The following is a 144179-nucleotide window of genomic DNA, read 5'->3' as shown; positions in this document are numbered from 1 at the left end:
CCAAGTCCAGGAAGCGCAGAGAGTCCCAGGCAGGATAAACCCAAGGAGAAATGTGCCAAGACACATACTAATCAAATTGACAGAAACTAAAGACAAAGAAAAAGTATTAAAAGCAACAAGGGGAAAATGACAAATAACATACAAGGGATCTCCCATAAGGTTAAGAGCTGATTTCTCAGCAGAAACTCTACAAGCCAGAAGGGAGTGGCAGGATATATTTAAAGTGATGAAAGGGAAGAACCTACAACCAAGATTACTCTACCTGGCAAGGATCTCATTCAGATTTGACGGAGAAATCAAAAGCTTTACAGACAAGGAAAAGCTAATAGAATTCAGCACCACCAAACCAGCTCTACAACAAATGCTAAAGGAACTTCTCTAAGTAGGAAACACAAAAGAAGAAAAGGACCCTCAAAAACAAACCCAAAACAATTAAGAAAATGGTCATAGGATCATACATATTGATAATTACCTTAAACGTGATTGGATTAAATGCTCCAACCAAAAGACACAGGCTCGCTGAATGGATACAGAAACAAGACCCATATATACGCTGTCTACAAGAGACCCATTTCAGACCTAGGAACACATACAGACTGAAAGTGAGGGGATGGAAAAAGACACTCCATGCAAATGGAAATCAAATAAAGGTGGAGTAGCAATACTCATATCAGATAAAATAGACTTTAAAATAAAGAATGTTTTGGGGCTTCCCTGGTGGCTCAGTGGTTGAGAGTCTGCCTGCCGATGCAGGGGACATGGGTTCGTGCCCCGGTCCAGGAAGATCCCACATGCCACGGAGCGGCTGGGCCCGTGAGCCATGGCCGCTGGGCCTGTGTGTCTGGAGCCTGTGCTCCACAACGGGAGAGGCCACAACAGTGAGAGGCCCACGTACCACAAAAAATAAATAAATAAATAATGTTTCAAGAGACAAGGAAGGACACTACATAATTATCAAGGGATCAATCCAAAAAGAAGATATAACAATTATAAATATATATGCACCCAACATAGGAGCACCTCAATACATAAGGCAACCGCTAACAGCTATAAAAAGGGAAATCAACAGTAACACAATAATAGTGGGGGACTTTAACACCTCACTTACACCAATGGACAGATCATCCAGACAGAAAATTAATAAGGAAACACAAGCTTTAAATGACACAACAGACCAGATAGATTTAATTGATATTTATAGGACGTTCCATCTGAAAACAGCAGATTACTCTTTCTTCTCAAGTGCACACGGACATTCTCCAGGATAGATCACATCTTGGGTCACAAATCAAGCCTTAGTAAATTTGAGAAAATTGAAATCATATTAAGCATCTTTTCCGACCACAATGCTATGAGATTAGAAATCAATTACAGGGAAAAAAACATAAAAAAACACAACCACATGGAGGCTAAACAGTAAGTAAATAAATAACCAAGAGATCACTGAAGAAATCAACGAGGAAATCAAAAACTACCTAGAGACAAATGACAACGAAAACATTACAATCCATAACCTATGGAATGCAGCAAAAGCAGTTCTAAGAGGAAAGTTTATAGCAATACAATCCTACCTCAAGAAACAAGAAAAAATCTCAAATAAACAATCTAATCTTACACCTAAAGGAACTACAAGAACAAATAATAGTGTGACCATTTGACACCAAAAAGAACAAGTAGAAGTCTTTGCTCTAATGGATATCAAGAATGGATACAACTATATTTATTAAGACAGTGTGGTATTAGCACAGGAAATAGACAAAAAGGCCCATGGAACAGACTTGAGGACCCAGAAACAATTCTGCATATTTTTCAAGTCTGTTAAGTTCCATTTTATTCTTCTTATATCTTCTGTTTTTCTCCTTTTTATAATCGTGTTTTCCTTAAATGTTTAAACGTATTTATAATAGCTATTTTTAAAGACCCTGTCTGCTAATTCTGTCTTTTGTTGTATTACTGGATCTTCTGTTGACTGATTTTTGTCCTGGTTTTGGCACATTTTCCTGGTTTTTATGACCGCTAGTAGTTATTTCCTTGGATGCCAGTCTTGTGAATACCTAGGTTATATTGCCTTCTTTTAAGTATTTTGAGGGGGCAGATAGTTTAGTTATTTGCAGGTAAGTCTGATTCTATCAAGCTTTGTTAGGAAGGAGGTTATCCAAAGTCAATTTTATTCTAAGCCTAGTTTAGGTTACTCTTAATGCATTGCCTTCCTGGAATCTCTACTAAATGCTCTGCTGTTCCACAAGAAGTCTCCACTCAGGTTGGCTGGACTTCAAATGTCTCTCAATGTTATGTGAGCACCAGTAGTTGTTCAGCTTATAGTTCCCTGATAATTGGTTTTTCCCCAGCTTCATACATTTCCACTCTGTGTATGCACAGCTTAGTATTCAGCCAAAAACTCAGATGTATGGAGCAATTTGTTTGCCTAGCTCCCTCCTCTCTGTTCCTCTTCCCTCCCAATTCTAACCAGCTAAGTCTTCCCAAACTCAACTCCCTTGTCTCATCTCTGCAAAACTGCTGTGCTCTGCCTAGATACTCCCTTGTGTGCTAGAACCCAGTTACTGCTTCCAGGCAGAAGATCTTGTCTCATGATCATATTGCCCGAAGTCTGAAAACAGATTATTCATATGTTTAGTCCAGTTTCCTAGTTACATATAGCAGGAAGGCTAGTCTGGTACCATTTACTCTACCACATTTGAGAGCAGAAAGCTTTATCATTTTTTTTAATGTTTACAAGATTGACCTGGGTGGAGAGATACATACTTTTTATACTTAAAAATAAAACCTAATAAAATTAACATTATTTTTACAAAAGAAAGAAAGGATGTTTTTAACCCAAAACATCAGATATACAAAGTCATATCTATATATTCTCATATTCTCAGTTAGTGGTTAAAAAGAAAAATAAAAGAAAATAGAACAAATCTCCAAGAGTAGCAATGTGACACTAGCAAAATGTTCCAGGTTGTCTGATCAGCCTCCCTTTCTCAGTCCAGGTACAGGAAGAATGGGGTTCAACAGCAGCCACAGCACTTTTAAAGATGCCCACAAGGCTACGGCAGTGCTCGGTAGTGAAGTGGTTAACCTTCCTTATGTAAGAGCAGAGCCGAGAACTTAAAACATGAGTTACTTAAAATTCAGCTTAGCTTTATGGTGAGGTAGAGTTTGTTTAATTAGTATTTAGAACTGCACATTGTTTATAGCTATTGGTATTTCAATAGATGCTTAAATGTTTGAACATTTAAAGCTTAATAAGCCTTAGTTCTCTGAAGAAAAACATTGATGTAATTAAATTTTCAATTACTCTCGTTTTTTTTTTTTAGGGGCCCATGCAATTAATAAAAGCTAAGGCATTTAACAACGCTCATTTAAAAACCTAATCTGACACCTCATTAAATAGCTAACACTTATAGCAGATATTTTTAATATAAGTTTCACACAAGCAAAGTCACAACTTTTGAAAAGTACATGTAATGACACATGAGAATAAATAAACGTAACTATTTTTCAGATTATTTTGTGTGTACACATGAATGTGTGGGTCAATTACGGCTTTCTAAAAACCATTCTTCTGCACTGAGACCAATTACTGTTTGTTTGGTTTTAATTGTATGGTCAAACTAAAAACACTGAAGCAATTGCTCCTCAGAGCTTCTTTGCCCCGAGGATCTCACCTTCAAGTTGAAAAAAAGAAAGTGGCGGAGGTTTACAAATTGCATATAGTCTTATTTTAATTAAACACTAAATTTAAAATGGAATAGAAGAAAATTTTCCACTCACAGATTTTGCTACCCACAGATCACTACAGCATCAGTACCACAAGAGAGTTCATGATTCATGCCCCAACCAGAACTACTGGATCACAATCTGAATTTTCAAAACATCCCAGGTGTTTAGTGTGCACATTAAAGACTCAGAAGCCCTGCAGAAGCATGATCAGTTTACCAGTCAGGAAAGAAACTTGCCAGAGTCCTTGCCTTCAAGGAGCTTATAGTCTACTGGGGTCAGGGGAGGCAATCAACAAGGAAAAATTCAATTATAATTTCCTGGGATAAAGGTGGCATGGCGATGTCTACTCATTGCATCAAGGAGGGGCACTTTGTCAAGTTTGGGAAGCAGGCTGACCAAGAAAGGCAAGTTCAGATCCTAAAGAACAAAAATGTAAGGGGCAGAGAAACATAAGCGCATTAAGGAGGCCAAGAAGGAAAACAGAACTCTAGGAAACTGTAGCATTATGAAAACCAAGAGAAGAGGCATTTCCTACGGATAATCAACCGTGTCAATGCACAAAACATCTTGGGTATCTCAAAACACCATGTTTTATACATAGTAGTCACTAAGTAAGTGTTCATTGTATGAGTTGATGAATAAATGCATATTTACCTCAGTGTTAAGTAAAAACCGGGGTATGAATTCAAGAGTATCTAACTCCCATTCTTATGCTCAGCCACCAACCCCTATCATATGCAAAGAAATAACCATATTTAAAAGTAAATTTTAATATATAAACATGTATGACAAATGCCTAGCTTGAAACCAACAATAACAAAATAAAGTTATCTTTTAGGTATGAATCATGTATTAGTTCTTTTTTTTTTTTTGACATTCACCTCTCTGAAACCACCCCCTGCAAAAGCAACTAGTACGAGTCTTTGTACCCAGTAGGCATTCAATAAATATCTGTAAAACAAAACTGTTCTAGAGATTGTTTATCTCTGCTCTCTCCCAAAATCACATTAAAGTGATGGTAAAGGAATTTTTTTTAAAGGAAGGAGTAATTAAGTATAATTTATACACTGAACAGTGAGGAGAAGCCCCCCACCCCACCCCCTTAATTGTCTTTCCCTGTTCAACTCCAACAGTGGTGGCAACCATGCTTGTTTTGCCCTCATTCCCTGTAGAAGGGTGAGAAGGACTTCTCCTTGGAGAAACTGAAGGCCTCAGAGCAAAGATCTACAGACACTAACTGGCATTTGGGGATGTCCCAGTGAAAAGGCCCCTGGCTTCGTGATCATCCTACAGAGAAACCCATCTTTATTTGAGGAGCCTCTTCTAAAACACACAGATTCTAATTAGCTTTTAGGTGTCTCACCTCAGGCAAGGTTCACTAGACTTCTGAGGAAAACCTCCTACATGAAAGACAGAGCACCAGGGAAAAAAGCAAAGAAAAACCTGAGGGGAAACAGACATAATGCTAGGAGCAAAAGACAAAGAGGGAGGGAGGGAGAGAGAGAGAGAGAGAGAGAGAGAGAGGAAACCTCAGGGAGATAAAAGGAGCCATGTCATCCTGTAAGAACAAGATGCCGTGAAAAAGGAACATTGAGACAATAAGAAAGTACCTGGAAATAAAAATATGATAGCAGAAATTTAAAACTCAACAAAATGGGATAAAAAGTTGAAGAGGTCTCTTGATAAGAAAAGCAAGAAAAGTAAGCGATGTAAAATAAAACAGAAAACAGCATGATTAGAGGTTCCATTTGGAAGTCAAATATCCAATGAATAGGACTTCCAGGGAAAAGAAAAACCTTAAAAGTACAAAAGGAAAAAAAAAATACAAAAGGAAGGAAGGAAGGAAGGAGGGAGGGAGGGAGAGAAAGAAAGAAAAAGAAAGGAAGGAAGGAAGAGCAAGAGAGGAAAAAAAAAGAAAGGGAAAAAATTATCTAAAGAAATAATGCAAGAATATTTTCTAGAATTGAGGGCATGAATTCCCTGATCTAAATGGCCCATAACTGCATACCAGCACTGTGAATGAAAAAGGATTCTCAACAAGCGATATCTTCATGAAAATTCAGAAACCAGGGACGGTAAGGAGAAGATTCTAAAAGCTTTCAGAGAAAGAATAGCATCAGACTTGTTGCAGTCACATTGGAAGCTAAAAGATAATGGAGAAATGCCTTCTCAAATGAGATGAAATCAATTCCAGCCTAGAATATTAATCTCAGCCAAACCATCAACAAGGTGAGAGAAGAACAGAGTTTCATACATGGTACCTTACTTCAAAAACTTTGCCTCCCATGTACCTTTTCTCAGGCAGTCATTGGTCAGTATGTTTCACTAAAACAGGGATATAGGACAAGAAGGAAGAAGACATGGGGTCCAAGAAACAGGGTTTCTGACACAGGGAAGAGGGGAAGGGATTTCCCAGGAAGAATGCTGCATAGCAAGCCCAGAGAACAACCAGTCTACAAAGCAGGAGATGCAAGAGGTCCAGAAAGGATATCACTAAGAAAAAAAAAAGAAACTGCAAGATTTCCTGGTGAGCTTCACCATATGGAAAGGAGTTTTACAATTCCTTCAGAAAATATAGGAAGAAAGTAGTTATCAAATATACAGAAAATTAAGCCAAAGGGTAAGGCATACTTAAGCTATGATTGAGTCCTGCCCAAAGTTAAATAAAAAATAAAATATAACCACAGTGTACCATATCAGCTGTGAATAACACTTTCATGGTCAGATTAATATACATAACTGTACTGAATATGTATTTAACCAAAAATTGTGATAAAATGATCTTGGGAAAATGGAGGAAGGGAAGTAAGTATGGGCTAGTGATAGAGGATGGGGAAGGAGCGAGGTAGGTTAAAAAAAGCCAAATGCTCATTTTCCATCAAAGTAAATAGAATTTACATCTGAGAATGAAAAATCAGAATTCAGAAGTTATAACTTGTTATTTTGAAGAAGCTGCTAAGAAGGGTAAAAGCAGTTGCTTCTGGGGAGCAATATTTGAAGGTGGTGTGAAGGGAAGCAGGAAACTTTTTTTCTTAGAACTATTAAATGTTTTTAAACTGAGTGCTGGCATTACTTTGTTTAAAACAGAAATCCAATATATATATATATATTTAATATATATATATTTAAAATTTGAAACTACAATAAAAATTAACCAAATAAAAAGGAAGTATTCTTGAAATCCTAATACAGTAGACAACATAGATGATCAAAATTCCTTGTGGACATGCAATCCTCTTTATATCCAACTCACTGATCACCTCCCCCACCTCAACCTTATTCCTTCCACAGACACAGTTCTTGCACTCAGACCCCAAACGTTCAAGACATCAATGAGCATACCTAAATATGGCTCTTAGTCCCATCTATGGAATAGAACAAAAAAATAAGACTGGGTCTCTGTTTCCAAGTCACATGAATTCTGTTTGAGAGGCTATGTCACATGCAGGAAATAGGTAATAACATAAATTAATCACAATTAAATGGTAACCTGTGTGGTACAAACCATACGGAGTTCAGAAACATGTCAGATCTGAGAGAATGTTCCTGTAGCAGTGCGAGGCAATACGGAAAGTGGTGAGAAAGAGGCTGGATGTAGAAGTTGGGCCACATCACTGCCTGCTCTATAGATCATGTCAAGGTTGGGGGTTTTATCCCAAGTGTAATGGAAAGCCATTAAAAGGATCCCAGCCAGGGAGTTACACAATTTTAAGATCACTCTGATCATTAGATGAAGAATGGACTGGAAGGAGGCAAAACCAACAGGGGGAATAGTTAAGAGGCTATCGAAATGGTTCAAGTGAGAGATGATAGTGGCTTGGACCCGGATAAAGGCTATTATTAAAGACCCATTATAGAAATAGAATCAGTAAGAGTTGCTGATGCCTTCCTTATGTAGAGGACGGGAGGAGGAATTAGCAGGTAGAAGGAGCTAAGGATGATTCCCAGAATTCTGATTGGAGCAATTGGGTGGATGGCGGTTTCACATTCCCAGAGGGAGGAAGACTGGGAAAGATAACAGGTTTTAGAGAAAAAGGTTAAATGTTAGGGGTTGAACAAGTTAACATGCAGATTCTTGAGATTCCCCACTGGATTTGTCAAACAATCAATTGATTCATTGTGCTCTCTGTGTTCCATATTCTAGGACATCACATGGGTTTGGGGCTCAGCAAAGAAGTCCAGTCTAGAGTCAGTTTGGGGGAGTTGTTGGCATACAGATGGCATTAGAAGTCATGAAAATGTATAAGACCATCTAGGACAGTGGTTTTCAAACCTGGAGTGTGCATTTACAATGCAAGTTTCAAGACCCCCAATCCCTGAGAGTTTCTGATTCAGTAATTCTCAGTGAGGTCCAGGAATCTGCTTTATTAAAAGCCAGTTCAAAATGTTCTGATGCAGGTAGTTCAGGCTCAGGTTGGAATGGACAGAGGTGAGGAAGTAGCAACAGCAAGTGTAGCCAATCCTTTCCAGAAGTTGGAGAGAAATTGGAGAAGTTGGAGAGAGGTTGCTAGGTAGAGGGGATGTGAGACCAAAGGGTTACCTTTTTTGTGTATTATTAGTTTTTTTTAAAGGTGGGAGACACTAAAGTGGTGATTCATAACCTTGGCTACACATTATAATCACCTATTGAGATTTTCTAAAATATCAATGCACAGCATACAACAAGACCAGTAAATCAGAATCTCGGGAGGTGGAGCTTAGATACCAGTATTTTTTAAATTTTTATTTATTTATTTATTTTTGGCGGTACGCGGGCCTCTCACTGTTGTGGCCTCTCCCGTTGCAGAGCACAGGCTCTGGACACGCAGGCTCAGCGGCCATGGCTCACGGGCCCAGCCGCTCCGCGGCATGTGGGATCCTCCCGGACCGGGGCACGAACCCGTGTCCCCTGCATCGGCAGGTGGACTCTCAACCACTGCGCCACCAGGGAAGCCCCAGTATTTTTTAATTTAAATTTTTTTAAATCATTTTTCCCCCTAAAGCATTGTTTTTATTTCCCCAGTGCCTGGCATATAATACATCTTCAATTCACATTTTTTGTTGTGGAAAGTATTGCTGAGCCAGTTAGCGGATAACACAGACAACAGGAAACAGTATGTATTGTAAAATTCATGTTATCTTCCTGTGAAAAGGATTATAATCCAATTACCTACTTTCAAATGGGGAACCGGAACCTGAGAGAGGAATTGAATTCCTAAGGTCTGTCAGCCTTGGTAGTAGTGAATCAGGACCAGAACCCAGTATTCCAACTCCCAGGTCAGTGCTGTCCTGTCTTTGAACAATCCCATTTTGAACACACCCCAAACCCGCTCACCCATCAAGACTCGGCCTGCCTAATACCTCCCCTTCGACACCTCACTTCCTCAGTCACAAACCAACCCTGCCGTCTCTCATCAAACCCGTTGTCAAGTCCAAACCCGCCTGCGTCCCAGACCCATCCTTCCCTCACCCCCGGCTTCAAGCCCAGTCCCCAGACTGCGCTTGCTCCACTCGGGCAGCAGACTCTGTCACCATAGCAACTGGAGACACTCGAATCGGCCCGCAGCAACAAGGGGAGAGGAGCTCCTGGTAGTACAATTATTTTTTTGTATATGCTTTCCTTACCGCTTCCCGCGCCTGATGCGTGAATTTGAGAGTCTGGTAAGAAAGCTCCATCGAGAGCAGGGAGAAAAGGAACCAGTTACTAGGCTGACCAGTACATCCACCGATGGCGGCTCAGGGAAATCTGACGCTTAACCAGCCCGCCCCCTTCAGGATTGGCCAGAGCCTGGACATGCCAGCCAATCACTGGGCAAAGATGGATTCTTTACTCATGCCAATCAATGTTAAAATAAATCTGTTAATCCAGAGGTTTTGCACGGCACTGACCAATCGAGAGACAGAAAGGGGATGATTGGCAGGTCTTGGGTCATTTGCAATTGTTTTGTTTCCCTAAATTCTGTCTCTAAAGTTTATGCACCATAGTATTTGTCCTTGATTTCGGCAGTTGTTCAGGCCTTCGTGACCCAATGCTTCTGTTCCCAAGACTCTATTTTGGCATCCCGACTTCCCTAGGTCCCCCTCTCCCTCCTGATTAAGGAAAAGGTTTGGAAATTCCTTCCTGCTTTACTTTGAAATTGTCTGTACTTGGTCCATCTAGACTGATAGAATCTGATGTGGACCATGGCTGTCAGGGGCTTTCTTGGATGCAAACTGTGCATTAAACTTTTCCTTCCCCTCCGATTTCCCCCACATCAGACCTACTCATTAGAGATGGACAAACATGGACTTTACTTTTTCCTCTGCTTTATTTTCTTCATCTACTAACTACTCTTGTGTCTTCAAGGTCTTTCCCTTCAGTCTCTTTTGCTATGAATCTTATTCTAAACATCTTCTCCTCATTATCTTTGGCTTCCTTCATCCATTCTCCCCTCAGGATACAAAAATATTCAAGTCTCCTCAGTCTAAAAAAAAACGTTCTCGGGGGCTTCCCTGGTGGCGCAGTGGTTGAGAGTCCGCCTGCCAATGCAGGGGACACGGGTTCGTGCCCCAGTCCGGGAAGATCCCACATGCCGTGGAGCGGCTGGGCCCGTGAGCCATGGCTGCTGAGCCTGCGCGTCCGGAGCCTGTGTTCCGCAACGGGAGAGGCCACAGCAGTGAGAGGCCAGTGTACCACAAAAAAAAAAAAAAAAACAAAACGTTCTCGGGCTTCCCTGGTGGCTCAGTGGTTGAGAGTCCGCCTGCCGATGAAGGGGACACGGGTTTGTGCTCCGGTCCGGGAAGATCCCACATGCCGCGGAGCGGCTAGGTCCGTGAGCCATGGCTGCTGAGCCTGCGCGTCTGGAGCCTGTGCTCCGCAACGGGAGAGGCCACAACAGTGAGAGGCCCGCGTACCGCAAAAAAAAAAAAAAAAAAAAAGTTCTCATCTTGTAATTGTTAAATTGAATCACCTCTCTGGCGCTCACCTCAAGCTTTCTGGAAGAACTGGCTATCCTCTTCTTCACTTCCTCACCTCGCATTCATTTCTCAACACTTTCTGCTCCTACTCCTTTGAAGCTGTTCTTGCCAAAGTTGCTAAATAGGAAATCCAATTATAGATTATTTTACACTTTACCAAATTTAAACTTGGCACCATTTGAAGTTGTTCACGGCTCTCTCATTAGTAATAATAGCTATAATTTATTAAACATTTAAAGTAGGGCACTAGGCAATGTACTATGTGATTTATGTGTTTATCCAATTTACTCCTAACACCCCATGGAAAGTTATTAATACTCCCAATTTACAGTTGTGGAAACAGGCTCAAAGAGCTGAGTTAACTCATTTTAGGTTATCCAACTAGATAGAGTTAAGGTGCAAACCTAGGTCTAGTGACTGAAGCCAGTGTTCCTTTCCACTACACTCTCTTGCTATTCTTTCTCTCCAGTTTCACCTGTCATTCCCACCCTGACCCAGACACCTCCCCTCATCTCTCACTCCAGCATAAATGAACTGCTTACAATGCTTGTGAACCAGTCCTGAGCAGTTCATTTTGCTTGGAGGATCATTCCTACCTCATTTGCCTAATTGAAGCCTATTTTGCCTACTAAGAGTCAGCTCCGGAATCACTTTCTAGGACAATTCAGTGGTGTTTATCAGATCACAATACTTACTCCAGGCAGAGCTTAGGTGGAGAGAAAACTAATTCCTGATTCCACTATATATCCTTTTACGCTACACTTAGCACATTCTTTTGTTGACATGACTTTCAAAAAAGTTAAAAATATGGGTTTCCCTGGTGGCACACTGGTTGAGAGTATGCCTGCCGATGCAGGGGACACGGATTCGTGCCCCGGTCTAGGAGGATTCCACATGCCGCGGAGCGGCTGGGCCCGTGAGCCATAGCCGCTGAGCCTGCGTGTCCAGAGCCTGTGCTCCACAGCGGGAGAGGCCACAACAGTGAGAGGCCCGTGTACCACACACACAAAAAAAAGTTAAAAATATGACTCTCTTTGATATGAACGGACATAATGTCAAAGGTTTTATCTAACTCACTGAGGGAGCCAGTAAGATGGTAAAGCTGGTTTAAAGAGCATTTTGGGGAACTGGGTATTTATAGGCATTTTGAGAAGAAAGGTTAGGATAAGATTGCTAGCTTAGATACAAAATTAGTTAATGTTCTACAGGGCAGTAAAATCTTGACATTTTCTTTTCTAAAGGACATAGAAACATTCCTCTAGTTTAGGCCATTTACATTTAAATTTTAACTAATTAAAATTAAATAAAGTTAAACATTCAGTTCCTCAGTCACACTAGCCACATTTCACATATTCAATTGTCATATGTAGCTAATGGCTAATATATTGGACAACACAGATATAGAACATTTCCATCATCGCAAAAAGTCCTTTTGGAAAGCAGTTGGGCCTCTTAAACATTGCTCTAGTATGACATTGAAAGGATATGCTGTACTATCTTTTGACTTATTTCCAAATGTAATATAAGTGTTTCTAAAGAATTTTCTCTACATAACAACTGGCTTTCAAATGTTTCCAACTGAGACACACATTAAGAAATACATTTTTGGTCAACTAATGTTTGACAAGGAAGCCAAGAATACTCAATGGGTAAAGGACAATAAATAGTGTTGGGAAAACTGGATATTCCCATGCAAAAGAATGAAATTGGACCCTTATCTTACACCACTCACAAAAACTAACTTGAAATGGATTAAGGACTTGAATGTAAGACCTGAAACCATAAAAGTCCCAGAAGAAAACCTAGGGAAAAAGCTCCTTAACATTGGTCTTGGCAATGATTTTTTTTTTCAATATGACACCAAAAGCACACATGACCAAAACAAAAATGAACAGGTGGGATTATATCAAACTAAAGGCTTCTGCACAACAAAAGAAATGATTGATAAAAAGAAAAGGCAACCTATGGAATGTAAGAAAATATTTGCCATCTTTCTGATAAGGGGTTAATATACAAGATGTGTAAGGAACTCATACAATACAATAGCAAAAAACCAAACAATCCAATTTTAAAATGGTCAGAGGACTTGAATAGACGTTTTCACAAAGAAGACATACAAATGACCAACAAGTACATGGAAAGGTGCTCAACCTCATTAATCATAAGGGAAATGCAAATCAAAATCAGAATGATATATCATCTCACACCTGTTGGAATGGTTATTATTAAAAATACAAGAGGTAAGGATGTGGAGAAAAGGGAACTGCACTCTCAGTGGAACCATAAACTAGTACAACCACTATGTAAAGCGGTATGGAGGTCTTTTAAAAAAATTAAAAATAGAGCTATCATATGGTATAGCAATTCCACTTCTGGATACATACCCATAGGAAATGAAATCACTATCCTGAAGAGGTATCTGCACACCCATATTCATTGCAGCATTATTTACAATAGCCAAGACATAGAAACAACATGAGTCCAGATGGTCATAGAAAACATCTTTAAAGGGCTGAAAGAAAACCAAATACTGTGAAGTTAAGTGTTCTATACCCAGTGAAAATATTCTCCAGAAATTAAGGTGACTTGGAAAGGGTGACTGCCAGGAGCTGGGAGGTCAGAAAGGAGGCTGTGTAGCCTAGATGAGGGGTCATGACATGGGGACTATCACGAATGAGACACTCTCAGAGGACATCTTTGGAGGTCACTTGACCCCTGACTTACTCCCAGTGTTAGTTTTCTAGAATAGAGATCTTATCACACTACTACCTACAAAATCCTGTAACCTAGAGCATTCAGATCCCTCATTTTCACATGTACATCACTCCCCAATCTCATCTCACCCTGTCTTAAAATTAGTTTTTTGTTTTGGTTTTTTTTCTCTTCTTCAAATATTCTTTTTTTTTAACATCTTTATTGGAGTATAATTGCTTTACAATGGTGTGTTAGTTTCTGCTTTATAACAAAGTGAATCAGTTATACATATACATATGTTCCCATATCTCTTCCCTCTTGCGTCTCCCTCCCTCCCATCCTCCCTTATCCCACCCCTCCAGGCGGTCACAAAGCACCGAGCTGATCTCCCTGTGCCATGCGGCGGCTTCCCACTAGCTATCTACTTTATGTTTGGTAGTGTATGTATGTCCATGCCTCTCTCTCACTTTGTCACAGCTTACCCTTCCCCCTCCCCATATCCTCAAGTCCATGCTCTAGTAGGTCTGTGTCTTTATTCCCGTCTTATCCCTAGGTCCTTCATGGCCTTTTTTTTTTTCCCCTCAGATTCCATATATATGTGTTAGCATACGGTATTTGTTTTTCTCTTTCTGACTTACTTCACTCTGTATGACAGACTCTAGGTCCATCCACCTCACTACAAATAACTCAATTTTGTTTCATTTTATGGTTGAGTAATATTCCATTGTATATATGTGCCACATCTTCTTTATCCATTCATCTGTTGATGGACACTTAGGTTGCTTCCATGTCCTGGCTATTGTAAATAGAGCTGCAATGAACATTTTGGTACATGACTCTTTTTGAATTATGGTTTCCTCAGGGTATATGCCCAGTAGTGGGATTGCTGGGTCGTATGGTAAAATTAGTTTTAATTAAAGCTACCACTTTAGAAAGAAAACACAAAGTCAGCAGCATGTGTCTTTTCCTTTAAGAGAGGAACCCATTTTTTCTCACTGAAATTCTCCAGCTAGATTTGTTGGGCTAGGGCAGGATCTCTCTATCTCAGCACTGTTGACATTCGAGGCCAGATAGTTCTTTGTTGTGGGGGGCTAACCTGAGCATCGTAGGATGTCTAGCAGGTCCCTGACCTCTACCCACTAGATGCCAGAACACCCCCAAATTGTGACGACCCAAAATATCACCAGACATGGCCAAATGCCGATTGTCCCGTGGAGGGCAAAATTGCCCCAGGTTAGACCTGTCTCTTCTTCTCAAGAAGAAAAAAACCCCACTGCCATGTTTATTAAATTTAACATTTCTCCTCATCTAAAGAGAAAGATGTCAAAGAAAACCTAGGGCATATACATAAGCACGCACTTCACCACCACCACACCCCAACCCAGATAACCTAAAAGAAAAAATAAGGGCAAAGTTCTCTTCAACAATGTATCTTTGCTTCTGAAAGATGTTTCCACATCCTCTTTCTCCTGAGGCCACTTGGGCCTTCAGAATAGCAGTTTTTCACCAGTTGGCCCCAAGCCTTGGTTTTTCTTTTTCATGCTTTTTAACGTGGGTAAGTTTTTCAGCATATCTGGCAAGATCAGAAAGTGGATCTTCCTGCCACGGATGTACAGTCCAGGTGAGCCGCCCATCACCTCTGTAGGGTACTGTGACCTTGCACATCTGGCAGTTCCTGTTGTCCCCTGCCTCATGAACTTCCCACGATACACGTCGCCGGGTTTGTCTGACATTCACAATGTGGTCCTCAGCCTCGTGTAGGACCTGAACATGCACAGCAATAGACATCTCTGAGGAAGAGCGTGCTGCTCCTGTCTCCCTTTCTTTTGCGACTCCAGGAACAGGTGCGCGAACAATCCGCCCACGCTGCCAGAACCATTTCAAAAAATGTGCCCATTAATTGCTTCCTATACTATTCATACCTACAGACAAAAGAAAAACTCCCCTCTTTCTAAGGAAATTTTTATTTTCCTCTCCTTTTTTAAAACATTCGTTACATTTCTTATCCTTGAGTTTTAAAACATTGTTTCAATAATCACCAAAGTAGCAAAACTGCGTCGGGTGTCCACGTTATTGATGCTCCCAAGTTGTGTCATTTGACGTGTATGAAACAGAGCCAAAGCTTACCTCTTGTTTCTCAAGAGATATTATTTCTTTTTTTTTAAAGGCATATTATTTCTAAACTATTGAAAAACACAGTGCAACTTCAGTTGGAGAAAACGAGTTATTCCACTTGTTCTTTCTCTTAGAGCAAGGATGTTTTACAGGGTGAATTCTGAGCGTTTTTTATTCATAAACTTTTTTGTTTTATTGATTATGCTCTTCAAATTGTGCGTGAATCCATCAATGCCTATCCCTTTCTCTTCACTAGCCTCTTCCCATACAAACACCTTGGAATTCTGTATTCACAGCCTCACTTATGTCAAACCACCTCTTCCATAGAGCTTCTCTAGGCATGCAAGAATGAGGGAGAGTTTTCGAGAACGACAAGAAAGATACCCGCCTAACTGCAAACCCTCTGACAGTCAACTATAACTCATTTCTGAATATATATTGTTAAAACTCCATTTTTTATGTCACCTAAAAAGAATGTATCCTGTCATTCTTTAAAAACTGTTACCTCTGTCAGTGGAAAGAGAAAAAGTTTTAATCATACAGACAGTCTGTGTTGGTATAAATCTCTCTCTGCCAACAGTTGTTGAAACATAAGAATAGAGAGCTTTTACTGGATCTTATCCAAAAATAGAATGAAATCTGGTTTTTACCCTTCACTGTTATCAGTGTCATTTTCTAATTTACCCTAAATGGTATCAGAATGTGTGCCCTGTCTTCCTAACTTTATCTGTGAACAGTCCTCCTGCTGCCATTCCTGCAACCACATTCAGAGGCACACAGGCCAGGATTGGAATCTTGCCCCATCACTTACTGCTCTGTGATTTAGGAAAGGTATTGGACCTGTTCAAGCCTTGTATCCTCATCTGTAAAATGGAAACAGTAATACCTTCTCATAGTGAAATGAGACCTTGTGTGGGAAAGACTGCCCTAGTCAAGTTTCCCTGATTAAGAGATTGTTAATTTTTGTTGTTGCTCTTGTTGGTTTGTTTCTAAGAGAATGAATAACCAACAAAGAAAGTAACCTACCTGTATTAGTTTTAAAAATGAAGGGAGAGGATTTTTCTGGAAGAATAGTCGGGTGACTTTTGTCATTAGCCAATGAAACATTGAACAACAAGGTTCAGAAACGGTAGATACCAGTGCAGCTTTCAGGACCTCAGCAGCTGTTCCTTTCACTCAAAAATGTCCTGCCATTAACATGACTCATCTTCAAACTTCATTAGTGCACATGTCACTCAGGATAAATTTTTGAGAAAAAGAACCTGATTGCTTCCCCCTGGCTAACATATGGGTTTTTCTCAGTCTCCTCTCCTCCAAATCCAATCAGCTGTGGCTAGGAAGGAGGTTCCTATGTCTCAGGTTTGCAGGGCCTCTGAGGAGAGCAAGGCTGACATGCACCCCAAAATGTAAGTGGTTCTAGTGCTTGGAAATGCACATAATAAGTGCTTAATGGGTCTTAGCAATTGTTGTCATTGTTGAGAGTGTACCCTGTGATTTTCAGGCTCCATACATTTGATTACATCATTTTTTTAAACCACTGAAATGTTATTCCTTCTCTATATGAATGAAAATGAAATCATTCATTTTTTTCATTCATCCAGAAAATATTTATTTCATGCTTAATATGAGTCAAACGGTGTTCTTGGCAGTGGGGATACAGTGGAGGACAAAGTCCCTGCCTTCCTGGAACTTATATTCTAGTGGGGGCGGGGACTCTGGGAAGAATTGTACCCATAAACCATGAATTAATATAATTTGAGGTAGTGAGAAGTGCCACAGTTTGAGGGAATAAGTAATGACAGTGGAGGAAGAGGAAGAATAAAGGCTAAATGTGGGAGATAAAACAGGGCCTGTGGACTCCGGTAAGGAGTTCAATTTTTATTTTTAGAGTGCTGTAAACCTGTTGAAAGATTTTGAATAGGGGATGGTGAGATCAGATTTATATTTATCAAAAATCATTCTGGATGCTACATGGAGAATGATTGTAGTGGAACAAGATAGAAAGCAAGATAGAAAGACAGGAGGCTACTGCGGTCATCCAGGACAATGGTGACAGTGGCAGTGAAGTGAAGAATGATCAGATTTAGGATGCATTTGGGGTTTTGTTTCACTATGAAATATTTCAAGCATACAAATATAGAGGATAATAGGTTGGTATACCTACCTTCCAATTCTATCATATCTTAACATTGTGCCATATTTGCTTCAGATCTTTTTTTTTTTAAGAAAGAAGACTTTACAAATATAGAATACCCCAGAATAGCCTACGGATCCTATTCCCTTCCTCTCAGAGGTACCCACTGTCCTGGTTTTGATACTCATCATTCACATGTATGTTTTCTATCACATATGTACCTATCCATAAATATACAGCATTGTTTTCCCTTTTTGAAAAATTTACATGAAAGGTATATAACTTTTTCCAACTTGATTGTTTCATTTGGCATTGTTTTGGGGATTTGTCCATATTCTTTTTTTTTTTTTTTTAGTTTTATTATTTATTTATTTATTTTTGGCTGTGTTGGGTCTTCATTGCTGTGCGTGTGCTTTTTCTCTAGTTGTGGCGAGCGGGGGCTTCTCTTCATTGTGGTGCATGGGCTTCTCATTGCGGTGGCTTTTCCTGTTGCAGAGCACGGGCTCCAGGCGTGCGGGCTTCAGTAGTTGTGGCACGTGGCTCAGTAGTTGTGGCTCGCGGGCTCAGGAGTTGTGGCTTGTGGGCTCTAGAGCGCAGGCTCAGTAGTTGTGCCGCACGGGCTTAGTTGCTCCGTGGCATGTGGGATCTTCCTGGACCAGGACTCGAACCCGTGTTCCCTGCATTGGCAGGCGGATTCTTAACCACTGCGCCACCAGGGAAGCCCTGTCCATATTCTTATATGAAGCTCTGGCTCTATTCATTTTTTTCTTACTGTATACATAGCATTCTTTTTTAGGAACATACCACAATGCATGTATCTACCCTATCCTTGATGGACAAGACAAGTTGTTTTTAACTTTTCGCTGTTACAAACAGTGATGGAATAAATATTCTTGTACATATCTCCTGGTGCATATGTGCCTGTATAAGAGTTTCTCTAGGTTAGCACTTCCTAACTTCAGGTCATGCACACAAAGAAAACAATAAAATTTCTAGGGCTTCCCTGGTGGTGCATTGGTTGAGAGTCCACCTGCTGATGCAGGGGACACGGGTTCGTGCCCCGGTCCGGGAAGATCCCACATGCCGCGGAGCGGCTGGACCGTGAGCCATGGCCACTGAGCCTGCGTGTCCGGAGCCTGTGCTCCGCAACGGGAGAGGCCACAACAGTGAGAGGCCCGTGTACCGCAAAAAAAAAAAAAAAAAAAAATTTCTGTGGCATGTTAATAAACTGAAGAGGATTTAGGAATATCTATATGGAGCTTGGTGAAAAAGCTCATTATTTTTTTGTATAATTATAAGAAAGAGTGGAATACTAAAGTATTAAGGAAAATATAAAATATTAAATTTGCATAAAACTTCCAAATAAAAAATTTCAGAAGTTTTAGTGAAGAGCTCAAGAGCATTTCTATGGGCAGGGTTAATGTTTGAATTGTCTGTACTTTTTTTTTTTTTTTTTTGCGGTACGCGGGCCTCTCACTGCTGTGGCCTCTCCCGTTGCGGAGCACAGGCTCCGGACACGCAGGCTCAGCGGCCATGGCTCACGGTCCAGCCGCTCCGCGGCATGTGGAATCTTCCCGGACCGGGGCACAAACCCGTGTCCCCTGTGTGGGCAGGCGGACTCTCAACCACCGCGCCACCAGGGAAGCCCTGTCTGTACTTCTTGATCAAGACATTTTAATGACAATGTCTTCAAGTTGTTATTGACAAGATATTTTGCATTTTTGCAATCATTCAAAAGTTGAAATTATATTGTAAAAATCAAGTAACCAGTCCTTTTCTATCATTGACAAATATAATTTTGAAATTTTTTGATAAATAAAATAGGTTTCAGATTCTAGTTGTGCAGATAGCACAGAGTTCCTTTCTATATACCCCAGTTTCCTTGATTATTAACATCATTTTTAAATTTAATTTTTATTTTACATTGGAGTATAGCTGATTTACAACGTTGTGTTAGTTTCAGGTATACTGCAAAGTGAGTCAGTTATACATATACATATATCCATTCTTTTTCAGATTCTTTTCCCATATAGGTTGTTACAGAATATTAGGTAGAGTTTCCTGTGCTATGCAGTAGTTAACATCTTGTATTAATATGGTATATATGTCACAACTAATGAACAAATATTGAGACATTATTACTAACTAAAATTCATATTTTATTCAGATTTCTTTAGTTTTTGCCTCGTGTCCTTTTTTATACCAGAATCTAGCCAGGATACCATATCATATTTAGTTGTTGTGTCTCCTCAGGCTCTCTTTGCTGTGATGATTTCTCTGACTTTCTTTGTTTTTAATGACCTTGACACTTTTAAGGAATACTGGTCAGGTGGTTTGTGGAATGCTCCTTGATTGGGATTTCTCTGATACTTTTTCCCATGATTCAACTGGGTTTGTGTGTTTTTTGAGAGAAAGATCACAGAGATAAAGTGCCATTCTCATCACATCATACCAAGGGTACATACTATCATCATGGCTCATTATATCTCATCAGAACCTGAGAGATGATAAAACACTGTTTCAAGACAATCTTTGTCATAGAGAGCAAATGAAAATAGACTTGTAGCAGCTTCCAATCCTTTAAAATTTGTTGAAATTCGAAAACAAAAAAAAACAAACGACGTGATGTAAAAATGAGTAAAGGACTGAATAGACATTTCTCCAAAGAAATTATTCTGAAGGCCAATAAGCACATGAAAAGATGTTCAACATCACTAACCATTAGGGAAATGCAAATCAAAACCTCAAGGAGATATCATCTGATGCCTATTATGATGGCTACTACTAAAACCCAGAAAATAACAACTGTTGATGAGGGTGTGGAGAAGCTGGAACCCTTGCACACTGCTGGTGGGAATGTAAAATGGCACAGCTACTTTGGAAAACAGTATGGCAGTTCCTCAAAAAATAAAAATAGAATTACCATATGATCCAATAATTCCGCTTCTGGGTATATACCCAAAAGAATTGAAAGCAGGATCTAGGAGAGATATTTGTTCACATTAGTCACAATAATCAAAAGGTGGAAGCAACCTGCTATTGATCGAATGTCTGTGTCCCTCAAAAACCCATATGTTGGTGCTTCAATCCCCAATGCGATTATATTTGGAGGTGGGGCCTCTGGGCAGTAATTAGATTTAGCTGAGGTCATGAGGGTGGAGGCCCTAGGATTGGCTTAATGCCCTTATAAGAAGATCAAGAAACCAGAGCTCTCTGTCCCCATCATGTAAGGATATAGTAAGAAGGTGGTCATCTGTAAACCCGGAAGTGGATCCTCATCAGACACTAAAGGCTGGCACCTTGATCTTAGATTTCTGAGCCTCCAGAACTGTGAGAAATGTTAGCTATTTAAGTCACACATTCTGTGGTATTTTGTTTTAGTACCCCAGCCTGATTAAGACACAACCTAACTGTCCATGGACAGATAAATGGATAAACAAAATACGGTGTATACATACAATGGAATATTATTCAGCCTTAAAAAGGAAGAAAATTTTTTGTCATATGTTACATCATGGATGAACTTTGAAGACATCATGCTAAGGGAAATAAGCCAGTCACAAAAAGACACATACTGTATAATTCCATTTATATCAGGTACCTAGAGTAAAGTCATGAAGAAAGCAGAATGGTGATTGCCAGGGTCCAGGGGGAAGAAAAGAATAGGGAGTTATTGTTTAATGAGTATGGAGTTTCAGTTTTGCAAGATGAAAAGAATTCAGGTGATGGATGGTGGTGATGGCTGTACAGTAATGTGACTATACTTAATGGCACTGTATCGTACACTTAAAAGTGGTTAAGTTGGTAAACTTTATATTGTGTATATTTTATCACAATTTTTAAAATTGTTGAGGCTCACTCTATTATGCTCAATTTTGGTAAATATTCCATATGTACTTAAAATAATGCATTTTCTGCACATTACTTGTAATCACTGGGTCAAATTTGTTAATTATGCTGTTCCAAAAATCTATATCTTTAATGATTTTCTGTTTGCTTTTTGTATCAATTACTGAGCTAGGTATAGTAAAATGCTTCACTATACTTGTGGATTTTCTCACTGTAGTTCTGTAAGCTACATTAAGTGCATGTCATTAGGTGCATACAGATTTAAAATTGCTATATTTTACTGGTGAACTTAACTCACTCAGAGAAGTCCCAACTATGGTATCCCCATCAGGTCTATAAATGTAGACCATTTATAGTTCCTCCCGGTCCAGAGGCAATTTACTAATCAGAGGTCATTTTTATCATAAACCTCTATCATGTTTCCAGGTGAACAGAGCTAGAAAATTAACTGAAGGTTAAGTTCTTATGTAGAAAGGAAAAGGTTTTGTTAACCCTTTACCTATAGTGATTTTTTTTATCAGTCTGAAAAATCTCAGACTTTATCTCGTCACATATTGCTACTGCCTCATTTTGGTTTTTTGTTCTTTGAGGACTCCAATTAAACATTTGTTAGACTTTTCCGGCATTATCTTCTGTCTCAAATCTATGTCTCTAATATTTTCTTACACATTTTCCATCTTTTTGTTTCCCTGAGCTTCATTCTAAATAGTCTTCTAACATGTTCTTGTTATTAATTCTCTCTTAAACCATGTGTAATATACATATATACCTATAAACTTATCCATTGAGTTCTTAAACATCTCAATTCTAGAGTTTCTATTAGATTATTTTTTCAAGGTTTGTTTATTTACTTATTTGTGTAAGCTTGCTTTTATTGCAGTGTTTTTCTGATTTTTGATTATGTTTGGTCATTTAATTTGTAAAATTTTATGTAGGTTAATTTGAGGTTTGGGCTAATGATATCTTCATCTGGAGAGAATTTTTGTTTGATTCTGCCCAGTGTCTGTGGAGTACCACTCTAGGATCTGTTTATTCAGTATTCAAGGAGTGAGATTTCCTGATTGCTATAAAACCTGAACGCAATTTGTGGAAGTGCTGATTTATTTCTGGTTTATCTTTACCCTACGGGATCCTGTATTAAATATGGGGGGTGTTTATTGGACTTTGCTTCTTCTGTGGCACTAGATTTAGATTTATGTCTCTCTTGCCCAGCAATCCTGCGAAAGTCATAGCTCAGTTTATAGATTTTACTTTTGGATTGTCAAATGTCTCAGGATAAATGTTCAGTTTAGCTGCCTAGAACACTGCCTTCTAAGATTTTGACTGGTTAACTCCTTACATTTGGCACTTGCTTCTGATTTTCTAAATCCAGATTTTTTGGTTGTTCTTAGTTGCTGAGTTGTATCAAATTACCAATTTCTTTAACATATATGCTAGCGTGAAACCATCCTTGCATTACTGGCATAAAATCTGCTTATAAGTTAGATAGGAAAATTAATTTTTGTTTGGTTTTGGCATTGAGGCTATAATAGCATTTTAACATGTTTCCCTCATTTTAAAATTCTCTCTACAGTATTAGAAATCAGATCATTGGTTATTTCTGGTGGGAGGTTTGACTGGGAAGGGGCAGGAGGGAATTTTCTGGAGTGATGAAAATGTTCTGTATCTTGATAAGCATTTTTCAAAACTAATTGAAGAGTTTACTTAAGATAGGAGGATTTACCTATATGTTATTTATGCCTTAATAAAAATTGTTCAAATACTAATAACTGTTGAATCTAGTTGGAATGTATACAGATATTCATTGTTATGCTTTCAACTTCTGTTTGTGTTTAAAAATTCCAGACTAAAAAATTGGGAATATAAAAGATAAATTCATTGTTCATTTTCTTTGATACTGTATAGTTTCAGTAAAGGTTAAGGTAAAGTGTAAAGGAGCAAAGAAATGTGATTAAAATAGATGTGTTCTTGGCAAAAGAAGAAAGGTGGCTTGAAACTATCTAGGAGACTTGAACACGGATATAGGGAAAGAGGAAGAAATCAGTGGAAAGGAAAAGAGAGATGTTGAGATCAAGAGGATTGATGGGTTCAGAGACAGGCAGAGAAAGGATTAACAGGACAGGTGCTTAGAAACTAAACTCAGTATTTCATGCATGGTGCTTCTTATGGGTTGTAAGCTCCTTGGTGGAAGGGCTGTACTGTATTCTATTCATCTTTATTCCCCTGAAGATCCTAGCTCACATTGGCCTTCACTTAACGTCTGTTGAACAATGTTAAACTCTACTGAGGTGGAAATCAAGGTCTAAGGAGAATAAGCCAAGATCAAGAAAAAGCCAAGCTAAAAGTTAATGGTGGAAAGCCAGAATTAGAACCTACTCTAGATACTGTTCATTCTTTTACTCATTAAACCAATGAGAGGCCCACAGTTTTCCAAGCATTTGTCAGTCATTATAGTCTAGCGGGTTTAAAAACACTTTTAAGAAAAAAAGTTAAACGATAATTATTTATATAATAATCACACAAAGACCTACGTAATTACCATGGAAAAATATCAGGAAGGAAATATTCGGATCCTATGAGCAGTCGGAGAGGGATCTGAATTAAAATGGGGGCATGTGGGTTTAGGGAAGGTCTTTCTGAGGAAGTGATACTTAAACTGAGAGGTGAAGGATGAACAGGAATAGGCGAAGAGGTGTAGTGGTAAACTATTCTTGGCCCAGGGATCAACATTAGGTGTCTTAAATGGATTCCATCCACCTCTTCAAGGAAATTTGAACCCTGGATTTGGTCCAGCGAATTTTTTGACCAGCTTAACTCAGCATCTTCTCATCCTTTGTCAGCAAGTCAGGAGTGCCGTGAAACTTCCTTCCATCTTCTCTTCCTCTGACATTTCATTTTTCCCAGCTATCTTATTTCCCTGACCCCTCGACTTTCTATCAGGGCCCTTCTGGGCGCTCTCCTATTTCACTTCCCCAACTTCCCTCCCCCAACCCTTTCAACTCTGCAGTCCTTGACATTCGGTCGCCCTTCAAAGTCAGAAAGAACCAGCCAGGTTAGTACTGAGGATATTATCGACCCAAAAATGTCTCACCAACCTTGCCCCATTAGATCAGAACAATAGCTTATCCAACACCCATATTTAGGTTGTTCCGCCACAACTACTCCGGGGGATGCCTTTATTTGTGGGTGCTCCCTCCGTCCACAGCCACCGTGGGGAAGGGCACTGTAAATATTCCCGTCACGAGTCCCGGCCATCTCTTCTTCCTCTCCGTCCCTCCCACAGCCCAGGCCCTCCTCCAGTCCCGCGGGTAACACTGCAGCCGCGAGGGCGCTTCAGGGACTGGGGCTGGGCCTCCGCGCCGGGGAGAGGAGGCACCCGCGGGCTGAGGGCTGCACGGCGACAAGGCCGAGCGCCGGAAGGCGTGCGGGAGGTAGGCAGGCAGCGGGAGGGGGCGGGGACTCAGGCGAGGCCAAAGCCGCAGGCCTGGGGGGCTGGCGGAAGACGCGGGCGGAAAGCGGCTGGCCGAGAGGGCTGGGCGCCTGGAGGGCGGGGCCGCGCTCGCCGGGGGCGGAGCTCCGGCGGCGGTCACGTGACGGGCCCGGAGGCAGCGGCGGCGGCGGCGGCGGCGGCGGCCGCGGCGTCTTTAGTGGCTCCCAGTGCAGGATGGTGCTGGAGGCGGCGGCGGCGGCCGTGGTGGCGGCGGTGTCGTTGGCGGCAGCGGGAGGGGGTGCTGTGGCGGCAGCGGCGGCGGCGCCCGCGGGTGGTATAAAATGGCGGATTTCGAGGAGTTGAGGGTAAGCGGGGGCGTGGGAGTGGAGAGCGGAGGCCGCGGGGGAGGGGAGGGGAGGGGAGGCGAGGCGGGGAAGCCGCAGCGTCGCCGGCCGCCACCTTCTTGTTTCGCGGGGACCGGTTGGCGGAGCCCCGAGCCCCGGCCCGCGTCCCAACGGGCGCCCGGGCGGGCGGGGGAGGGGAGCGAGGCGGCGGAGGAAGCCCGTGCTACCCGGTGGTGGCGGGCCTGGGGACCAGGTGAGCCGGTCGGTGGGTCCGCACACCTGGCGCGGGGCGCCGGGGCCGCTCTCGGGAGGGGCTCGTGGCGACCCAACTTCCCCGTTTATTTTAAGAGGTGAGGTGGGAAAAAGGATTTGCTTTTCCACCTTCGCGAGGGGTGTACGTGTCTGGCGATTCCTAAGTCTACGGGCTACTCACTTGGTGGGAAGCTGTCTTCTGAAACGTGAAGTTGCTTTTAGGAATTCTCTCTCTTCTGTGGGTGATGCTAGCTCTTAGTCAGATCTGTCTCGAGAAAGGCCCCTTCCTCCCACCAGTGCTTCCTCAACATCTTGGGGAGAAGCGTGGTCTTTTGGGAACCCTGCCTTCAGTGATCGGCCTTAAACCTTGCTATTTTCTTAGTGCCATGGTAAGAACTCCGCAAAGTCCGTGTTGTCATGAGGTTTGTGAACTCGTTTTGCACTTGAAAATTTTTTCTCCCTAGCCTTTCGAACAAGGTCACAACTTTATTGTTGTTTACCTTTGTATAGTAGAGGTTTGAAATGCGCTTTGTTGGGGTTAGACGGAAAAGATATTTTTCCCGTGGGTGATAACCTTCAAAGCCCTCAACTGAGACATAATTGTGATAAACGAGCCAGATTTTTTTATGGATCGCTGAATTACTGGCGGCATAAATGGGATACTTAAGATCGGAAATCCTGATTTTAAAAAAAAAGTCTTTCAAAAAAGGGATGAAGAGGAGCTTGAAATTAAGTTAACTGCAATCAGTTTGCACAACCATGGATGTGTTGTTAGCATTACTGTTTCCGAATAAGAAGGAAAAGAAATCTGGTAAAAGATTCAGTTTGTGTGTTTATTATTGTTTTTTGGAGAGGGATGGGATGCGGGGGAAGCATGTTGTCTGGTTACCTGGCTGGTTTGGTGAACATCAGCAAAAGAACGTATTCATGGTTCTGATCTAAAGGTAAATTGCTTCAGTTCGAATAATGCCTGCCATTTTCTCTCTTGCTGTTTCAAAAATTATTTAATTCCCGGTAAAGAGAAAAGTATATTCATGCATTTTATGCCCTATGCTAGTTTACACAGAGAACCGTGATAGTAGGTAAAGGGTGTTCATATTGATAAGTGTAAGGGTGTTAGTGTCAGAGCCTCAGTTGTAGGGGTTATAACACCTGTAGAGCTTTCGAAACAACCAGGCCTGAGCCTCACCTGTGTAAATTCATGCATTAGGTTTAGGATGGTTTGAGAATACTGAAGTTTGTAGTTATTTGTATCTGCAGTATTGTCTTGGGTTTTGTGTAGTAACGGATTATATAACTTTATCTCTTCAAAGATTTTTTTGTTGTTGATAAAGTTTTCCAGGGCTTGTGTTAGACTTTTCTGTCGTTTGTCAAAGCTTAATAAAAAGTGAAGAATTTATTTATTGGTATAGGGCAGAAAGGGCAGTCAGTGCTTAGGTTGGAGTGGAATCAGGAACTGGAAAGTGTTTGGAAACCAAGATTTTCTCTTTCTTTGTCTCCCCTTCTTACCCCTTCCCTCCCCACTCCCTCCATCCTCTGTCTCCATCCCACACCCCCCTCTCTTCCCTCCCATTTTGTTTTGTGGGTCAGCTTCATCATCTTTTTCTGTAAATCAGCTGTCTTTTCTTCTCCCTGCACTTGCTGGAAGATGGCTCCTCTGCCATAGTTCACGTTAGGAGACTTAACTGGGGAGAGTTTTCAGAGGAGGGAAGGGTATGGGCTGTGCAAATGCTGAAAGAGTTATCCACCCCAGTTTTTGCCTTACCTGCTCAGTAGCATCCTCTACACTTAAAGATGTGCTGTAGCTCTCCCCACTCCCCATTGCAAATCGTGACGATGATGATGATGGCAGATATCCATTATAAGAAAGTGCTTATTATATGCCCGGCCCTGGTTTAAGCACTTTACATACATACTTATTTAGTTCTCACAACAATTCTGTGAAAAATTGAGGCACAGAGAGGTTGAATAACCTGACCTAGATCACACAGCTCATTACTGGAAGACCTGGGATTTTTAACCTCGGAGGTCTAGCTTTAGAGTGAATGCTCCTTAGAGTCTAAGCTCTACTGCTCTGTTCAGTTTCCTTTGGGTCCACGTGGTGCTCCTAGCTACCATCCTGCACTTTATGAACTAAATTGAATGATAAACAATACCCTGCTTATATGATATATAATATTGTAGGGGAAACTGGACAACTGAAGAAGAATCTAATTAGAAAGGAGGAAAAGGGGAAGAAACATCGAGGGTTTTCTAAATGGTCTCTGCTACAGAATATATTCTGAAGTAACTTGAAGGACCAGGAAAAATCACGGGCATTGGTTTGTTGGCTAACTTCTCGGCCGTAGAAGAAATGGCCAGCCGACCTGAATGCCAGGTTTGGCTGCTGATAATGCCGCTGAGAGGATTTCCTTTATCTTTGTCCGTTATCATTCAGGGCCACTTCCCAGGAGCCCGTATAACCAGAGCAGGTCACTGCTGGCTAGCGCTGGCGTCTCCTGTACTGGAGGTCTGGAATTTTGGGAAAGGTCATCTTCACTGTGCTTCAGTGACTCCTGTGCCTTTGCTTTGCTCGGGGGAGGGGAGTTATTTGACGAGGCAACTCCTGACAGAGGAGTTGCCTGACAGTTTCAGTGTTTTGAGACTTCCCTGTGGGCCAGTACCAGAGATCTTGTCCAGTCACAGCAGAATATGGCATCCCTACACTTCGCTGCTTTCAGTTCAAGTGACCAGTAGAATACCAGCACACCTCTGTTCATTTCTTCTGGGAGAGAGGATCGGTGAGGGTCCACTTCTGTCCTGATTATCTATAGCCAGGAGGTTAGAGTCACATCATACAAACCTGACTCACAAGATCGTCCTGATGGGTTGAGGGAAAGGAAGGGGTAAGTTCTCTGTGCAGGGCAATTGTGGGCTGTATAGTCAAAGATGATTATAATAGTGCGTCAGGTATTAGAAGCTTTCAAGGTGCTAGAGAAGAAATTATTCAGTTCAGTGGTGGCTTGTTGAAAACATTTATGTTGTTAGGAGTTTGTGAATTAACTAATTATTGAATTAACCTGGGACAAGCTCATGCAACCTGGTGGCCTAGGCCTCTGTCACTGTTGCCCTGCTTTCTTCCTCCAAAATATTCTCCAGCAGTGCCAAGCACAGTGGTGGAAGAGAGGCAGAGTAGTTGGAGCCTGAAGTCCCTCACCTCTTCTTCAACCAGAGCAGCTTTTCTACCCTTGACTCCTCCAGTTGCATAATTTCAATACTCCTCCTGGTGCAGTCCTTAAAAAGGTCCCTGCTACAAGTTAACCTGGTTAATCCACTCTTCCTTCTTCTCTCCAGTGTGGGAGTGGAGGGGGGATCTACTGTACTAACTTTTTTTTTTAAGGCTCTCTCTCCTGTACTCCTCACCCTATTTCTCTTGTGCGTTGAGAGTTTATTATCTCTGTGCGTGTCAGAGAATGAGAGTCAATGTGTGTGCAGGAATCTAGTGGAAGAGCCAGTGATAGTAACTTTCTTAATAGATACTGGTAAGCCAGACACGGAAGATCTAATAAGAGGGTTAAATAATTCTAAAACAGAAGATTTTCTGCCTAGAAGGCTTGAGGGTTTGGTTCCTTACTTGCCATCCTGGTACCTTCGGGTGCTGTTGGGATACACAGGGAGAATGGGAAGTTAATGGGGAAGGGGAGTGTTGAGGTTAGAGGTCCTCATCCCTCCAAGCTGCCAACTATTGGGCAAAGAAATAGACTAACACATATGATAGATGTTAACAGAATTCACCATGTAATTCAAAGCTGTTATTAGTGGATACAACTAAATTTCCAGGAGGACATCATTTAAGATCATGTCTATGAAAGCACATTCAAAACCAAATATTTAATTTAAAATGAAATAGATAATTTTTTATAGTCAGTAAACCAAGATATTCTTAGCTGTGGTAGACATTTTTGTGTTTGTTTGCTCCTTAGGTCTGCACCCTCCCTCTGGTAAACGTGAATATCTTTTCTGATAAAGGTGGCATTTTTCTAACAAATTCTCCAAATGTTTCTCTTTTCTCAGCATTTTTGCCTTTGTTTTTCTGGATTGGATCTTAGCTAGTCTATTAAAAAATTTTTTTTTTTGAGATATAATTCTCATACCATAAAATTCAGCTTTTTAAAGTGTGCAATTCAGTGGTTTTGGTCTATTCACAAAGTTATACAACCATCACCACTATTGAATTTCAGAACATTTTCATCACCCCAAAAGAAACCCGTGCTCATTAGCAGTCACTCCCTATGCCCTCTTTCCCCCAGCTCTCAGCATCTGCCACTTTGTCTCTATGGATTTGCCTATTCTGGACATTTCATAGAAATAAAATCTTACATGTGGCCTTTTGTGTCTGGTTTCTCTCATTTAACATAATCTTTTCAGGTTCATTCTTGTAGATGTATCAGTACTTCATTCTTTTTTATGGCCGAATAATATTCCATTGTATGGAATATACCACATTTTGTTTATCCATTTATGAATTTATGTACATTTGGGTGATTTCCACTTTTTGACTGGTGTGAACATTTATCTACAAGTGTATAAGTATTGTGTGGACATATGTTTTCGATTGTCTTGGATATATAACTAGGAGTGGAATTGCTGGGTCATGTGCTAACTCTGTTTAAGTCTTTGAGGAACTGCCCAACTCTTTTCCAACTGCTACACCATTTTTCATTCCCACCAGTAGTGTATAAGGGTTCTGCTTTCTCCACATCCTTGTCCACGTGGGTGTGAAGTGGTATCTCACTGCGGTTTTGGTGTGCATTTTCCTGATGACTAACGATGTTGGGCATCTTTTCATGTGCTTATTGGCCATTTGTATATCTTCTTTGGAGAAATATCTATTCAGACCTTTTGCCCATTTTTTTAATTGGGTTGTTTGCTTTTTTATTACTGTTTATGTTCTTTATATATTCCAGTTACAAGTTCTTAGATATATGGTTTCAAATATTTTCTTCCTTTTTATGGACTATCTTTTCACTTTTTTGATCGTGTACTTTGAAGCACAAATGTTTTAAATTTTATCTGTTTTTTCTTTTGTTGCTTATGTCTTTGATGTCAAATCTAAGAAACCATTGCCTTATCCAGTGTCAAAGATTTATTTGTGTTTTCATCTAAGAGCTTATATTTATAGTTTTAACTTTTATATTTAGATTGTTTATCCATTTTGAGGTAATTTTTGTTTATGGTGTGAAGTAGAGATACAGCTTCCTTTGCATGTGGATATCTAGTTTTCACAGAACTATTTGTTGAAAAGACAGTTCTTTCCCCATTGAGTTGTCTTGACAGCTAGTCTGTTTTTATTCAGGAATCTGAATTTAAGAAATTCACAGTTGAATTGAAGTTGAAGTAAAAGTGATGTGGAATCAATTGGTATCATAGTCCAAACTATCCTCTGACTTCATTTTGAACCCACTAGTAACATGGTCATTTCCCTAGACTTTTTGGAAAAAATGGTGTGAAACGAATAAGATTTTTTTTTTGTGACTTTGCAGAGAACAATATAAACTTAACATAGACATTCGGAGTTCTCCATTTGGTTATTCATACAAGTCAGTAAAAAAGCAGATCTAGATTATGCCACAGAAGGTATGTTTTTTTGTTTGTTCTTTGGGTTTTTTTTGATATTAGCATTGGAGATGCATGGTTTTCAACTGTATGACCTTAGATAAATTATTTGACCTTTTTCCCCCAATCTGGGAATGGCTTTAATAATATATTTAAAATTTCTGATTCTTTTCTTCATCTTTTTCTTTCTTTCATTCTTTTTTTCTTTGAATGAAAATGCAGAAAAATCCAGAAAGAAAAGTAAAAGTTCTTTCTTAAATCTTTATATAACTGCCTTTAGTGGGGACTTTTTCCCTTAGTTTTTCTTTTTTTTTTTTTTTAGGTTAATTCCAAAACTCAAAAATAAAGCATGTCTTTCTATATATTGATTTTTCTTTCAACTCTATAAACAGTATCTGTTGCTTGACTCTCTAGTAGATAAGAAATTTAGGTCATTTCATTTTCCACCTGCCCTAGCACTTTGATTTCTACCAGTTACATTTTTGTTCCTAATTCTGCTGTTGATTATTTTAATCTTTTTGTAACAGTTAAATTTCTCTTTCTTGACCTATCAGTTTTAGACACTATCTCTTTAGTTCCCAGTCTTAAAGAGGATTTAGCACCCATCTTTTTCCCTTTGTTTCTCCCAGCCTCCTCCTTTCTTCCCCATTCTAGCCTTAATTTTCTATTGATACTACGTTGTCAAGATTTATAGCATTTATATTGTGGTTTATAACTCTTCTAAACTTCGCTGTGCTTCTACAGGAATATTCTAGAAATTGAATACTAATAACCAGCCTTTGTAATATGTGTGCTGACATAAGTATTAGTTACTATAGAGCCAAGTAGTGTGGAGCTGTTGAGGAACTTCTGTGTTGTTAAACCTCGGCTCCTTAAAGGAGAAATATAATAAAGCCCTGCATGATTGTGGAGAGCTCATGGAAATCACTTTTAAACTTTAATATTATTGGGTTCACCAAAAGGTTCTTTCCTTTTTTTCCATAAGATGGAGAGTTCTGGTAGCACTTAGTTATCTTTAACTTCATTCGAAACAATTTTGTTAGCTTGTATATGACAGCTGTCATATCAGCGTGCATTTAAAAAAAGACTTATCAAAATTGGTGAATTTTTGTGTAGCCATTTTAATATTGAAGATGGAAGAAAAAAAGCAACATTTTCACCATATTATGCTTTATTATTTCAAGAAAGGTAAAAACGCAACTGAAACAAAAGATTTGTGCAGTGTACGTAGGAGGTGCTGTGACTGATTGAACATGTCAAAAGTGGTTTGCGAAGTTTCATGCTGGAGATTTCTCACTGGACAATGCTTCACGGTCGGGTAGACCAGTTGAAGTTGATAGAGATCAAATCGGGACATTAATAGAGAACAGTCAATATTATACCACGCGAGAGATAACCAACATACTTAAAATATCCAAATCAAGCACTGAAAATCATTTGCACCAGCTTGATTATGTTAATCACTTGGATGTTTGTGTTCCACATAAGTTAAGCGACAAAAACCTTCTTGACCGTATTTCTGCATGCAGTTCTCCACTTAAACGTAATGAAAACGTTCCGTTTTTAAAACAAATTGTGACGGGCGATGAAAAGTGGATACTGTACAATAATGTGGAATGGAAGAGATTGTGGGGCAAGGAAGATGAACCACCACCAACCACACCGAAGGCCGGTCTTCATCCAGAGAAGGTGATGTGTATACGGTGAGATTGGAAGGGAGTCCTCTATTATGAGCTCCTTCTGGAAAACCAAATTATTAATTCCAACAAGTACTGCTCCCAGTTAGACCAACTGAAAGCAGCACTACACCAAAAGCATCCAGAATCAGTCCACAGAAAACACATAATCTTCCATCAGGATAACACAAGACCGCGTGTTTCTTTGATGACCAGGCAAAAAAACTGTTACAGCATGGCTGGGAAGTTCTGATTCATCCGCCGTATTCACCAGACATTGCACCTTCGGATTTCCATTTATTTAGGTCTTTACAAAATTCTCTTAACGGAAAAAATTTCAATTCCCTGGAAGACTGTAAAAGGCATCTGGAACAGTTCTTTGCTTAAAAAGATAAAAAGTTTTGGGAAGATGGAATTATGAAGTTGCCTGAAGAATGGCAGAAGGTAGTGGAACAAAAGGGTGAATACGTTGTTTAATAAAGTGCTTGGTGAGACTTCCCTGGTGACACAGTGGTTAAGAATCCGCCTGCCAAGGCAGGGGACATGGGTTCGAGCTCTGGTCTGGGATGATCCCACATGCCACAGAGCAGCTAAGCCCCGTGCGCCACAACTGCTGAGCCTGAGCTCTAGAGCCTGTGAGCCACAACTGCTGAGCCCTGGTGCCACATCTACTGAAGCCCGCGTGCCTAGAGCCCACGCACTGCAACTAAGAGTAGCCCCCCCCCGCCCCCGCCACAACTGGAGGAAGCCCGCGTGTGGCAACGAAGACCCAACGCAGGCAAAAATAAATAAATAAATTAATTAATTAAAAAAAAAATAAAGTGCTGGTGAAAATGAAAAATGTGTCTTTTATTTTTACTTAAAACCTGAAGGCAGCTTTTGGCAACCCAGTACAATGTGTTTTCATCTTGTAGCCATTGAACTTTTCTTGAAGATGGGCTTTCTGGAGCTCTCAACCTTTTTTTGTAATTTGGGCAGCTTGCTTTCTGGATCTTGCTATACATCTGTCATCCTGAGATTACATTGCACTCCTGGGTTAGGTGTGTTATTTGGATCTCATGTCTTTCTCTTTTTTAGACTTCTTTTTGATTTTACTGGAATGGAATCTTGAGTAGTTTTTTTTTTTTTTTAAATTTTATTGAAGTATGGTTGATTTACAAGGTTGTGTTAACTTCTGCTATACAGCAAAGTGACTCAGTTACACGTATATATTCTTTTTCATGTTCTTTTCCATTCTGGTTTGTCACAGGATATTGAGTATAGTTCCCTGAGTTATGCAGTAGGACCTTGTTTATCCATCCTATATATACTAGTTGGTATCTGCTAATCCCAAACTCCCAGTCCTTTCCTCCCCCTACCCCCTCTTGAGTAGTTGTATTAGAAAGGATATGCTGGTGATAGACTTTCTAATTTCTTGAGTGTTTGAAAATGGCTTGCATTTGTTCCTGATTGAAAGTTTAGATACAGAATTATAAATTGGTAATACAGTTTTTCCTTTTGAATGTTGAAAGCTTTGCTTTGGGAATTTAAAACACTCAATATTGCTGATAGAGATCCATTGCAAATCTGATCGTTATCTTTTGTGGTAACCTTGTTTACAGTCTTTATGGTGATCTTATCTTTGGTGTTGTGAAATGTGTCTAGTTGTGGGCCTTTTTCATTCCTTCTGGTGGAACCTTTTCGGATGTAAGGCTCTTCAGGTCTGGGGAATTATCTTCTATTTTTTTGTTAATTTTTTTCCTATTTTCTCTGAGACTCTTGACAGGTGAATATCGGATTTCCAAGATTTACATTTTATTTGTTCACATTCTGGAAGGTTTCCTTGACTTAGAACTCTTCCATAGAATTTATTTTAGTAATTATATTTTTGATTTATAAGAGTTTTATCCTCTTTTTCTTTATTTCTTCCCTTCCTTTTTTTTTAAAATAGCAGCCTGTCCTTGAACTCTCTTAGGATACTAATTCCTTCAAAAAGTTCTTTTGAAAAAAAAAAAGTTCTCTTGAGTCATTTCTCAGAATTGGTAATGGTTAATAGTGGTTTATGTATTTGGGTATATCATTGCTAATTAAAAAATTTTAAATATTTAAATTACTTAATAGGTACAAAAGGTTGTTTATAACAGGTAAGATGTAGGTAAATAAACATGCATGTGCTCACCACCCAAGTTAAGAAATAGTTCATTAGGTCAGCAGGGTGCCCTTCCCTGATCACATCCACATTACATAGATATATAAAATTATATATATATAAATCACACATTTTATATATTCAAATTTTTTGTTTTTGTGTGTTTTTAAATTTTATACAAATTGAATAAAAGCTGTATGTATTTGGGGTGTTTTGGCTTATCATTGTTTTTGAGTTTCCATTGTATAAATACCAATTTATCCATTCTCATTGGAAATTTGTGTAGTTTCCTTTTTTTCCTTATCTACACTTCTGAAATCCAAAAGGCTCTGAAATGCAAAATAAAACTTTGTGAACAAACGTAATCTGCATTGATATGGTGTTATTTGTAGTCTTTATTGATCTCATTTAATGTGAATATTTAATACAGTATGTTTCACTGTAGAAACTCTAGGAGTAGCATTGCATTGCTGGGACTTAAGGATATTCACATCTTCAACAGTACTGGATAATGCCAGATTATTTTCCAAAGAGGATTGTATCAGTACTTGCTCCCTCCAGGAATACAGAGGTTTCCTTAGCTTTCTTGCTAGTACTTACTTTTATCAGGCTTTAAAAGTTTTTGCCAGTGAGTATGAAGTATCACCTTTTAGTTTTCAATTTTTTCCTTTTACTAATGAGTTTGAGCATCTTTTACTGTGCTGATTAACCTGTTCTTACCTCTTCTGGGATTCTATTCATTTCTTTTGCCCATGTTTGTACTAGGTTTTTTTAAAAAAAAATTTATTTCTTACTGATTTTGTTATACAATTGGATCTATCTATACTTTCTGGACTCTAGTCTCTTAGTGTAACCGCACCATCACATTGTTTTAATTACTGTAACTTTGTACAGCTTCTGTAAAAACAAACTTCTATTGCTCTAGGGCATACATATGTATAGAAAGAAAGTACACAGATCATGAGAGTACAGCTAAATGAATTTTCTCAATATAACCATATGCAGGTCAGGAAATAGAACATTACTGGCACCCTAGAGAGTTCCCTTGAGTCCTCTCCCAGTGACTAACCTCTTCCTTCTTAAAGATACCTACTGGCCAGACTTTAACATCTTAGACTAGTTTTGCCTATTTTTTGAACCTTATATAAACGGAACTATATTACGTGTATATTTTTTGTGTCTCACCTCTTCCTCTCAATTTTGTTTGCGAGATTCATCCTTATTGTTGTATGTAATTGTAGTTTTTTGTTCATTCCCTTCCAATAGCAAAATAATAGAGTTCTAGTTTTTCCTTGTCCTGTCTCGTCCACCCTTTTAATTTTAGACATTTTGGTGGATGTTTAGTGGTCTTAATTTGAATTCCCCTAATGAGAAATGATGTTAAGCCCCTTTTAATATACTTACTGGCCATTTGGATGTCTTTTGTGAGGTGGTTTGCCAAGTCTTTTGTCCATTTTTATATTTGGTCTTTTTCATACTGATTTGTAGGAGTTTATTATATATCCCAGATACCAGGACTTGCAGGTTATACTTTGCAAATATCTTCTGGTTTTCCCAGCCCTATAAGTCTATTCAAAGTTCTGCTGGATTTCTTAACTTATCAATTGCCCTTTTTCCATTGGCAGTTATCTCCAGGGGAAAAGAGGCATCAAATATTAGACTCCATTTTCTAGGCCTCCCTTCTTTCCACGGTCTTGGCCTCCCAGGTTCTTGCTGCCTTTTGTAGTGCTTCTTGTCTTCAAACAGATGTTTTTTATATTATGTTCAGTTTTTAAAGTTTTCATAGGGAGGGTTGGTGTGAAACCGTCTAGTCAGTCATTGAGGGACACAGAAGTAGGCCAGGTCCTCCTGCCTTGTACTTCTTCAAGGAATTTCTTGCTGGTTTGCTCCTCCATAAAATTTTAAAGTTATATAGATACACACATGCAACCTGTTGGGATTTTGATGGGAAATGCATTGAATTTGTAAACCAGCTTGAAGGGAACTACTAGCATTTTGTTAAGTTTCTTAACCATGAACATTGTAGTATCCATTTATCTAGGTCTTTTACAGTCTCTTTCAATAAAGTTTTATAATTGTCTTCAAATAAACTTTTGCAAGTATTTTGTTAGATTTATTTCTAGGTACCTTATTTTTGTATCAAATCATTAATGGTGTCTTTTAAAATTATATTTTCTACCTTGCTGGTGTATAGAAGTACAATTTGACTTCGTATAACAACCTTGCTATCCTTCTAATTGTGATAAATTGTGTATAGAATTCTTTAGGATTTTCTGTGTGGACAGATCTATCTGTGAATAATGACCTCTTTGTTTCCTCCTTTCCAATTCTTATGCTTTTTTTTTTCTTTCTTTTTCTTGTCTTAATGTGCTGGCTAGGATCTCCAGTACAATGTTGAATAGAAGCGGTGATGGGGGCATCCTGATCTTGTTCCTGATTTTAAAGGGAATGCTATCAGAGTTTCACAGTTAAGTATGCTGCTTGCTGTAGGTTTATTGTAGATAATCTTTTCAGGTTAAGGGTGTTCCTTTCTATTATTAGCTTTTTAATTAAAAAGAAAAAGAATGGATGTTGAAGTTTATCAAAAGCTTTTTCTGCATCTTTTGAAAGGATCATATGTTTTTCTTCTGTAACCTGTTAACATGATGAAATACATTGATTGATTTTCTAATATTTAAACCAACCTTGTGTTCCAAGTATAAAGTCAGCCCTGGTGTGTCCCTTTTTTCCATTATTGGACTCAGTTTGAATATAGTTAATGTAGGATTTTTGTTTCTAATAATGAGTAATATTGACCTATAATTTAAAAGATATATATACTTTTTCTCTTTCTTCTGGAAGAGTTTATGTAAGATTAGAATAATTTGTTTCTTGAGTGTTTGGTAGAACTCCCTTGTAGAATTGTTACTGTTTTCTTTGTGGGACACATCTTAATCACTGATTCAATTGCTTTGGTTATATGATTGCTCATATTTTCAATTTTCAAACTGGTTTTGGTAGGTTATACTTTTATAGAAAATTCTCCATTTCATTCACGTTCTTGAATTTATGGCATTAAATCGTTAGTCTCTTATTTTGTAGTTACTGTCCTTATCTTTTTTTTTAAATGCTCCCCTTTTCTTGATGAGTTTTAAAAGCTAAAAGTGCCAATTTTAAAAAGCTTTTCAAAGAATCAAATTTTTGTCCTTTTTATGCTCTTTAATGTATCCTCCCCCTACTTAATTTCTGCTTTCTTTCTTTCTTTTATACTTACTTTGGGTTTATTTCTATTCCTTTTTTAATTTCTTAAGTTGGACACCTTGCTTATTAACTTTTAACACTTTGACAGGCTTAAATGATCATGAATTTCTAGGTATTTGCTTTCCCTGCATCACACAAGGGGTGAATTTTTTAATTTATGAGTTACTTAAAAGTTTTGTTTCCAAACATATGGGTGATCCTTTAGCTAATTTGGTTATTGATTTGTAATTGTGTTGTGGTTAGGCAGCATGATCTGTATGATACAGTCCTTTGAAATCTGTTGTGACTGTGGTCAGTTTTTTGTATTTGAAGAGAATGTGTATTTTCTATTTGTTGGTGCAAAGTTTTATATATGTCCAGTAGTTAGGCTTGTTAATTCTGTTGTTCAAATCTTATATCTTTGTTTTTTTAGAGAGCAGGTGTATGTTAGTCTTTTACTAGAATTATTTTTTGTTTCCTTGTAGTTCCTTTCAATTTTTAAAATACATTTTAAAATTGTTATTAGTACATGAAAATTTATCATATATTGCTGTTGAATTGAAACTTTTACTCTGTGTAGTGACTCCTTATGTCTAGTAATGCTTTTTGTATTACATACTACTGTTTGATATTAACATACCTATTATTATTATTATTATTTTTGGTCAGCTAGTTTTGCCTGATTTTTAAAATTCCCCCTTCCCCTACATTTCTGTGTTCTTTTATTTTAATCTATTGTGAATGTCATGCTATTGAATTAAAAAATTAATCTGCTATAATAGTGTTGGTCTTTGTAATTTTAAATTAAACTTTTTATTAAAATAATTGTCAATTCACTGACAGTTTTAAGAAGTAATACAGAGACATCTGTGTACTCTTTACCCAGTTTCCCCCATTGGTAATGTCTTGCAAAACTGTAGTACAATATCACAACCAGGGTATTGATACTGACACAATATACAGACCATTTCCATCACCACAAGGATCCCTGATATTATTATTTTTATAGCCACATCCATTTCCTTTCCATCCCCTTAATCTCTGGGACCCACTCATTTGTTCTTCATTTCTATGATTTTGTCATTTTAAGAATGTTATATAAATGGGCTCATACAGTTTGTCACCTTTTGGGTTCAGTTTTTTTCACTCAGCATAATTCTCTAGAAATTCATCCATGTTGTTAAATGTATTGGTAGGTCATCCTTTTTTACTGCGAGTAGTAGTCCATGGTATGGATTTGTTTAACCATATACCTGTTGAAAGACATCTGAGTTGTTTACAGTTTTTGGCTATTATGAATAAAAGTGCTATGAAGATTTGTGCATAGGGGTTTTTTTTTTTGACATAAGTTTTCATTTCTCTGGGATAAATGCCAGGAGTGCAGTTGCTGGGTTGTATGATTATTGTGCATATAGTTTTTTAAGAACTTGCCAAACTGTTTTCCAGAGTGGCTGTACCATTTTACATCCCTACCAGCAATGTATGGAGTGATCCAGTTTTTCTGCATCCTTGCCAGCATTTGGTGTTACCACTGTTTTTGATTTTAGCCATTCTGGTATGTACCTAGTGATATCTTAGTAAGGTTTTAATTTGCACTCCCCTAATGGCTAATGATACTGAACATATTTTCATTTGCTTATTTTTCATCTGTGTATCCCCATTGATGAAATGTCGCTTCATGTCTTTTTTCTGATTGGATTGTTTTTTTCCTGTTGAGTTTTGAGAGTTCTAGATATATTCTAGATACTAGTCCTTTGTTGGATTGTCTTTTCATCCTTTTAGGAGGGTCTTGCAAGGGCACAAGTTTTTAATTTTGGTGAAGTTCAGTATATTATTGTTATGCCTTTTGTGAATCTTGCTCTGAGTGTCATGTATACAAACTCTATGCTTAGCCCTAGATCTTGAATATTTTCTTCTGTATTTTTCCCCCTAAGTTTTACAGCTTTATTCTAACATTTAAGCATGTGATCCATTTGGAGTTTTTTTTTTTTTTTTGTGGTACGCGGGCCTCTCACTGTTGTGGCCTCTCCCGTTGCGGAGCACAGGCTCCAGACGCGCAGGCTCAGTGGCCATGGCTCACGGGCCCAGCCGCTCCGCGGCATGTGGGATCTTCCCAGACCGGGGCATGAACCCGTGTCCCCTACATCAGCAGGCGACTCTCAACCACTGCGCCACCAGGGAAGCCCCATGGAGTTATTTTTTATATAAAATGTGAGACTTAGGTGGAAATTCGTTTTTTGGTCTATGGATGTGCAGTTGCTCCAGTACCATTTGTTGAAAGGCTGTCTTTCCCTCATTAAGTTACTTTTGCACCTTCACCAAAAACTATTTGGGTGTATTTGTGTAGGTCTATTTCTGGGTTCTCTGTTGTGTTCCACTGACCTTTATGTCTATCCCTCTACTAATACTACATACAGTCTTAATTACTGAGCTAAGTTGTGAAATAGGATAGATTCCTCTCTCTCTATGCTTTTTCAAAATTGTTTTAGCTCTTCTAGTTCCTTTACCTTTCCATGTAAATTTTAGAATAATCTCATCTATATCCATAAAAAGTCTTGGTGAGATTTGGGTAGGAATTGTGTTAAATCTCTGTATCAATGTAGGGAAAATTGATATTGTTACTTTGTTGAGTCTTCCAATCCACAAAGAATCCATTTATTTAGATCTTTATAGGCTTCTTTCATTTGTGTTTGTAGTTTTCAGCAAACAAGTCCTGTATATGTTTTGTTATATTTTTAAACATATGTATTTTCATTTTCCTAGGAGTGATTATAAATAGTATTGTGTTTTTAACTTGTTTTCACATGTTCTTTTTAGTATATAGAGATGTGATTGGTACTTGTGTGTTGGTTTTGTATCCTGCCACCTTGCTGAACTCAGTTATTCGTTCTAGTAGTTGTTTTGCAGATTCCTTGGGATCTGCAAATACAGGCGGTTTTATTTTTTTCTTTTCAACCCCTATGTCTTTTCTTTTTGTTGTCTTATTCCACTAGCTAGAACTTCCAACACATCCTTGCCTCATTCCCAATCTTAGGGGGAAGTATTCATTCTTTCACCATTAAGTATGTTAACTCTAGATTTTTTTGTAGGTGCTTTCTGTCAAGTTCAGGAGGTTCTCTTCTATTCCTATTTTTCTGAGAATTTTTATCATGAGTGGACATTGAATTTGTCAAATGCTTTTTTCGTCATTGCTGTATATATAAAAGATTATGTATATATAATCATGTGATTTTCTTTTTTAGTTGTTAATATAGTGTACTTCATTGATTTCAAACATTGACCCAACCTTGTATCCCTGGAATAGACGCTTTGTTTGGTCTTGGTGTTAATTCTTTTTATATATTGCTGAATTCTATTTGCTAATACTTTAAATATTTTAGCATCTGTATTCGTGAAGGACGTTGGTTTGTAGTTTTATTTTTTGAACTGCCTTTGTTTGGTTTTGGTATCAGGATAATACTAGCGTCATAAAATGAATTTGGAAGTCTTCTCTCATATTCTGTTTTCCAGAAGAAATTATGTAGAATTGGTGTTAATTCTTATTTAAATGTTGGGTAGAATTCTCCAATAAAATGATCTGGGTGTGTGGTAATTTCTTTTTGTTTGGAGTTTTAAAATTAAGAATTAAATTTCCTGAATAGCTAGAGGTGGGTATTCAAATTATCAGTTTCATATTGAGTAAGTTTTGGTGGTTTGTGTTTTTCAAGGAATCGATCCATTTCAACCAAGTTGCCAAATTCATGTGTGGAGAGTTGTTCTTACTATTCCCATATTATCTTTTTGATGCTGTGGTTTCTGTAATGATATCCCCTAATCTTGCTATTTTAATTGGGAAGTTTATTTCATTTTTTTTGTTGGAATTATTGACATATTTGCATTTATTTCTACCCCTTCATTTTGAGCATCTTGCTTTTGCTGGGTTTTGTCTCCCTATGTGTTTTCTTGCTGTCTTTTGGGTTGTTCATTTTCCTTCCCTCTTTTTCATGTTTTCCCCATTTTACTAGTTGTGAAATTAGTACTTTTTTTTTTGCTTTCTCACAGACTCTTGAAGTTTTCTTGAATTTTCTCTCGAAACTTTAATATATGTATGTAAATCTAAAATTACTTTCTTTTCCTTCCTTACCTGTAGAACACTTTAAACTGCTTACCACTCTTCATGCATGCCATTTTGCCCAGCACTTTTGTTCTATCTTTTCTTAGCCTCACAAATTTGATATTATAATTTTATCCAGTTAATTATCTCCTTCCCCAGGTTTGTCATTTTCTTTGCTCATCATTCTGCTATCTGAATACTCATTCCTTTAGATTACTCTGGTTCAACAGTGATGGGCTTTTACTTTCCCTTCAATGTGTTAGGTATGCTTTCCTCTTCAGGATTTTTGCACCTGCTGTGTCCTGTGCCTTGGAATGCTTTTCCTCTGATATCCATTGGATGCTTTATTACTTTTTCAGTTACTTACTCAGTTACCTTCTCAGGGAGCTCTACTTTCTTTAAAATTGCATATCCTCTACCTCTTCATTTCATTTCTTTTTCCATGTTTATTTTTGTCCATTGTGTTCATCACCACATGTCATATTATGTATTTTATTTAATTCTTTGTTGTAAGTTTGATCTGTCAGAATTCACTGGAATTTTATTATATTTATAACTTAAGTTGGGGAGAATTGACATCTTTTCAGCATTTACTACTTTTGCCTAGTAACATAATATATTCCTTAATTTATTCAAGGTTTTTTAAAAAATGTACTATCAGTTTTTTTTAATGTAGGTCTTGAAAAATTTTTAAATTTATACCTTGGCATTTCATATCCTTATGTTACCTAGATTCATTTTAAAAAATACTGTTTTCCCTGATAAGTCATTTGAAAACCTATTTGATGTACAGAAAATTCAAAAAGTTTTGTTGACTGATTATTATTGGGTCTGATTTTTCAGTGGATTTTCTTTTATTTCCAATATAAAAAGTTCTATCATTTGTAAATTATTAATGTTACTTTTAAGATTTTTACTGTCTAGGTTCTTTGGAATTCTTTTAAATGACAAAATATAATGTGTATTTCATAGGTCTTTATGATCCAGTGTTTCATCTTTAAGTATATTTGTTATTGATTTCTGATAGGTATCCTTTATCATATTAAGAGTTTCTTTCTATTCCTGTTCATTGAGAGGCTTTGTCAGGAATGGATATTATCAAATGCTTTTCTAGCATTTATCCACATAATCATATGGCTTTTTTGTGAACCAGTAAATCTTTTTGTATTGTTTTCATTCTTTATCAATTTTCAGAATACTAATACTAAATATTCCCAGTGTTTGCTAAAGGAGATCAGTGAGTTGTTTTTTAAGTATCATGTGCAAATGATATTTAGTATATTTGATGTGTTTGACTCTGATGCAGTTATTAGTCTTTTTGCTGCTCAAATTGGCTTGTCTTGGGCTACTGGGTTGTTTTCTATGTCCTTCTGACAAGATTCCAGTAGTCTTTGATAATTTCTTTGCTTTCTGGATAGGATGTTGTAGGCTTATCTTGTGCCTTTTCTACCCCAGACTTGCCAGTTTCTCAAGGAGCCTGGGTTCTTTTTGTGGGAAATGGTATTTAGACCACAATCTTTTTATCCTAGCTTTAAACAAACTGACAAATTTTGTTTAATTAAATCTAAAATACTTTCAGATTAATAGTAAAGTTGGGAAGATAGTACAGTGCCATATACCCCACAACCAGTTTCCCATTCAAGCAAACTTTTTACTATGGAAACATTCTAACTTACAAAGGTAGAGAATTCCCCGTGTACCCAATACCCAGCAGTTATCACCTCTGGTCTTTTTTCATGTATGTCCTCACTTACTCCCCACAAATGATTTTAGAGGAAATTCCATATATTTTATATAAGTTTTATTCATAAGTATTTCAGTATGTGAATATAAGGACCGAAATCATCTTAACCAAGTAATTTACTAAATTTATGTTAAACCATTTTTATTTTCGTAGATTAAACTTTATTTGGGTACTTTGAGAGCTTTTGTGTCTGTACTCATAGGAAACATTGATGTGTTACAAAAAGACTCATTATCATCTATCTTGGGAAATGAGAAAGAATAGGTGGTATACTAGGTGTTTTGTCAGGCTTTTGCCTAAACTTATGGTTGGATGAGTGGATTCTGCTGAAGTTTGAAAAAACAATAATTTGCATATTTTAAAAACTTGTGTTTTGTGTTCAACCATTTTTTCCATGTTTGTCTTCTATCTTGTATTTGATTTTCTGACTCTTATGCTTTTGAACAGTTTAAGGAACAGAATTCCATCTTTTCCTTGAAGAGTTAGTAGAATTTATTTACTAAGCTATCTTGTCTGGACAGATACTTTTGGAAGTGGAGAGGGGGACAAAGATAATATACTACTTCTTGAATCAGATTAATTTATATTTTTCTAGGAAATAACTTACGTCTATATCTTTAAGTTATTAGAATATAATAGCATGTGCTGTTCTCTTTGTTTAAAGAAATTTGCTTAGTATTTGTGGTCTTTATGATTCTTTTCTCATTCTCAGGACCATATTCATTTTCTTTCCCTTTTTTGGCCTGACTTTACAGGCTTCTTGCATTTTGCTTTCTAAGTCATGTTTTCTTGCTTATATCCTTTAATTCTTCACTCTTTTTGAGGGTTTGTGTTTGTTGTTACTTTTTTCATAGGCAGTTTTTTTTGTTTTGTTTTGTTTTGCAGTATGCGGGCCTCTCACTGTTGTGGCCTCTCCTGTTGTGGAGCACAGGCTCCGGACGCGCAGGCTCAGCGGCCATGGCTCACGGGCCCAGCCGCTCCGCGGCATGTGGGATCCTCCCGGAACGGGGCACGAACCCGTGTCCCCTGCATCAGCAGGTGGACTCGCAACCACTGCGCCACCAGGGAAGCCCTGTTGTTACTGTTTTGCTTCTCGAATTGACTACTCAATTTATTTTAAATCTTGTATAAAATGGAAGCATTTAGGGAGATGGTCTCCCAAGCTTTGGCTAATTTTATAGGTTTTTAAAATGTGTCTTTTTTATTGTTTCTTTTAATAGATGATTTCCAGTTTTGATTTTTTTTAGCCGAGTGGTTACTTTTATCAGTGCGTTGTGAGGAAGAGATCCACATCAAGTATCTCAAGTAAAAAGGGATTTAATTATAGGGACTACATGATTTCACGGGAGTACAGGGCCAGGAACTGGGGCCTCCTGTGACTTCTGCAATTGCAGTATCTTTCTAACTGGCCACATAGTTTTTCTTATGGCATCAGCTCAAACATGCCTTTGATGTATTGATTATATACCTGATTTTTTTTTTAATCCATTCTTACTTATAAGTGAAGGTGTAGATTGTTTTAATATTATAGTTGGAATGGGCGATATTAATAATGTGATTTGTCAGTTTCCGTCAGCAGCTCTTCTCCCTTCCCCATATTATACATCATAGCAGATGGAGGATTTACAAAGCTGTATTGTTCTTTACCATGACTTTTTTTTTGATAGATCTTTATTGGAGTATAATTGCTTCACAGTATAAATGCTGTGTTACTTTCTGTTGTACACCAAAGTGAATCAGCCACATGCATACATGTCTCCATATCCCCTCCCTCTTGAGCCTCCCTCCCACCCTCCCTATCCCACCCCTCTAGGTGGTCACAAAGCATCAAGCTGATCTCCCTGTGCTATGCTGCTGCTTCCCACTAGCTAATTACTTTGCATTCAGTAGTGTATATATGTCGATGCTTCTCTCACTTCGCCCCAGCTTCCCCCTCCCACCCTGTGTCTTCAGGTCCATTCTCTGTCTACATCTTTCTTCCTGCCCTGCAACTAGGTTCATCAGTACCTTTTTTTTTTAAGATTCCATATATATGCGTTAGCTGACCCACTAGAGCTTCCCCAAATTCTGTGCTATTTTTGACAATTCTATAGCACCTTCAAGTGGCCTTCACTCCTATATGTAATGTTTCAGTTATATAAAGTCCCAGCTTTAAAATTTAATAATTTTGTGTTATTTAAATTTGACAAAGAAAAAGATTGATTTAAATTTCTAGTCTTTATTTAGCTTTTCTTTAGAAATCAGATTGCTTATGTATCTTTTTAAAAATCAGTTATGCCAACATAGTTCTCTGTAGTTCATGAATTTCCTTAAAGTTAGTCAGCAAACATTTATTGAGAAATTTCTCTGTATAGAGCACATAGCAATTGTAACTGAAGTATTAGAGGGCAGACTTTGGGAGGCAGTAGGATGAACTGGATAAAATCCACTTGAAAAAAATTAGACTAGAAATGTAGACATCAGAGATTGGTGGAAAGTAACAGTTGAAATCCATTCTTGGTAGTATTCATAGCAGGCTCACCTCAGCTGGTGGCTGCTGAAATTGGTTGAAGACAGAGTTAAAAAAAAAAAAGGCATCACTTTAAGAAGAAGTGGGATCCAGCAAAGTTTGCCAAGAAAAACATATTCATAGAATTTGATTTAGTAATCTCCTTAGAGATTATCTTAGTAGTGAATGCTAAATAAAGGAGAGGGGTTTTTTTTGTTGTTGTTTTAAAATAGAAATGGATGACCAGAAAGATAATGTGACTTGGCCAAAGTCCTAAGTCTTGATGCCAGGACTTGACCTTCAACTAGTGATTGCTGGTGTGAAGCTTTCCACAGGGTACCATTGACTCTCAACACCATCATCTTTGAGCAAGTGCCTGGCAATACTTTATTTTGGCAACATTTTGCAGTGCAAAGACTGTCCTGTCTCCTGTTGTTTCCTTTGCCCTTCCCTAAACTGGGGGATTTCTGTTTTGCTTCAGAATGCTGTGATTCTGCATTCATAGTTGAAAGCCTTTCTCTTTCTTCCTTTTCATTTGTATGTTTACAATAGCTATTAGACCAATTACCTCAGCATTCTTTGCCAAATAAAGTTACCATTGGAAATAAGTATTATGTGACCTCCCAGAAATTCCTTTTTGAGAGTCAAGCTTTAGGGTGCCTTGTACTCTATTTTGTCATTTCTGTAACACAAGTTTCCTTAAAGTGAAGAATACCTGAAAATAAGTGTAAGGAGAGAAGCAGTGTATTCTGAGTTAGTTTGATTTCTTTAGAAAGAATCACAGATAGCGTGATTGTTATTAGCGTTCTCCATGTTTTAATGTTATTTATGCTACTGTAATATAAGCAGATTTCAATTGAAGTATTTTTTTAGGATTGAGGACTTTGGGAAAGATGCATTGCATTTCTTGCTTGGGAGGAAACTTCCAAAAGCTATCGTAGTCCTTATTATGCATGAAACCTTGACTGTTACTGGTGTGCCATGAGATAGGCCAAAATTTTTCTTGTTTTCCATCTTTGTTGTTCATAGCATAAGGGGTAAGATAAATAAAGTCTTCCTTTTACACATGGGAGAAATGAAGCGAGTTAAAGTATAACGATCATGGTATTTGTGATATATGTTGCTACTAGAGTGTGATTTAGAGCCGTACTGTCCAGTGTGGTAACTACTAGCCACATGTGGCTCCCTAAGCACTTGAACTGGTGTTAGTCCGAATTGAGATGTGCTCCAAGTGTGAAATACACAGTGGATATTGAAGACCTAGTATGAAAAAGATCTCATTGATACTTAGAAAATGACTTTTTTTTTTTTTTGCGGTACGCGGGCCTCTCACTGCTGTGGCCTCTCCCGTTGTGGAGCACAGGCTCCGGACGTGCAGGCTCAACGGCCATGGCTCACGGTCCTAGCCGCTCCACGGCATGTGGGATCCTCCCGACCGGGGCACGAACCTGTGTCCCCTGCATCGGCAGGTGGATTCTCAACCACTGCGCCACCAAGGGAAGCCCAAAAAATGACTATTTTTAAACCACAAAACCTGTTTTCATCTTGAAATAATACTTTTTGATATATTGGGTTAAATAAAGCATATTATCAAAATTAATTTAAAATTTATTTTAATGTGGCTACTAGAAAATTTAGAATTATATATGTGGTTCCTATTTCTATTGGACAGCACTGATCAAGAGTATAAAATGGTTGCTAGGATTACAACTTAGTATTCTCTGACTTGTACAATATGAAATTTGGAGACATAATATATGAAGTAGAATTATGATACAGCATGTACATGCAGATTACTTTGATATATTTAAATTTGTTTGCATTTTGGAAAACTATCAAGTATTGCCAACAATTAAAACCAGAGTTATAGCAGTTGTTCCTGGGCTGTCAATGAGACTTAAAAGTGCAGAACGGAGGAATTACGAATCACTGCCAACTGTAGGTGTGGCCACTGCATACTCACCAGGTTGAGAAGGAATCCCAGGCAGCTGTAGAGTGTGCAGCACTGAGGAGGAGGGCTGGGGAAAGTTTCCTTAAGGTTGGTTTCTGAAAGGGCTTTTGCTCAGCTCCAGGTCTTACTCCTCTTTCTGTTTCTGGCCAGATGGTGCATGTGTGGTACAGATAAATCTGACCCAAGTGTGGTTTACCTCTGAGTTCAGAATTGGCTGAAAATGACTTAAGTAGGTGGGTTTATGAGGCAGTAAGTGCTTAGAATTTACTAGGTTTTGTTGAATTAAATAGATGGTTCCTGTGAAACAGGAACTACTTATAATCTTCATTTTACACACAAGAACAAGTAGGTAGAGTGGCAAGGAGGGTATCTTGCCTTTTAAGATTTATGACCACTCATATCCTTACTCTTCAAAGCTATTTTTCACATTGGATACTTAGCTGAGAACTTCAATCATTTTAGAAGTTTGACTGCTAAATAAGATGTATGTGGTTTTTAGCTTTAATATTTAAAAATATTATTTTCTTATGTTGTGTGTTCCTTAATATTTGAGCTGGGGTGAAAAAATTCATTGGATTTTGTATTACAGTTCTGTCTTGATTTTGTAGATTTCTTGCTTAACCTCAGAAGTTTTACAGGTACGTTGTTGCAGAAACCTACATTTTTTTGGTTAATTGGTGATAATACTGTAACAGACATTACACTGTGTATTGGTAGGGCTTAGTTTTGAAGAGGAACATTTTCATTGGTTTAGATTTCATAGTGATAAAGCAAATATGGGTTTACACTTGGGCATAATCGGATAATGAAGTGGTTAGCAGAAACCAATAGACCATAGATTACCAAAATTGAGTACAACAAAGCATAATTAACACTATAACTTGACTGTAATTGGTGGGGGAGGGGTGGTGGCTATAGAAACAATAACAATTCTAAGTGATATGTGAAAATGCTGGTTACTAGCACGTGCCAGTTGATAGAATGCTAGAAAAATCAGATTTTACAGTAGATTTTAGATAGGATTTTTATATGCTTGAGGCTGACTATTGGCTTATATCCCTTTTTTTTCTTTCCTTTTAGAATATGGTTTCTAGTTTTAGGGTTTCTGAACTACAAGTGTTACTAGGCTTTGCCGGAAGGAATAAAAGTGGACGCAAGCATGACCTCCTGATGAGGGCGTTGCATTTATTGAAGAGCGGCTGCAGCCCTGCGGTTCAGATTAAAATCCGAGAATTGTATAGACGCCGATACCCACGGACTCTTGAAGGCCTTTCTGATTTATCCACAATCAAATCATCGGTTTTCAGTTTGGATGGTAGCTCCTCACCTGTAGAACCTGACTTGGCTGTGGCTGGAATCCACTCGTTGCCTTCCACTTCAGTTACACCTCACTCGCCGTCCTCTCCTGTTGGTTCTGTGCTGCTTCAAGATACTAAACCCACGTTTGAGATGCAGCAGCCATCTCCCCCAATCCCTCCTGTTCATCCTGATGTGCAGTTAAAAAACTTACCCTTTTATGATGTCCTTGATGTTCTCATCAAGCCCACGAGTTTAGGTAAGTGTTAGAGAAATCTGTTTCTTCTGGACAAGAGAGTAAGTAAAGCCAGAGGCCTTCAACTGTTAATTAATGATTGGCTGTTAGTATTATAAAACTGGGGCATTAAAATACCAAATGTTTAAATGTACAAATAAAAAGAAATATTGGCAACCATGACAGAAATCTAATATAAATCTCTTCATTCGTCAAACTTTCTTCTTATAGCTTAGAACTCAAATTGCTTCTGTGTGTATACGAAAAGACACAAATCTTATTTATTGCTGTGGTTCCACCTTTTGATGCTTTTGATATTTTTACAAAGAGACTTAGTTTCTGTTTAACATAGCTTTTTAAACTGTTTTCCTAAGGAATAAATCTTTTATACTTAATTTTTTCCTAACATGGCAGAGTTTGACACACGTTTTTTAGCTTTTTGTTTAATAACCGTTGACTGCTTAGAAAATGTAGTAAATTTTATATTATTAAACGTTGATACACGTGACTTTAACAAATTTATACCTAGGTTCATGACTTCTGTGCTGCAATGGCATATTTTCTTACTGGCTAATGAAATTATTTACAGAGGTATTTGAATTTATTGATAAAATAAATTGTTTCGGAAATAGCATTTCATAGTTAGTCTGGGAGGTCATTTTCCTTTCCATACTAGGAAGAACCCTTTTTGTCTCAAGTCATTTGAAAACTCTCTTAAATATATCAATGTGCTTTTTTAGTTTTGTATAGGACTGTACTTGTACATCTTGGTTGAACTAGAAGGAAATTTTAAGGGGCAGGGCTGGTTAATGGGGTCAGTATGGCCTGATGGTGGCAGGCCAAGGTGGCTGTGCTTTTCCCAGGCCCTTTCTCTTTGCTTTGTTTTTGTTTAACAAAACTGAGCCAGGGAGGTAGAGTAATGCATTTTATTCCTTCATTACATTCATTCTGAAATAAGGATTCTGTGTTTGTTCGCATTTGTGCAAAGTCCTTTGAGTAGAATTATTGCATCAAAGGGTAAGGACTCTTGATAACATATCAGTAAATTAGTTTCCAGAATAGCTGTGCCAGTTTAAATTCCACAAAGTGAGAGAATGTTTCTCGTTGCACTTTTTACTTCCTGCCTTTATTGATCTTTGCAATTTCGGTAGATGGAAACTTGTATCTTGTTTAGATTTTTCATTTTTAAAATTAATAACAGGAACAAACATTTAAAATGTTTATTACCCAGCTGTGTTTCTTTTATGATTTTACTTTCATTTTTAACTTTTTTTTTAACCAGGTTCATTTATCTGCTTAAAATGTTTCCGTAATTTATTTTTTTGTTCCTCCTTTTTTCATGGTTTTTGGTTCGTACCAATGTACCTACAGTGTCATGGCTCATTCACATGTTTCTTAGGAGTTATTGCAAATTTATTTCTTCGTGTTTAGAGAAAAAGTCAGACGAGTAATGTGCTTAGGTGACCCTACCTCATGGAACTCCTCAGGAATATGGCTAAGGCAGGACTGAGCATAAGAGGCCATGTGGGGTTCTGGTTACAGGGGAAGGTGTTTCAGAACCGGATCGAATGCCTGGAAGGAAGATGACTGGAGATGGAGAGAAGATGCAGCAGCATGTCTTCTCTGCTCCTAGTGTCAGTGGTGTGCCAAGCAGCGAGCTCTTAAGAGGCTTTGTGCCTTGCTTTCCATACTTTCCTTTGTTCAGAAACAGAAATAGGAATTTTCTTACTTTTCTGTATTCTTCATAGAGTTTCTCTTTCATTAACCTCAATTAAAGGAAGGTAATAGGCTTTTTATAAATTTACTAAAATAAAATTTTTGTATCTCATGTGGCTTAGATAAAATAATGCCAGAGGCATTTTTTGTTGAAGAGTGGGTAAGACGAAAACCTGCCTTTTGCTCATAGCTTACATTAGAATGTAAGAAATCCATAAAACCTCAGAGCTTATAAAATAACTTTTTGCTCCTGAGCTAAAAAATTGTTGACTCATGTATTTTTCAGGAGTTCTGCCTATCATTGTTTTTATAAACTTTATAAACAGATTTTGTTTATAACAAGGCTTAAACATTTCCTTATCCTGCCTTCCCCAAAAAGAAAAAAAAAATTTTCTTAATGTATATAGTCTTATTATTTCAGATTGATAAAACAGTGATCTAAAAAAGGCAGTTTTAGACTTTGAAGTAGAAAGTTAAAACATCGGCGTAATACCATATAATCTGCCAAATAAAAGTGGAAAAATTTAATCATTTCCAGTAACGACCTTCATATGAAAATATTTAGTGTCATGATGTCTAAAGCAATGCAGTGACATTTAGAAATTGCCTTAAGTTTTAATGATTTGGTTATATAATGTTGAAAATACTTGTAAAAATTAAAATTTGGGGTAAATCCATTTATTTGGAACACTGTTATGGAGAAACCTATTTACATTTGGGAACTGAGAATTAAATTAGCCTCAGGAATTGAAAGAGAGAACAAATCCGTATTTCAAAGCACATATTCTTTACATCCGTGGGCCAGTCAGTGTATTCTCGATTTAACATATAGTTGATTAGATGATTTCTAAGCCATCAACATACTGTTAAGCAGGAATTAATTAACAACATGGGAAAGATTGAAAGAGCCCTGGTAGAAAAAAAACAAACAAAAAGTCAAAAAATGTCGTTCCAAAACCTCTTGGGAATATTGAAGCCAATAGCCCTTTAGTATTGAGGGAATCGCTGTTACAGCAAGGTGCATGTATTGATGCCAAGTAAAACCCCCAAACAACCACGACGAGTATATTCTATTTAAGAAGATACATTATTACATAGTTTTGCAGTTTGGTTTTATTAAAATTGTTCAAATAAAACTATTTTAGCATTTAAAATGACAAACTGTGGCATCTAGAAAGCATGAGTGTACACAGTAATACTAAGTGAGGTTCTCTATAGCTGAGGTTTTACTGTAACAGATGCATAATCTCCTAATCTGAAAACAGGCTAACAAAATCTCTCTTCTCTTCCCTTAAATAGCTATTCTAATTTGCTCTCACAGGCAGTATTTTTGTCTTTTTTTTCAATTTTCTGTTTTCTTTCTTTTCTTTTTTTAAGATAATTTCTTGTGGTGATGAAATCCTTTCTCTTTAAAAAGTTTGTCTATATTCAGTCTGTACAAAAGAATACATAAAAAACATTGTTATAAAGAATATCCATGAATGAACACCTGTGAAACCACTGCACAGTTTTTAAGAAAGGAACATTGCCAGTATCTTTGAAGCCGTTTCCTTGCCTTTTCCTTTTTGAGTTAAATCGCTATTCTGGATTTTGTGTTTCTCTCTTTTGCTTGTTTTACCATATGTGTATAAAAAAATGTAATGTTTAATTGGCTTGCTTTTGAAATTTATATGATGGTATACTGTGTATCTATTCTTCTGTGACTAGCTCTTTTTGTTCACTCTGTTTACAAACATCTACATGTCAATATGTCTAGCTGTTTGGTATTTTGTGAAATACCTTCCAAGTATTATGAGTCTTTGATTCCTTAAAATTTCTTCATTGTACTTTTCAGATTACAAAAGTAACTTATGCTAGTAATTGAAAATTCAAACATAGAAGTATAACAAAAAGGGAAAGTCCCTCATAACCTCATTTATTACTCAGCTTGAGTCATATCAATAATTAACTGTTTCTCTGCATATTATGTCATCTTTTTTCTCTTCCCCTTCATTAAACAAGGCTCTTCTAACCACAGAACCACTGTGCCACTTTTCTGGTGGAGGTAGTAGGCGTTATTCTACTTGTACCACTGTGAAAAGTGCCCTCTGGAGTTCTGCGCCTTGACAATCTTTCTTAACTGTATTTCTTAGAAATATATTGTACATCTGTAGATTATAGTAGGTCTGCTATCTTGTAGATGTACCATAACTGAACCAGTATTGTGTTGATGTACATTTTCAGTTGTTTTCAGTTTTTATTATTTATTCAGAAGTATTTTAGTGTATAACATATCTTGGGCACTATTCTTGCAGTCTTAGAAACATTGCTGCTGTGAGCATTTTTGCATATGTGTTTCTGAATACTTGCGTTGCATATTCATGAAATGTAAATGCCTAGATGTGTCTATTTTGGGTCAAGGAGTATGATTATTTAATATTTTGATATTCAACTTTTGTAGAGAAATTTTGGTTGCTTCAGAAGCATCGTAGCAATTTATACTCCCAATAATGTATGAATGTATTATTTTCCCTACACCTCATCAGCATTGTGTTGTTGGTCTTTTCATCTTTGTAATCTGATAGGTGACAGATTAATGAGCGTCAGCATCTTTTCTTATTCTTAAATTTCTGAATATTAGGAAATACTCATTAAGCCTCTGGGTGTAGTTAAACAGGTTTAAAGTGATATGCACATTAGTGTAAAGCCATTAAATCACTTCACAATCTCACTTCTAAAGAATTTGGATAAATTCATTTCTGTTAACTCAGTTAACAAGTATATAATGAGGATTTAATTTGGATATGGTCATGTAGCCTAATTGTGGAGAAGTCAGAAGTATGGAGTGGGCTTTAGGAATTTTGCTGTTTAGTTGGAGAGAGAATATTAACATGAGAGAAAAGTAGCAAGCAGTTATATGCTTGTATGACGAAGCCCTATAACTTGTGAACCTAAAGCTCAAATATTGTATTGGCTTAATGAATGAAGAAGTTAATCAAGACTTTTTGGAGTAGGAGGGACACTTGAGGGAGCTTTGAAGGATGAATGTGCCTGCTTTGAATTGATGGAGTGTGTCGGAGAGTGGGCATCAGGAAAGGTGAGAACTGTGAGTAGTCACAGGAGTAGAAATAAAAATGACACAGTTGTGAGACCTGACAGTGAATAGAGCAGGACTTGGGGAGACACTGGAAATGTAGATTTGTTAAGAAAGAGTTGAGGCCATTGTTATGGAGGTTCTCATAGATAAAGGAGTTTAGACATGGTTCATTCACAGGTAAGTTCTGCTTAGCATTTTTCAGCAGAGGAATGGTGATGAAAAAGTGGTGCTGAGGATTACCAGCTCTGCACTTGTGTCCTGATGAGGGACTGGCAGAGAGGCAGGGTTGCTCCTTCATTTGTACAAAGTAATAATAGGTTTTGAGTAGGATGGTGGTAGTGAAAATAGGAGGCAGCCAATAAGAAAATTAAAAAGCAAAACAAAACAGGACTTAATGACTAACTGGATATAGGGGATGAAGACGGAGAACTGAGATAAAGGAAATGAATGATTTCTGTGATTGAACAATTGGTAACAATTCTCCTTTTTTCATAATTCTGAATTAAAGCCACTGTTTTACAAGAAGAGTGAAACCTCAGTACTCTGCCCTCCCCAAATGATCTTTGCAGCTGGTGTATAGGGAGAAGAGTATTTTAGTATTAAACATCACTGATGGTTATTAACATAATGATTGTTTCTGTATAGATAAAATTCTTCCAGGTGATTCGAGTTTTCTATATTCTGTTTAAATCTCATAAAATTAGAAAAATTTTGCTGTGTGTATAGGAGGATTATCATTTTAGAATGTTCTCATAAAGCAGTGTTTAATGATAACTGTAAATTGATTATTGGAATATAGATGCATATTCAGTCAAGTGTTCATTGAAAGCATTCATTGTTTTAATGAGTGCTAGAACATCATTGAATCTGTTAAAGTTCTTTGAGAAGAAAATACACTTCAGTTTTTAATAATACACTTCTGAAGGATGACTTCATTAGATAATCTTTTTAAACTAGCTAATCATCTCTATGCCGATAATTATTTTGTGTCTTAATAAGTCTCCCAACCTAGAAGTTTTAAAATTTTATCTTATATGAATGCTCTGTGTAATTGAATATAAAGTATTGAAAACAAAACACAACAACAAAAGTAACAAAACAAACAAGAACAAAAGAGACCTGAATCTTGGATAGAATTCTCCTCGGGGGTGTTTTTGACTTCCTCAGACTTTTCATTAGATGATACCGTAGTCAAGGATGAAATGTAATTTTGAAGGTTGTGTTTTATATATATATATATATATATATATATATATGTGTGTGTGTGTGTGTGTGTGTGCATATATATATATATATATATATATATATATATATATATATATATATATACTTTTTTTTTTTTTTTTGCGGTACGCGGGCCTCTTACTGTTGTGGCCTCTCCCATTGCGGAGCACAGGCTCCGGACGCGCAGGCTCAGCGGCCACGGCTCACGGGCCTAGCCGCTCCGCGACATGTGGGATCTTCCCGGACCGGGGCACGAACCCGTGTCCCCTGCATCGCAGGCAGACTCTCAACCACTGCGCCACCAGGGAAGCCCGAAGGTTGTGTTATATTTTGATTAAAATTAGTATGTTAGAATAAAGAATGACAAATGTTTAACATTGAACCTGCTTTAGAGTGACTTTACTTTCATGAGTCCAAGATGAATGTAGCTTAGTACTTTCTATTGGTGCATTTTAACCATAAAAGTTTCAGAATTCAGCAGACTCTTTATCAGAAGTGCCTGGTTATTGCAGGTTCTTCTGTTATTGGATTTGTTATTGGAATATTATCTTTCTTTTTTTTTCTTCCCCAGTTCAAAGCAGTATTCAACGGTTTCAAGAGAAGTTTTTTATTTTTGCTCTGACACCTCAACAAGTTAGAGAGATATGCATATCCAGGTAAGAGGAGTTTGGAATATATTCTCCAGGATGTTGGTGTATTAGTCTGCTAGGCCTGCCGTAACAGAGTACCACAGACTGGGTGGCTTAAAGAACAGAAATTTGTCTTCTCACATTTCAGGAGGCTTGAAGTCCAAGACGAAGGTGTTGACAGATTTGGTTTCTTCTGAGCCCTCCCTCCTTGGCTTGCAGATGGCTGCCTTCTTGCTGTGTGTACTCACATGGCCTTTCCTCTGTGTGCCTGTGTATTCCTGGTGTCTCTTATAAGGACACCAGTCCTAGTGGATTAAGGCTCCACCCTTATGACCTCATTCAATCTTAATGACCTCTTTAAAGTCCCCAACTCCACAGACAGTCACACTGGGGGTTAGGGCTTCAGCATATGAATTTTGGGGGAACACAGTTCAGTCCATAACAGTTGGGCCATTTCTCCTTAAGGTAAGCATAGTATATTTTGACTAAGGTTAGCCAAATATTTAATAAATACTCTGTTAGAAAAAAATTTTAACTTTTGAATAAAACCCCTTTGAATTACTTTTGGCAGTAACTTTTTTTTAATGAAACTTTTATTCTAAATATAGCAACATAAAGAATTTGTGGTAACAGAACAAAGATAGAGTGACCATAAACTTCATCATCCAAACATAGGCATTTTTAGAGTGAAAATGGATATTATTAATAATTTTTTCTGGGATAAGAACATAAACTGGGACCATTCTGAGCTATATGCTCACCTAGACCAAAAAATTAGCAGAAATATGAATACAATTATGAAAAATACTCTTAGCTTTTCCATTTCAAAAAATAGGGTAAACTTAAACACATTTATAAAGAGCAAATGAACTAAGAGATAGGAGGAAAGAAAAGGAAATCTGTAGTATATACTTTCCCAGTTAAAAATATAGTCATCGTTGGTGTTAATAATATATTATTTATAAGACTTTAGAAAGATTTAGCATAAGAAAACTGAGACTCCTGCAGGTCACATGATTTTCTGGGATTGTAGAGTTAAAAGTTGGAACAAAGATTTGAGCAAATTAGAGGTTTTTTGCATCCTTTCAGCTCTTCATTAGAACACTCACCTTCTCTGAGATGTTAATAGGAGTGTTTAAAAAGTAAAGATTCAACAGTTAAGTTTTGGAAATTCTGTATTCAACGTAGGTACATAAGTTCTTAAAGCCAGACTTTTCAGCCTTTAATATGTTAATGTGTATTGTCAATCTCCCAGGGTGGTGGATCCAAATTTATGGGCCTCTCTCTCTTTTAAACATCCTGACATCTTGAAGATGCACTGTTATGTGGAGGAGTATGGGACACACACAGCTTTAGATTCTTTCGTTAATCACATCACTGCTCTCAACAGTCTCAGAATGATTTTATAACTTGACCTGGTAAAATTTGAGCTCCCAAAAATTAGTGCTTAGATAGTCTGGCTCTCCCACAAAAGGGAAAAAGACAAAGTGTTGAAAAATAAGATTAAAAGAAAAAAAAAGAGGCAGTACTAAGGATTAGTCCAAAAGACCCAATATCCAAATAATAGAGGTTTTAGGAAAAGTAGAGAAAATTTAGAGGAGGAAATTATCAAAGAAGTAAAATGAATGTAGCTTGATGGAGTTCATGTCCACCAGGGGCAAGACATTGCAGGCAGTTTTTATAAATTGGAAGTACTTTCAATCTTGGGGATAGTAATAAACCAACTAAAAAATTAATAGGATAAATGAAAAATTATATTTTATATCCAAGCCATATCATTATTATTAAGTTTTGTTTGTTATTCATTGATGATTCCTTGCTTGAGAACATTTACTAAGTGTTTATTAGGTACAAAACACTGTATTGTATGACATGCCTCTTTTCTACAAGTTGCTTGCAGTCTCGCTAGTGAACTAGCTCATATACCTAAAATGATTGTTGGCATTGCAAGAGCCAGCATGAAAAGAGCCAATTCAGTAATGACAAATAAGAGCTGATTTATAGGAGAAGATTACTATTAACGTTGGTGGTCTGGGAAAGCTTCTTTAGGGTGTTGGGTGGGCCTTTGAAGGAAGGAGATTATTTACTCAGCATGGAATTGTGAATAATATGTACCATTTGCCTTAAAAAGGTGTGTGTGTGTAATTTGCGTAAGTACATAAAATATGTCTGGACAAATATGATAAGCTGCCTCTGGAGGAGGGAATCAGGTGGCCAGGGTCGGAATTGGGGGAGTCTCTTCACTTTATATCCTTTTTTGTATCTATTTGAACTATGTGAATGTATTAACTAGTCAAAAAAAATGAATGACTAAAATTTAAATAATTATTTTCAATTAAAAATCTTAATCATGTTCTGCAGATGGATGGTGGTGATGGTATAATGTGAATGTACTTAAAGCCATAGAACTATACACTTTAAGATGGTTAACATGATAAATTTTATCTTATGAATATTTAACCACAATAAAAATAAAAAAAAATTAACCATAAAAGTAAGGCTATTTGTGATCCTACCAGCAAAGAAGACAAAACACACATACACATGTGCATGCAAACTCCAACCTTTTCAGAGTTGGGTAATCAAATAGTAAAAAATCTCCTTCCTAAGAAGCAGAAGTAACAGTTTGGTACCCATTACCTAGGTTTAATAATTATCAACATTTTGGAATCTGTATGTGACCACTCCTCAACTTTTTTCCTGAAATATTTTAAAGGAAATTGCAGACATCGTGTAATTTCACCCAGAAATACCTCAAGATACATCTCTAATTTTTAATGTAATCACACTAAAAAATTAATAATTCTTTAATATAAAAGTGTCTACCCTATATTGAAATTTTCTCAGTTGTTCTTCAGTATTCAGACATGTATTATTTTGACTTTTATGTCTCCCAAGATTAAAAAAAAACCTTTTTACTTTGAAGTAATCTTAGGTTTATAGAAAACATGTGAAAGTAGTAGATAATACTCTTCAGCCAGTTCCTTTAATATTACCATGTTGCATAATTATAAGTGCAGTTATCAAAACCAAGAAATTAACCTTGGTGTAATACTATTAACTAAACTACAGTCTTTATTCAGGTTTCATCAGTTTTTTTTTTCTTTTGCGGTACGTGGGCCTCTCACTGTTGTGGCCTCTCCCGTCACGGAGCACAGGCTCCAGACGCGCAGGCTCAGCGGCCATGGCTCACGGGCCCAGCCGCTCCGCGGCATGTGGGATCTTCCCGGACTGGGGCACGAACCCATGTGCCCTGCATCGGCAGGCTGACTCTCAACCACTGCACCACCAGGGAAGCCCTCATCAGTTTTTCTGCTAATTAATTTCTGTTCCTGGATCCAATCCAAGATCCCAAATCACATTTAATAGTTGTGTCATTAGTCTCTTTCAGTCTGTGATGGTTTCTTAGTGTTTTCTTCTCTTTCTTAACTTCCGATATTTTTGTGGAGTACTGATCAGGTATTTTGTAGAACGTTCCTCAGTTTGGGTTTGTCTGATGTTTTGTCATGATTAGATTGAGATTATGCATTTTTAGCAAGAGTACCTCAAGTTATATGCCCTTCTCAGTGTATCATAACAGTGATCCATAATATTGATACATCTTATATTTGGTGATGTTAATTTTGATCACTTGGGTAAGGTACTGTTCACCAGACTTCTGCACTGTAAAGTTGCTGTTTTTTTCCTTTGTTATTAATAAATATCTTGGGGGAGATATTTTGAGACTAGGCACATATTCTGTTTATCTTCAGATTTTTCCCACCAATTTAGCATTCACTCATGGATCTTGCCTTCAGTACTTACTTCATCATAAACACTCTTGTGCTCCAATGATGTGATTTTTCTGTTATTATTCTTTTCCACATTGGAGTTATTCTTTTGTAAGGAAGGGCTGTCCCTTGCCCCACATTTATTTATTCAGTTACTTGCTTGTATCTGTGTGGGCCCTGGAGTACTCTGGGGTGCTATATAATTCATATTGTTGCTCAAACTGTTCTACCTTTGGCTATTGGCCATTCTTTCAGGTTGGCTCCTATGCCCTTTTGATATGTCTCCACACATTTCTGAGGACTACTTTACTGCTCCAGGCTCATCTTTTATTTTCTCTGCCCCAGTTCTGGAAAGATAACCTCTCCAAGGAGCTCTGGTTCCGCTCTTACAGTACTTCCTACCACTTTCTTTGGAAAAAAGTGGTTCATTTGACTCTGTTAGCATATTACACATTCTGGATTTGTATAATCGTGCACCTTGTGGTATCATTTGACTTCTATCCCTATGGTTCTCAAATTTTGCTGCATATTAGAATCAACTGGGGAGCCTTTAAGACTCCAAATGCCCAGATTTCATTCATACCAATTAAATTAGAATCTCTGAGGGTGGAACCCAAACAGCAGTAGTTTTTAAAGCTCCCCAGATGTTTCCAGTGTGCAAATTTGAGAACTGCTGTGCATCCAGCTCCTCCCCTTTGCCTGTAATGGTGATAAGGTCTAAACCAGAGGCGTGAATACATTCAGGTTTGGGTTGTTTTTTTTTTCTATTACATCTTATAACGATTGAATAGTGAGTTCAGCTCTGTTCTTGGCTATAGCACCACTCCTTCCATTGGGTACCATTGCCTCTGTAATCATGCTCTCTCAGTTTCTTACACTGACATCTCTTGCATGTTCCCGAAATCAGCGTGTGATTCTCTTCTCGCTGCTCTGTGATAGTATCTGTGGATGTGCTTTTTTTTTTTTTTATTAACTGGCTTCAAAGAGATTTTTGCTTAGTATATATTTCAGTCTATTGCCTATTTCATTAATGGCATGGGATCTGCCTGGACAGGCCTCTTTGTATTATCCCATACTTCATCTACCACATCCCCTCAGTTTGCTACACTCTGTTGATCCTTCTTTTATGTCTCTTTCAAGATTTAAAACTTGAATTAACTCTACCTTTGAGGGAGTTAGCATGGTCTTTAGAGTAGTATCAATTGGAATGTGAATTCTGGCTCAATCACTTAAGTCTGTCTGCCCCTAGGTAAGTTCCTAAAGCCTATTGAATCTTATTTACCCAGTGTGTAAAATTGGAAAAATAATCACCACCTCACTCAATGATTGGGGGTTGAATGCCATTACTGGCTCTACCTCTGCTTATCCTGGTGAGTAGCATCACCATCTATCCAGTTGCACCATTCCAAAACCTGGGTACCATCCTAGGTCCCCTTATCCTACCTTCCTGTATCTAGTCAGTCACTGAGTCCTATCAGTTATTATCCCTAAATATCATTCAGTGATATTTATGTTTAAATAACTTTCAAGCCCTCATCTTTTGCCTATACAATTGTAATGACCTCCTAACTCTCCCAGCTGACCAAGTGATCTTTCTAAAGCCCATTCAGTTTTTTCTTTCTTGTGCTTAAAAACCCTGTAGTTTTTTCTTTCTTGTGCTTAAAAACCTTATGAAGTCCATACTCCATTGCTTGACAATTCTCTTCAACATCCTACTCTACTCATCTTCTTTTTTCAAAATTTAATTTTTTAAATTGAAGTATAGTTGATTTACAGTATTGCATCAGTTTCAGGGGGAGGTGCCGCTAAGTTATTCAGATACATATGTATCTTTTTTTTTTTTTTTTTTTTTTTTTTGCGGTACGCAGGCCTCTCACTGCCGTGGCCTCTCCCGCTGCGGAGCACAGGCTCCGGACGCGCAGGCTCAGCGGCCATGGCTCACGGGCCCAGCCGCTCCGCGGCACGTGGGATTTTCCCAGACCGGGGCACGAACCCGTGTCCCCTGCATCGGCAGACGGACTCTCAACCACTGTGCCACCAGGGAAGCCCTATATGTATCTTTTATAGATTCTTTTCCATTATAGGTTGTTACAAGATATTGAATATAGTTCCATGTGCTGTACTGTAAATCCTTATTATCTATTTTATATATATGGTGGTATCTTTTAATCCCATACTCTTAATTTATCCCTACCCCTAGCCCTCTTTCCCTTTTGAAAACCGTAAGTCTGTTTTCTGTGTCTGTGAGTTTGTTTTCTGTTTTGTAAATAAGTTCATTTGTGTTATTTTTTTTAGATTCCACATATAAGTGGTATATAATATTTGTCTTTCTCTGTCTGACTTACTTCACTTAGTATGATAATCTCTTGGTCCACCCATGTTGCTGAAAATGACAATATTTTATTCTTTTTTATGGCTGAGTAATACTCCATTGTGTTTGTGTGTGTGTCTGTGTGTATCTGTATCTTCTTTATCCATTCATCTGTTGATGGACACTTAGGTTGCTTCCATGTCTTGACTATTGTAGTGCTGCTGTGAACGTTGGGGTGCATGTATCTTTTTGAATTAAGAGTGTTTGTCTCCTGGATATATGCCTGGGAGTGGGATTTCTGGATCATATGGTAACTCTAGTTTTTAAGGGAACCTCCACACTGTACTCCATAGTGGCTGCACCAGTTTGCATTCCCACCAACAGTGTAGCAGGGTTCCTTTTCCTCCACACCTTCTCCAGCATTTATTATTTGTAGACTTTTTGATGATAGCCCTTCTGACTCATGTGAGGTGATACCTCATTGTAGTTTTGACTTACATTTCTCTGATGATTAACAGTGTTGTTGGCCATCTGCATTTCCTTTTTGGAAAAATGTCTGTTTGGTTCTGTTCATTTTTTAATCGGGTATTTTTTTGATGTTGAGTTGTATGAGCTGTTTATAAATGTTGGATATTGATTCCTTATCAGTCATATCTGCAAATATTTTCTGCCATTCCGTACATTGTCTTTTTGTTTTGTGGATGGTTTACTTTGCTTTTGTAAAAGCTTTTATATTTGATTAGGTCCCATTTGTTTATTTTTCCTTCCTTTTCCACATTAAGGAAGTTTTCAGCTGTTATGTCTTCAAATATGTTCTCAGGCCCTTTCTCTTTCTCTTCTCCTTTTGGGGGCCCCTATAATGTGAATTATTAGTGATTTTTGATGTCCCAGAGGTCCCTTAAACTATCCTCATTTCTTTTCATTCTTTTTTTCTTTTTTCTGTTCAGTGGCAGTGATTTCTGCTACTGTCTTCCAGCCCACTGATCCATTCCTGTGTATCATTTACTCTGTTGTTGATTCCTTCTAGTATATTTTTCATTTCAGTTATTATATTCTTCATCTCTGGTTGTTCATTATATTTTCTAACTCTGTTAAAAACTTCTAACTTCTCACCCTGTGCATCCATTCTTCTCCCAAATTCTTCGATCATCTTGTGATCATTACTCTTTCTTGGGTAGATTGCCTATCTCTGCTTCACATAGTTTTTCTTCTGGAGTTTTATCTCGTTTCTTCATCTGGAAATGTTCCTCTGCCATCTCATTTTGTCTAAGTTGCTCTTTGTATTTTTGTGTATGTGGTAGGTTAGTTTTGTTTCTCGACTTTGGAGAAGTGGCCTGTGTAGGATCTACTAAACTTTTTTTAATCATCTCATCTCCTGTCACTCTTTAGCAGCCTATACTCTAGCTAGACTTTCATAGCAGTGCATCTTTGCATATCCTCTTCCTCCTTACTCTGTTTGGCAAACGTGAGTCATGTTTTAAGGGCCAGTTCAAGTCTTCCCTCTTCTGTGATACCTTTTCACATTTCCCCAAATTCATCATTTGTCTCTCTCTGTACTACTCCCATGTACTTATTTTCTATTAAAGCATTTATTTGACTACTTGGTTTCAGTAAGAAGTTTGTAAATTCAGCATCTGTTACTCATTTTTATATTCTCAGAGCCTGTCACAGTGCCTGGCATATAGTAAATGCCTTTATATCTGATAAATGAGTTCAACATGTGAAAGTTCCTAGAGCAGTGACTGGCAGAAAATGAATGTCAGAAGATGCTTAGTCATTACTCGTCACGTTTGTGAAGATCTGTAACACATTGCCTTTCCCAGTTTATGTTAATTTCCCTTACTGGAATAAAGTATAAATCCTTAGTGAACCATTCAAAACCCTTTATAACGTTCTCCCATTTATCTTTCTAGGTTCATCTTTTGTCTTTTCTCTTTTTGAAAATTATGTTCCCAACCTAACAAGTTTCTGCCATGTATCTCTGGTTGATACTCACCTTTCCTTCTGTTGAGAATCACCCTACTAGTGAAGACACTGTTACTGATGGAAGTGTGTCTCTCTACGTGGAAATAGAACCACTGCTGTACAAACCCTGTTTTCTAATTTGTTTGGACTGATTGCCTTGAACTTTCAAGACAAAATTGAATTTCCCTCTTTTCTGTAACACTTATTTTTCATAATGTACTGTAACACTTACCACATATTATTTTAGTTGTATATATTTGTTACTTACTAGCATATGAGACCTTTGAGAGCAAATATTATGTCTTATTTGTCTTTGATGCTCCAGCACCCAGACTTTGCAGTGTTTCTTGATTTTAATGAGCAGAATGATATGAGTTACTCTCAAGAGGTCAGTGTTGTCTAGGATATTTTGAATTGGCATTTGAGAAATGTGGAAGCTACTACTGGCAAGAGAAATAGTTAACAATAATAGCAGCCAGCTGCTCACACTTGTTAAGCACTTCTTATATCCAGGCACTTCGCATGTAGTATTAACACGTTTGTCACAACAACTTCATGAAGTAGATGCAGTAATTTTCCATCTTTAACAGATGTAACTGAGGCACAGAAAGGTTAGGTAATTTGCCCAAGGTCATACAGTTTGGGACTATGGAACTCAGGCTGATCACTACTGTGCTTTACTGCCTTCCAGTGAACATAGAGAATTGGAAGCAGTAAGAAGCAAGTTGGAACAAGATGGAGGGCTATATGTACTCTCAAGACAGGACTAGTCTCTAATGATCTTCTCTCTGACACAGTCCAGGATTTATGATAATGGCTAAGGAGAAGATTTCTTAAACTGTAAAGAGAATACATGTCACTTGGGGAATCTTACTAAAATTCAGATTCTAATTCTGTAGTTTTGGAGTGGAGCCTGAGATTCTGCATTTCTAACTAAGAAGCTCCCAAGCAGTTACAATGCTGCTTCATTGTGGACTCCATTTTGAGTGGCAAGTGTTCAGGAGGTTCCATCCCAGAGATATTTCACATAGGACTCTGTTAGGCTCTCATCTAGAAATTTTAAGATTCTGTTTCCTTATTCGGGTACATAGTTATGAAGTTGCTGGGGTATAGAGGTTCTGAGGCTCTAGACACCAGTTCTCTATCCTAGTTCTTTATTAGAATCACCTGAGTAGTTGTAAAAACTACTAATGCTCAGACTGTGCTTCAGAACCAATAAGAATATCTGATGAGTGGGCCTGTGTATTAAAACAAAATTTGCAAGTGATTAGAATGCTCAGCCAAGGCTTCAGAACCACTGTAAGTAAACAAATTAATTAAACTCTTTTAGAACCATGCTCCTTTTCCTGTTAACCAAGTCTGTTGTCTGTTGAAATAAAAATTGTATTGCGAAAGTTCCCATGAATTGAAAATACTTTAAAATTGCCATAAAGACAAGACTAAATGTTAAGCAAATGAGGGCTTTCATAACTACAGTGTTTTAATTAAGCCTTGTGCTATTGGTAAGGTAGTGTTCATTTTTTAAGGACTAAGAGTAAAAATACCAATAATGCTTTTTTCTGTTGAGAATGTTTCTGTGAATTCTAGCTGTGTTTTCTTAACCCAATTTTTTTCTCTTTCCAACAGGGATTTTTTGCCAGGTGGTAGGAGAGATTATACAGTCCAAGTTCAGTTGAGGTGAGTTTGAAATTTTCTTGTTACTTTAATTTTATACTTGTAACTATATGTATATAGTCCTGAATTTGTAAATACATAAGCATGTTTGAGTACACTATTTAAGAGTATTTCTTTTTTTTCTTTAATGCAGACTTTGCCTGGCAGAGACGAGTTGCCCTCAAGAAGATAACTATCCCAATAGTCTCTGTATAAAAGTAAATGGGAAGCTGTTTCCTTTGCCTGTAAGTTGCTTTTTATTCATAGGCTTTTGTATGTAAGTTTATTATAAATACTGACAAGGCCTAGAAATAGTGATCACTTAGTACCAACGAACAGTCCCAGCATTAAATACTGTTTTCCACTAGAGAGATTCATGGCTCCTTGGCGAAGTGGCTGATTCCAGGTTTGGGGGAGATGGAAAAGATGAGCTTGAAGCGTCTTGTGCCAGGAAGTGAGGAAGCTGTGAAAGACTCTTCAGATCATATCGGATGGCATAGTAGCAGGGCGGGACCTGCATGTGTAGGGCAGCGTGTTGTAGTGGATGTCTGAATGAGCTGGGCCTCAGCCATGGATGAGATGATGAAAGTTAGAGGCTGCTGAGAGCGACTGGACATGGAGATTAAGGATTCTGAGCTTGGGCCTTGATGGTGCACACTTGGGGGATGGATGCAGTGATGTTTGATTGACAACCTATTGTTTAAGCAGTGAAGTAGTATATGGGCTTCAGCACCTGGGAGATACACACACACACTCTCTCTCTCAGTGTGTATAGCCTGCTTCTGACCTGTTAGATAGCTCCAGCCTCTTCAAATCCTGTTAGTCAAATCTTAATATAACAATTAATTGTTGAACAGGACTATGTATCTGTCTCCACTGAGGTTTGGACTAAGTTACTAATTTGGTACAGCTGTGTGGAAGTAAAGCCTTAACACAATAGTAGTAGAGCATGGCCTGTTTTTCAAGCCCTACAGAGTGGATATGTATCTTAACTGAAGAAGTGCTGTGAGAACAGTGATTCCACCGTTACGTTAAGCTGCCATTTCAGTAAAGCAGATACCATGTGACTGTTGAGATAGAGATGGGGCAGCTGTTTAGCATCCCTGCTGGGCACAAGACTTGTCTCTGGAATAAGTATATGTGCAACAGCTGTGAGCAGGCTGTACCAGGGCCAAGTGGTTGTAGTTGAAGCCCAAAGTGAAGATGGTCAATGGCCAAGGCTGACCCTGCCAGTCAAAGATGTGACTTCTTGGTTGTCACGAGTCTCACTTCTCTCACGCGTAGCCTGTGGATTTAGAGACCTGAGAAATAACGTGTTTCATACATTTTATAGGGCTTGAGCAATACTGCACGACTGCCTACTCTTTCTGAAAGATGTCTGTGAGGCTGAAATCATGAAAGAGAGTTTTCTGGGGATGAAAGGGGAAATTTCAGAGGCTGAGCAGTTATGGTGGGGAGGAATGCTTACATGGCCTTGTGCATGTTCAAACCCCAGTGGGACATTTTGTCTCTTGGGTTTCTGGCCATAAGCAACAACAGATCTCAGGAGCTGTCTTTTATCTGGCTGGATCATATAACGATCTAAACCAAGGGAAGAAGCAGCCTTACTTGGAGCTGAAGGCTGCCACTGGGTGGCCAGATGAGATGTGTAGCAAAGGAAACCTGCGGTTTTGGAATGATAGCACATTTTCCATTGCTTTTCATATCCAATTTTCTCTGTCGATGATGGGCTAAGATTTCTTTTGACCTTTGACTTTTATTGCTATTTAACTCTCTCATTCTCCTTAGAAATATCTAATTATGATGATCTTCTTGCTGTCTATAGACCCACCTTGAAGATCTATCCAGTATTATATGTGCCAGTGCTGGGGGGTCGTGTCTGAAATGTGTGAGGCTCTACCTAAACTCTGGCATTGCTTCAGAAAATATGATAGTGACAGATGTGTATACACACGTTCCACACAATTTTCCAGGTGGACCAGTATTTTTGCTATAATATTTTCATCTGTGAGATCTGCAGCACCACTGTGGATAGCTCTGAATTTGTCATTCTTCCAGGACTTTTGAGAGAGAAGAAATTAGGCAGTTGAGCACTTCCTCTGGGACATTGTTACTCAGTCACTGCTGCTTTCTTACCAAAAGCACTAACTAACCGTTGAGTACTTATACTAGGCTGTTTGTGAACACATCAGCTACTACGTGAAACACCCTTTGTCTGATGAGTCTTGCACTCACCTCTGGAGCCAGAGTCCTGCAGTGGCTCCAGGAGCACTTGTGAGGGAGGTGAAGAAAGGTGAGCATTAGGACAAAGGATTTCAAAACAGATTTCACAAACAGAAGGCAATGGGGTGATGATGGGGGCAAGGGTGAGCTTGCCTGACCCTAATAGGACCATCCCAAAGACCAGATGACAGTCTTTCCCAGGTTTTTCGTCTTCAGCCCTGTGAACTCCTGTGGAACAGTTGACATAAATTTACATGCAACTGATGAAAAACTGCTGAGACCTCCCCTTGATCCACAATTGCTGTTGTTTGGGATAATGTAATATGGAGCCTTTATTAGCATGAAGCAGATTTATGAGAATCATGTGAGTGTACTGCTGCCTGAGAAGAAGTGAGCTCTTCACCAACATGGAGATCTTCAGGGACTTTGTTCCAATTGTAAGAAGCATCAACAGGCCACAAAGCAATTCGACATGTGGTCCTTGCCCATGATCCTGGTTTATCATACAACAGATCCTGGAGGAGTAAGTCATGGGATTTCCCATTAGAGCTCTGAATAAATTTGAATTTGTGTCTGGGAACAAGTGTCTACGTGTATGACCTTATTGTAGTATGCAGTCATTATGGATCCATGATGAACAAAGAGTAAACTGAATGGGAAATGGTGTTACCTTGATAATATAATATAATAGCAATGTGTCCCTGGATTCTTAAGGGTCAAATAGTGATGAAAGCAGTTTATGTGCTGTTTTACCCACATCAAGATGCTGAGTTTTATAAGACATCTTTATCCCTTGATTTTTCCAGTCCCTTGATACAGAGATGACAGTAAGCAGTTCATAGCAGGACTTGTAGAACGATAAGTGCAGAGTGGACAGACACAAGTGAAACTGCCTCTGAGAATCTTCCCCACACCTCCACCTTTGATTCAAGCACTGCAAGCATACACACTGACAGCCAAATGAGAAAATTACATGCTTTTAAGGGTAGAAGAGAGAAAAATTCTTTGCTTGGAGAGTTATTTTGAGAGGCTGAATTATTTTTCCTTTTAAACAGATTTTGAGAAATTTATGTAAACCTGTGGAGCTGTAAGGTTGGGGTGTGGAGGTGGGTTGACATGGGGTAGTATTTCTTGGAAAGATTCCAAAGAGTGGAGAGAATGTGTGCTTACAGTTCAGCTGAAAAAGATCTCCTAAGTATTTCCTCTCGGTGCAGCAGGAGACTTATTAGTACTAGTGCCATTATCTCAATGTATTCTCTGAGTTTGTGGATTTCTTTTTGCTGATATATTATTTTTTTCCTGCATATATTAGTTACACCGACGGTCTGCCTCACAGTAAATCTGGCCTGAAGTAAAGTCAATATATTCTTCTTTTGAAACACACACACACACCAATTTGAAGAGATTCCCTTGGCCTAAGATGGGATAATATTGGCATCTAAGAAAATAATACTTAAGTGGACTCAAAATTATCAAATATATAAATGAGTTTATAATTATGCTAAAATAAACCTTTGGAGGTTACATCAACTCATTACTCTAAAAACTGGTTAAGGGAGAGAATCATTGATTTCAGAGTAACAAATGTTGCTGTGGTCAAGTTCTTTATGGAAAGATTTCAACTAATAGAAGCAAAAGAAAGAATGGATTTAAAAACTTCTTTTGTAATCCGTAATCATATAATGGATCTTGGTAACCATCATCAATGGATACTAAAACCATTAGGTCAAAGCTGGATGCGGAACTTTATAGTGGAAGGATCAGGCCTACATCAGCTGAACTGATCAACCTTTACATCACTGAAAATGGGGCAAACAGACATTCTGTGCCTCATGATGTGGTACAATAGGAAGAACATAACATTCCTTATGTAGTTTTTGTGCCTGAAAATTTGAACCTGAGTTTGGTCAAGCCTGTACAACTAATTACCAGCTTAAAACATGGGAGTATCATACTTTCATACTGTGAGGAAGCAGTCTGTCTAATACAGAAGAAGAGGTCATTCTTCAGGTCAGAAGCCCTGGGGTCTCCAACGACAGCATTGGAAAAGGAGTAGACTTGGAGGCAGGGGGTGGGAGAGAATAAAAATTATTCTTTAATATAGAATAAAGGAGACTTCAGAAACAACTGAGCACACTGTGAGGGTCAAGTTTGGATTCCGATTCAAACTGTAAAAGGACATCATATATACCAAACTATGTATGGATAAAGTAATGTGTCTGGGATACCTTATATAATAATCTGAGATGGGGGTAAAGACTGCTTATAAGTAAATTATTGAATTGGATGATAGGTATATGGGAATTTGTTATACTTTTTTCCCTATTTTTCTATAGGTTTGAAAGTTTCAGTAATAAAAAGATAAAAGACATCTCTGAGGCGGTTGAGAAATTGGAATATAAAGTAGATATTAGATAATTTTTTTAAGTTATGGTTAAATTAAGATCGTGATACTGTTTTTTTTTTTTTAAGGTCTTTTAAAGATGCATATAAAAGTATGGGTCAAATGGCATGTCTAGAACTTGCATTTAAATACTCGGGCAAAAATAAATGTGTGTATGTGTGGGGTATGTATTTTGGGGTGGGCTCGGGTTGGGCCAGAGGCAAATGAAACAAGTTTGTCAACACGTTGGTTATTGAAGTGGTTTGGTGGGTACTTTACTGTTCTTTCTACTCTTGTGTATGTTTGAAAATTTTTATAATACAAAGTAAAATAGTAAATATGTTGGTAGTACTAAAGTAGTAATGGTAATTAGAAAATTAGGGGGAAAATGTTAAAGGAGCAACACTGTCATCTTTTGTCAGAATTACAAGTAGATGAGATGTTGTCAGAGCATGGAACAGAAAAGGTTCTTTAGGTATATCTTATTGAAGTGTTAGGTTGAGACTGATGAAAAAAATCTTTCAATGACTCTTCAGCAGCCTTTATTTAGAAAGCTTTAGATTTACTCCAAAGGTCTCCTGTCAGACGAACTTAATTTTATTTTTGCTTTAGATACGGAAAATTGTTAGAAATATGTGAAGGCTCAGCTTTTACGGTTGACCCTTGAACAACATGGGTTTGAACTGCTCGGGTCCAAATACTGCGTTATTTTCAGTAGTGAATACTACAGTATTGCATGTGCCTCAGGTACAGAGGAACTGAATATTCAGAGGGCTGACTGTAAGTTATACTTGGATTTTCAACTGTGTGGTGGGTGAGTGCCCGAGCCCCCGAGTTGTTTAAGGGTCAACTGTATATCCTGTTCTCAATAATCAGGTAACTGATGGTTGACTGGAGGTGATACTGTTGGTCAGAGGGAGAATATAAGTATACAGATAACTCAGAATTACCAATGAAATTAAACTAGTCATGTGGGGTAGAGAATAGATTTAAAATGTTTCGGTGAATAATACTAGTACCATATTTGGTTTTTAATTTGCTAACACCTCATTCTTTTATTTATTTATTTATTTATTTATTTATTTATTTATTTATTTATTTATTTAACATCTTTATTGGGGTATAATTGCTTTACAATGGTGTGTTAGTTTCTGCCCCATAACAAAGTGAATCAGTTATACATATGTTCCCATATGTCTTCCCTCTTGCGTCTCCCTCCCTCCCACCCTCCCTATCCCACCCCTCCAGGCTGCCACAAAGCACCGAGCCAATATCCCTGTGCCATGCGGCTGCTGCCCACTAGCTATCTACTTTACTACGTTTGTTAGTGTGTATATGTCCATGACTCTCTCTCGCCCTGTCACAGCTCACCCTTCCCCCTCCCCATATCCTCAAGTCCGTTCTCCAGTAGGTCTGCGTCTTTATTCCTGTCTTACCCCTAGGTTCTTCATGACTTTTTTTTTTCTTAAATTCCGTATATATGTGTTAGCATACGGTATTTGTCTTTTTCTTTCTGACTTACTTCACTCTGTATGACAGACTCTAGGTCTATCCATCTCATTACAAATAGCTCAATTTCGTTTCTTTTTAAGGCTGAGTAATATTCCATTGTATATATGTGCCACATCTTCTTTATCCATTCATCCGATGATGGGCACTTAGGTTGTTTCCATCTCCGGGCTATTGTAAATAGAGCTGCAATGAACATTTTGGTACATGACTCTTTTTGAATTTTGGTTTCCTCAGGGTATATGCCCAGTAGTGGGATTGCTGGGTCATATGGTAATTCTATTTGTAGTTTTTTAAGGAACCTCCATACTGTTCTCCATAGTGGCTGAACCAATTCACATTCCCACCAGCAGTGCAAGAGTGTTCCCTTTTCTCCACACCCTCTCCAGCATTTATTGTTTCTAGATTTTTTTTTTTTTTTAGATTTTTTGATGATGGCCATTCTGACTGGTATGAGATGATATCTCATTGTAGTTTTGATTTGCATTTCTCTAATGATTAATGATGTGGAGCATTCTTTCATGTGTTTGTTGGCATTCTGTATATCTTCTTTGGAGAAATGTCTATTTAGGTCTTCTGCCCATTTTTGGATTGGGTTGTTTGTTTTTTTGTTATTGAGCTGCATGAGCTGCTTGTAAATTTTGGAGATTAATCCTTTGTCAGTTGCTTCATTTGCAAATATTTTCTCCCATTCTGAGGGTTGTCTTTTGGTCTTGTTTATGGTTTCCTTTGCTGTGCAAAAGCTTTGAAGTTTCATTAGGTCCCATTTGTTTATTTTTGTTTTATTTCCATTTCTGTAGGAGGTGGGTCAAAAAGAATCTTGCAGTGATTTATGTCATAGAGTGTTCCTCCTATGTTTTGCTCTAAGAATTTCATAATGTCTGGCCATACATTTAGGTCTTTAATCCATTTTGAGCTTATTTTTGTGTATGGTGTTAGGGAGTGATCTAATCTCATACTTTTACATGTACCTGTCCAGTTTTCCCAGCACCATTTATTTAAGAGGCTGTCCTTTCTCCACTGTACATTCCTGCCACCTTTATCAAAGATAAGGTGTCCATATGTGTGTGGGTTTATCTCTGGGCTTTCTATCCTGTTCCATTGATCTATCTTTCTGTTTTTATGCCAGTACCATACTGTCTTGATTAATGTAGCTTTGTAGTATAGTCTGAAGTCAGGGAGCCTGATTCCTCCAGCTCCGTTTTTCGTTCTCAAGATTGCTTTGGCTATTCGGGGTCTTTTGTGTTTCCATACAAATTGAGAAATTTTTTGTTCTAGTTCTGTGAAAAATGCCAGTGGTAGTTTGATAGGGATTGCATTGAATCTATAGATTGTTTTGGGTAGTAGAGTCATTTTCACAATGTTGATTTTTCCAATCCAAGAACATGGCATATCTCTCTATCTATTTGTATCATCTTTAATTTCTTTCATCAGTGTCTTATAATTTTCTGCATACAGGTCTTTTGTCTCCTTAGGTAGGTTTATTCCTAGATATTTTATTCTTTTTGTTGCAATGGTAAATGGGAGTGTTTTCTTGATTTCGCTTTCAGATTTTTCATCATTAGTATATAGGAATGCCAGAGATTTCTGTGCATTAATTTTGTATCCTGCTACTTTACCAAATTCATTGATTAGCTCTAGTAGTTTTCTGGTAGCATCTTTAGGATTCTCTATGTATAGTATCATGTCATCTGCAAACAGTGACAGCTTTGCTTCTTTTCCGATTTGGATTCCTTTTATTTCCTTTTCTTCTCTGATTGCTGTGGCTAAAACTTCCAAAACTATGTTGAATAAGAGTGGTGAGAGTGGGCAACCTTGTCTTGTTCCTGATCTTAGTGGAAATGCTTTCAGTTTTTCACCATTGAGGATGATGTTTGCTGTGGGCTTGTCATATATGGCCTTTATTATGTTGAGGAAAGTTCCCTCTATGCCTACTTTCTGCAGGGTTTTTATCATAAATGGGTGTTGAATTTTGTCGAAAGCTTTCTCTGCATCTATTGAGATTATCATATGGTTTTTCTCCTTCAGTTTGTTAATGTGGTTTATCACATTGATAGATTTGCATATATTGAAGAATCCTTGCATTCCTGGAATAAACCCCACTTGATCATGGTGTATGATCCTTTTAATGTGCTGTTGGATTCTGTTTGCTAGTATTTTGTTGAGGATTTTTGCATCTATGTTCATCAGTGATATTGGCCTGTAGTTTTCTTTCTTTGTCACATCCTTGTCTGGTTTTGGTATCAAGGCGATGGTGGCCTCGTAGAAGGAATTTGGGAGTGTTCCTCCCTCTGCTATATTTTGGAAGAGTTTGAGAAGGATAGGTGTTAGGTCTTCTCTAAATGTTTGATAGCATTCGCCTGTGAAGCCATCTGGTCCTGGGCTTTTGTTTGTTGGAAGATTTTTAATCACAGTTTCAATTTCAGTGCTTGTGATTCGTCTGTTCATATTTTCTGTTTCTTCCTGATTCAGTCTTGGCAGGTTGTGCATTTCTAAGAATTTGTCCATTTCTTCCAGATTGTCCATTTTATTGGCATAGAGTTGCTTGTAGTAATCTCTCATGATCTTTTTTATTTCTGCAGTGTCAGTTGTTACTTCTCCTTTTTCATTTCTAATTCTATTGATTTGAGTCTTCTCCCTTTTTTTCTTGATGAGTGTGGCTAGTGGTTTATCTATTTTCTTTATCTTCTCAAAGAACCAGCTTTCACTTTTATTGATCTTTGCTATCGTTTCCTTCATTTCTTTTTCATTTATTTCTGATCTGATTTTTATGATTTCTTTCCTTCTGCTAGCTTTGGGGATTTTTTGTTCTTCTTTCTCTAATTGCTTGAGGTGCAAGGTTAGATTGTTTATTCGAGATGTTTCCTGCTTCTTAAGGTGGGCTTGTATTGCTATAAACTTCCCCCTTAGAACTGCTTTTGCTGCATCCCATAGGTTTTGGGTCGTTGTGTCTCCATTGTCATTTGTTTCTAGGTATTTTTTTATTTCCTCTTTGATTTCTTCAGTGATCACTTCATTATTAAGTAGTGTATTGTTTAGCCTCTGTGTGTTTGTATTTTTTACAGATCTTTTCCTGTAATTGATATCTAGTCTCATGGCGTTGTGGTCGGAAACGATACTTGATACAATTTCAGTTTTCTTAAATTTACCAAGGCTTGATTTGTGACCCAAGATATGATCTATCCTGGAGAATGTTCCATGGGCACTTGAGAAAAATGTGTATTCTGTTGTTTTTGGATGGAGTAACACCTCATTCTTATGTGCTCGTTTATTCTCTTCCCTTCTATTGGTCTCTTCTGTCAAATTAACTAACGACATTGTTGCTGGGTTTCTCAAATTCCAATTTACAGAGTTTACTGTCTAACTAGTTCATGAGTTTTTATCATTTTGGCACACCCTGTGCCATTATTTTTATTTGGTTAACGTACTAGTGGACATACCAGAAGACAGACTAGTCTTTCAGGCCCCAAACAGGCAAAACAAAGGTTTCATTCACAATTACCCAGATATTGGTGTTGATATTCCTTGTGTGTGTTGCTCATTGAACCAATTTCCTAGTCTTTATAAGAGGACTTTCTTATGAGTTTGCTTCTTTGTTTTATTTCACTTGAACAACTTTAGATGGGCATAATCCTCCTCTACACACACACACACACACACACACACACACACACACACACAATTTCCCTTTTCCATAGTGTAATGAAAGTTATTTACGTTCTTCTCTTTGTCTTCTATTCCTCTGCTCAGACAGTTCTCAGTGATTTTCAAAGTCTTGTTGCACGTTGTAGATTACACGTTATCATGGGAATTCACACTTAATAATTACTATCCGGGCTTCCCTGGTGGCGCAGTGGTTGAGAGTCTGCCTGCCGATGCAGGGGACACGGGTTCTTGCCCCGGTCCAGGAAGATCCCACATGCCGCGGAGAGGCTGTGCCCGTGAGCCGTGGCTGCTGAGCCTGCGCGTCCGGAGCCTGTGCTCTGCAACGGGAGAGGCCACAACAGTGAGAGGCCCGCATACCGCAAAAAAAAAAAAAAAAAAATTACTATCCTACCTCCTACAAGGCAGTGAAAGGTGTTCCCTAGTGTGAAAGACTGTTTTCCTAGGCTCTGCCGTGTGATACCACCAAAACTGTATCTCATTGTTACCAAGGTGCATATTTTTGACATCTTTAAAATCTAGAGGTGTCTTAACAGTTTCTGAGGATCAGGTGGCAGCTGTAATGTATTGTTGTTGCCTGCACTTGTACAACCCTGATGTTATTATTCCCATGGCATGACTGGTTAACTGCCCTTTATCGGTTTTTCAGTCAACAAATGACTTGGGAACATTTTGAGGAAGGTTCGTGAATCCTGGCTGTTATTTGAAATTTTTGTTCTCTTAATATCCAGGGTGTGTCAGCATTAACACTTCTAGTTAGTCTAAGGGTGTCAGTGACTTGCAAGGAAATCTGAGAGATATTTGTGGAGTAGAATATAATTTTAAGAAGTTTTTTTTTTTGCGGTACGCGGGCCTCTCACTGCTGTGGCCTCTCCCGTTGCGGAGCACAGGCTCCGGACGTGCAGGCTCAGCGGCCATGGCTTACGGGCCCAGCCGCTCCGCGGCATGTGAGATCTTCCCGGACCGGGGCACGAACCCGTGTCCCCTGCACTGGCAGGGGGACTCTCAACCACTGCGCCACCAGGGAAGCCCTTAAGAAGTATTTTTATCTTGAGCTCTTGGTGGCATATAGGAGAGTATCATGTGGAAAACATGCATTGATGACAGTGAGAAAACGATTCAAGAGATTCTTCTGTATATCCTAAAGGAATATGTTAGCCAGTTCATTTTGCTTACGTTTTCTTGATATGTATGCAGGAAAAAAAAGTACATTAGGTTGTATCATTAACTTACTGTTTTTTCCTTCTCAGTGGTACATAAATTGCATCATTGGCATCTTAGATTCAATGAAATATGGTGTGTGCTTTTCAATATGTAGATGTTTTCGCAGCTAAGAAATTTTAATTTTCTAAAAAATGTATTCGTTTTGAAAAATCAGAAACTGAAAAGTCCTGTGGTAATTGAGAATTGGATGTACTGTGAAATCAAAAGTGAGACTGTTTACTATTTAAAACAAATACTTAATGACTAGAAAAAATAGAAAAATATATAAGTAGCGATTTTATTATAGCCGTCAAGCTAATTCAGTGCCAATTGAAATATTGGTTATTCTTTTTTGTTAACGTGACCTGGTTTTAAAGATGGCAATCTCTGTTCTACTCAGAGAGAAGACAGTGGCGAGCTTTTTTATCACTCAGAAGATTTTAATAATTCCTTTGAAATTCACTGATTTGCTTTTTTTTTTTAATTTCCAGAGTTCGTTTTCCCTCTCTCGCCCCTAGTATTTGAATGAATTAGAGCTCCTAAGATGAATCAGTGTAAAGAGGTGCAACTATATTGTTTAAAAAAAGGAAAAAAATTCATAGTCAATATGGCAAGATCTCAGCATCTTTAATTTTAATGGAACATGGATTTTTTGTTGTATTTTTCTGGATTTGTGAAATATTTTGTAACATTTTTAAAAGGTCATTTTCCTCTTTTGGATTGGTGACTTTAGGGTGAGGACTATGTGATTTCCAGGATAAAATAAAAGTAATTAAGTGTGACTGAAATTAGGCAAGACACTGTACTCGTCTTGGAGAAAATGCTTGCTCCTCTACGGAGAATTTAAAATTATTTTTCTTTCTTGGTTATAGGGCTATGCACCACCACCTAAAAATGGGATTGAGCAGAAGCGCCCTGGACGCCCTTTGAATATTACATCTTTAGTTAGATTATCCTCAGCTGTGCCAAACCAGATTTCCATTTCTTGGGCGTCAGAAATTGGAAAGGTAAAGATTCTTTTCTCTGGGTAGCATGAAAGTGTTCCCACTAGGTGTTGATTTACTTTGCTTTTTTCTTAGGCTACTAGCTCCAGCTCATTCAGTTTTCTGTTTGTAACCCCAAAAAGCAGTAATTTTCAGTTCAGGGTAGAGATGTAGAGATTTTCAAGGTTAAAACTTTAAGGTTTCCTGAGTATCATCTCTTTATTTTCTTAGAAAGGAAATAAGTATCAGTATTTCTTAAGTTAATGGTTAATCACAATTGTGTTTATGTGTGTTTAAGTAGTATTTTAAGAAACTGGGAATTTGGGGTAATTTTTGAAGAGGAACAAAGAAAGTTTTCTCAGGCTTTGGAGAATTTTAACATTTGGTTAAATGTACTCATGTTGTGATTAGAAATAATCTGTTCCAGCCTTTCTATGAATAGCTGATACTTCAAATAACATGCGGGCATCCATATGAAAATACTTACTGAGATTTATATTGTTTCCTCTGTGTCTTTAGGTTGATGAACCTGGGTTTCTGCCGATGCTTAGTCTCAAAATGCACTTTGTCAATTATGAGATACTGATTAATACAACAAGGGATTTCCATTTTAGAACTGCTTGTTTATGTAACTGGAATAATAGAATAGCAAGAGATTTCAGTTAACTTCTGAACATCAGCTTTGATGTTGCTGTTTCATAGAAATAAAGGATAGTATTACTATTTGTGGGTGGAGAAGTTGAGTCATGTTTGTAGCCAGAATCATTTGGTTTTACCACGAAGGTAATTGCAGAGCTGGATATAAAGAATATTTTTGTATTGACTGTACAGACATTAGGATCTCTTTAATGATTGTTCTCTTGAGCTCTAATTTCTGAATTTTTACTCTAACTTTTTTATCGTAAGACACTGATCCCTAATATTTTTTATTTGTGTGAACTGAATGTACAGTGGTAAAGCACTGGATAAGGATTTGGGAAATCTTGGCTTAGTCCCAAGTTGGCAAATTGTTTGATTTTGGCCAAATTGATTAATTCTCTGAGGCCTGCTTATTATAAAGAATAAATAAAATCTCGAGAATGGGTGTTATATGTAAATACAAGGGACATTGTTAACTGAGCAAGTATTAATGCTTTAAAGCTTAGTGAGAGGAATTTGAACAGAAGAGTAGTATATCTTTTTGAAATGATTATGAACTTACAGATTTTTTGAGTAAAAGATTGCAGACATTGAAGGCCTGACAGGTGTGGGGGGGTTTTTGCCACATAATGGAAATAATATTCTTTCCTTGTAATTATAATGATTAATTGACTTAAATTTGCACACTATAGTGGGTATTCAGATATTTGAACGGACTGTTACAGGACATTAAAAATGATATTTAAAGTATTTGGTTTGGCAACTATTAAAAGTATTTTGTTGTAGGATTGATTGAATGAATGAATGTAATGAAATGGTAAAGTAGGTTTTTAGCATTTAGGTAAAATTGTATATCATCTCTTCATAGCTTTATAAATAGCTAATGAAAGTTCCTTTGTGCCAAATCTAAGAGAATATGGGATTGGATGCTATTATTTTCTGGCCTTGTCTTTTTGATTTTTATAGTTTCTTCATGTGTCTTATATACTGTAGTAGCTTCCCCTTCCCTAGTAAAATGCCCATTTGGGAACAGGAATTAATTGTCAAATTTTTTCTCAAAAGAAAGCTGATTTTGGGTCCATATGAGTGATTTGCCTAAGGCCATGTAGCAAGTGTCTGCCAGAATTAGAACGGTGGAACTCTGGATGTGAAGTGTTAATTTAGACCACAGGGGTTTGAACTTTGTTTCTGCAGTGGATCTCATTTTTCAATGAATATATTATGAGAGCCCCATTACATAAAAACAGAAAATTCTAGTTAGAAGTGGGCATGGGAGAGTGCATTTTCATTTATACCATGGTGGCCCCTAAAGCACCAGTTTTGCTAAGTTAGAAACACAGTTTGAAAACCACTGATCTGAGCCATTTTATCTTTCACATAGATGTTTTAAAGTTATAAGTGATTGAGAAATATCTCAGTCACTGAGATGATGAAGCGTTCATCTTCCCTAAAGTAGCTCAGTTGATTTTGTTCCCTTCCCAGTCATTGACTGTCCTGTGGAAGTTATTTTGAATGTTATTTTTAGAAACCAGAGCTTCTTAGACAAGTGTTTTATGTAAATAGACTATTATCTCTCATCTTTAATACAGATTATCTTTCTTTGTAGAATTACTCCATGTCTGTATATCTTGTACGACAGCTCACATCAGCCATGTTATTACAGAGATTAAAAATGAAAGGTATTAGAAACCCTGATCATTCCAGAGCACTAAGTAAGTAATGTTTGTAAGACTGAGCATATGAGATGCTTTAAATGGAAATTGAAAAAGCTTCACATATATTTCCATACAGGAACAATTTGGGAACAATTATTAGAAACCTAAAATGAATTATGAATTTAAAATACTCTAAGAATGGAGCCCTATGAATTGAAAAGCCCTTCTCTTAGAAACCACTCCCAAGAGGATTAATTTTAAATCTCAGCTAATCTGATTTTTCACCTTTTCATAAGAAGTTATTTAGGTAAATGTCAGGTTGATGGCAGTTTTGATGCCTACGTTGACTTGAGAATAGGAATGCAAGTCTTCAAAACCTGCGGTGTGTAGTGTGATGTACATTTAAAAACTTCTAACTAAAAAAGGTCTTTTTGCAAAAGAAATGTTGATATCCATCAACAATAATATTTGCCTTCTGAGATGTTTTATTTTGTACTTTGCTTTCATACTGTATAATAATAGGTAGAGAAAAAAAAAGTCTTAACCCAAACTGTAAATAATTCAGTTCAGTAATTGAAGTTAATTGAACAGGACATTCTTTTGGGGGGAAAGAGAATATTTTTCTCCCAGTTCATATCACTGAATGAACCAGAAAGGAGAAGAGGATCTATAGGTTGAAAAGGGAACCAAGTAGGGCTGTTTGAAATGGTATTTTGTTTCTTATACTCAAGCCATTTCTTATTTCAAACAGTACAGTATTGATCTTTCTGCCTAGGGCTGAAAGCCATGGAAGCTCTTCCATAGTTTTGTTTTACCCCACTCAGGTTCCACTGTCTCTACTTACAGTCCTGTTCTCCCTATTGTGGTGTTGAGAATTAGGCATCTGAAGGTGGTGTATGTCTTCATTAGCTTGTATAGATAGACAATAACTTGTATACATTACATGATGATTAAGATCACAGACATTCCCACATCCATAGTAGTTTTCAATAGTTAAAGGAAGTATAAGAATATTTTACCTTTTCTGTTTACAAATTTAACAATTGTTGGAAATTACCAGTACTCCCAAATTAAAACAGTCATGAATGTGTTTTAGAAAAGCATTGAAGCTCAGAGGATAGCTGCCTTCCAAGTTCCTTTCCTAATTGTTGTATTGTTCTTAAGTCTTAAACAGCTTTCTGCTTTGAAACTCTTCCTCACCTGCAATTTTACTTTTAAAAAGAAATTTTAAAAATTCAATTAAACATGTCATCTAGAGTTTGTAAGTTTGTAATTCTTTAACCTAATACTGGAAGTATGGTTGTGTTTTCAGTACATTAATACTTAACATTTTGTTTGTTTTGTTTTGTTTTTGTAGTTTCTTGATCTGTTTGAAGTGTTTGGGAAACTTTATATAAGATGATATATATATTTCTATAATTCTGTTCATATGTCACAATTAATTTTTTAAACTGTGTTTTTATTATTGATTTTCCCTCCTAAAGTTAAAGAAAAACTTACTGCGGATCCTGATAGTGAAATTGCTACCACTAGCCTTCGGGTGTCCTTGATGTGCCCTGTAAGTAAAGCAACAAAACATTCTGGGGCATCTTACTTTTTATAAATTACTAATTTTCCTCTAAAAGTAAGTATGTGAATGAATGGTATATTATAGAATTTTGAACTTTTTTCGTTTTCCCATTTGGGGATCTTCATGGTTAAGCATTATAATTCCAAAGAATGCAAACGTTCTTCAGGCAATGACTAAGCAAGAAGAGATGTAAAGGGATATTGCATCAAAGAGGAAAGAGAGTTTTAGGTTCAGAGTAATCTGTCACAGTTAATTATCGATAATCCACAGCTAATACTGAACATATCTAGAGAGTTGGCTCCTTTTATCAATATAAACGGTATTGAAAAATAGCAGTAAAGTTATTAGGACCTAATAAATGCTAATTGATAGGCGAGGTCAGGAATAGTGGATGAAGGCTTCTTTAAAATCACTACTCTTGGAGGGGACCCTTTGCAGATGAGAGGAACTTTATGAGAAAAGTATGGAATTAGGAATTTATAATATAGTTGCCGGGGGGGAGGCATTTGGTGACCAGCTACCATTGTGAGAAACATACAGTTTTTTAAATGGAAAGAGAATTGTGTCAGAGAAGGGAATAATTTGTTAAGTTCCAATTATGTGCTCCTTATATTGTCTTATTAGCAAGCCTGTATGGAATTGTTCCCATTTTCAGATGAGGAACCTGAGACTGAAAGGGGTTGGCTAACCCAAATCACACAGTTAGTTTGTAGTAGAACAAGGATTTAAATTTTGGTCTTCTGACACTATTCCAGTTCTCTTAAAAGACAGTGTACCATATTGCCACATTGGGCCAAAAATATAAATATCCTGATTATAAGTCTACCTCTGTATTTGGGAAAGCAGATATCTTTCTTTCTAAAGCTTTATTATCTATTATCATTAACTTTAACTTACCTTTATTGGAAAGGGATAGACTTAACATGAAATTGGGATTGCTTCGAAATCGGAAACGTGTGTTTATGAAACACAGAGAAGGTCTGCAGGAGGACATTAATGCCCTGAGGTGGTGGCAGGGGCACTAGAGGGGCTTGGGACCTCCTCTACTCACAAGCTGGGCATGAGTTCATTTGAGTTCATTTCTTCACAGTACCTTTTCCTCCTTCTCATGTTAAGATTGATATTAAATTGGAACATATGAAATTGCCATTTTGTTCGTCGAAAACAGTTTGGATATTGGAAGTTTCTTATGGTTTAACTCTAGTATATTCAGCAAATGTTCATTGCCGGCTATATTCTGATCACAACCACTATTTGGGAAGGGAACTCACGTCACCTTTTTGTTTTAGTATGTCAGACTATTCTATCCGGAAGAAAGCGCTTCTACACAATTTACCTAAGGAGTTGTACAGTTTGCACAGTTCCATTTTCTGTAAGTCTTACTGTCTTGGAACTGGTTTTTAAATTTTTTTTCCATTTTTTCCTTCAAACACTGTGCTGTTCTACATGACAACAACCAAAACAAAACAATAACCAAACTATTGGATTCTTGGACATTCAAAATAGTGAAAGTGGTATATTGGCATCGTTAGGATTTCTTCTATATAAGAATAGGGAATAGTTCCTTTCACATGTGTCAATTTTAATAAAACTGACGGTTTTAAGAAAATTAACATTTCAATGATTTGAAGAAATGAAGTAACAAGATTCTGTTTTAAGTTCATTAAATGTTTTCTTTCTCTGCTTACAAGTGAAAACAGATCTGTTTCTGAGACTATCTTTTGAGCTTTCCTCAGTATTCATCCTACCTGATTTTTTCAGAGCACTTTCTAAGAAAAGAGTGAATGGTACTCTTCAGACTATACTAGTGTTAACCTAACATTGGGTTGCTAACTATAGGATGTGATCTATGTTATCAGAAAACCAAACAGGTGTTTTGATCAAATTTAACAGATAGATGACAGAAGTTAGATGATGAAAGTAGTTTTAGAGGCAGAGATAATACTAGTATCAGTTGAAGACAGCAGAATGGAGGGAGTGTATCCAGCTGACTGTGGAAATAACACAGGATCTGGGGTGGTGATGGGAAACGGTGAAGAAAAAAAGGATCATAGGCGTTTGGAAGGATAAGTGGTGAACCATGGGTTAATTAGGCAAAAATGAGAGAAAATGATAGCTTAAGGTTGGGGAAGAAATGTTCTATTTCACAGTATGGTTTGTAAAGTGATTTGAAGTAGACATGAATCTGGATAGTGAGCACAAGGAAGGTAATTTTACAACAGCTGTTAAAGAGGGATCTGATTGAGTGTGTATAATTAAATTTTTGAACACAGCATCTGAATTTTACATAGGAGTTCCATCTTAGTGATATTAGCTAGTGATTTTTGGACTGTCCTGCAGAGGTAGGCTAGGTGGGTGCCCCAGGATAGAAAAGAAAAATAGGTTTGATTTTATGTCTTGTTTGATTCTGACTCAAGTTTTTTTAAAAAAAGGTACCGCTTCTACAAATAGTTTGGAACCACTGATTTGAGCCATTTTTGCTTATACCTACTGTTTCTTTAGACAGATACTAATTAGTCTATAATGAAGTAAAAATCAATTTGGATACTACCTGCTTAATATTTGATTAATTAAAAAGCTGCATTACGGTGTTAGATACCATTTTATTCATAAAATCAATACATTTCAAAACAGTGCCATCATCTGACTAAATAGAATTCAGCACATTCAAATCTTTTTTTATTAACATTACATAATCAGTATTAGGAAATCGGTCAGATTTTGCCAGTTAGTAATAAATGCTTTTTTAACTTGGGAAATGTTCATTAGCTCTTGTAAGACACTAGAGTAGCATTAAATTTAGGATCAGCAACTTTTGTAGTCCTGAATGTTTTTGTTTCTTTATGCTATGGAAATTCTAAAGCAGTTACAGGAGAGATGAGAATGGCATAGAAGAGGAAGAAAAAGAAAAAAGCAGCAGATTGCAAATTGTGGCCCAAGGGTACCTGGGGATCCCTGAGACTCTTTGAAGAGGTCCAGAAAGTCAAAACTATTTATAATAATACTAGGACACAGTTTGTCCCTTTCTTGCTCTCATTCTGTCATGAGTAGACAGTGATATTTGATAGGGGCTACCTGACAGGGGCTGATGTCATTGCTCTGATGGCTGATGGAATGTGTACTTGTGTATTCTTGTGTTTTAAAAATGTCTCTTAATTTCTAATACAATAAATATTGGTAAATACAACTTACATACATATAAGCTCTTGGAGGTTCTCAATTTTGAAGAGTGTAAAGGGATTCTGAAGCCAAAAGTTTGAGATCTGGTTGCCTAAAAAAACCGTAGTAGGTTGAGTTAGATAGAACATTATTTTAAAGAAACAAATCCAAAAAATTGACAAATAATGCCTACTTTATTATACAGTTGTTCAAATAAGCAAAAGAGAAAATTTTAAATTACTAAAACCTATTCAGAAGTAACATTTTAAATAATATATCTTTCTTTCTAGATTTAACTCTGTTTATAATCATGTGTATGTTTATTGGAAAAAACTGTATTGTGCTATATATACTGTTCAGTGGTTTACTGTTTTTAAATTAATGGTATATCTTAAATATATTAATATGTCTAGATCTAATTTTAACCACTCTAGGTATTTTGTTGAATTGGTATGGTACAGCTTATTTTTTTCACCTGTTTTTAGTGATTATTTGGGTTGTTTACAAACATGGATTATGTAAAAAAACAATGATGGAAAATTCCTAAATAAAACACTAGTCAGTAGAATCCAGTACTCTTTTTCAAGGATAATATGTGATAACAAAGGGATGCCTCTTAGGAATGCAAGTATAGTTTTATATCAGAAAATCTGTTGAAATTATCTATAATAATAATTGAAAAAGAAAAAAAAATCCTCTGATCATCTCATTAGGTGCTAAATAGATATTTAGTCAACATCCATTCCTATAGAACAAAAACTCTTAGCAAAGTAGGAAATGGTAGATAAGTAAAACCAAAAACTACCACCATGTATAATGTAAAACTAGGAACGTCTTTATGAAATTGAAAAACATTTGGATTTGTGTTATAGCTCTAGCAACTGCATCTTAGTGATTGTATTGTTTTTAGCCTCTTGTAGCCTCAGCATCTTCATTTCAGAAGTAGATATGTAGATACTAGTCCTTTTGGAGTCATGGGGTTGTTATGAGAATTGTATGAAATTTACATAAAAGTCTTTAGCATGCTGTAAGGTTCTACATTACTTAAGGGATAATTTGTTATTGAAGGGAAAATATAGAGGGAAATATCATAGAAGAGAAATTGCCTCGCATTCTTTTCTCACTTTTTTTCCATCTTAAATAGTTAAATTGTGCTGCATACTTGCATGAATCACTGTAACTTCCAAAATCTCTTTTAGAATCCTAGACACTTAGAGGTAGTATGGACTCTGGAGTTAGAGCATCTGTATTCAAATATTGACTCTGCCACTTTCTAACTTTGTAATGTTAGTCAATTTAGTTAGCTTCTTTTTGCCTATTTCCTCATTATGAAATGGGGATGATAATATATATCAACTGTATAGTGTAGTTGTTAGGTTAAAATGTAAAGTGTCACGAAGATTAATGTAAAGTATTCAACATGATACCTTACATGTAGATACAACTATATAAGCATTAGTTACTGCTATAATGATGAGTTGGATAATTATTTTCTTTTTAAATTATAAAATAACCAAATGTTCATTTTAGCAGAAAGAAATTACAGATAAACCAAAAGAAAAAAAAAAAAGGAACATTCTAAAAATCCTACGCCTCAGGCACAGTTAACAGTGTTATAGTTTAGCTGTGACTTCTTCTAGACTTTATAGTGCAAATAAAGAAGTCTTTCTTTCTTCCTTTTCTTTCTCTTTGCCCCTTACCCACTTTCTCCATTCATTCTACCATCTGGCTGACAAATACTGAGCATAGGCTGCGTGCTTGGTACTGTGTTGTGACACTTGGATTACACTGGTGAACAGTGACATAGACCTTGCGGGGCTTAGAGTGTAGTGGGAGAAACAGATTTTCTATCAGAATAAGAGAGCTGGTTATAAACTGAGATCTTTTCTATAAAGGGAGTATACAGGGAGATTCAAAAGGCTCTACAGAAAAACTTGATCTGATCTAATCTGGATGCTATATATGTCTTGATGTTGGTATTCCTCTACCAATTGGAATAAGAATTGAACAGAGTACTAGGTTATAAGAGTATATTGAAACATCAACATATGCGCTTATACAAAAGTGAAAAAAAGTATATAAAAATGTATTTGCAATTCATATCACATACATGAGGCTGATTAATATAGGTAACCAAAGATAAATAACCAAGTGGAAAATGAGAAAAGGTTATTAATAGACAGTTCTTGGAAACACAAATGACCCTTAGAAGTAAAAAAAAAAAAAAAGAAAAAGAAAAACAGCAGCAGCAGTTCAACTTCACTTATAATAAGAGAAGTGTATTCCAAAACTACAATGGGGTACTTTTCACCTATCAGATTGGCAGAGGTCAAAGGATTCAATAGCGCTATATTGACAAGGTCCAGGGGAACCAAGCACGTTAATACATGTATATGTGTAAATCAGTAGGTAACCTCTGTGGAAGATAGTTTGTCATTGTGACAAAAATCATACACTTTTTCTTTGACTCAAAAAGTTTACTTTTAGGAATTTATCCCATAGCTATTTATTGCAGTATTATTTGTCGTGATGAGATTGGAGACAGTTTAAATGTAAGTACAGAATTGTGTGAATTGCACGCCACCATATCTGGGAAAATGTTTTTTAAAATACACATTTGATTATGCATAGAACATCTGTGAAAGGACATGCAAGAGATGGATAACAGTGGTTCTCTCTAAATAGGGGAAGAGATGAGAAAGAGACATGTTTTCATTGTATATATATCTTTTCCTACCTGTGAATTTACAAGTTTTACCTACTTTCAGAAAGTGAGATGGTCTTTTAAAACTTATACGTCCTTCAGTGAATACAAATAAAATATATAGCAATCTTGATGGAAATAAATACTGGTTTTAGTTTCTTTTTCATTTTGTTAGTCTCGTATGACTTCTTCACATTTTTATGACTTTTGAGGCTTTGTTCTCTTTTCTGAAATGATTTCCCATGTTGTCTTCCCTGTCCCATAGTTAGGAAAAATGAGGCTGACAATCCCATGCCGTGCAGTGACTTGTACACATCTACAGTGCTTTGATGCTGCCCTTTATCTGCAAATGAATGAGAAGAAGCCCACCTGGATTTGTCCTGTGTGTGACAAAAAAGCTGCCTATGAAAGTCTAATTTTAGATGGGTAAGTGTATCCCAACATAATACTTAATTATACTTAATCTTATTTCTAAACTGTAGTTAGTGGCCCTTTTATCTTTATAATATTCTTTGTGTTGGGGACAAGAGGGTGAGTAGTTTCCTTTTATTTTTGCTTTTCATGATCATATTTCATTGTCCATAGGAAAGGGTAAAATCCACTTAGTGATGTCATTTTGCTTACCTAGAACTTCTTGAAGAGCAACCAGGTCTGTGTAAAACCGCAGAGCAAGTGGTAGGGTGGATAGAGTTGTGTTATGCAGCTGTTAAGTTTAAAACTAGAATTCACTTCCAGGTTTTTCTGACTCTGGAGCCCAAACTCTTAAGCATTATCTCTCATGTCATATTGCGTATGTCAGAATTAAGGAAAATGATATAAACTAATTATTAGTAAATGAGGTACCCTTTTTTTCCTGTAACACTGTTTAAAAAAAATTGCATATATCATCCATGCACCCCTATAAACATTTAGGAAATACAGTTAATGAAAAGATTAAAATAAAATCATCAACATCCCACCCTATGGTGATGATTTTGTTATTGATGTATTAAAAAGGTTGAAATCACTCTTTGCATAATGATGTGTATATACATCATGATTTTCACTCTATAGAGTGAAAAATATCCTAGATCTTTAAAGATACTTCAGCATTTTTTTCAGTTTGAAAAGAGTATTACTGTAGAGAGGAATGAGACAATGAAGAGTGATGGGACTTTTTTCTCTGTAAACTTTTACTTTTTAACTTACTTTGAAATAATTTCAAACTTAGCAAGAAGTTGCACAGTAGCACAATGTGTTAGTTGTTAACATTCTGCCATATTTGTTTTGTCACATTCCCTCTTAATGTGTAGGTATTTTTGGTGTGTGCATGTGTGTATATAGAGAGAAAGAGATTACTATTTTCAGAAACCTTTTGAACCATTTGAGAATTAAGTTGCATATATCATGTCCCTTTGCCCATTAATATTTTAGGGTATGTTTCCTAGATACTTGATGTTCCATTGTGGGTACATTACTAATCATTTAAGCAGGTTTTTTTTTTGTTTGTTTGCTTGTTTGTTTTCTTTCCTCTTGGGTTGGCCAAAAAGTTCCATAAGATCTTATGGAAAAACCCAAACGAACTTTTTGGCCAACCCAATATTATAGCCTACATGGTTGCCACTCTTTCTGTTTTACCTTGTGATATGAACATTTTTGAAGCTTTTGTTTGCTCATTTAGACAGAGTTTTTTTCCTTAAGCTCTTAGAAATTGAAATGCTGAATAAAAGAGAATATATAATTTTAAGACTTTTACTATTTATTACCAAGATGCCTCCCAGGAGGAGTAAACGATTTTACGCTCCTAGTTGTCATTTCACTCTCCTGCCAGTAGTGTATTGGAAGCCCACTTCTCAGTCTTCTTACCAAGCTTATCATATTAAATCTTATTTTTAAAATGCCTTTACTAGTTTTCTAGTTGAAAAGATATCTTATTGTTTTGATTTTTATTTATTGTAAGAATTATCAGTTATGAATAATTATCAGTTATTATCTTCATCCTTATATTGGTTGTTACAATACTTTTTATGAATTGTCTCTTAATGTTTTTTTTCCTGTGTGGTTCATCTTTTTCTTACTGACTTATAAATGCTCATTATATACTGAGGATATTAATTTCTCTGTTTACATGTGCTAAATATATTTTCCCAGTTTGCCTTCTGATTGTATTGTGACATTTTTCTCATTCAGAAACTTTAAATTTTTATTCCATCAGGTCTGTCTCTTCATTTTGGTTTTCTGTCTTTAATGTGTTTTAGAAAGTCCCAGAGATTTTATATGAGCGTTCACTTGTTTTTTTGTCAGGTACTTTTAAGATTTCATTTTTTTTCCCCCTTCCATTCATGCAGTTCTTTATTCCATCATGCATTCCTTCACGAATTCATTCAATATAATACTTATTAAATACTGGCTGTGTGTCAGATACTAGATCTAAAATGGTAAACAGAGCACTTCCAGAGTGGGAAACAGTAAAGAACTGCATATTGTGTTAAGCGCTATGAAGGTAAAGAATGGAACTATGTGAAAAAATTGGGGATAGGGGAGAAACTTTAGGGTAGCGAATAGGTGATCCCATTACTCCACCCTTCCACCTGAAGGCTGGTCAGTAATCTCACCAACACTTAATGAGTAATCTCTCCCATGGGCTTAAGACACTGCCTCCATCATTTAAAACATTTTTTGTACTCAAGTGTCATTTCTGAACTGGTATTTGTGCCATTGATCAAAGTATTGGCCAGTACAAAACTATTTTAATTATTGGATTTCTGTTATTCATTAATATCTCTTAGGCCATATGTTTCAGAATTTTCTTGACTTATTACAGTTTGCCATATTCACTTGAATAAAAGCATCCTTAAATTACACAAAGAAATCCTGTTTGGATTTTGATTGGAATTATGTTTTTCATATAATTAGGGAAAATACATATTTAAAGTATTACATATTCTAATGAAGGTAGCATTTTTCCTTATTTGTTTTTATCAGTTTTATCGAGATATAAGAACTGCCCATATTTAAAGTGTACAGTTTGGTGCATTTTGACCCAGTATACACCTGTAATATCATTACAATAAGATAATGAATATATCTGTCCTACCTAAAGTTTTCTCATGTATCTTCCTAATCTCTTTCTTTCACTGTATCCTCAGTCAAACACTGGTATGCTTTCTGCTGCTACAGATTGTTTTGGATTTTCTAGAATTTTGTATGAATAGAATCATAAAGTGTCTGCTTCCTTTGTCTAGTTTATTTTTATTCAGTATGCTTGCTTTGAGATGTCCACGTTGCTGCATGTACCAATAGTTTGTTCATTTTTATTCCTGAATAGCATTCCATTGTACAGATATCCCACAGTTTATCAATTCACTTGTTTATGCGTTCCTTCTGGTTTGGGGTTCTTGCAAATAAAGCTGCTAAGAACATTCATATCCAGGTCTTTGTGTGGACTGATGTTTTAATTTATCTGGGGTAAGTACTTACGAGTGGAATCCCTGGTCACATACTAGGTGTATGCTTAATTTTTTAATAAATTACCAAACTGTTTTCCAAAGTGGTTGTACTCTTTTATATTCCCACTAGCAGTATATGAGAGTTCCAGTTGCTCCACATTCTCATCAACATTTGGTATGGTTAGTTTTTTTAATTTTAGACATTCTAGTGGTATATGGTGGTACCCCATTGTGGACTTAATTTGCATTTCCGTTATGACTGTATTGAGCATCTTCTTGTGTGTTTATTTGCCATCTGTGTGTCATCTTTGGTGAAGTGACTGCTTAAACTTTTGCCCATTTTTCAGTTGGGTTGTTTGTTTTTCATATTACTGAGTTTTGATAGTTCTTTATATATTATGGATGTAAGTCCGTTATCAGATCTGTAGTTTGCTAATGTTTTCTGCCATTTCCTCTTTTCAGTCTCTTAATAGTGCCTTTCAAAGAGAAAAAGTTCTTGGATTAAGGCCAGTTTATCAAGGCTTTCTTTTATGTACTGTGCTTTTGATATCATATTAAGACATTTTTTCCTAACCTAAGGTCAGAAAAATTTTCTCCTTGCTTGCTTTAGAAGTTCTATAGTTTAATTTTATACTTAGATCTGTTATCTACTTCAAGTTAATTTTTGTATATGGTGTGAGATAAGAAGCAGGGTTTTAGCTTCATTTTTGTTTTTGGCATACGGTCATGCAGTTGTTCTGCCACATTGGTGAAAAGATTGTATTTTCCTCATTGAATTGCCTTTGCACCTTCTTTTCAAAAATCAGTCGGCCATATATATGTGGATTTATCTCTGAACTTTATTCTGTTCCATTGATTTGTCTATATTTATGTCAGTACTGCACTGTCTGGAAATCAGGGTAACGTGGGACTTCTAACTTCATTCTTTTTCAAAATTATTTTGACAATTATACATATTTTGCATTTCATTGCATATTTTAGAATCAGCTTGTCAATTAGAAAACAAATCTGGGTTTTTGATTTGTATGATGTTGAATCTATAGATAAGTTAAGGGTGAGTTCACAATATTTAGTCTTCTGATCCATGAACATGATATATATCTATTTAGTTAATTAGGTTTCAGTATGTTTGGTAGTTTTCAGTATATAGGTCTTGTATGCTTTATGTCAGATTTATCCCATTGTTTCATATTTCTCATGTGGTTTTGTTTTTTATATTTTTAGTTGTATTATATAGAAATATAGTTGATTTTTGTATGTTCTATCTTGAAACCTTACTAAATGCGTTCTGTAGTTCGAATAGCATTGTTATAGAACATAGGATATTCTATATAGGCAGTAATATTTTAGGAATAAAGACAGTCTCACTTCGTCCTTTTTAATCTGGATGCCTTTTATATCTTTGTCCTGCTGTCTTGAACTGACTAGTGTGTTGACATGATTTGCATTGATTGACTTTCAAATATTAAACAACCTTTCATTCTGGAGATGAACCCCACTTGGTCATGATTTGTTATCTTTTATATTTATTGTTGGGTTTGTTTTGCTAAGGTTCATGAGAGATAGTGGTCTGTTGTTTTCTTGTTTTGTCTTTGTCTGTTTTTAGTATCAGAGTAATGCTGGCCTTATGTAGGGAGCGGGAAGTAGTGGTATCATGAATCCTCAAATGTTTGGTAGCATTTCCTAGTGAAGACATTTGGGCCTAGAATTTTCTTTGTGGTAAAGTTTTTACAAATGTCTTTTTTTCCCCCCCAAATTTATTTATTTATTTATATTTATTTTTGGCTGGGTTGGGTCTTTGTTTCTGTGCGAGGGCTCTCACTAGTTGCGGCAAGCCTCCTTTATCAAAGATAAGGTATCCATATATGCGTGGGTTTATCTCTGGGCTTTCTATCCTGTTCGATTGATCTTTCTGTTTTTGTGCCAGTACCATACTGTCTTGATTACTGTAGCTTTGTAGTATAGTCTGAAGTCAGGGAGCCTGATTCCTCCAGCTCCGTTTTTCGTTCTCAAGATTGCTTTGGCTATTCAGGGTCTTTTGTGTTTCCATACAAATTGTGAAATTTTTTGTTCTATTTCTGTGAAAAATGCCAGTGGTAGTTTGATAGGGATTGCACTGAATCTATAGATTGCTTTGGGTAGTAGAGTCATTTTCACAATGTTGATTCTTCCAATCCAAGAACATGGTATATCTCTCCATCTATTTGTATCATCTTTAATTTCTTTCATCAGTGTCTTATAATTTTCTGCATACAGGTCTTTTGTCTCCTTAGGTAGGTTTATTCCTAGATATTTTATTCTTTTTGTTGCAATGGTAAATGGGAGTGTTTTCTTGATTTCGCTTTCAGATTTTTCATCATTAGTATATAGGAATGCCAGAGATTTCTGTGCATTAATTTTGTATCCTGCTACTTTACCAAATTCATTGATTAACTCTAGTAGTTTTCTGGTAGCATCTTTAGGAGTCTCTATGTATAGTATCATGTCATCTGCAAACAGTGACAGCTTTGCTTCTTTTCCGATTTGGATTCCTTTTATTTCCTTTTCTTCTCTGATTGCTGTGGCTAAAACTTCCAAAACTATGTTGAATAAGAGTGGTGAGAGTGGGCAACCTTGTCTTGTTCCTGATCTTAGTGGAAATGCTTTCAGTTTTTCACCATTGAGGATGATGTTGGCTGTGGGCTTGTCATATATGGCCTTTATTATGTTGAGGAAAGTTCCCTCTATGCCTACTTTCTGCAAGGTTTTTATCATACATGGGTGTTGAATTTTGTCGAAAGCTTTCTCTGCATCTATTGAGATTATCATATGGTTTTTCTCCTTCAATTTGTTAATATGGTTTATCACATTGATAGATTTGCATATATTGAAGAATCCTTGCATTCCTGGAATAAACCCCACTTGATCATGGTGTATGATCCTTTTAATGTGCTTTTGGATTCTGTTTGCTAGTATTTTGTTGAGGACTTTTGCATCTATGTTCATCAGTGATACTGGCCTGCAGTTTTCTTTCTTTGTGACATCCTTGTCTGGTTTTGGTATCAAGGTGATGGTGGCCTCGTAGAAGGAATTTGGGAGTGTTCCTCCCTCTGCTATATTTTGGAAGAGTTTGAGAACGATAGGTGTTATCTCTTCTCTAAATGTTTGATAAAATTCACCTGTGAAGCCATCTGGTCCTGGGCTTTTGTTTGTTGGAAGATTTTTAATCACAGTTTCAATTTCAGTGCTTGTGATTGGTCTGTTCATATTTTCTATTTCTTCCTGATTCAGTCTTGGCAGGTTGTGCATTTCTAAGAATTTGTCCATTTCTTCCAGATTGTCCATTTTATTGGCATAGAGTTGCTTGTAGTAATCTCTCATGATCTTTTTTATTTCTGCAGTGTCAGTTGTTACTTCTCCTTTTTCATTTCTAATTCTATTGATTTGAGTCTTCTCCCTTTTTTTCTTGATGAGTGTGGCTAGTGGTTTATCTATTTTCTTTATCTTCTCAAAGAACCAGCTTTCAGTTTTATTGATCTTTGTTATCGTTTCCTTCATTTCTTTTTCATTTATTTCTGATCTGATTTTTATGATTTCTTTCCTTCTGCTAGCTTTGGGGATTTTTTGTTCTTCGTTCTCTAATTGCTTGAGGTGCAAGGTTAGATTGTTTATTCGAGATGTTTCCTGCTTCTCAAGGTGGGCTTGTATTGCTATAAACTTCCCTCTTAGAACTGCTTTTGCTGCATCCCATAGGTTTTGGGTCATTGCGTCTCCATTATCATTTGTTTCTAGGTATTTTTTTATTTCCTCTTTGATTTCTTCAGTGATCACTTCATTATTAACTAGTGTATTGTTTAGCCTCTATGTGTTTGTATATTTTACAGATCTTTTCCTGTAATTGATATCTAGTCTCATGGCCTTGTGGTCGGAATTTCAGTTTTCTTAAATTTCAATTTTCTTAAATTTACCAAGGCTTGATTTGTGACCCAAGATATGATCTATCCTGGAGAATGTTCCATGGGCACTTGAGAAAAATGTGTATTCTGTTGTTTTTGGATGGAGTGGCCTGTAAATATCAAGTTAAGCCCATCTTGTTTAATGTATCATTTAAAGCTTGTGTTTCCTTATTTATTTTCATTTTGGATGATCTGTCCATGGGTGAAAGTGGGGTGTTAAAGTCCTCTACTATGAATGTGTTACTGTTGATTTCCCCTTTTATGGCTGTTAGTATTTGCCTTATGTATTGAGGTGCTCCTATGTTGGGTGCATAAATATTTACAATTGTTATATCTTCTTCTTGGATTGATCCCTTGATCATTATGTAGTGTCTTTCTTTGTTTCTTCTAATAGTCTTTATTTTAAAGTCTATTTTGTCTGTTATGAGAATTGCTACTCCAGCTTTCTTTTGATCTCCATTTGCATGAAATATCTTTTTTCATCCTCTTACTTTCAGTCTGTATGTGTCTCTAGGTCTGAAGTGGGTCTCTTGTAGACAGCAAATATATGGGTCTTGTTTTTGTATCCATTCAGCCAATCTGTGTCTTTTGGTGGGAGCATTTAGTCCATTTACATTTAAGGTAATTATCGATATGTATGTTCCTATTCCCATTGTCTTAATTGTTTTGGGTTCATTATTGTACGTCTTTTCCTTCTCTTGTGTTTCTTGCCTAGAGAAGTTCCTTTAGCATTTGTTGTAGAGCTGGTTTGGTGGTGCTGAACTCTCTCAGCTTTTGCTTGTCTGTAAAGGTTTTAAGTTCTCCATCAAATCTGAATGAGATCCTTTCTGGGTAGAGTAATCTTGGTTGCAGGTTTTTCTCCTTCATCACTTTAAATACGTCCTGCCAGTCCCTTCTGGCTTGCAGAGATTCTGCTGAAAGATCAGCTGTTAACCTTATGGGGATTCCCTTGTGTGTTATTTGTTGCTTTTCCATTGCTGCTTTGAACAGTTTTTATTTGTATTTAATTTTTCATAGTTTGATTAATGTGTGTCTTGGCGTATTTCTCCTTGGATTTATCCTGTATGGGACTCTCTGTGCTTCCTGGACTTAACTCTTTTCTTTCCCATATTAGGGAAGTTTTCAACTATAATCTCTTCAAATATTTTCTCAGCCCCTTTCTTTTTCTCTTCTTCTGGAACCCCTATAATTTGAATGTTGGTGCGTTTAATGTCCCAGAGGTCTCTGAGACTGTCCTCAGTTCTTTTGATTCTTTATTCTGCTCTGCAGTAGTTATTTCCACTATTTTATCTTCCAGGTCACTTATCCGTTCTTCTGCCTCAGTTATTCTATTGATCCCATTTAGAGTATTTTTCATTTCATTTATTGTGTTGTTCACTGTTGTTTGTTTCACCTTTAGTTCTTCTAGGTCCTTGTTAAAGGTTTCTTGCATTTTGTCTATTCTGTTTCCACGATTTTGGATCATCTTTACTGTCATTATTCTGAATTCTTTTTCAGGTAGACTGCCTATTTCCTCTTCATTTGTTAGGTCTCGTGGGTTTTTATCTTGCTCCTTCATCTGCGGTGTGTTTTTCTGTCTTCTCATTTTGCTTATCTTACTGTGTTTGGGGTCTCCTTTTTGCAGGCTGCAGGTTCATAGTTCCCGTGTTTTTTGGTGTCTGTCCCCAGTGGCTAAGGTTGGTTCAGTGGGTTGTGTAGGCTTCCTGGTGGAGGCGACTAGTGCCTGTGTTCTGGTGGATGAGGCTGGAGCTTGTCTTTCTGGTGGGCAGGTCCACGTCTGGTGGTGTGTTTTGGGGTGTCTGTGGACTTATTATGATTTTGGGCAGCCCCTCTGCTAATGGGTGGGGTTGTGTTCCTGTCTTGCTAGTTGTTTGGCATAGGATGTCCAGCACTGTAGCCTGCTGGTCGTTGAGTGAAGCTGGGTGCTGGTGTTGAGATGGAGATCTCTGGGAGGTTTTCGCCGTTTGATACTATGTGGAGCTGGGAGGTCTCTTGTGGACCAGTGTCCTGAAGTTGGCTCTCCCACCTCAGAGGCACAGCACTGACTCCTGGCTGCAGCACCAAGAGCCTTTCATCCACATGGCTCAGAATAAAAGGGAGAAAAAGTAGAAAGAAAGAAAGAAAGAAAGAAAGAGAAAGAGAGAGAGAGAGAAAGAAAGGAAGGAGGGAATGAAGGAAGGAAGAAAAGAAAGAAGATAAAGTAAAATAAAATAAGATAAAATATAATAAAGTTATTAAAATAAAAAAATAATTATTAAGAGAAAAAAAACGGATGGATAGAACCCTAGGACAAATTGTGGAAGCAAAAGTATACAGACAAAATCTCATACAGAAGCATACACATACATACTCACAAAAAGAGGAAAAGGGGAAAAAATCATAAATCTTGCTCTCAAAGTCCACCTCCTCAATTTGGGATGATTTGTTGTCTATTCATGTATTCCACAGATGCAGGGTACATCTAGTTGATTGTGGAGCTTTAATACGCCCTTCTGAGGCTGCTGGGAGAGATTTCCCTTTTTCTTTGTTCTCACAGCTCCCGGGGTTCAGCTTTGGATTTGGCCCCGCCTCTGCATGTAGGTCGCTGGAGGCGTCTTTTCTTCGCTCAGACAGGACTGGGTTAAAGGAGCCGATTCAGGGGCTCTGGCTCACTCAGGCCGGGGGGAGGGAGGGTCACGGAGTGCGTGGCGAGCCTGTGGCGGCAGAGGCCGGCGTGACGTTGCACCAGGCTGTGGCGCACTCTGCGTCCTCCCGGGGGAATTGTCCCTAGATCACGGGACCCTGGCAGTGGCGGGCCGCACAGGCTCCCCGGAAGGGGGGTGTGGATAGTGACCTGTGCTGGCACACAGGCTTCTTGGTGGTGGCAGTAGCAGCCTTAGTGTCTCATGCCCGTTTCTGGGGTCCGCACTGATAGCCGCGGCTCGCGCCCGTCTCTGGAGCTCCTTTAAGCAGCACTTTTAATCCCCTCTCCTGGAGCACCAGGAAACAAATAGGGAAGAAAAAGTCTCTTGTCTCTTCGGCAGCTCCATACTTTTCCTGGACTCCCTCCTGGCTAGCCGTGGTGCACTAACCCCTTCAGGCTGTGTTCACGCCGCCAACCCCAGCCCTCTCCCAGAGCTCAGACCGAAGCCCGAGCCTCAGCCCCCAGCCCCGCCCGCCCCAGCGGGGGAGCAGACAAGCCTCTCGGGCTGGTGAGTGCCCGTCGGCACCGATCCTCTGTGCCGGAATCTCTCTGCTTTGCCCTCCGCACCACTGTGGCTGTGCTCTCCTCCGTGGCTCCGAAGCTTTCCCCTTACGCCACCCGCAGTCTCCGCCCGCGAAGTGGCTTCCTAGTGTGTGGAAACCTTTCCTCCTTCACAGCTCCCTCCCACTGGTGCAGGTCCCGTCCCTATCCTTTTGTCTCTGTTTATTCTTTTTTCTTTTTCCCTACCCAGGTACGTGGTGGTGGTGGTGGTGGGGTTTCTTGCCTTTTGGGAGGTCTGAGGTCTTCTGCCAGCGTTCAGTAGGTGTTCTGTAGGAGTTGCTCCACGTGTAGATGTATTTCTGGTGTATCTGCGGGGAGGAAGGTGATCTCCACGTCTTACTCTTCCACTATCTTCCCGGAAGCCGTGAACCGAATAATTGTTATGTTTGGTTTATGTGTTATGTTGAGGGTTGGTGTTTTTTTTTTTTTGGCTGCGTTGGGTCTTTTTTGTGGCATGTGGGATCTTTTTTTATTTTTTATTTTTTTTTTACGGTGCATGGGCTTCTCTCTAGTTGTGGAGTGCACATCTGTCTCTAGTTGTGGTGTGTGGGCTCCAGGGTACATGGACTCTGTAGTTGGTGGCACGTGGGCTCTCTTGTTGAGGTGTGCAATCTCAGTAGTTGTGGTGCACAGGCCTAGTTGCCCGCAGCATGTGGCTCTTAGCTCCCCAACCAGGGATGGAACCCGTGTCCCCTGTACTGGAAGGCGGACTTACCAGCACTGGACCACCGGGGAAGTCCCTGAGGGTGGTTTCTTTACTGCCAATCCCAGCAAGAAGCCTCCAGGTGTCTATTTCTGTTTAATCACTGATTTTTAAGATGATATTCAGTAAGTCACTTAACTCTTTTGTTGCCGGTTAAACAGCTAAAGCCTAGGGCCAAAACAAACAAAAAGCATTACTTTTGTCTCCAAGGTAAAATGTGTTACTTTATTTCACCTTTGAACAGAGCCATTTGATTCCATTTCTGTACTTCTTACTTGGTTTATAGGCTTTTTATGGAAATTCTCAATGACTGTTCTGATGTGGATGAGATCAAATTCCAAGAAGATGGTTCTTGGTGCCCAATGAGACCGAAGAAAGAAGCTATGAAAGTATCCAGCCAACCGTGTACAAAAATAGAAAGTATGTGCAGAATGGCAGCAGAGAGCAAAACGATGAGACTTGTGTGATGTTATCGTTAGCGTTAACTTTGGCCATTAGAGCTACCATTTGGAGCTCAGTTTGCTCACTTTATCTTTTGATCGTCTATTACATATGTAATTTCTCCCAAATGATTTTTATTCTTAAGTGTGCTAAAGTTTATACCACATTATAATCAGTTTTTTCATAGTATATTTTTCATATATAAAGTAAATAAAACAATCACCTAAATCATTTTAATATTTTTTATTGAAGTATAGTTGCTCTACAATATTATGGAAGTTATAGGTGTACAATGTAGTGACTCACAGTTTTTAAAGGTTATACTCCATTTATAGTTATTGTAAAATATTGGCTATATTTCCCGTGTTGTACAACACATCCTGTAGCTAATAGTTTGTATCTCCTGCTTCGCCACCCCTGTAATAATGCCCGCCCCTTCTCTCTCCCCACTTGTCACCACTAGTTTGTTCTCTGTATCTGTGAGTCTGCTTCTTTTTTGTTATATTCATTAGTTTGTTATATTTTTAAGATTCCACATGCAAGTCATATCATATAGTATTTGTCTTTCTCTGTCTGACTTATTTCACTTAGCATAATGCTCTCCAAGTCCATTCATGTTCCTGCAACTGGCAAAATTTTGTTCTTTTTTATGGCTGAGTAGTATTCCATTGTATATATTAATACATATATATACCACATTGTCTTTATCCATTCGTCTGTTGACACTTAGGTTGCTTCTATATCTTGGCAGTTGTAAATAATGCTGCTATGAACATTGGGGGTGCATGTCTCTTCTCGAATTAGTGTTTTTGGTTTTCTTTGCATATATACCCAGGAGTGGAATTGCTGGGTCACATATGGTAGTTATATTTTTAATGTTTTAAGAAACTGCCATATTGTTTTCCACTGTGGCTGCACCATTTTACATTCCTATCAACAGTGCACAAGAGTTCCCTTTTTTCCACATCCTCTCCAACATTTGTTACTTGTGTTCTTTAAAATCATTTTAATATATGGTGCTTGTTACAACATGAAAAATTATAAATGACATTTCTATGGACACTTATTTGGAACTTCTCATTTAAAAAATTATTTATTTATTTTGCACACTGTGCAGCATGCAGGATCTTAGTTCCCTGACCAGGGATCGAACCCATGTCCCCTACATTGGGAGCACGGAGTCTTAACCACTGGACTGCCGGGGAGGTCCCTCAGAATTATTTTTAGAGCACCTATTGGAGGAACCCCAGGTGGAGGTGTGGTTAGAGAGGCTGTATCATCCATTAATGGAGGGTGGGGGAAGATGGTCATAGGTTAGTTGGTAAAGAAGTGAACTAATTGTTTCCATTGCCTTGTGGGAAGAAATTTGACTATTGCCTTGGTTACCTGGGAATTATACTCAACCTTCAACTCCCTGTGCTGTCTATACCCTGAGTGGGGAAAATAAAGGTTGTTTGAGAAATTGAAACTGATAGGTGAACTTAGTTTCTTTTTATCTGACATAGTCCAGTCACTGCATTTGAGTTTTGTGCTGACTATATTTAACATTCTAATAATGTAATGAATAATAGGCATTCAGAGTAAGAAGAGAGGAAAAAGTAAAGGATTTATGTCAATATTAATCATTCTCTTGTGACTGTTACTGAACCTATGGGTGGAATGATCAGGGTCTTCCTCATCCTTGAGAAAAGTAGTGATTTAGTTAATTAGTTGCTGCTGCTTTTCCATTATCAAGTAGCATGCATTTTCTACTAAATAGATTGTAGTAGAATGGTGAGTCAACTCACCACTCTTTGAAATGGTGAGTTAACATATCATGTGAGACTATTGTTGTGGGCAGAAAGGAGAACCTAAGTAGATAGCTGGTAAGAAAAACTTTAAATGTCTGAGTAACTTAAGTGAGATGTTTGGGGTTTTTTCCACTTATCAAGGTGAAAATTTTATCAAGTTCTTGCTTATGGTGCAGAGCTTATATATTCTTTGATGTGAGCACCACTGCTTTGCTAGATTGGAAGTATGATTCTGACTTAACCCTACCGCATGTCTGTGAGAATACACAGCCCGTAAAGCTACATACTCTTGTCCATGGCCGGAGACCAGCCCCTTAACTCCGGATGTCTGTGTATAACATGAGTCCTCACCTAGGGAGACAGTGTGAGGTGCAGGATCTGTGCAAATCTGTCGCAGTACTGGGGAGATAACGCGGAGTGTGCCATCTGAAAGAGGCTTTCGATCTTCTCACAAGGCATAGCGCTCACCCTGTCTCCCTAGGTAAGCAGTCATTTTATAGACAGATGACTGGAGTTAGAGAGTTGGTCTCTGTCCGTGGGACAGAGTATGGGCTTTATTGGCTGTGTATTCTCCAGGATGTGCTACACAGTTAAAACTCTTATGGTTAGAGCTCGTGTTACACCTTTGACTTTTTTGCCCCTCTGTTCCCTACTTGCAGCTGCAGGTGTCCTCAGTAAGCCTTGTTCAGTGACTGTAGCCAGTGAGGCAAGCAAGAAGAAAGTGGATGTCATTGACCTAACAATAGAAAGCTCTTCTGATGAAGAGGAAGACCCTCCTGCCAAAAGGAAATGCATCTTTATGTCAGAAACACAAAGCAGCCCAACCAAAGGGTTTGTTAATTTATAGTTCACTATTGTTTATTACACTTGGAACTAACTATTCTTGGGTTAAGTTTGTAAATGTCTCTTTGAGAGTTGCATAACCATATAGGGCTATTTTAATTTGCCTTTTGTTCAGTTGAAATATTTTCAAGTGAGCATGTTGTTTATAGGAAAGCAAATTTTGATGAAGAATATATTCCCATCTTTGGGAAGTGAGAGTTGAAATCTTCTCATGTCTAAATATTTATTTCAATTTTGATACTTTTTGTTATTTTCTTGAATCTATTTGGAAGGAGTAAATTTGGCATCACAGACCAACATGAGGAAGCCGAGTGTGTGGAATTGGGAATCTGACAAGTGTAGATTCCAATTTTGACACCATTGCTTACTCATTCTGTGATCTTGGTTGAAATATTTAACTTGTTTGAGCCTCCTTTTCCTGTTCTGTACAATGGGGTTAAATAATGCCTACCTCATAAGATTAAATTCAGGTTTCAATAAGGTAATGAAAGAGCTCAGCCTCAGTGTCAACCACATGGTCATTGTCTCAGTAAAAAATTGATTGCCTTCCCTTCTCACCCTCTCCAGGGCAAAATATGGGCTAGTAAATGCAGTCTAGCGTTTATTTATGAGTCATCTGGCAGAAGCTGTTGCTGACATATAGTGAGTGACAGGTTTGAGTATTTAGCAATAGGTGCTTCTTAGAGATTTTGGAACCTGCAGGAAAGTAGCGGGTTCTCTTGACATCCATGAACATATTGTTTCAAACTTGAGTATGCCAGCCTTATCTTTTGGCTTCTCATAGCACTTCTTTTCTCTAATGGCTTTATTGGGGTATAATTTATATACCATAAAATTCTCCCATCTTAAGTATTCAATTGTACAGTTCAGTGATTTTAGTAAATTCATAGGGTTGTATAGTCATCATCACAATTCAGTTGTAGAATATTCTGAACAGCCAGTAAACATCTCTCATGTTCATTTGCAGTTAATCCTGATGCACACCCCAAATCTAGACAACCATTGATCTTTTTATCTCTATAAATTTGCCTTTTCTAGACATTTTATACAAGTGGAGTTATATCCTCGGTGCACTTTTGAAACATTCTTTTTTTATAGTTACTTTTGAAACCAGGAGAATTAAACTTTTTGTGCTGCCTTCTTCACTGTTAAAATGCTTATATTTCCAGATGTGATTTATGTATCACAGTAAGGGTATTTTTTGTTTGTTTGTTTTTTTAGTGGAACAGAAAATGAAATAAGTATTTCAAGTGGGATTTTTGGGGGGTATGCTGATCATTTATTGTTCCTTTCAGACAATTTGTTTGGCACTTCTAGCATTTAAATAATAAAAAATGAAAATGTAATTTTGAAATGTTTACTAAAGTGGAGAATCATGGGAATGAATACTTAGATGTGGTATTTCCAGATTTTACTCTCTAATGAAACTCTTTAGAATATGCTGGAAAAACATAGGTTGCACAGTATTATAGTTAGATGGTTTCCTGCCAGGTTGAAGGGTTGTGCGTAGTGATATGAACTCATGAGTTACTGTGATCATAGAGGGTGTCTCTGGTGGCTCGCCATAAGGGTCTACCCTCTATGTTCCTTTCGCACATTTTTACCAATACTTGATGAGGACTCAGAACTGGAGGAGTGGCACGTACATTGGGTGACAATCTGAAATGACTTCAACATGCAGAGGAATCAGGACAGTTCACACCTGTGGTCAGCTACCGTAGAGATAGATGTAAGTCTCCTCATCGAGGTTAAAAAGAAAATAAAAACTAACATTGTGAGTATAAGGTAGAAACTTTTGACTAAACCAGCAACACATGAAAATTTTGGTTTAAAATGTCCGTAAATTGCAGCTTCCCAGCTCATTCCACAAAGTTGACATACCTCTTAATACCCTAACTAGACTTACGCATTAACAGCCAAAAGAGAAGAACCATTATGAAACAGGAAGTTAGGAAGTTCAGTGAAAATTCTGAATTCAGTCTTAGTAAATTATTTAATAATACATTAAAATGGCATCCATTACCACCAAGTAGGGTTTATCTAAGAATGCTTTATTATTAGGAAATACATTGATAAAATGGATCTTGTCATAGGACAACAAGTCAGCCCTCTATATCCATGGATTCGGGTAACCATGGATCATCACAAATACTAGGGGAAAATTTTTTTTTAAGTTCCAAAAAGCAAAATTTGCTCTTTGCTGCCAGCAACTATTTACATAGCATTTACATTGTATTAAGTATTATAAGGTAATCTAGAGATGATTTAAAGTATATGGGGGATATGCAAGTACTACACCATTTTATATAAGGGATTTGAGCATCCATGAGTTTTGGTATCTGTGGGGGGTGGGAGAGTCCTTGGAACCAATCCCCTGTAGATACCAAGGGATGACTGTATATAGTCATTTTAATAGATGGTGACATTCCATAAATTAATGGCCATTCCTGATAGAAACTCTTTGAAGTGTCAGAATTCACTTAATGGTTTGAAGGGTTCACCACTTGAGCTGATTTGTTCTTAGACTGCATTAATAAACGAAGCAGTGTCCAGGATACATACGCATGCCAGTTTTGTTCCATTTTTAGGCTAGAAAACTCACTTAGACCATTTTAGTCAGGGCTGTCATCAAGAAGGGTATTAATGAGAGCAGCCAGAGGAGGGGAACAGGATGGTGAATAGTGGAAACGTAGCCTGATGGATGAATGGGTCTAAGGATTGAAGCTGTTAAGCCAGGAGAAAAGAATATGTTATAGTTATCTTGTAGTTCTTGAACGGGAGTCATTGATGAACTGGGTTAAGTTTATTCTTTGTTATAACATTTGGCAGATCTAAGTCCAATGGAGGAAAGATACATGGAAAAACTTCCCGTTGGAGTTTTCTGAACACTAAGAAAGTTGATGTTTTGTGCTAAAATCACATTTTCTGTGTTAAGAAAGAGTGGATGCCACCTGTCCAGGTGTCACAGTGGAGACTCAGGCTATGGTTATATCATTTCTGTAATCCCTTCCAACTCTTACATTTTTATCTCCTGGTTTTTGTTCCTGGTCATTCTGTTCGTATCCTCTCTTTTGTGTCAGCATCTAGAAATTTTTTCTGAGGTGTAAGTTTATCATAGGACTTCTTGGTCAATGATAGTAAGCAAATGGGAAATAGAGGAAAAACAGGAAAACTTACTTTAAGTTACAGTCTAAAATTCAGGTGAGCAGTTATTTTTTAAGAGGTATTGTTTTTGAAAAAAATTATTCTTATAAACAATTTTTCAAAGCATCAAGAAATAAAAAGCATTCTGTTAACACTTTGATGGTAATTCTTCTAGCCTCTTTCCCTGCATAGCCTTTCAGAAGAAATTGGCACCTTAATCTAAGACTTTTAGGAAACCTCTGCTATTTTTCTAAATTAAAAGATAATTTTAAATATTATGTCCCTACCCCATGGCTGGGAAATTCAATGACTGTTTTGTCATTAATGAGGAGGTATTCTAAAGACAGGAAACAAAGATTAGAAATAGATTAAGAATCATTAGCAAAATTGAATCTTTTAAAATATTTTTATGATCATAAAGTGGGAGCACCCAGTGAATTTCAGGTTTATGGATAAAAATTCAAGTTACTGAATTTTCAGACATGTAAGCTGGGGCCAAGTATGATGAATTCAGTGATCTAGTACACAGTTTAGAATACTAATGTTTGCTGTCTAGCAGCATGCCAGCAGTTTACCTTTGTGCTGTGATACTATGGATACAGCTATAAAAATTTATATATGTACACATACATATTGTACACATAAAGCCTGTGTGTGTATTTACCAATCCTGTGAGGAGGGAGTAACAAATATTAAAAGTTTTAAAAAATGTTTTTATTATTTTATAGCATCACATACCCACAATTCCACCAGACATAGCCATTTACATTTCTCCATGGTTCCTGTTATTCCGTATCTATAAATACATCTTTTTTTGCATAGGCATCAGAATCATTTACCTTTCTGAATGTGGTCTTTGTGAAGATTCTGATTAAAACAAAAATCTTTCTACCAGTAGGTAATTTGATAATCCTAACAAATGACGAATTTCACCCATTCTATATAAAGTTGAATTTGTATTAATGGTTACAAAGTTCAGGTAATAGGAATTAACCTACGCTAAATAGTTTGATGTTTGCTGAGATTTTAGATATTGATTTAATAATTTGTACTGTCAGTGGATTGTGACATTTTCATGTGTTGTGACAGCGTTTTGTATTGGAGAAACAAGGAATAGTTGTTTAATCACTCAAAGTTTCATGTTATGAGAACAGAAGATATGCAGTGGCTAAGAGTTACTGTGGTTAAAAAAAGAATTAAAAAAAAAAAGAGTTACTGTGGTGACATGTGCCTTGGGACATTGACCTTACTCCTCTACAGATGGAAGTAAAGGGGCCAGGGTAGGACAATGAGTTTTATTGTTGTTTTCTATAAATCTGATCCAGGTTGAAAGGTCAGTTCAGGATCAAGACAAAAGACAATCTCCAGTGTGAGACATCAAAGGACAAGAAGAGGGAGCAAGAGGAAGGCAGCCATTGTCTTTTTCTTGTAAACTTGAAATTTTTCTTTTCATTTCTTTCAGTGTCAGAGAAAAAGTGACAGATTAAATGTACCTTTAAGTAGGAACTTTTTAAAATAAATGAAATCATATGTATGTGTGTATATTGTATGTGTGTATATATATATGCACACACATACATATATATGTATACAAACACACACACACATATAGTTCTTCTTCAAAAGCTTGCATCTTAAAAAATATATATATGATTAAGATATTAATACTGTGAAACAACCATAATAATCAGAGCCACTTTTTAAACCCCCTCCTTAGTACTAACATATACCAGTGTCTCCATTCATTCATTCATTCATTCATTTATGGCTGTGTTGGGTGTTGATTGCTGCACGCAGGCGTTCTCTAGTTGCGGTGAGCGGGGGTTACTCTTCGTTGTGGTACGAGGGCTTCTCATTGTGATGGCTTCTTTTGTTGCGGAGTATGGGCTCTAGGCACGCGGGCTTCGGTAGTTGTGGCTCACGGGCTCTAGAGCGCAGGCTCAGTAGTTGTGGTGCATGAGCTTAGTTGCTCCACGGCATGTGGGATCTTCCCGGACCAGGGCTCGAACCCGTGTCCTCTGCATTGGCAGGCGGATTCTTAACCACTGTGCCACCAGGGAAGTCTCTGTCTTTTTCCTTCTTATCCCCATCCCCCATCCCCCAATTTCTGATACACATTCCTGTGTGGGAGGTAGGATCATTTGTAATTTGAAAACACTTTTGGTGATTTTTTGTTCTACTTTCATCCTTGTAGAGGACCAGTGTCTTCAAACCTCCAGAAAAAGATGTGCTTTAATATAACATACGTACTTGAGCTCATCTCAGGTTTTCTCTTTCCCCCTCTGGAGTCTACCTTTGTGGTTTTAGGTTGACAGGTAACACTGGAGGCCAAGAAACCTTCTGATTCTAACCGAGGCAGGTTGCTCTTTTTGTCCATCTTCATCTACATCTGGAAAATGTGTTTTGAAATATGAGGCTTATGTTACCATCTCAAGCATGTTATATTTCCTTTGCCTCCCAAATGGATCAGTTTAAGATTCCTGAACTCTGACCTATGTTATTTATTTGCTTTTCTGAGACTAGCAGTTGCCAGCACAGCCATGTGTGTCCTCTCAAGATGACTTCATTTTCCTCCTTTCCAGCAACATCTGTATTTTTGACAAATAGTACAGAATAACAGCTAGACAAGAGCCTCATGTTATAATGGAAACTGGTTTTAGAGGGACTCCAGTGTTTAAATAGGTGGTGATTATTTAAGTGGTTTGAGATTTTTAATTGAGGTTATGAAATAGTTTTGTCAGTTGTTTAGAGTATGAAGAATGTCATGCAAATATGTCATCATTTCTTATTACTAGTATTTAATAATCTGAGCAATAACAGGAAGTTTCAACCAAGGGAAAGGACGCCTAGAGGTCCTACTTGTCATCTCAGTCTAACTTTGATGGTTGTACTGTTTCTGTCAGTTGTGCTTCATCTTTGTAGTGGTCCCTTCCAGCTACAGAGCTCTGTGCCTCTCTTATTAAGCTCACGGTAGTTTACTGGCAGCGCTTTGGAATGCTGACCTTAATGTCCTAATGACCTAATGTCCCTCTGTCCCCGTCCCCCACCCTCCTTTTTTTTTTTTTCAGTTTAGTAAAGTTTTGCTTTTCAAAATGTACAGTGGTGGGACCTGTTTATGCATCTTTACTGGCAGCTGGGGCATCTCCACCTTTGGTGTTCCTGGTATAAATTATTTGAACTCTGTGCTTTGAAACTGGTTTAATGGGTCCTTTACTGAGCAGCTCCTGAAGGGCTGCCCTGGCCAGGGAACTGTGAATCTTCAGTCTCTCAGAGACAACAGCTGGGGTTTTAAGCTTATAGTCAGGAACTTCCTTACAGAGTTTGTCTTATGTGGCTTTGTCAAACAAGACTAGGTTATTGAGCTTGTCCCACATTTTGCCTTTGGTCTTTGTCTTTCTTGGCTGACTTTCCAGCATCTGTCTTTTTCTTGTCATCCTTGTGTGGCATCGCAGAGCTCGGAGAGCAGGTGCTACCACTGCAGCCTCACTAAGATGCTGGACAAAAAGGTGGCCACCATCAGCCAGAGGGTCAGGAACATTGCTTAGTTTCTTGTATATGTTCAAGATGTTTTCTTGAGAACTTCTAATTGTTTACCCTGGACTAAGATAAAATGAAGGTTAAGTAGGAAGAATGCAAAATCATCTCTCTTTTTTCCTGAACTTTTTCAAAAATATGTTTAACTATACTGCTTCTTAAAATTATAAAGTTATTATTATATATATAGTGTGTATACGTACATGTATAAATACCAGTAATAAACTATATCTTAAGTGTATTTAATTTGTGTTTTTCATAGCATGAACAGCGAATTTCAAAGTCGTAAGCCCTCTTAGAAGAGTAGATGGTATCATGGTAGCCAGTGTTTTTATTTCTGGATATTATGTCTGAAATCCTGGGTAGTTGTCTTATTCTAAGTTCTGATTGCTGCCTGTTGTTATCAGGCTGGCTGGCTTTAGGACTGGCTATCTTTGCTTGGGTGATTCCCAGATAAGATCGCTAATAATTAATACAGTTCACGTTAGAATGGAAGAAATCATGCTTGAGCTATAGTAAGTAGCTTCACTCATAAAGGTACTCTGATTTTAATCAAATCTTAGGAGTCTTCTATTTTATTTCTGAATTTCTTTATATATAAAATTACTAATATTCACATACATGTTACATATACATTAATAAAATCATTATGTAGAGTGTATTCCTGTTTGTGGATCAAAGTTTTATGTATTGCTCCAGCACTTTCCATTATGTTTTAATGCCACCTTGCTCTTTTTTTTTTTTTTTTTTTTTGCGGTATGCCTCTGACTGCTGTGGCCTCTCCCGTTGCGGAGCGCAGGCTCAGCGGCCATGGCTCACGGGCCCAGCCGCTCCGCGGCATGTGGGATCTTCCCGGACCGGGGCACGAACCCGTGTCCCCTGCATCGGCAGGCGGACTCTCAACCACTGCGCCACCAGGGAAGCCCCACCTTGCTCTTATGTCACAACTGCTGTTGAGAGCCAACATGTGTTCATGTTAAAGTGAAGAGACTGTTATGAAAGAGGAGAGTGAGTGGAGTACTGTGTAGTGAGTAGCTGCCGTATAGTTGTTTGGAAACTTAGTGAACTTAACGACTGACAATGCCCAGTGGTACAGCCCTTCTCTCCTGTGAACTAACAGCCAGATTGTTTGTAATTTCCCGTGCTATTTAAAACAGGGTTCTCATGTATCAGCCATCTTCTGTAAGGGTGCCCAGTGTGACTTCGGTTGATCCTGCTGCTATTCCGCCTTCATTAACAGACTACTCAGTACCATTCCACCACACGCCAATATCAAGCATGTCATCAGATTTGCCAGGTATGTGAAGAGGTGTTTTGTTTTTTTTATCAAGTTTTACCATTTCTTTTTATCTTAATCTGTGGAGCAAATATAATTTAAATATCTTAAATAGAAATGCTAAGGAAATTGCTAAGGAAAGGCTTCCCTGTAAAGGTAGTATCTGTTTTAAATATATCACATTCAGTTCCTATCATTTTAACTATAGAGCAATCTGTAGATTTTGATGAGAGGAAATACAGTAGGAAAATTTTACAGAATTTATTCTTCCTCATAGAGAATTTATACTGGGAGACTCTTTCTTCGTTTATCATGGAAGCTTCACAGGTTAGGGAGAATGTTTTCTCATACTTTTTTTAGTAGCCCATCACTTCTTGGTATCCCATCACAACTTCAGAATATACTGGCGTACTGTGAGGTCAGTGTTGCCTACCAGCTTTACCCTGTAAAAATAGGATCTACCTGCTGTTTCCCTAGAGCTCTGCTTAATATTGAGGGATATCTTTTATATGTATGTTAACTCAACAGTTAAAAGCTTCAAGGCTGCTTGAATTACCTTAGTACCAAGACGTATGCAACCAAGGCCATACTATAAAATTAAAGCTTTTTCCTCCCTCCCTCTTTTTCTCTCCCTACATAGCCATTGTTTTTGCAGACATTTTTTGGTCGATCAAATTTGAGCAAGTTAGTACCAGTGACTCTTAAATTCATGACTTCCCTTCTCTTTGAAGGGCCCTTTTAGTGGAATACAGTCACCTCCTCCTCTTAATTTTCTGGATTTAGGAAATTAATTTTGACCTATGATTTATTCTTCTTGCCCCTCTTAGTAAGGTCTTTATTTTAAGCACAATGTGTATTCTGTTGGGCAAAGTTTGTGTTGTTGAAAAAGTTGATAGTTGTGTACTCTGCCCCGTTGTAATTTTGCGACTTGAAATTTGTTCAGCATTTATTCAGTTTGAATAAAATTTAATGGAAAAGAGTAGACTAAAAATAGTATCCATCAAAAAAAATGTTAGGTACCTTTTGCTTCTTAAATGTGTTTACTCCACATGTACTTTGGGAATTGGTATTTTAAAAAATTGTTTGTAAACCCAGCTAGCACCAATTATAGAGTATTTGTTGATACAAAGCTTGATGCTGAGTTACAGGTGAGGTTTCATGGTCCTAAGAAAGATGGAAAGTCAGAGAGTCTTAATTCCTTACTGCCATGTTTTGCTTTAACTGTGGCTAGTTTCAAATGAAGTTGAAGAGTGTCCACATGTCATCTTACAAGCAAGCATTCCAGAAGGATTTGTTTCCTAAAGATCTTGAATTAAAAATCCTGAAAAAAGATAATGAACGTTCTCTGTTTTTACTGAGTGACTCTGGCCATTTAGCGATAGAATAGGTACAATGTACAAATCACTTGCCCTGTTAGTTTTTGAGTTATGTGAGTTTGGATGAATTTTTAATTACAGGGAATTTATATTATTTCCAAATTTGGGCATAAAGTCAGCCTATTTACTTTATAAAATGTACAGATTTGAGAAAAACAGTAAAATATGTTAACTGTGTATTTCATAAAATGCATTTCAAGCTGACATTAAGGAACTAAGACTAATATCCAGGGCTGATATTTAGCCAGTATAGTGATACTGATTATTAAAATGTTGAAAGGCTTTCTTATCAGTTGATAAACAGAATAGAATAGGAACTGTTGTACTTCAGAAGAGTTACCAGTTTACCGTCATCTATGAATTATGTAGCAGTTACTACATCTAAGTAGTTTAGTTTTTACTTTGGTTTTACTGTTAATATGCTCTTTTGTAATTAGTAATTACTTTGGGGATTTTTTGTGCATAATTTTTATGTAATTAGTCATACTGTACAGAGTTTTGATATTTATAAGTTTAATAATTTATAATAAAATATTAAATAGAACACCAAGAATGGAGGGATGACAAACTTTTAATACATTTCTTAACATTCCTTTTAAACATCATAAACATGAATCTTCTGAATCTGCAGGAGAACAAAGAAGAAATGATATTAATAATGAACTGCAGCTTGGAACATCTTCTGATACTGTGCAACAGTGAATGCAAAATAAAACATAATTTGTATTTATGGAATGGAAAACAGCTTGATTATTTCATGAAAAAATATGACTGCCTTATTATTGGTAGTGCCATATTTGTCAGGTGGGAATAGTGCTCAAAAGTTGTATCATTAAAATTTGAAAGTGCTAAACATTTACATATTTAATCATGTAGGAGTTATGTTCTGTTAAAGTTCATGGCTCAAGTAAGGAGAATGTGTTGTTATTAATAAGACATACAGAGTCAGTTTCACATGAAGAAGCATTTAAAATCTAAAACGATAATTTTATCAGTATTGACAAAAGCATTTAGAATGTACCATCAGAATTTTTAACACTACCTGCTTCTTAGTTAAAGATGAGCATTTTCAACTGTGGAATACTTAGGAGGGCCTAAAAATACGTCAGTACCACATATCATTGCAGTTCAAACTTACGGTGAAATAAGAAAACAGCATTTTACTAAACTTAGAAAATAAGGCAATAACATTTGATCACTGTTCGTGAAACGTCATCTATTTCATGTAAGGGTTTTAATAGTCTGTACTTACAAAGTAGAAATGCAAGACATTGTTGGTAAATCTTCTTTTAATAGGAGGAATAACATCTGAAATACTATATCGAACTTCATTGTTACTGTTTGAGAAAAATGGTTTCAGTGAGAAATATTTACATTAAAAACATGATTGAATTTTGTGTATACAGCATCTGTGTAATGCTAGGGAGACAATGGGTTTCAACCAAAATTTCAAAAAAATTTCTAGACATTTTATTATGGCATTGTATAAGTTACCATATTCAGTTATCCCTGGATGAGGTGTCAAAAGATATAGATCAAACAAATCTCTTAAAATGTTTTATCAGTAGACTATATATCTACTAACACACATGAAATAATCATCAAAGAGAATTGCAGTACATCTGAAGAGATGGGAATTGAAATAATGAAAATATGGAGACACTTGGCACCTCCTCGATGGGCAGTCTCCAGTGCTAGAACTACAAAAACAGCTTGAAAATTATATCAAGCCTGTGTATTTATTTAAACTGAAGTTACAAAATGGGAATAAACTTTAGAAAATGAGCATTTTGAGTGATTTGGCTTCAATACACAATATCCCAACAGAAATAGCAATACTTTCTGTAGCTTTATAAAGAAATTTTGTTATTCAAATGGACTGAGTTATTCAACAAACATTAAAAGTGAGTGAATATTTGAAATTAAATAAGCTTTTAAAAGCAGAAGTTATATAAATAATGTTATATACCATTTGAAGCAAAACAAAATTAATACAATTAAGCCAATAAAATGATATGCAAATAAACTCTTTTTGTGACGTAGTCCATAATAGAAATGTTGACTGTATAAAACTCTCAGAAGGTGTTATAAGGGCTAGACAAATTGTGAATTACTGTTCAGCTGAAGCAGAGAGAGGATTTACTGGACAGTATCATTAGTGTGAAGAGAAACTCTTCGCTTATTGAGAGATGTCACCTACTTAGTATCAATTTAATGGGGAGCTCCTTGGAAAAGTTTGTTGTGATTCCAGTGTTGGCTCAAACCTTGCTGTATCATATAGCTAGTGATAGGCATATGAAATGAAAAATATCAGCAGTTTTCAAAAATGCTTTAGAAATTAAATGACTTCTTTCAAATGATTGGTGCTACAGCTTGTATTACTTGATAAGTATTTTTATCATACCCTTATTTAGAGATTATCAGGGAATAAATATACTTTAACATTTTGATTTATGAATTTTTCATACTGGTTATTAAATATTTTAAATATTTCCTGCTAATATTCTCTCTTTAGAGTAACAGTCTAGTATTAGAGTACACTCTGTATGATTATTATACTTGAGGTGACATTGAATACCAGCATATAAAAATTCACAGAATGGATAGAAATTGGCCCGTCTTAGTAACGTGCACCTAATATGTGATTTTTATTTTTTTTAATGTTTTGAAATTTAGTCAAACAGAGGTCTATGGGGACTGACCTTGAAGTTTATTGCTAGATTTTTCAGACCTGAAATATTTTATTATTTATTGTTATAACTTTAATATTTCAAAATGGTATTACTGGGCAACGTTTTACCACAGTTCTATTTCAAAAGCATAACTGGAGAATCCCAAAGCTTTGGTTTAGAAAACTGCATTAGTTTATAACCCAGCAAACCTTGGTAAGATTTAGCTTGTTAGTGAGCAGCAGTTAGCAGGTGCTTGCTTTGTGCAGCACGTTGAACTGTGTACTGCTACTCTTGTTGTGGGAACCGGGGAACAGAGAGCTGTCCGTGAAATAGACATTTATCTGCCTAAGAAGTGATATTTTAGATGAAGCTCAGTGTGGTGTATTTCTAAAAAATAAATGTGAAGTACCTTAAGAGTCTTAAGTATGTTTTTTTAATGGTCCGAATCCAGATCGTCATCTTTTCATTTTATTGCTTCTCATTCTGCTAAGTGATAAAGGGGGAAAGTTTGCTTTGACTAGTCCTATTTATCTGAAAAATTTTGGACTGCCCCCTTTAAGTCTCTGGGAGGTGGTTTTTCTAGTTGTTTTGTTAGGAAATATGTCCATTTTTGGGTTTTATCCACATAATACCCTGATTGTGGTATAGACCTTCCCTATGGCAGAATGGTAAGACCTTAACCCAAATGTTTTATGACTTAAGATAAATAAAAAATGATTTAGGGAAATAATTCTTGTCTCCAACATATGAGACAACTATTAACAGAACATTTTTGTTTTAGGTTTGGATTTTCTTTCCCTTATTCCAGTTGATCCCCAGGTATGTATCCTGAATTTAAGCAACTAATTTGTATTTGATTGTTGGTTGTGTCATACTAACTAAAAATGACCAGTTGCATAAAATCAGGACAGTCAACTCTCAGTTACTTAAATTGATGGAAAGGAAGTACTATATAAATATTTCACAATTTTACTTGGAGGGATGAAGTTGCTAGTTCTCAGTTTATGATATTTTGGCCTTTAATGCTGGAAGTTTAAATTATATTTTATTTAGTTTAATATAATCAGTTGGCATTTCTTACGAGCATTTGAGTGATTAAAATGAGGCGAAGCAGTGCTCAATGACTGGAAGTTAAAACCTTATAGAGATAAGTTGTAAAACACTTGCTCTATACATAGAAAATAGCTGATGCTGATTAAACAGACTGAATCATTAGCTTGATTCTTCCTTGTCTTTAAAGGCAATCAGATTCAGACTTTGGAGATGCCCTAATCTAAAATTGCTATAAACCAGTCATTCCTGTTTTCTTTGTCAGAGATAAGAAACTCTAGTATCCCAGCGTCCCAACATGAAGACCTTGCAATGACTGTGGACTCCACTGATAAGGCTTATAGCAGAGGCAGAGCAGAGGAGGAAAAGGCATGGGAAAAGCTGAAGGGAAAAGCAAAACAGAGGAAGAGACTTTGAGAGAAGTGTTGAGAGTAGGGAGGGATAGAGGACGAGCCATGCCACCACTGCTTTGTAGGCTGCTCAGAATCAGCTAACCACAGGTCTTGTATCAGCTTCCTGGCTCAGTACTCTGTATTTGATCACATAAACAGCACTGGAAATTTGGGCCCAAGGTAACAGGCACAGAATGAGGAGTTTCTTCTCACTCTGAGTTGACTTTGTTACAGCAGTAGATTCTGTAGCAAAATATCTATCTGTTTTTTAAGGAAATAGATTCTTCAGGCTTAAAGTATTACTGTTTTTAATGTGAATCATCCTTTTTTAAAAAATGATCTTTTAACCTAGAGGATTTTGATTTTATAGGGCCATTTAGCGTGCTTGGTGTCAGGCTAACTTGTTGCTAAGCTAAATGAAGGGTGAGGTTGTGCTTTCAGTTTTCCTTGAATCCTTAGATTTGTTCTACTTTACCTCCACATTGCCCCCTTAATCCCTGTTATCCTTATGCAGATGTGTTCAAATTACACATAAAGGCTACAGAGTTAGATTGGCTGCAACCTGAGTATTGTAAGATTTCGAGATGTAGAGGCTATTGACAGCAGACTGTAGTATCTAGCATTCATTATACAAATGAAGAAGGGTACCTTTTTACTCCTCGGTGGTCAAAAACTCCCTCAGAGGTAGTAGAAATAAAATGCTAACTTTCTGGGCTTTTTCCAGATTCTTGGCTCAATTTTAGTGGAAAATTAGAAATTGATTTTAAAGAAGTTTAATACCTGACAATGCAACTCTCTTTAGAGGTTCTTAGAAGCTCTTTAAGAACTCCCCTTTCAGTCTTTGTGCCTGGCATTCATTTTGTTGATGAACCAAGACAATTGTCCATCCTAAACATTAAGTTACTTTTTTAAAAGGCACCCTGAATTTTAATTGTTGCCCTTCCACTGACTGGCAGCCTTAAACCTGGGGCCGTTGTTCCCATTTTATGGTCTTTTTGAAGATCATGTAGTCTAAACAACTTCAGTTTTAAATTTCTGTTTTTAATATCTCTAATGATAGGCTGAATAATATATAGAATTGATAATATTGATCAGATATCCTTACTGATTTTCTTTCATACAGTCAATCTAAACACAGACTTAGGACCTCTTCTCTTGTAATGTATACTGGACCTCGCTTATCTCACTCAAGTCAGTGCAGTTGTCTCTCACATAAAATATTCTATGGTGATACAAAGCTTTTAGCTATTGTCTCTCTCTGTTCCTCCAGGTCAATATTAGAGTACTAAACTCAGGTCGGAATTAGTTTGGGAATCAGCAACTAAGATGTTAAAGAAACCAGAAATTTGAACAGTTGGAAGGGGGTGTCAAGCAAGCATCTCAAAGGAAATTAGATTAGATTAGATTTCCTTTAAGATTTATTCCAAAATTTTGTGATGCTCTTTCTGAGCATCCCGTGGTAGTTAGCTACCATGTAGTCTCTATATTAGAATGTATGCTATCTTCTAATTACACAGGTTCTGTTACGTGTATGTACAAAGGAGTCAGATGCTGCCTTGCCGCTGATCAGTCTTAACATTATTCCTTAAGGGTCTGATTTATACTAAATTTTGAGAGAATTATTGAATTTTGCATTAGCATTTTTCTTAACACCATTAAAAATAAGTTTATTAGCCTTTTACAGTGTGTTTTAAATCTGGTATAAACACATTTAGTGAGCAAATTCTTTTTGAGATTAAGTATGAGTCATAATTTTGGGGCCAATATTTAGTATTAAATAACTTTAGTTATTGTTGACATTTTTGTACTACTACATATTTGGTCACAAATTCTGTGAGTTTTGAGACAATCAGGAATATGCTGCACTCACAAAATAATGTAAAATGTTAAAATTCATGCCAACCTTCCATCCAAAGATGTGAAGTTTTGAGAAGTTTTTAAGTCCCACTGAGATTTAAATATGTGGCTATCACTTGTGCATATCTAACAATTTCTAGTCTCTATATTTAAAATCAATGTAGCCTCTTCCTCATCGACATCATTGTTTGTTTCAAGCAGTACTGTCCTCCTATGTTTTTGGATAGTCTCACCTCACCCTTAACAGCAAGCAGTACGTCTGTCACCACCACCAGCCCCCATGAAAGCAGTACTCATGTTAGTTCATCCAGCAGCAGGAGTGAGACAGGGGTCATAACCAGCAGTGGAAGTAACATTCCTGACATCATCTCATTGGACTAAAGGAGGACTCACTCGATTCTAGGAATCATTCATTAAAACTGCTGTTTCTTGGATCTCTGGTCCGTGGAAGCTATTTTTTTGGTAACGATTACTTTGATATTTATTGAAGTGTCAAATGGATTCTTTTGCCTTCTGAGAGATGAACACAGATGACTGCAGCAAGAACCACATGACATGCAAGGATTTTTCTTATTCATGCTGTACTCTGAGCATCAGATACATTCAGCTGTAACTGCATCTTCTTGAGAGATGGATTTCAATTTCATATGATACTGGTTGGATTCTACAAATCAGTTAAAAATTTTTTTGTTGTAATAAACAGCAATAAAGTTATGTAAATATTCAAGTAAACTTTTTTCTAATTAAAAAAAGATGTAATCAGTGATTCTGAAATGACAAGTTTTGTTTAATCTGATGTGAAGGAAAAATATATGGAAAGAAGTTACGTTTGCTGAATGAGCCCTTTCCATGGAGATTTGTTCTGTTTCGTTGAAGTAATGAAGTCTTGATAAGTGGCCAAAGCTTGGGTTCCACTTTTCTTCCTGCAGTTCCACTTTTCTCCCTGATTCCATCAAAGAAAAATGGCCTTTGTGTTAAGCATTTTCCCCTGGTTGTTGTTTACACTTTGGTGTTGTGTGCTGATGAATGCAGAGTGACGTTCTGGGATTTGGCTTTTCTTTATTATTAGTGATTATGTTGAAGAAACCCTGTGCAGAGTCTTCCCTGATATAATGTGTGTTATTTTGGTAATCGTACATTCTTATTCTAGAGGTTTCTATAAATTGGGGGCTTACCTTCTCAAAAAAAAATTCTCTGCAGCCATCAAATGAAATGTTTTTAGATTAAGGTGTGGGCTGGAATGTTTGTTAGAATTTTGTTCACACTGTCTAGAAATATTGAGAGGTTGGAGGCAGTGGAAGAACAGATTTAGGGGCGGTGGGAATAGCAAAGTTTAATTTCTTCCTAAGAACTTCTTTTGCTCGTTTATTTTACAGGATAATGTACAGATCTGTGTTGAAACTTTTCAGTTTAGTAACACAAAGAAAATATGTTTTAGATCTCATTTTTCTCATAGCAGTGATTTTCAAACTTAAAGAACAAACAGTAGCAAGGGGATGGGGATGGCATCAGATTTCCCTTTCCTTTTTTTAAAAGGAAGTCTTTCCTGAAGCCACAAAAGACAAAACAGAATTAGAAATGTTTGAATATAAGAAAGGTTTGAAGAGGAGAGGATGGGCCTGAAACCCACTTTGAAAACCACTCTCTTACTGTGTGTTTGGTTTTAAAATCTCTCAGAAAACTGTTTTGCCCTTAGAGAAACATTTTTATCCAGATTTTATACTTTCCTTTGCTTTCATTTGGCTGCAGAATTTTGAGTTCTGAAGGACTTAATACTTCCCTAATATTTAGCTTTCTCTCCTTAAGTTGTATCTACTTTAAAAATAAACCTGTGTTAAAAATGATTAATCTAACTGATTTCTCAAGCTGAAGTGCCCAGATGAAGAGTCCACCAATTTCAGTTAGGATAGGGAACAATCTGGGTTGGTGTAACTCCAGGGAGCTGACTTGTCACTGCTTGGTTTTTCACACCTTCTCAAGTTCTCATGCCGCACCCCCCCGCCCCTGTGCTCTTTTTGTACTCATTTAATTTCATGTGATTTTCTACATCATCCCTTCTTTGGCTGCATTATCCCCTAATGTATTATCCCTTTTGGAGAGTTATAAGCATGGAAAACGAACCTGAATCTTCTTGCAGTAGTTGCATCATAGTTGCCAGTTTTACCTTCTTCGTCCACGTTACAGTCCTTTGGTCCAGATACAGAATTTTTTCCTAGTAAAATTTTATGTTGCTGCTCTACATATGGATGCAAGTTCTGTTAACTCTGTAATCAGATAGAAAAAATAACCTGATTTGTGTGGTATAATTTGTTAATAAAGAAATGCTGTATATTTGTTACCATTTTGTTACCCTTTAGATGCTCAGAGACCCTCCCCTCCCCAGTTTAACCAACAGTTTTATCAGGTAAATGAAAAAAATTAATAGAAATTAGTTTATTTACTTGGTTCTTGTAAATGATACCTCTGTGCTTTTATAGTTGTGCTTTGTTTCCTTTTCACTGTTTTATGTGAACAGTTTTATTGTTCATTTTTGGTGCTTTACACTGAATTACATAAATTTTTAATTTATCTCATACAGGCGACTAACATTTTTTAAAATATACTTTTAAGTTTATAATCTTAAAATTGAGACTTTTGTGTATGTATATTTGAAGGTGAGTACTTTTCTTTATTTGGCCCTGTGACAACAACATGCTTATTAAGCCACTGTCCTTTTTTTAGAATGGTCACTAAATATTTTTTACTGAGGCTCTGATTTTGTAGCAGTTTCTTTTACTAGTCCAGATGTCTGCTCAACCAAGTATAATTCAGTCTCAGAGGAGGTCATCTATAGCTGTTACTTAGATGTCAGCCAACCAGTGACTATGTTTAAGGAAAGGAACTGCAGTTATTAGTCTCTTACAAACACTTAGCCAACCTGTATTTTTATCGTTATTCACATAGAAATGTTAAAGGATTTCCTTGCTTTGGTAACTCGTGACAATGTAATGGGTGCTGAATGTAGCTTCACACCTAAGGTCTGCTTACTTCACTGACTTTCTGACCCTTAGGTGAGCCGCTTTAGGATTCTGTTTCCATTTCTGCCCAGAAGGTATAAATTCTTTGCATCTGTCATGGAATAATTATAAAGGCCAAACAAAACAGTAGAATCAGGAAAGCTAGAATGAAAAGGATCATGATTTGGTGAAAGAGTGTGAGTATAAATAAGGAGATCCATAATTCTTGGTATAAAACAAGTTGCCCTAGGGTAGACACTTAAAGAATTTGAAGAAAGGTAAGATGTTGGATTTTAGATGAATGATATTCAACAGAGACTATTCTGACTTTGGATTCTGACCTTTGAACCATTCTGCCTTCAGACGAGTCTTGGACATCCGTCATTTAGTAACTGAGTTGTCTGCTTTTCTTCTGCCAAAAAAGTATTTATTGTTACAGTTTGTCTTTTTAAGTAAAGTTGAATTTTATAAAGCATTAGTTCTCAGCTTTGTCTTTCATTTCTCTCTAGCCCCCAATGGGTGTAAAAAAAAAAAAAAGTCTCTCCCCCACCCCCAAGTAAATGCTTTTATTTTCCTAATCTTTTTCATCTTGGAAAATGTAGAGCAGTATGCCATTTAAACTTGGGTCTGACATTGTATTTTGTGACCGTGGATCTGTGTCTTGTGGGAGCATGGAGTTGTCATTTAGGTTGGTGATTGATGTCTGAACCTGATTCACCATCTTTTCTGCTGCAGTTCTACACGAATATGGTGAAACTTGTGGAAAGAATTTAATACTTCCTCTGCTTTTTTAAGAATGACTGGTTTGTAAGCCCCCGCTTTTTTGTTGTTAAGAACCACGCTCCAATTCCTAGGAGAAACAGATTAGGCTAAATATAAATGCCCATTCTTTAATGCTTGCCTGACTCAATAATGGTTTTTTCCTGTTTATGTTTAGTAATACATGCTTATTGCGGGAAATCTAGACAATACAGAAAAGGGGAAAAGGGCACTTTACTATTTTTGCATATTTCTTGCCAGTCTTTTAGCTACTTGTCTGCGATTTTACATAGTTTCATTCATTCTCGGTATAATTTGTGCCTTGATTTTTTTCTCAATCTGCAGGCATTATTCCATGTCATTAAAAACTATTCTGTGTGGATGTGCCATGCTTCCTGTTACCTTTCCCTGTTGGACATTTTAGGTTGCATCTCATGATGCAGTGTTACAGTTCATGTCTTTGTGCATAAATGATTTCCTTAGAATAAATTCCTAGAGGTGAATTCCTGAGTCAAGGATGTAAATACTTTGTAGTTTTTGATTCCTGTCATTTTTCCAAGTGGTTTTACTAAGTTATACTGTAACCATTTGGTATGAGAAGAACTGTCTAACCATAGTTTCCAAGAATATGTGCTATTTAGCTCTGTGCAGACATCTGCATTAAGACCCTCCACCTTCTGACCTTGGTGAGCTGGGGAAACTGATTTGGAGAAAATGGGCAGAGACTTTCCTGGGATGTCTCAGTTTCAAATATATGTATCTGATATGTTCCAGAAACACCTACATAAGGATATCCAAATGATTTTCTACATAGTTTTACTTGCACTATGAAGTAGCCCATTGTTACACTACATTTTCTGTTTTTAGTTAGAAAATCTTGCCTTTTCTTAAATCTTTTGTGCCTGGGGCCAGCCCTTGGTAGCCAGCTCTCTTTTTTTTCCTCTTCCTGTAGGCTCCATTTTGGCCTTTCTGAGCTCCCCAAAGCCAGTAGGATCTTCTGAGCCAGAGGCAGTCCAAACCAAACTGGAAGAGTGGTAAGGCTGAAACAACAACAAAAGCAGAGCTAAGCTTTGCTTTTTCACTTTGTCTTTTTGTGTTTTCAGTCCCATATTGGTGTTCTCAGGGCCGCTCTGGGGAAAGAAAAACAGATTGCTATCTTCGGATGCTCAAGGTATTATTTTCTTGATTGGCATACCACATTTCCCAGGCTGCTTTTTCTTTTTGAATGGATTTGAAGGCTGCTTTTGTGTTCTCAAAGCTCACCTCTTTTTATGTGAAGAAGAGTGTTGTTGTGTTGTAAAATATCCCTCTTATTTTGGCCTTCATCAAACTATTCAACAAATATTCAACGTGTTTTGTAAGTGTATGTGGGGTAGAGTAGTATAAAAGTTCTGGTCCCATACTTCAAAAGGGTTATAATCAAGTTTTCAAAGCTCAGGAATTCTTCCTACTAACAGACATGCTAAGAACCTTACAAAAATGTCACATTCCTTACCATGGTCCTTCAAAGGAAAGTAGTATTGTCTCTGTTTTGCAAAGGAAGAAACATAAATTTCGCAGTGGACTTGGCAGCCTGAAACAGACGTGCCTCCAAAGCCTTCTGACTAAACTGAAGTGACACTAATTAGGTAGGCTATTTGGGAGACTGATAGGGTAATTTAGACATAAAATTATGAGAACTGATTTCAGGTGATGGCCACAGGAATAAGGAAGGAGGGGATGCTGGAGCCATTTCAAAGGAAGACTCAAGATTCAGTGTCTGAGTGGTTATAGGAGTAAGGGCTGAGTCCATTTCTCAAGCCTGGGTAACCAGGATAATGGTGATATTACGAGACAGGAGGCAGTTAGACTGGACGTTAGTCATTTAGGGGAGACAGTGGTGAGTTTGATGGGAAGGGTGAGATTTCAGAAAGGGAATGTCCAAGAAGCTTATCTGTTCTGCAGTCTTAAGTGCAAACTTCCCTTGTCCTCCGTTTTCACCTTCACTTGTCTCCCTTCTATATGTATTCTAGTCACTCCCAATTGCTTACCCTCCCTCTCTCCTCCCTAATCCATGCTTGGCTGCATGTCGTTCTTTTGATTTTTCTCTTAACTGCCTTGCCATAACCAATTCGGCTGTCACCTGAAGGCCTGCCATAGCCTGTAGCTCTCACCAGTGTGGGCTGTGTCCACATTCCATGTATCTCGAGATGGTGGTTGCTGCCCTTCCTCTCTCTTGTAATTTCTAAATAATTTCTCCCAAAGCTTCTGACAAAAATCTGCCCCTTTTGCAGCCTATGCCAAGAAGTTATACTATCAGTTACCTCTACTCTTGCCACTGATCACTCCTTTGATTTCCTGAAGGCCTCACTTCCTAACTCACAGCACACTTTGCCATCTCCGATTCTTTCATATTCTCAGTATCTTCAGTGTTCTGGTGGATGATCCAACGCCCTGGCCAGTGAGATTTTTGGTTACCTCACCTTCAACATTTTCTTCCATTGAAACTCCCTACCACTGTTTAACCCTTTGTTTTCTTTGTACTTCTTGTCCAACTTAGACTCCTTCATTATCACAGCCTTCAGCATGTCCTCAGACCCAGTAGAATATACAGATAAGTGAATAGGGAGATTACAGTGCAGTGGTAAAAGGTACAGGGTGCTATAGGAGCACACAGATAAAGAGAGAACTAAGAATGTTGAGGATAGCTAGAAATTTGCTAAGTAATATTAAGAGAAGTATGTAAGATATGAAAAGCCTTGTAAAATACCAAGAAGTCATTGAAGAGTTTTCATGATCATTCACAGTAATGAGCATTTCTTGAGTTTGATATGATTATCTCCATTCTACAAATGTGGAAACAGATTCTGAGAGGGTAAGTGACTTGCCTAAGGTCGTGTAGATCGTAAGTGGGGAGCCAGGCTTCATACCCAGTTTTTAACTATCTTCTCAGAGAGGCCTTCCTTGACCATTCTATCTATAAAGGAGGTGTTTCCTAACTATTCTAATCTTACCACTGTTTATATCCTATATGGCAGATAGCACAACCTGTGTTTATTTTACGTATTAGTTTACTGTGTATTGTCTGTTTCCCCTGCTAGATTGTAAGCTCCATGAGGGCAGGGGTGATATCTTATTTCACTTGCATTCCAGAGCCTAACATGGTGTGGCGTATAGTAGGTGCTCAATAAATATTTGTGAATGAAGAAATGGTGGATCGTCCTTTGTATTTGACTTACGCTGACTGTGGAAATCACTTGATATCTGAGCAGCAGGCATTCACAAGGGAGGGAAACGAGGAGGCAGATGGATGAAAGATGCTGGGGATTTCAGAGGAAGTCAGCAAACTGACCTAATAGACTCTGAAATCTCAGGGGCAAGGGCCTGGAATGGGGGATTGGTAGGGCAATGCACAGTGGGGACAATAATGTGCGAGTAGGTGTTTTATTAAACCTGAAGGCCTAAGTGACCCCTCGTAGACTCAGCCTACTGTATATGTAAGGCTGGAGAAATTCTGCATGTAACCTCTGTATTTTGTACTAAGGACCAAGTCATCTGGGTCAGCTCTACTGCTCTGAGTTATGCAATACAACTGTAGGTGTAAACATTCTAATTTATCATCTTTAGTCTCTCAAGGCTAACAACTTCACCTAAGTCATTATTGGACTCTACTTTGTAACTGGAACAAGAATCAGTTAATTTGATGTCTCTGAAGTCATGCCCACATGACATTGGACCAGCTACAGGCTTGTCCTATAACATATGGGTAGTACTGAAACCATGGTAGTGTAAGAGCTCATCCAAAGAAGTTGATGAGTGAGGAAGGAAGAGAACTAGACAAGGAACACAGGAAGGGGATTGAGAAGGAGCAGCTGAGCTACCACAGAGGCCAAAAGAATGTATTCCAGGGTGTTTAGTGAAGCTAAAAGCTCTCATACGGGCTTCCCTGGTGGCGCAGTGGTTGAGAGTCCGCCTGCCGATGCAGGGGACACGGGTTCGCGCCCCGGTCCGGGAAGATCCCACATGCCGCGGAGTGACTGGGCCCGTGAGCCATGGCCACTGAGCCTGCATGTCCGGAGCCTGTGCTCCGCAACAGGAGAGGCCACAACAGTGAGAGGCCCTCGTACCGCAAAAAAAAAAAAAAAAAAAAAAAAAAAAAATCTCATACAATATAAAAAAGAGTACCCATTTAGAAAAAAATTTTAATTTCAGAAACACCATATTTGATTGAGTCTAAGGCATCTTTGCATATACAAAGAAAAATCTAAACTGTGGCCCATTGCCTTCAATCATATTGATCATAAGAGGTAGTCTATTAAAATGTGGGCGAGGATGAATATGCATATTAGAATTTAGGAATTATGGTAATCTATATCTTCCTTTTTCAGTGCATTGGTGAGGGTAAATCTAGGTTGCAGTGGGATGAGGACTGCAGAGTAATGAAGTGAGCAAGTGCAGATAACTCAAAAATTGGCTGTGACGAAGGGTGAGGCTGTAGCAATAGAATTACGTGTGGTTGAGGGATTTTTTTTTGAAGGCAGGAGAAACTTGCATCTCATTTAAATGCTAATTAGGAAAGGGGTAGAATCAGGAGAGGGGGGAGGTGAAAATGCAGTGGTGCAGGAGGAGTTGGCCAAGATCATTGGTACACCTAGGTTCCTGAGGAGGGAAGCTGGCATCCATATCACAGGCAGATGAAGGAATGGGCATGGACATGGGCATGTGTGTCATTTGGGTAGCAGAGGGTTTAAAGTTTTCACCTAATGGTTTTGCTCTCACATCTTTGAGAACCAAGTGATGTGGCAAGTTCCAGAAGTGGGGGGGGGGGGCTGAGAATGGAGGTAGGTACAAAGACAACAGAGATGGTTTGAAATGGTGGTCCTAGAGAATGGGAAAGAATGGACTAGAAAAGAACAGCAGTGAGTTGGACACAATGGACTTACAGCGGCATCCGTCTGGAGGACTATTCTTCAACACTGCTCATTGGTAAAGACTATTCAGAGTTGAGTTTTTGTCAAGTGGGTGCAACAGAAGAAAGAAAGAATATTTTGAACATGCTGGCAAGTAGCTGACATGATGGAATCTTAGTTGCCATCACACTCCTGAAATGATTCTTGCTGATGTCAAAATGTGCACATAATTGCCAAGTTCCATGAACTTGACTTTTACTAACTTCAACATTTGCGTTTGACCCAGTCCCTTCCATTCCTTGATTTTTGTGACCACACAATTCTTTATCTGTCTCCTTCAGGAACTCTTTTTCTTCTCTCTGTCCTGGAAATGTAAATGTAGATGAAACCTTGCTTGGTTAGCTGCCTTTCCCCAGCCACCTGACCCACACTGTTTGGCACACTCATCTACTCCACTAGAATGTAAGTTCCATGAGGGCTAAGATTTTGTTTCTTTCGTTAACCGTACTATTGCAAGTATCTAGAATAGCTTTTACTTTCAACCTATGTCATTATATTTGAAATGAGTTTCTTGTAGACAGCATATTGTTTTGGTTTTTTGGTAGCAACTTGATTGAGGTATAATTCACATGCTGTTTTAGTTTGCTAGGGCTGCTGTAAATTCCACAAACTGGGAATGACTTAAACTTAACAGAAATGTATTTTATCGCCATCTGGAGGCTACCAAGTCCGAAATCAAGGCTCAGCAGTGTTGGCTTCTTGTACAGGCTTTGAGGGAAGTCTGTTCAAGGCTTCTCATTTTGGCTTGTAGATGAACATCTTCACCCTCCATACATGTCTGTCTCTGTGTTCAAATTTCCCCTTTATAATAAGGATACTAGTCATATTGGATTAGGGCCCACCTTGATGACCTCATTTTAACTTGATCACCTCTAAAGACCCTTTCTCCAAATAGGGCCACATTCTGAGCTACTAGGGGTTAGGACTCCAACATTTATTTTTTGATGTGGTACACAATTCAACCCATAACACATGCAGTTCTCTTGTTCAAAGTGTACAATTCACTGGTTTCTAGTATATTCACAGAAATGTGCAACTATCACCATAATCAATTTTAGAACGTCATCCTTATGCCCCACAAGAAACTCCATACCCATTAGCAAGCACACACCCCTAATTTCCCCATCCTCACACCCTTCAGCACTAGGCAACCACTAATCTACTTTCTGTATATGTATTTGCCTATTCTGGATATTTAAGATAAGCTGAATCATATAATATGTGGCCTTTTGTGACGAGCTCATTTCAGTTAGCCTAATGTTTTCAGGGTTCATCCAGATAGCATATATCAGTACTTCATTCCTTTTTCTGACCAAGTAATATTCCATTGTATGGATGTACCACACTTTTGTTTATCCATCTTCCAGTTGATAGACATTTGGGTCATTTCAACATTTTGGCTCTTATGAATAAGACTGCTATGAACATTTGTGTATAAGTATATGTATGGACATATGCTTTCCTTTCTCTTGGGTTTTTTAATTGTATTTTTCAATCCTAAAATTTCTGTTTGGTTCTTCTTTTTCTTCGCTGAGACTTATTTTTCCAGTTGTTTCGGAATGTTTGTAATTGCTTATTGAAGCATTTTTATGATAGCTGCTTTAAAATCCTTTTCAGATCTGATTTTAACATCAGTGTCATCTCAATGGAATCTGTTGATTTTTAATTGAATCTTGGACATTGGGGTGTTATGAGACGAATTTATGTAAGTCTTCTGTTTTATCAGGCTTCTTCTGGCTTTGTACTGGTGAGACAAGGGGAGTGTCTCAATACTTCTAGATGTAGGTGTAAGTCCAGTTTCCCTCCTCGGCCTCCACTGACACCCCAGGGGGTAGGAGAACCTCCTTACTGCTGGGCAGAGATAGGAGTACTGGCTCCTCGCTAAGCAGGAGCCCTCCTGGTTAGGAAGGATAGGTTTGCCTTGTTACTGTTCCCCACATGGCCTTCACTGACACCAAGGGGAGATGGTTGGGCTCCTTACTGCCAGGCAGTGGTCAGAGTCCTGACTCTCCACTAGGCCTCCTCTGATACTAACACAGCACAAAGGTGGAGCAGGTGGAGTTGGAAGTCCAGGTACCCCACATACTTTCCACTGACAGTGGGGTTAGGATGAGGCTTGATAACGCCCGGCAGGCATGACAATCTCACTCAGCCTTCTCTGACCTCACCCCCCGCAACCAGAGGGGAAGGGTACCTTGTTACTTCTGGGCGAGAAAAGAAGCCTAGGCTTTTCACTCGGCCTTTGCTGATGGGTAGGAATGGGGCTTGAAATTTTTCCTGTGGTGTTTGACTGGAATGATTAATGTCTAAAATATTATCGAAAACACAAAACCCTAAGGTATCAAGGTGTTTTGTTTTCTCAATTAAAAGGCCATATAACAAGTGTTGGCTAATAGAAATCTCTAAGGAAAGAGTTCTGCAAATTGCTAGAAGTGTTTTTAAGAAGCTATCAGGTAAAGAATTAACAGTGGTTAATCTCGAATAAGCTGTGTATTCAGTTAGTCTGTTGTTCATATGGTATTTCATTGTTTTTTGCAAAGTTCTTTAAATTTCAGTGAACCCCTTGTTGGTCACAGATTCTGAATAGTTAACCTGCCTGTGGTTTTGTCATCCCCTTCTTGCTGGCAGCCATGGCAGAAGGTGAATGATATCAGAGAAGGATTTCCTGGGTGGGGAGAGCAGGAGAGAACAGCTTTTCTGAATACAAAAGTAATACACATTCATTGTAAATGAGTGATTATTGATGTAGGTGGGCTAATATATACCATATTTTTTTCCTGTTTTCTATTTGTTGCCCATGTTCTTTGTTTTTCTTTCCTCTCCTCTTTTTCTGCCTTCTCTAGTTTTAATTGAGCATTTTATACTATTCCATTTTTTTCTTGTCAGCATGTCAATTTATTTTTACAATTTTTCTTCCTTTCTTTCTTTTTTTTTTTTTTAGTGTTTGCCCTTGAGTTGGCAATATACATTTACAACTAATCCATGTTCTCCTTCAAATAACACTGTACGGGTAATTTAAATATCTTACAACAGAGTATTCCCAACTACTCCCTCCATCTCTTATGATATTGCTGTCATTCAATTAATTTATCTATAGCTATAGTCACTGAATGTTTTGTTGCTGTTATTATTTTTAACAAACTGTTAAAATAAGAATAAGGAAAATAAAAGATTTAATTTTACCTTCATTTACTCCTTTGATGTTCTTCCTTTCTTCATGTAGATCTGAGTTCCTGACCTATATTCCTGAAAATTTTCTTTCAACATTTTTTGCTATGTAGGTGTACTGTCAGCTAATTCCCTTTGTTTTTGTTTGGCTGGAAAAATTTTTATTTCTCCTTCATTTTTGAAGGATAATTTTGCTAGATACTGAATTCTAGGTTGGTGGATTTTTTTCCCTAACACTTTAAATAATTCACTACACTCTCTTATTGCTTACATGGTTTCTGAAAAGAAACCCAATGTAATTCTTATCCTGACTCCTCTGTAGGAGGATTTCTTTTTCCTTTGGTTTCTTTCAAGAATTTCTCTTCATCTTTTACTTTCTGCAGTTTGAATATGATATGCCTAGGTGTAGATTTTTTTTTATTATTTATCTTACATGTTCTCAGAGATTTCTGAATCTGTTGTTTGGTGTCTGCCATTAATTTTAGGAAATTCTCTGTGATTACTATTTCAGATATATCTTTTCCGGATGTATGCCCAGGAGTGGGATTGCTGGATCATATGATGACTCTGTTTTTAGTGTTTTAAGGAAACTCCGTACTGTTTTCCATAATGGCTGCACTAATTTGCATCCCTACCAACAGTGTGGGAGTGTTCCCTTTTCTTCACCCTCTGGTATTCCCATTATGTGTATGTCATAACTTTTGTAACTGTCCCACAGTTCTTGAATGTTTTATCCTTTTTCTTTTCATTTTCTCTTTGTACTTCAGTTCTGGAGGTTTTTATTGACATTTCTTCCTTCAAGTTTACTGATTCTTTCCTCAGCCATATCCAGTCTATTGATGAGTCCGTCACAAAGGCATAGTTCATTTCTGTGATAGTGTTTTTTATTTCTAGCATTTCTTTTTGATTCTTTCTTAGAGTTTCCATCTTTGTTCTTATATTACCTATCTGTTCCTTCATGTTGTCCACTTTTTTCATTAGACCCTCTACCGTATTAAGCATAGTTGTTTTAAATCCCAGTCTGACAATTTCAACATCTCTTCCATATGTAGGTCTGGTTCTGATGCTTGTTCTATCTCTTCAAATTGTGTGGGGTTTTTTTGGTAAATTTTTAATTGAAGTATAGTTGATTTACAATATTGTGTTACTTTCAGGTGTATAGCAAAGTAATTCGGTTATACATATATATGTATATATATTTGTTATTTTAAAAATTCTTTTCCATTATAGTTTGTTACAAGATATTTAATATAGTTCCCTGTGCTATACAGTAAATCCGTGTTGTTTATCTATTTTTTATATATGGTAGTGTGCATCTGTTAATCCCATACTCCCAATTTATCCCTACCCCCACCTTCCCCTTTGGTAACCATAAGTTTGTTTTCTTTGTCTATGAGTCTGCTTCTGTTTCATAAATAAGTTCATCTGTACTATTTTTTTTAGATTCCACATATAAGTGATGTCATATAGTATTTGTCTTTGTCTGAATTACTTCACTTATTATGGTAATCTCTGTGTCCATCCATGTTGCTGCAAGTGGCATTATTTCATTCTTTTTTATGGTTGAGTAATAATCCTTTATCCGTTCATCTGTTGATGGACACTTAGGTTGCTTCCATGTCTTGGCTATTGTAAATAGTGCTGCTATGAACATTGGGGTGCACATATCTTTTTAAATTAGATCTTTTGTCTTTTCCGGATATATGCCCAGGAGTGGGATTGCTGAATCGTATGATAACTCTATTTTTAGATTTTTAAGGAAACTCCATACTGTTTTCCATAATGGCTGCACTAATTTACATTCCCACCAACAGTGTGGGAGTGTTCCCCTTTCTCCACACCCTCTCCAGCATTTATTATTTGTAGACTTTTTGATGATGGCCATTCTGACCAGAGTGAGGTGATACCTCATTGTAGTTTCGATTTTCATTTCTCTAATAATTAGCAGTGTTGAGCATTTTTTCATGTGTCTGTTGGCCATCTGTATGTCTTCTTTGAAGAAATGTCTGTTTAGGTCTTCTGCCCATTTATTGCTTGGATTGTTTGTTATTTTTGTTATTGAGTTGTATGAGCTGTTGTATATTTTGGAAATTAAGCCCTCATTGGTCATATTGTTTGCAAATATTTTCTTCCAGTCCGTAGGTTGTCTTTTCATTTTGTTTCTGGTTTCCTTTGCTGTGCAAAATCTTCTAGGTTTGATTAGATCCCATTTGTTTATTTTTGCTTTTATTTCTATTGCCTTGGGAGACTGACCTAAGAAAACATTGGTACGATTTATGTCAGGCAATGTTTTTCCTGTGTTCTCTTCTAGGAGTTTTATGGTGTCATGTCTTATATTTAAGTCTTTAAGCTATTTTCAGTTTATTTTTGTGTATGGTGTGAGAGAGTGTTCTAGCTTCATTGATTTACATGCAGCTGCCAGCTTTCCCAACACCACTTGCTGAAGAGACTGTCTTTTCTCCATCATATATCCTTGCCCCCTTTGTTGAAGATTAATTGACTATAGGTGGGTGGGTTTATTTCTGGGCTCTCTGTTCTGTTCTGCTGATCTATCTGTCTGTTTTTGTGCCAGTACCACGTTGTTTTGATTACTGTAGCTTTGTAGTATTGTCTGAAGTCTGGGAGGGTTATGCCTCCAGTTTTGTTCTTTTTCCTCAGGATTGCTTTGGCAATTCTGGGTCTTTTGTGGTTCTGTGTGAATTTTAGGATTATTCTAGTTCTGTGAAAAATGTTATGGGTAATTTGATAGGGATCACATTAACTCTCTGGATTGCTTTGGATATTATAGCCATTTTAACTATTAATTCTTCCAATCCAAGAGCATGGGATATCTTTCCATTGCCTTGAATCATCTTTGATTTCTTTTATCATTGTTTTATAGTTCTCAGCTTGTGAGTCTTTCACCTTGGTTAGGTTTATTCCTAGGTTGTTTTTGTTTGTTTTGTTTTTTGATGTAATTTTAAATGGGATTGTTTTTGTTGTTGTTTTGGGTTTTTTTACTTTCTCTTTCTGATATTTTCTTGTTAGTGTAAAGAAATGCAAAATATTTCTGTATATTAATCGTATATCCTGCTACCTTGCTAAATTCATTTATCAGTTCTAATAGTTCTTGTGTGGAGTCTTTAGGGTTTTCTATATAGAGTATCATGTCATCTGCATATAATGACAACTTTACCTCTTCCCTTCTGATTTGGATACCTTTTATTTCTTTTTCTTGTCTAATTGCTGGGGGTAGGACTTCCAATACTACGTTGAATAGAAGTGGTGAGAGTGGGCACCCTTGTCTTGTTCCAGAATTTAGCAGGAAGGCTTTCAGCTCTTCACCATTGAGTACTGTGGGTATGCTGGCTGTGGGTTTGTCATAAATGGCTTTTATTATGTTGAGGTATGTTGGGAATTCCCTGGCAGTCCAGTGGTTAGGACTCAGCGCTTTCATTGCTGGGGCTTGGGTTCAGTCCCTGGTCCAAGAACTAAGATCCTGCAAGACGCGTGGCCAAAAAAAGAGAGAGAGGGGAGAGAGAGATATGTTCCCTCTCTACCCACTTTGGCAGGAGTTTTTATCATGAATGGATGTTGAATTTTATCAAATGCTTTTCTTGCATCTATTGAGACAATCATGCAGATTTTGTCTTTTCTTTTGTTGTGGTGGTGTCTCACATTGATTTGTATATGTTGAACCATCCTTGTGACCCTGGAATGAATCCAACTTGATCATGGTCTGTGATTGTTTTATGTGTTGTTGGATTCAGTTTGCTAATATTTTGTTGCGGATTTTTGCATCTATATTCATCAAAGATATTGGCCTGTAATTTTCTTTTTTGGTAGTGTCTTTGTCTGGTTTTGTTAGTATTCCCTACTCTTTGATCTTTTGGAAGAGTTTAAGAAGGATAGGATAAGTTCTTCTTTGTATGTTTGCTAGAATTCACCAGTGAAGCCATCCAGTCTGGATTTTTGTTTGCAGGGAGGTTTTTAAAAATTTTATTGGAGTATAGTTGATTTACAATGTTCTGTTAGTTTCAGGTGTACAGCAAAGTGATTCATTTATACATATACATATATTCATTCTTTTTCAGATTCTTTTCTCATATAGGTTATGACAGAATATTAGGTAGAGTTCCCTGTGCTATACAGTAGGTCCTTGTTGGTTATCTATCTTATATATAGTAGTGTGTGTATGTTAATCTCAAGCTACTGATTTATCCCCACCCCCCACTTTTTTTTTTATTTCAGATTCTATTCATATCTAGTGATTGGTCTGTTCAAATTATCTGTTTCTTCCTGATTCAATTTTGGCAGGCTGTACATTTCTAGAAACTTGTCCATTTCTTCTATGTTGCACACTTTGTTGGCATATAACTGTTCATAATATTTTCTTATGGTATTTTGTATTTCTGCAATGTCAGTTGTTATTTCTTATTTTTCATTTCTTATTTTGTTTATTTGGGTCCTCCCTCTTTTCTTCTTGAAGAGTCTGGCCAGAGTTTCGTTGATTTTGTTTAGCCTTTCAAAAAACCAGATCTTGGTTTTATTGATTTTTTTCTATTTTTTAATCTCTAGTTTATTTTCTCTGATCTTTATTATTTCCTTCCTTCTGCTAACTTTAGGTTTTGTTTGTTTTTTTCTAATTCTTTTAGGTGGTAGGTTAGGTTAGTTGGGATTTTTCTTTTTGAGGAAGGCCTGTATCATTATGAACTTCCCTCTTAGAACTGCTTTTGCTGCATCCCATAGATTTTGTATGGTTGTGTTTTCATTATTGTTTGTCTTGAGGTATATTTTAATTTCCTCTTTGATTTCATCATTGACCCATTGGTTTTTTCAGTAGCATGTTTTTTAGTCTCCATGTAATCATTTTTTCCTCATTTCTCTTTCTGTGGTTGAGTGTGCATTGTAATTTTTTTTTTTTTTGAGGTATGTGGACCTCTCACTGTTGTGGTCTCTCCCGTTGCGGAGCACAGGCTCCGGATGCGCAGGCTCAACGGCCATGGCTCACGGGCCTAGCCACTCTGCAGCATGTGGGACCTTCCCAGACCGGGGCACAAACCCGTGTCCCTTGCATCGGCAGGCGGACTCCCAACCACTGTGCCACCAGGGAAGCCCTGCATTGTAATTCTTGTTGTAAGCCAGACATGATCTACTGGGTAGAAGGAACCCAGTACTCATTCCTGTGAAGATTTCTGTTCTTGGGCTTCTACTATTTTTAGGTGGTGATTCTCTGTATCTGCTTGTCCCTCTTCAATTTTGAGGGCAGTGGTTTGCACTGTGATGTTAGTTTTCTGCTGGATCTAAGAAGAATTGTTGGTTTTCAGCTTGCTCAGCTTTTTTCTTATTGTTAGAGTAGAGTGACAACATCTGAGCTCCTTTCATGCAGGACTGGACTCTCTCCAGCTTTTGAAGGAGACTGTTGGCCACCTCCTGTGGCCTGCTCTTGCCACTACTCCCACTTTTGCCCTGTGGCATAGAAATCTCTTGAGGAAGAAAGATGGGACAATCATAGGTATCATCTGGTTGATTTTCCCATCTCTCTGGCATTGCTTGCCTTCATTGCCAAATGTCCGGTGTCTTGAGAACTATTATTTTGTATATTTTGTTTTTTTTATTATTTCAGGTAGAGGAGTAAATATGATTGCTGTTATTCCATCTTGGCCTGAGGCCAAAGCAACAGGTTTTATTTTTAATAATAATATTTAATGCCAGTGTTCCTCCCAAACACTCTCTACTTACAGCTTTATTTTTTGAACATGTCTAATACTTTAAGTGAATAAGGCGAGAATTAAAGGAAGCACCCCTTTCTCTACCCAGTGGAGCTGTGTCTAAACCAAATTTGGCAACATTTATCTTTGGTTTTCCAAGCTTCCCTGTTCTAAACTCTTTTCCTCACTGATTTTACCTCTTTTTGTCCAGGATTTAAGAGCCCACAAGGCTTTTCTCCCATATGCTCTTACCTCCAAGTCAGTCTTTTTCTTTTATGTCATCAGATGATAGCTCAACTTAGAGCATCCCCACCCATGTCTTAAGTTAAAGAAATAAAACTCTAGCAGTCTGATTAGGTCCTGGAAAGCATTTTACTTTAGTGGGGGAAGAAGTGCCAGTAATAGCATTCTAACTTAAAAATGCTATAGAGTTGTATTTTCCACATCATGATTTCATCTGAATCTTGTAGCCTCTTTGTATTGTAGGTTGGACAGGTGATGTTTGATGACCTGTGCATCACTAAAGCAATGTGAGTTACCTCTGAGCAGCACAGTAGTCCAGGAAGTAGAAAGGAAAGTGAGCTATAAGAAACCCTGAACTGTATTTTACAATTGACTATTGAACAACACAGGTTTGAACTGCACAGGCCCACTTATATGTGGAATTTTTTTTTTAAACTAAATACATACTACAGTACTACATGATAGTTGAATCTTTGGATGTAGAATCTAGGATATGGAGGGCCAACTGTAAAGTTACACATGGATTTTTGACTGGGCAGAGCGTCAGTGCCCCTAACCCTGACATTGTTCAAGGGTCAACTGTATTAGCTAATTTTGTTCCTATTTTCAGCTTGTACACTCTTCCCCATTTCCTTCCCTGCAGCTGCCTTTAAGGCAGACTCAAGGAAAGCCTCTTTCAAGTTGCTTTACCATTATCCCCATCCTGCCATTTTTGTCCTTCAGGTCCATCTCAAAATTCACTTGCCTCTAGCAAAAAGTAGACATAACTAATGAGGAGTGAAGCACTCCCTGTACATGGTAGAAGATAATCCTGAGTAGCTGGGAGAAGAGAGGAAACTGTTTTGTTAATGTATACCTTTCTGTATCTTTTGAATTTTGAACTGTATGAATATATTACTTATTTTAAAAGACTAAGTGAAAAGAGGACTTTGGCTTTTTTTTTTAAAAATGTGGAATATGAGCCAATACTGGTCTCTTGATGGTTTACATAATGATTTGGAGAAACCACATATTTTCAGAGCCGATCAGCTGTCTCTTCATTGCATTCGTGTGTTGGGGATACAGAAGCCCAGCTTTTAATTCTTGAGGAAAACCTCGTTCTATCTCAGCAGGTTATGACACGTGTTTTCCTGCTTCTTTGTATGCCTAGTAATCTTTGTTTAGATGCCAGACATTGTAAATTTTACCTTGTCAGGTGCTGAATATGTTTGTGTTCCTATGAGTAACTTGAGCATTGTTCTGAGATGCAGTTATGTTACTTGGAAGCATTTGATTCTTTCAGGTCTTGCTTTTATGATTTCTTAGGAGCTTCCAGAACAGTGATTTCTCTAAGGTTAGCTATTTCCCACTACTGAGGCAAGAACTTCCTGGTTATTGTACCTAATTCCCCTTGAATTGTGAGGTTTTACACTCTAGCTATTGGGAGTGGGCACCATTCCTGGTCCTGTGTGGGTTTGACATTGTTCCCTCTAATTCTTTTGGATGTTTTCTCCCTAACCTCAGATAATTTCCTCACATGCATTTACTGATAGCCTCTGTGATGAATTCCTGAGGGAGTCCCTCTCTGTTTAGCTCCTTGTCTCTGTTCTCTGTCCTGCAAATTCTCACCACCTTGGTCTCTCTGGACTCTCAGCTCCATTTCCTCAATCCGGGGGATCTGATGGGCTTTGCCTGGGTTCTCTTCTGTGCTGCAGCTTGGAAACTCTCAAGGCAGTAAGCTGGGGCAATTGTAGGGCTCACCTCATTTGTTTCTGTTCTCTCAAGGATTACTGTCCTTGATTGCCTGATATCCAGTATCTTAAAAGCATTTGTTTCATATATTTTGGGGATATTTTGATTGTTGCAGGCAGAAGGATAAATCCAGTCTCTTCTTGGTTGGAAGGGAAGTCACTAAATTTTTATGTTTTGGATTTCTCTCCTGGAATGTAATGATTAAAAGTTCATGATGGAGAAATGAGATATAACACTTTCTCTAATTTTATTTAATTTAAACCATTGTCATAAAAAACATGCACATCGCTAACAATGTTAGGAAATATAGTAATAACTTTTGAGTCTCATTTTTGACTTGAAAAATATCCTTGATAATATTCTTTCTGAAAAACGAACTCATCATAATTGAAACTCAGAGTAATGACATGTTTACCAACAGTGGATTATACTTCTATGCATTTAGCTTGATTAAGTGCAAACTGTGTTAAAATAAAATTCAAATAGTATGGCAATGACCCTTCCATTAGGAACTGACCTTAATAAGCTAGATAATCAAATGGAACCTCATTCTACAAAAGATTAAAAGACCTGTTCCTTCCATTTCATATATTCATCACACGCTCTTCTCTATTTTTCCTGTGCTATTTGTCTCAGTTGGCTGTAGTGTTTACTGAGATACATCTAGTTCTTGTAGAGTTCGTAGGTGTGCTCACTTAGGTATTTTCTATTCTAATATCTCTTTTGGTAGATATTTATAATATCTATATATATATATTTGAAAATACTGATTGTGACTCACTACACTGATTTCCTGACACATTAAATTGAAACATCGAGTTCTTGCAAAGAGTCTATAGCTATTTTTCTATTCTATTCTGATATCTAACTATTATTTTAAAATTCTCATTGTGACCCACTTCATTGATTTCCTAACACATTAAACTGTGTCAACCAGCAGTTTGATAAGCATTGCCTGACAACACTGGATGTTGTCCAGTTCGCCAGGTTCAAACAGGCACCTATTTGAACCTAGCCAGGTTAGTAGCTCCTGCTAGAACAACCAAGAATCCTGGATTTTAAAAAGTACTTTTTTTAAAAAAAAGCCTTGAAACATTGATCAACTAGCAAAAAATCAAGGAATTCTCAAGGAAGAAGTTGAGTAAAAGTGGGAGATCCAGAGAGTAAAGCATAGCACTGCTGCAGCTGGCTTCAGCAGTTATTTGTTGCAGTTATTTGTTGAACCAGAGGAATTGACTTTGGCTTTCACAGGCTCTGGGGCATGACTACAGCAAGCAAATCTCAGAGGTTCTAAATGTCTAATATGTGATATTGTCCCCACAGAGCCAGAGCCCAAAGGGCTGTGCCCGTAGTATAAAGATGACATAGAAACAATCCCACTCTCTGAGGGAACCACAAGGAATCTTAGCTTTAGCGAAGGAGAGAAATTACTGCTAAACATTGGGAACCACAAGGCTTCACACAGTCTTGTGGCTTAAATGCACAGTATTAAATGTTTTGACAAAAACTTCACCCTAAGAAGTTAGTGTCCCTCCAGAACGGTAGTGCTCCATGGTGCCTGGAAGATGTAAATGCACATTCACTCTGGAAGAACCTACATTCACCCCAGAAAAACTTCCAAGGCAACTGAGCTGCTTGAAGTAAAACAAAAATCTTCAGTTTACGATGATCAAGAGGAAGAAACAATGAAACAACAAAAACCTTCACGGACTTCAGATAATGAAATTATCAAAGACTATAAAATGACCATCTTAGCATGTTTAATGAAGTGAAAAACAAGACTGAAAAATATATGCAATAAATGAATTATAAAGTATATCCAACTAAATGCTGAAAGGTACCAAATAGAACTTGTAGAAGTGAAAATGATTGAAAAATTAAAATCTATGTACAGGTTTAACCACAGATTAAACTCAGGTCTGAAAGTTAATGAACAAGGTAAATGCTTTGCAAACTTTAATGTGCATGAAAATTATGTGGGAATGATATTAAAAGGCAGGTTATGATTCTGTAGGTGTAAAATAGGGCTTGAATTTCTGCATTTCTAAAAAGCTCAGAGGTGAGCAGGATCCTCCAGATTCAAGGAGGAATAGCAAGAAATTTCAGAATAAGTCAGAAGTCATCTAAAATGCAGCTCAGAAGTATAATGAGATGGAAAATATAAAGAAGTGGTTATGAGACATGAATGATAGAGTGAGAAGGTCTAATATGTTTCTAGTTGGAGTCCCAGAAGAAAGGAAGAGAATGAATGGGAAAGAGACAATATTCAAAGAGATCATGGCTGAGAATTTTTCAAAACTGATGAAGGATATCATGCCACAGATTCAGGAAGGTAATAAATTCCAAACAGAAATAAGAAATTTACACCTTGACATATCAGAGTAAGACTTTAGAACACCAAAATAAAGAGGAAACTATTAAAATCAAAGAGAAAATAGATATCTTCAAAGGTTTGACAGTTAAACCAATAGATGATCTCTCATTAGCAACAATGCAAGCCAAAAATGGACACTTCAGTGTGCCCTGGAAGAAAAATAATCTAGAACTCAGTACCAAGTGGAACTATCTTTCAAGTATGAGAGTAAAATATATTTTCACTTGAGAACAGAAATTTGCCCTAATAAACCTTCGCTAGAAGATGATATAAATCAGATAGGATAGAAGGAAGAAATCCCACATGGAAGAGCTCAGATGTGAGACAGAGGCCACAGAAAGTGACTGATTAGCGGATGTTGACTAAATAACAATTCATTGTGTGATTTTAAAAAGGGAAAAAAGATAGAATTAAAATCATAAGAGGGACTTCCCTGGTGGTCCAGTGGGTAAGACTCCACGCTCCCAATGCCGGGGGCCTGGGTTCAATCCCTGGTTGGGGAACTAGATCCTGTATGCATGCCACAATGAAAATTCCACATGCCACAACGAAGATCCTGTGCTGCAACTAAGACCTAGCATAGCCAAAATAAATAAACAAATAAATATTTTTAAAAAATCATATGAGTGGCATATGAGTGGGGAGGAACCTAAATGCCCATCAACAGATGAATGGATAAAGAAGTTGTGGTACATATATACAATGGAATATTACTCAGCCATAAAAAGGAACGAAATTGAGTCATTTGTTGAGATGTGGTTGGATCTAGAGACTGTCATACAGAGTGAAGTAAGTCAGAAAGAGAAAAACAAATATTGTATATTAACACATGTATGTGGAACCTAGAAAAATGGTACAGATGAACTGGTTTGCAGGGCAGACATTGAGACACAGATGTAGAGAATAAATGTATGGACACCAAGGGGGGAAAGCCACTGAGGGGGGGGATGGTGGTGTGCTGAATTGGGCTATTGGGATTGACATGTATACACTGATATGTATAAAATTGATGACTAATAAGAACCTGCTATATAAAAAAATAAAATTAAAAAACATGAGTGGCATATGAGTGGGGAGGAAGTGATGAGGCTTTTTATTGGCAAAGAAGAGGCTAAGATATTAATCTGCTTTAGATTACACGTTGTCATTATTGGAATAACTGCCAAAAAAAAAATGGAGACAGAGTGAACAGCTTCCAAACTGGTAGGGGGATAAATGGGATGTAAAAACATAATTCAAATGATAGAAATGGAAGATAGAAGTAGAAACATCAAAATTGTGGGATAAATGGAAAGCAAAAATTAGTTGATGTAAGTCCATATATCTCAAAAATTACATTGTGAAAATGGATTAAGTGCTTCAGGTATATTACAAAGATGGTCAGATATCAAATAATATGCTGTTTACAAAAGACATTTGAAACACAAGAGTGCAAAAATGCTAAACTTAAAAAGATCAAATTCTGGGCTTCCCTGGTGGCGCAGTGGTTGAGAGTCTGCCTGCCAATGCAGGGGACACGGGTTCGTGCCCCGGTCCAGGAAGATCCCACATGCTGCGGAGAGGCTAGGCCCATGAGCCATGGCCGCTGAGCCTGCGCGTCCGGAGCCTGTGCTCTGCAACGGGAGAGGCCACAACAGTGAGAGGCCCACGTACGGCAAAAAAAAACAAACAAAAAAAAGGATCAAATTCTAACCCAGGGAATTTTGAGGTAGTTGTATTAATATCAAACAAAATGGCCACAAAATTATTAGATAAAACAATTTAAAAGTTATATGCACCTAGTAACATAGCCAAAATATATATTACAGAAAATGTAAGAACTGCAGGGAGAATTAAAAAAAATCCAGTCATTACAGGAAATAGTAACACACCTGTCTTTGTAAGGGATAGAGCAAACACTTAAAAAATTAGAAATGTACAGAATTAAGCATTAACAAACATGACTTAATGAATATATATAGAATACTATATCAAACAACTGCAGAATATACTTTTTTAAAGCATAGATGGGACATTTCATAAAGATTTCAAAAAGTTAAAATACAGAAGTATGTTCTCTAACCACAGTGCAGTTAAGCTAGAAATCAGTGCAAAAAATTACATGTCTAGAAATTAAGCATAAATAATTCATGGGTTTAAGAAGAAATTGTATGACTCTATATACAAAACAGAAACAGACAGACATAGAAAACAAACATCGTTACCAAAGGGAGAGGGAGGGGAGGAGGGACAAATTAGGAATATGGGATTAACAGATACAAACTATTATATATAAAATAGATAAGGAACAAGGATTTCCTGTGTAGCACAGGGAATTATACCCAATATCTTGTAATTTTTTACAAGATAATTACAGTATCTTGTAATAACCTATAATGAAATATGAACTGCAAAAAAACTAAATCACTGTGCTGTACACTCAAAACTAGCACAGCATTGTAAATCAGCTATACTTCAATTAAAAAAAAAGTTTTATTAGAGATTAGAAAGTATTTAGAATTGAATGACATTAAAAACACAATATATATAAACTTTTGGGATATATCTAGAGTAATACTTGGAGGGACATTTGTAGCCTCAAATATGTATATTAGAAAAGCTAGGCTGAAAATTGATGAGGCGAACATCCATATTAAGTTAGAAAAAGACTGGCATTATAAGTCAAAAAATAGAAGGAAAAAGTAAGAGTAGAAATAAATACAACAGAAGAATACAATAGAGAGATCAATATGTTTTCACCCCACTCCCCACAGCCTTCTTCCCCTTGCAAACTCTAACCCTTCAGATTCCAGTTTAGCCATCCCCTCATCTAGGGTAGTGGTTCTCTAAGTGTGCATTCTGGGAATTTATCAGAAATACAAATTTGTGGTTCAGACTTACTGGGGGTGAGGCACAGCAATCTGGGCCTTGATGCTCTGTATACATTAACCAGGAGCCCTCCAGGGGATTCTGATGCCTGTTTAAGTTTAAGAACCACTGTTCAAACCACTGCTGAAACTTGAGTTTGTATCAGAATCCCCTGGAGGGCTGATTTAGTGGAATTTCTAACAAGTTCCCAGGGGATGTTAATGCTCTTCTTTTAGAGACCACTGTTTTAGGGGCTTTTAAAACATGCCCAGGAGATTCTGGTTGGATTAATCTGGGCTGTGGCTTTGGTTTGGCAATCTGACAAACTTCCATGTGTTCCTAATATACAGCCACTTCTCCAAGAAAACTTCACCAACCATCTGTGCCCTCCCAAGCTTTGAGCACATCTCTCTGGGGAGTTCTCCTAGCACCCTGTGCTTCCCTTCTCTGTAGCAATTATTTTGCAGCCCAGGACGGACAACTGTCTGCTTGTCTGTCCCTCTCACCAGAGGATAAAGCTCTTGTAGGCAAGGACCTTGTCTCCTTTGCTCTTCTACCCTTAATGCTTCAGTAGCCATTCAGTAAATATTGGTTGAATAATTAATACATGAAATGCCTCTGTTAGTAGTACTTACCAGCTGGGTGGTGATAGTCTCCTTTGACACTCACAGAAGCACAAAGAAAGGCATGCGTTCTGTAGTTTGGGATGAGGTTTCTGGAGGGAGAAGAATCAGTAGGGGAACTGAATCAGACATTCCCCGTCACTTGGAATTGAGCAGTCTGGCAGGACCCTGTCGTAATGGCTAAGAGTGTGGACTGCCTGGGCTCGAATTCTGCCTCCCTGTCTGCCATTTACTAGTGTGATCTTGGCAAAGTTAACTAAGCACTCTATATTCCAGTTTTCTCTTGTGTAAAATGAGGATAATAAAAGTACTTTCCTTTTGGGTTTGTCTTTTTTGAGAATTAAAATATATGTAAAGCTATCAGAGCAATACCTAATACTTATTAAGTACTATTATTCTACTCCCTTTTAATTTATGGAAGTGATGAAAAATTATTCGATTATTACATCTCAGGCCAGAATAAATGGCTCGCATTTGCCAAGCCTTTAATTAAGCCCAAATATGATTCTTCCTCCTAAGGATGACCACAAATGCGACCAAAGTAAAAAAATTAGTGAAGCAATGAAAGCTGATAAAATTATTAAACCAAAGGCATTAAAGTATTTGCTAACATGAACTCATATTTTTCACTCAGTTTTGGTATATTTTCTAATTGGATGTATTTTGCATATGATAAGGTTATTACACTTTTCTTACTTTGTAGCTAGTGCCAAGCTTACATTTTATTGGTCTTACTGATTTGGCAATCCACCCCCTGCCCCCAGTTTGAGGTTCTCTGTTAGGCTTAGAGATAAAATTGCTGTGAGCTCTGTAGAGAGGTAAAGGTATTAAAACACAGTGCCTGTACTGACATGCTGACTTTATTAGGGATATTTAAAAATAGCCTTTTATGTAACTTTTTTCCCCAAAGAGCTATATCCCATAATCCAATGAGGAATATACAGCAGAAATCTCTCTCTCTCTCTCTCTCTCTCTCTCTCTCTCTCTCTCTCATTTCCCCAAAGGAAACCAAGCTACAGACTGTTCATCAAAGGTCAAACAGGACTCCAAATTGATTTCCAACCCAAGACATTTCCCATCAGGCGTGCTGTCTCTGGAAGGAGCAGTAGCCATCTTACATGAGGCTTGGGAGGTAGTGGCAGGTAGTCATCAAAGGACACTGTAAATTCAC

At 37.4% G+C, this 144179-nt stretch overlaps 1 protein-coding gene and 2 pseudogenes across 13 annotated transcripts; 1 reads left to right on the top strand and 2 right to left on the bottom strand.

Moving 5' to 3' along the window:
- Positions 1-14362: 14362 nt before the first annotated feature.
- Positions 14363-15356, bottom strand: LOC149747636 (small nuclear ribonucleoprotein Sm D3 pseudogene; annotated as a pseudogene).
- A 9770-nt stretch (positions 15357-25126) lies between these two features.
- On the top strand, positions 25127-138212 carry PIAS2 (protein inhibitor of activated STAT 2). 13 transcript variants are annotated; one of them, XM_089895139.1, is made up of 16 exons: positions 25154-25252; positions 37261-37349; positions 39548-39656; positions 49458-49932; positions 56496-56580; positions 66226-66276; positions 66407-66497; positions 78106-78240; positions 80462-80567; positions 81995-82068; positions 88209-88369; positions 99540-99673; positions 102144-102315; positions 110163-110302; positions 115111-115148; positions 117827-138210. In XM_089895139.1, exons 4-16 carry the CDS (start codon positions 49461-49463, stop codon positions 118007-118009), a joined length of 1842 nt encoding a protein of 613 aa, XP_089751265.1. In that variant the 5' UTR covers positions 25154-25252; positions 37261-37349; positions 39548-39656; positions 49458-49460; the 3' UTR covers positions 118010-138210. The 13 variants fall into 13 exon arrangements, with proteins under 13 accessions (XP_089751268.1, XP_022417538.1, XP_022417536.1 ...); XM_089895140.1 differs by lacking the exon at positions 37261-37349 and having other exon boundaries at positions 25145-25252; XM_089895138.1 differs by having other exon boundaries at positions 37261-39656.
- LOC149747635 (small ribosomal subunit protein eS25 pseudogene) lies at positions 106740-108918 on the bottom strand (annotated as a pseudogene).
- Positions 138213-144179: the final 5967 nt, after the last annotated feature.

The sequence above is a fragment of the Delphinapterus leucas genome, chromosome 14 (genome assembly GCF_059928025.1).
Source record: "Delphinapterus leucas isolate spDelLeu-1000000601 "Yukka" chromosome 14, BTC_Dleu_Yukka2, whole genome shotgun sequence".
Classification (NCBI taxonomy): Eukaryota; Metazoa; Chordata; class Mammalia; order Artiodactyla; family Monodontidae; genus Delphinapterus; species Delphinapterus leucas.
The sequence above is the reverse complement of the archived record's forward strand: the minus strand, read 5'-3'. Positions and strand labels throughout refer to the sequence as shown.

Coding starts and splice junctions, on each gene's coding strand:
- PIAS2 (XM_022561827.2), top strand. CDS start 25,229: ATGGCGGATTTCGAGGAGTTGAGG. Junction 66,498..78,105: donor GGAAGCTGTTTCCTTTGCCT/GTAAGTTGCTTT, acceptor TCTTGGTTATAG/GGCTATGCACCACCACCTAA. Junction 102,316..110,162: donor CAAAGCAGCCCAACCAAAGG/GTTTGTTAATTT, acceptor TATTTAAAACAG/GGTTCTCATGTATCAGCCAT.